This window comes from Oncorhynchus nerka, linkage group LG9a (assembly GCF_034236695.1).
Source record: "Oncorhynchus nerka isolate Pitt River linkage group LG9a, Oner_Uvic_2.0, whole genome shotgun sequence".
NCBI lineage: Eukaryota > Metazoa > Chordata > Actinopteri > Salmoniformes > Salmonidae > Oncorhynchus > Oncorhynchus nerka.
The window spans coordinates 47,598,604-47,742,782 of record NC_088404.1 but is presented as its reverse complement, the minus strand read 5'-3'; the positions used below and the strand labels follow the sequence as shown (position 1 = coordinate 47,742,782).

The following is a 144,179-nucleotide window of genomic DNA, read 5'->3' as shown; positions in this document are numbered from 1 at the left end:
TGAGCTCGTCTACCCTAGTGATGAGGTAGGTACGAACAAAATGTTGTTCACCCTCAGGAAGTCATTGCAGAAATGCAGACTACCCTCCGGTTTGGATGTTGGTGTGGATGTGGTGTTCAATGAGGGTCGTTTGGCCCAGTTTCTCGGAAAACATGCCATGTTCGATCGATGAGCTCCAGGAGTGCTTGCTTCTGGGCTGGTCCGAGGTCCTCATTGCTCTGGGACCATCACTGGTCCAGTCGATGTCCTGGGTTTTGACCACAACACAGCCCATGCTGTCCTCACATGCCACCTCTTCAATAGGTTCACGTGGTAAATCTGTTGGGGTTTCTGTCTCCCAGGCTGCCGTACGCGGTCATTTACGGGTCACCTCGTAGGCCCGTGCCATGTTGCCAGGAACTTACTTTCTGCGGTGGGGATTAAAACTAGCACCTTGTCACCCTCATTGATCTCTCAAATCAAATCAAACATTATTTGTCACATGCTCCGAATACAACAAGTGTAGACCTTACCGTGAAATGCTTAATTACAAGCCCATAACCAACAGTGCAGAAGAAAACGTATGACAATGTATTATTTCAGTTTTAATTTGAATATATTTGCAAAAATTTCTAAAACCTGTTTTGATTTGTCATTATGAGGTATTGTGTGTAGATTGATGAGGGAAGAAAAACAATTTAGTCAATTTTAGAATAAAGCTGTAACGTAACACATTTTAAAGGAGTCTGCATACACTGTGTGTGTATATAGTGGGGCAAAAAAGTATTTAGTCAGCCATCAATTGTGCAAGTTCCCCCACTTAAAAAGATGAGGCCTGTAATTTTCATCATAGGTACACTTCAACTATGACAGACAAAATGAGAAAACAAAATCCAGAAAGTCACATTGTAGGATTTGTTTATGAATTTATTTGCAAATTATGGTGGAAAATAAGTATTTGGTCAATAACAAAAGTTTCTCAATAATTTGTTATATACCCTTTGTTGGCAATGACAGAGGTCAAACTATTCTGTAAGTCTTCACAAGGTTTTCACACACTGTTGCTGGTATTTCGGCCCATTCCTCCATGCAGATCTCCTCTAGAGCAGTGATGTTTTGGGGCTGTTGCTGGGCAACACAGACTTTCAACTCCCTCCAAAGATTTTCTATGGGGTTGAGATCTGGATACTGGCTAGGCCACTCCAGGACCTTGAAATGCTTCTTACGAAGCCACTCCTTCGTTGCCCGGGCGGTGTGTTTGGGATCATTGTCAAGCTGAAAGACCCAGCCACGTTTCATCTTCAATGCCCTTGCTGATGGAAGGAGGTTTTCACTCAAAATCTCACAATACATGGCCCCATTCATTCTTTCCTTTACACGGATCAGTTGTCCTGGTCCCTTTGCAGAAAAACAGCACCAAAGCATGATGTTTCCACCCCCATGCTTCACAGTAGGTATGGTGTTCTTTGGATGCAACTCAGCATTCTTTGTCCTCCAAACACGACGATTTGAGTTTTTACCAAAAAGTTATATTTTGGTTTCATCTGACCATATGACATTCTCCCAATCTTCTTCTGGATCATCCAAATGCTCTCTAGCAAACTTCAGACGGGCCTGGACGTGTACTGGCTTAATTAAGCAGGGGGACACTTCTGGCACTGCAGGATTTGAGTCCCTGGCGGCGTAGTGTGTTACTGATGGTATGATTTGTTACTTTGGTCCCAGCTCTCTGCAGGTCATTCACTAGGTCCCCCCGTGTGGTTCTGGGATTTTTGCTCACCGTTCTTGTGATAATTTTGACCCCACGGGGTGAGATCTTGCGTGGAGCCCCAGATTGAGGGAGATTATCAGTGGTCTTGTATGTCTTCCATTTCCTAATAATTGCTCCCACAGTTGATTTCTTCAAACCAAGCTGCTTACCTATTGCAGATTCAGTCTTCCCAGCCTGGTGCAGGTCTACAATTTTGTTTCTGGTGTCCTTTGACAGCTCTTTGGTCTTGGCCATAGTGGAGTTTGGAGTGTGACTGTTTGAGGTTGTGGACAGGTGTCTTTTATACTGATAACAAGTTCAAACAGGTGCCATTAATACAGGTAACGAGTGGAGGACAGAGGAGCTGTCATGCCTTGGTCATTGTATTTTGTGTTTTCGTTATATATGTGGTCAGGCCAGGGTGTGACAGGGGTTTATGTTATTGTTTTTCGTATTGGGGTTTGTAGCATTTGGGATCGCGGCTGAATAGGGGTGTGTCTAGTTAGGCTTGGCTGCCTGAGGCGATTCTCAATCAGAGTCAGGTGATTCTCGTTGCCACTGATTGGGAACCGTATTTAGGTAGCCTTAGTTTCACATTGTATTTCGTGGGTGATTGTTCCTGTCTTTGTGTATTCACCAGATAGGCTGTAATAAGTTTCACGTTCCGTTTGTTGTTTTGTATTCACAGTTATTTCATGTATCGTTTCGTTTTCTTTCATTAAAGTAACATGAGTAACCACCACGCTGCATTTCGGTCCGACTCTCTTTCAACAACAGACGAACGCCGTTACAGAATCACCCACCACAAACGGACCGAGTGGCGTGGTTACAGGCAGCGACAGCTTGAACAGCGAAAGGAGGATGAGTTATTCGGAGAATGGACATGGGAAGACGTGTTGGATGGTAAAGGTTGTTACACTTGGGAGGAGATATTGGCCGGAAGAGATCGCCTCCCATGGGAACAGGTGGAGGCACTAAGGAGAGCAGAGGCAGCCGGAGATAGGAGCCGACGATACGAGGGAACACGGTTGGCAAGGAAGCCCGTAAAGCAACCCCAAAAAAATATTGGGGGGGGCTAGAAGGGAGTATGGCTATGCCAGGTTGGAAACCTGCGCAAACTCCCTGTGCTTTCCGGTGGGCTAGAGAGACCGGGCAGACACCGTGCTATGCTATGGAGCGCACGGTGTTTCCAGTGCGGGTGCATAGCCCGGTGCGGTACATACCAGCCCTTCGTATTGGCCGGGCTAGAGTGGGCATCGAGCCAGGTAAGCTTGGACAGGCTCGGTGCTCAAGAGCTCCAGTGCGCCTGCACGGTCCGGTCTATCCAGAGCCACCTCCACACACCAGTCCTCCAGTAGCAGCTCCCCGCACCAGGCTTCCTGTGCGTGTTCTCGATCCGGGAACCAGTTCCAACACCACGCACCAGGGCCTCGCCTGTTCAACACAGCCAGAGCCTTCCTTCCTCGCGCTGTCGGAGTCTGTTCACAGCCAGAGCCTTCTCTTCTCCTGCGCTGTTGGAGTCTCCCGCCTGTTCAGCGCAGCCAGAGCCTGTCTCCTCTCCTGCGCTGTTGGAGTCTCCCGCCTGTTCAGCGCAGCCAGAGCCTGTCTCTCTCCTGCGCTCCTCCTGCCTGTTCAACACAGCCAGAGCCTTCCTTCCCTCCTACGCTTCAGTCTCCCGCCTGTTCAGCGCAGCCAGAGCCTGTCTCCTCTCCTGCGCTGTTGGAGTCTCCCGCCTGTTCAGCGCAGCCAGAGCCTGTCTCCTCTCCTGCGCTGCCGGAGCCTCCTGCCTGTTCGGAGCAGCCTGAGCTGCCAGTCTGCAGAGAGCTGTCAGTCTGCCAAGTGCTGTCAGTCTGCATGAAGCAGCCAGAGCTGTCAGTCTGCAAAGAGCTGCCAGTCTGCAGAGAGCTGTCAGTCTGCAGGGTGCTGTCAGCCTGCATGGAGCAGTCAGAGCTGTCAGTCTGCATGAAGCAGCCTGAGCTGCCAGTCTGCAGAGAGCTGCCAGTCTGCAGGGTGCTGTCAGCCTGCATGAAGCAGCCAGAGCTGCCAGTCTGCAAAGAGCTGCCAGTCTGCAGGGTGCTGTCAGCCTGCATGGAGCAGTCAGAGCTGTCAGTCTGCATAGAGCAGCTAGATCCGCCAGTCAACCAGTCTCTTCCAGATCTGCCAGTCAACCAGTCTCTTCCAGATCTGCCAGTCAACCAGTCTCTTCCAGATCTGCCAGTCAACCAGTCTCTTCCAGATCTGCCAGTCAACCAGTCTCTTCCAGATCCGCTAGTCAACCAGTCTCTTCCAGATCTGCTAGTCAACCAGAATCTTCCAGATCTGCTAGTCAACCAGAATCTTCCAGATCCGCCAGCCAGCCAGGATCTACCGGAGCCTACTACCTGCCTGGGCTTCCTCTCAGTACTGGGCTTCCTCTCAGTACTGGGCTTCCCCTCAGTTCCGGGCTACCCCTCAGTCCCGGGCTGCTTCTGTCCCGAGCTGCCCCTCTGTCCCAAGCTGCCCCTCTGTCCCGAGCTGCCCCTCAGTCACGAGCTGCCCCTCAGTCCAGTGGCGATCTGGGTGAGGACTATTAGGCCATGGTCGGCGGTGAAGGTGGATTATCCCAGGACGCGAAGGGGAGGAACTATGACTTTAAAGAAGTGGGGTCCACATCCCGAGCCGGAGCCGCCACCATGGACAGACGCCCACCCGGACCCTCCCTATGGTTTGAGGTGCGTCCGGGAGTCCGCACCTTAGGGGGGAGTTCTGTCACGCCTTGGTCATTGTATTTTGTGTTTTCGTTATATATGTGGTCAGGCCAGGGTGTGACAGGGGTTTATGTTATTGTTTTTCGTATTGGGGTTTGTAGCATTTGGGATCGCGGCTGAATAGGGGTGTGTCTAGTTAGGCTTGGCTGCCTGAGGCGATTCTCAATCAGTCAGGTGATTCTCGTTGCCTCTGATTGGGAACCGTATTGAGGTAGCCTTAGTTTCACATTGTATTTCGTGGGTGATTGTTCCTGTCTTTGTGTATTCACCAGATAGGCTGTAATAAGTTTCACGTTCCGTTTGTTGTTTTGTATTCACAGTTATTTCATGTATCGTTTCGTTTTCTTTCATTAAAGTAACATGAGTAACCACCACACTGCATTTCGGTCCGACTCTCTTTCAACAACAGACGAACGCCGTTACAGGAGCCTCTTAAAGAAGAAGTTACAGGTCTGTGAGAGCCAGAAATCTTGCTTTTTTGTAGGTGACCAAATACTTATTTTCCACCATAATTTGCAAATAAATTCATTAAAAATCCTACAATATGATTTTCTGGATTTTTTCCCCCTCATTTAGTCTGTCATAGTTGAAGTGTACCTATGATGAAAATTACAGGCCTCTCATCTTTTTAAGTGGGAGAACTTGCACAATTGGTGGCTGACTAAATAGTTTTTTGCCCCACTGTATATGATGGGATGTATAGACATGATGGATAGTATGTGGATAGAATATCTGTAGAACACATAGGATAGAATAGTGTGTATATACACACAGCAATAGCTGAATAGGATGTCATTGACTAGAATGCAGCATTTTTATTTAACTAGGCAAGTCAGTTAAGAACACATTCTTAATTTCAATGACAGCCTAGGAACAGTGAATTAACTGCCTTGTTCAGGGGCGAGAATTACAGATTTTTATCTTGTTAGCTCGGGGATTCAATCTTGCAACCTTTCGGTTACAAGTCCAACACTAACCACTAGGCTACCTGCCACCCCGGATACCTGCCTTATAAACATATGAAATTAGTAAAACAATATGTAAACATTATTAAAGTGACCAGTGTTCCATTATTAAAATGACTAGTGATTCCATGTCTATGTACATAGGGCAGCAGCCTCTAAGGTGCAGGGTTGAGTAACTGGGTGGTAGCCAGCTAGTGACAGTGACTAAACTCAGCGCAGGGTGCTGGGTGGAGGCTGGCTAGTGATGGTTATTTAAAGGACTGATGGCCTTGAGATAGAAGCTGTTTTTCAGTCTCTCGGCTCCAGCTTTGATGCACCTGTACTGACCTCGCTTCTGGATGGTAGCAGGTGAACAGACCGTGGCTTGGGTGGTTGATGTCCTTGATTTTCTTTTGGCCTTCCTGTGACATCGGGGGCTGTAGAAATACAGCCAGCTACTGTGCCTTTCTAAACTAGATCCAAATCGAATTAAACTTTCAAATCACTGGGCTTTTGCACTGTTATTCAAATTATATTTTCACTGCAGCCTAGAGTATAATTTTGTACTCACTTCAAAAGAAGAATGTTCTCAAGTGAGTACAAAACTATTCATTTATATTAAACCTTACCTAGGCAAGTCAGTTTAGAACAAATTATTATTTACAAAGACTGCCTACCAGGGAACAGTGGGTTAAATGTCTTGTTCAGGGGCAGATCAAGATTTTTACCTTGTCAGCTCTGGGACTTGATCCAGCAACCTTTCAGTTACTGGCCCAACACTCTAACCACTGGGCTACCAGCCACCCCATTGTGGTGTGGTTGGCTACTTTAGTCTAGGTAGGATAATTGTATTGTCCCTAAACAAGTTCAATAGGGAAGCTTTCTGATTCATGTCTTCACTGTTCTTTCATGCGCAATGATGCACCGAGCCTGTCTGCTGCCTATCAGTTATTCCTATTTGTTCTCGTCGATTCATATTGAATATTGATACAGCTTTGAATGCTTTTATATGTGGTATGAGTTAGCCTATTGCAGATCTGGACAAACGATCCACCTACCACAATTGTCACTATGAATGGTGGATAGAGGGCAAGATATATTGTTACTGACCTGTGGTATAGTAAGAAGTTAGCACATGGAAAAACGTAGTACATAAAGGAAGTACCAATACACCTTGATATAGGGGAGGAGCATGCAAGCAGATGAGGAAATGTGGCTAGGATGGACGCAAATACATAGTAAAACCTGCAAAAGAGCAAAAAAGCTCATTACCCAATTAAAAAGCTCATTACCCTACCCTGTGCTCAATTAAAAAGCTCATTACCCTACCCTGTGCTCAATTAAAAAGCTCATTACCCTACCCTGTGCTCAATTAAAAAGCTCATTACCCTACCCTGTGCTCAATTAAAAAGCTCATTACCCTACCCTGTGCTCAATTAAAAGCTCAATACCCTACCCTGTGCTCAATTAAAAAGCTCATTACCCTACCCTGTGCTCAATTAAAAAGCTCATTACCCTACCCTGTGCTCAATTAAAAAGCTCATTACCCTACCCTGTGCTCAATTAAAAAGCTCATTACCCTACCCTGTGCTCAATTAAAAAGCTCATTACCCTACCCTGTGCTCAATTAAAAAGCTCATTACCCTACCCTGTGCTCAATTAAAAAGCTCATTACCCTACCCTGTGCTCAATTAAAAAGCTCATTACCCTACCCTGTGCTCAATTAAAAAGCTCATTACCCTACCCTGTGCTCAATTAAAAAGCTCATTACCCTACCCTGTGCTCAATTAAAAAGCACAAAGCAAAATAAATGCAAAATAAAAAGTTTGACAACCCTCCCCTGTTTTGGACCCTCCCCCCAGTAAATTGCAATCTGGCCCTAAGATAATATCATGTTACCATTGGTGCATTAAAATGAGAGTTAGGGTGATACACCTTGAGCCCTTAATAATGAACCCAAGTGTTTGACATGGGGGAAGGGACCAGTAACTTTATGATCAAACTTTATCAATGTAGAAGCAACAGTAAATGTTCATACTTTGGTCATGATACTTTAACCTGGTTTCCTTCCAATTTCATGATAAACACGATTTTGCCTGTTTGTGACCTTTAAAACCTTCACCATCGTAGTGCAGATGTTGGTGATAAAATGTGAATTATTGGATATCCTCCCTCTGGCTAGATTCCGACAGGAATTACTACTAATCCATTTTTCTGGACCCCAGGAAGAGTAGCTGCTGAGTAGCATAATAAATGCAAATCACTTCACAAACCAGCATACTGTGACTTGCAGGTCTGATATGGCCCATGAGCCAGGATTCTCCGACCACACCGTTGAGGCTAACTAAATGCCTTATCAAAGGTATAATATGTGGTCATAAAGGAGTTACTTTGAATTGAAACACATTCACTTAGGCAGTCACTTGAATGCAACAACCATGTCTTTGTGAATAACAAACACAGTCGTGTGGGAATCTCTCACATTCACTCGAAAGGCGTGCTGTGAAATATGCAAATACAGCTGTACACCCTACAGTGTTAAAACAGCACCCCCGGTGTTTAGTGTTTGAAACCTTAACACCTGAATAAACGTGTTCATGTGTTTTAAAAAAGTGTTACAGTGAATAAACATGTTCTGGTGTTTACAATCTAAGCACTGTGACGTGTGGCGTGGTTTCATTTCAATTCTAAATGCCTTGACGTGTTTAAAACGTGTTGCAGAAAAGTGTTCAGTCATGTGATCAGATCCTAAACACTTGGTTTTGCATGTGTATGATGAGAAACATTTGAGAGAAATACTCTTTGTTGTTTTTCAAATCGTGATAACCTCCGTATTTTGCTGTAGATGATGCCAGAGAATCAGCAGACCATGAACGCCTATAAATCTGTCCATTTGTGAAGAGCAAGCTGAGTTTGTCTCGGACATCCGACTCATCTTCAGGAATGTTGCAGCATTCAGGCAGATAGACACACAGCACAAACTTGCCCCAGAAGAGTCCCTTGCCTAAGGTTACATGGACATGCAAATTGCTCTGTTATTGTGTGTTGACAAACTGTTTGACAGTGTTTCCGTATTTTACATTTTAGTTTTAGCAGATGCTCTTATCCAGAGTGACTTAAGGTCAATATATTCAACTAGATAAAAAAAAAAAAACATACGTCTGTCCTCTCGTCTCTCCCATGTCAGGCTGACACTGAGTTTGCCACTGCAGGGAGAAACCTGGAAAGGTTCTCTTGAGGAGCAGCTAAAGAGCCTATACCCTAAATGAATGTTTCCAGAGGTCAGGTCTGAGGTCATCAGTCCTGTGACCCTTCCCATCTCTCCTCCCCCTCACACAGCCCATGATGAGGAATGCTCCCGTCATGCAAAGTGTTAGAGCAGATGCTCTGAGACCCAGGATGTGTATATTCCTACTCCTGCTCCGCTAAACTCCCCAAAGGGTCTGTCAATAACACTCCCAGTACTAGCCTATACTAGTAATTCATCTCATCCTATGAGAAAGTCCGATTTAGTTAGATGTGCTAAAATACTCTGTCCATGTTATGTGATTGAATCGTTTTCCACAATAGAACTGTGAAGCAGGGTACCAAAACAATTTCCTCCTACTATACCCGGACGCTACTGGATTAGACTGGTTTGCATGAATGATGTAGTAATACACTGTAGCTTTGACTAAAGACCCCGAGTATCAAATGAAAACAGAGAAACAGAAAGTGTTAGATAATCCAGCAGCCTGTGTGGATCTGGTTCTTGTAACAGGGCTTGTGTATTTTCTGGGGAGTAAGAACAGTGACAATGTTAATCCAGTTTAAGCCAGTAAAGTGAAAACAGGTCAAAGGAATCAAACCAGCCTGAGAAAATCTAAGATATTTATGTTTTTATTGCAAGACTGCATGAGGTGTTAGTTTTATAAACCTGTCCGCTGTGCAAGGTCTATTTGTTCAGACCTACGCTACACTCTTAGAAAAAAAGGTGCTAAGTAGAACCATCTAGGGTTCTTCAGTTTGTCCCCATAGGCAGCACCCTTTATGTAGTGTTCTTCATGGAACCCTCTATTAAGGGCTCTACCAAGAACCCCTTTAACTTTGAAAGGTTCTTCCTAGAACCCTCTATGAACGCTTCCACCAGCCTTATTAACATTTAAAAATGATATTTTTATGACAAAACATTAACATACACCGAGTCTACAAAACATTAAGGACACCTGCTTATTGCATGACATACTGTAGACTGACCAGGTGATGTCACTTCAATCAGTGTAGATGAAGAGGAGGAGAGAGGTTAATTAAGGATTTTTAAGTCTTGAGACAATTGAGACATGGATTGTGTATGTGTGCCATTCCGAGGGTGAATGGGCAAGACAAAGTATTTAAGTGCCTTTGAACGGGGTGTGGTAGTAGGTGCCAGGCGCACCTGTTTGTGTCAAGAACTGCAACACTGGTGGGTTTTCACGCTCAACAGTTTCAAGAACTGTGTGTATCAAGAATTGTCCAACTCAATATTAAGAAGGTGTCCTTCATGTTTTGTACACTCGGTGTATATCATAAGGCCTTTCTTTGAGGGACTGGTTATATTTTGGAATACACAGTGGTGTTAAGACATTTCTGGTTGAAAGGCTTCATTAGGACTGCAAGTCACATTATGCTGGCTTGCAAAGTGAGGTGTCATTCCAATTGGAGTCCAGCCAGAGTGAGAATATCCAACAGTTGAATCTTTAAATCACCTGCAACCTGCATTCAAAATGCCTGCCATGGTAGGGAAGATTGATTAGTGAGACTACCTAAATCATCCAAACTGGAACAACCAACAACCATACGGAATCGCTATTATTTGTCATTTTTAGAACACATTCAAGAACCTCCAGAAGCTAACCAGCTAACTAGCTACAAGCTATTTAGTCATTGTTAGCCACTGCTAGCGGCTTTACCTTCTGCACAGCCAGCCAGTTTATTTTTAGCCTGGATAACTGTCTCTCCACAACAACGCCGGATTCCTGCCATAATCCCTGGACCACTACTTCTGATCTTCACAGCTAGCTTTCACGCAGTACCGGAGCTATCCCTGAGGCCCACTTCCCGGCCTACTCAGCTGTTCACCCGAACCACACTCATACACGGCTAGAGCCCAATATTCCACTAGATCCTTTCTGTAAACTTGGATACATAGCTGATGCCTGCTGGACACTGTGATCACTTGGCTACATAGCTGATGCCTGCTGGACTGTCCATTAATCACGGTACTCCATTCTGTTTGTTTATGTTTTTATCTGTCGGCCCCAGCCGCACTCAGGCGCTGTGTGTAGTTAATCCGACCCTCTCTGTCTAGTCAACGCCATTTTAACTGCTGTTGTTGTGCTAGCTGATTAGCTGTTGTTGTCTCACCTGCTGTTTTAGCTAGCTCTCCCAATCAACACCTGCGATTACTGTATGCCTCGCTGTATGTCTCTCTCAAATGTCAATATGCCTTGTATACTGTTGTTCAGGTTAGTTATCATTGTTTTAGTTTACAATGGAGCCCCTAGTTCCACTCTTCATACCTCTGATACCTCCTTTGTCCCACCTCCCACACATGCAGTGACCTCACCCATTACAACCAGCATGTCCAGAGATACAACCTCTCTTATCATCATCCAGTGCCTGAGCTTACCTCCGCTGTACCCGCACCCCACCATACCCCTGTCTGCGCATTATGCCCTGAATATATTCTACCATGCCCAGAAATCTGCTCCTTTTATTCTTTGTCCCCAACGCTCTAGACGACCAGTTTTGATAGCCTTTAGCCGCACCCTCATACTGCTCCTCCTCTGTTCCGCGGGTGATGTGGAGGTAAACCCAGGCCCTGCATGTCCCCAGGCACCCTCATTCGTTGACTTCTGTGATCGAAAAAGCCTTGGTTTCATGCATCTCAACATCAGAAGCCTCCTCCCTAAGTTTGTTTTACTCACTGCTATAGCACACTCTGCTAACCCTGATGTCCTTGCCATGTCTGAATCCTGGCTTAGGAAGGCCACCAAAAATTCTGAGATTTCCATACCCAACTATAACATTTTCTGTCAAGATAGAACTGCCAAAGAGGGAGGAGTTGCAGTCTACTGCAGAGATAGCCTGCAAAGTAATGTCATACTTTTCAGGTCCATACCCAAACAGTTCGAACTACTAATTTTAAAAATGACTCTCTCCAGAAATAAGTCTCTCACTGTTGCCGCCTGCTACCGACCCCCCTCAGCTCCCAGCTGTGCCCTGGAGACCATTTGTGAATTGATCGCTTCCCATCTAGCTTCAGAGTTTGTTCTGTTAGGTGACCTAAACTGGGATATGCTTAACACCCCGGCAGTCCTACAATCTAAGCTAGATGCCCTCAATCTCACACAAATCATCAAGGAACCCACCAGGTACAACCCTAAATCTGTCAACAAGGGCACCCTCATAGACGTCATCCTGACCAACTGTCCCTCCAAATACACCTCCGCTGTCTTCAACCAGGATCTCAGCGATCACTGCCTCATTGCCTGTATCCGCTACGGATCCGCAGTCAAACGACCACCCCTCATCACTGTCAAACGCTCCCTAAAACACTTCTGCGAGCAGGCCTTTCTAATCGACCTGGCCCGGGTATCCTGGAAGGATATTGACCTCTCCCGTCAGTTGAAGATGCCTGGTCATTCTTTAAAAGTAACTTCCTCACCATTTTAGATAAGCATGCTCCGTTCAAAAAATGCAGAACTAAGAACAGATATAGCCCTTGGTTCACTCCAGCCCTGACTGCCCTCGACCAGCACAAAAACATCCTGTGGCGGACTGCAATAGCATCGAATAGTCCCCGCGATATGCAACTGTTCAGGGAAGTCAGGAACCAATACACGCAGTCAGTCAGGAAAGCCAAGGCCAGCTTCTTCAGGCAGAAATTTGCATCCTGTAGCTCTAACTCCAAAAAGTTATGGGACACTGTAAAGTCCATGGAGAATAAGAGCACCTCCTCCCAGCTGCCCACTGCACTGAGGCTAGGGAACACGGTCACCACCGATAAATCCATGATTATCGAAAACTTCAACAAGCATTTCTCAACGGCTGGCCATGCCCCCCCCCGCAGCTACTCGCCCAAGCCTCTCCAGGTTCTCCTTTACCCAAATCCAGATAGCAGATGTTCTGAAAGAGCTGCAAAACCTGGACCCGTGCAAATCAGCTGGGCTTGACAATCTGGACGCTCTATTTCTGAAACTATCCGCCGCCAATTTCGCAACCCCTATTACCAGCCTGTTCAACCTCTTTCATATCGTCTGAGATCCCCAAGGATTGGAAAGCTGCCGCAGTCATCCCCCTCTTCAAAGGGGGAGACACCCTGGACCCAAACTGTTACAGACCTATATCCATCCTGCCCTGCCTATCTAAGGTCTTCGAAAGCCAAGTCAACAAACAGGTCACTGACCATCTCGAATCCCACCGTACCTTCTCCGCTGTGCAATCTGGTTTCCGAGCCGGTCACGGGTGCACCTCAGCCACGCTCAAGGTACTAAACGATATCATAACCGCCATCGATAAAAGACAGTACTGTGCAGCCGTCTTCATCGACCTGGCCAAGGCTTTCGACTCTGTCAATCACCATATTCTTATCGGCAGACTCAGTAGCCTCGGTTTTTCTACAAAATAGCTTTCAATATAGCTTTCAAAATAGCTTTCAATACTCTACTCAGCAAACTGGATGCAGTTTATCACAGTGCCATCCGTTTTGTTACTAAAGCACCTTATACCACCCACCACTGCGACCTGTATGCTCTAGTCTGCTGGCCCTCGCTACATATTCGTCGCCAGACCCACTGGCTCCAGGTCATCTACAAGTCCATGCTAGGTAAAGCTCCGCCTTATCTCAGTTCACTGGTCACGATGGCAACACCCACCTGTAGCACGCGCTCCAGCAGGTGTATCTCACTGATCATCCCTAAAGCCAACACCTCATTTGGCCGCCTTTCATTCCAGTTCTCTGCCGCCTGTGACTGGAACGAATTGCAAAAATCGCTGAAGTTGGAGACTTTTATCTCCCTCACCAACTTCAAACATCTGCTATCTAAGCAGCTAACCGATCGCTGCCCACTCAATTTACCTACCTCATCCCCATACTGTTTATATTTATTTACTTTTCTGCTCTTTTGCACACCAGTATCTCTACCTGTACATGACCATCTGATCATTTATCACTCCAGTGTTAATCTGCACAAAAAAAATTCTACTGTTGTTATTGACTTGTTAATTGTTTACTCCATGTGTAACTCTGTGTTGTCTGTTCACACTGCTATGCTTTATCTTGGCCAGGTCGCAGTTGTAAATGAGAACTTGTTCTCAACTATCCTACCTGGTTAAATAAAGGTGAAATAAAAAAATTAATAAAAAAATCTCAGTAACAAGTGCAATAGGTCCGTCTATATTTGTTATTTATCTTTGTGTAGCATAACATTTCTCAACCAATCAATGTACATGCAAAAATACATTGAAACTTTAAACAATTCTGAAAGTCAACTTGCAATGGAGCATGCTGGGAAATATGATAATGATGGCATGGTTTTGAGAATTTTACTCTACGCAGAGTAAAAATGACACAATCACACACAACACTACTGAGGTTAGTTTACTACACTGAGTGTTAAGTTAATGTAACTCCTGAATCAACACAATAAATATTACACTGAAAAATCAAGCTTGGAAAAACTGGCCAATTTGCTGTGTAACATACAATACACAGCTGGTTCACTTATTCCCTTTTGTTCTCCTACTCTCAGCTGAATAAAATCACAGAAAATAATCATTTGAAAGAGAGAGATCGTGGCAAAGATATCAACTATGCCAGCACTATGTGAAATGGTTAAGAGAATACCAGATAAATGCACAAATATTCCCATATAGATACAGTCAAAACATTCTCACACTTCTTACATTTATCAGAGAACTCAAACTCCTGATGTGAAAGTTGTTGTTTTGTCATTTGTCACTGAGCCATTCAACATCATTTATTTATCTAGATCTTACATTGTCGTCGTGATTTCTATGCAGTTTATATGAATACTTGCGAGGATCATTGATATTGTTCATTCATTTGACCTAATTTAAGCCAGGCATATCAAGATTCGACAATATGTGTTTTATTTCTCATGTATTCCCAAATGACCTCTCATTTGCTGTTTTCTTATGACTTCATACCATAGCTGCTTCTGAAAACCAAAATGTTTTATTCATAAGAAATACTTGCGGCTGTTTACAGGGTGAAGTAATGTATGTCTAATATCTTCATCTTACTTCATGATTCTTATTGGTTAAACGTGGGATACAGGCAGACACGTTTTTTGTTTAATGGGGTGAAAGAAATGTAATAATTGGTGATGAATGGGTCTATTTAAGTTTGAATAGTTTCATAAAGGGATAACAGCTGATCCTCTGTAAGTGTTATACCGTAGTAATGAATTATGGCATGGGACCCCAAAGCTCAGGCCCAGAAACAGTACATGTTAGTGGCCCACCGCTGGGTGACATAGAGAGGACAAGACAAGTCTGGTTGTGCTTCAAAAGGACTGCAGGGTGTGTGTGTGTGTGTGTGTGTGTGTGTGTGTGTGTGTGTGTGAAAGTGGTGTGGACAGTTTGGAGAAATGGTAGCCTTTAGATCTTTCTAGGGCTTCGTTTTGAGTCTAGTCCTCATCACAGGGCACCCTTATAAGGTCATAGCTGTACACTGGTCCTGTGTTCCACCCCCCCTTCCACATTAAACCAGAGATAAGAGGAGATAAGACAAGGATTATATACCAGCAGTAAAAGTGTTGCCTTCTGGTTGTTCTCTAAAGATGAAGTGAGTTTGTGCTCTCCTTTCTTTTGATGCCACAGCCAAGTGATGTGAATGATGAGGTGGTCTGCAGAAACGTGATACACAATAAAAGTCTAACAGTAAACGTGCCTCTATATTTTGCCACTAATGTTCCTAAGACAATTATTTAGACGCAATTGTTTTACAAGGTGAATACAGAACTGGTGTCTGTTTCACCAAAAAGTTTCTAGGACACTTAGTTGAAACTTGTAATGCAGCTCTCCTGCCTTTCAGCAAGGGTACAGAGAAAATGTATTGTAACTAACCCTAGCAGTACAGTAGAGTCCCATACAGTAGAGTGGTTTGCTAGTATTAGCCATGCATGGCTACTTGGAGATGTTTCTAGAGGGACTGTGTGATGTGGTGGTGGTGGTGGTGGTGGTGGTGGTGGTGGGGGTTGGGGGAGGGACACACACACATGGCTCTGATTAGATTATTGTTTACTCTTGGCTCTGTCACCATGCATGCCCAAAGCCAGAGGAGGGCTGAATGAGTTTGAAGAGGGCCTTTGTTTGGTATAAAAGGTTTATCATCCCATTTAGCTATTATTTATCTCCTTGCCAATCTTGGCACATGGCAGAGAGAGTGTAGGGCCTGTGTGTGTGTGTCTGTGTGTGTGTGTGTTTACTGTGTGGACCAGAAGTCCCTACAAGAATAGTAAACAAACAAAAATTTGACCAACTGGGGACATTTTGTTAGTCCCCACAAGGTCAAATGCTATTTCTAGGGAGTTTAGGGTTAAGGTTAGAATTAGTGTGAGGGTTAGAATTATGTTAAGAGTTAGGGTTATGTATTAGGGTTAGATTTAGGGTTAGGGCTAAGGTTAGGTTTTTGGGTTAGGTTTAGGGTAAGAGTACGGGTTAGGTTTAGGGTTAGGGATTAGGCAAAATAGGATTTTGAATGGGACTGAATTGTTTGTCCCCACAAGGTTAGCTGTGTGTGTGCACGGTGTGTGTGTGCACGGTGTGTGTGTGCACGGTGTGTGTGTGCACGGTGTGTGTGTGCACGGTGTGTGTGTATGTAGTTTTCAAAGGGATGTCTGATTGTGCCCTAAACAGTTTGAGAAACCCTCTGATTCCCGGCAATACTTTGGATATGGAAAGGAACACCGAGAATAGAGTGCAGATGAAGCCCTGAACAGGCTGCATAAAATCTTTCCAGTTGAAAGAGAGCCCAGAGCCTTGAGGAGAGGAAAAAAACAGACAAGCACACTATGCTACAGACAGTGATGCCCAAGACCAGTTTATCATAATTTGAGATAATATTATATCCCCCCCCCCCACAATACAATCTAGACTCTATTGTCCCCAAGTAACTGTTCTTAAAATATAGCATGTAAGTCAATTGTCAATAATTGTTCTATGTGTGTGTGTGTGTGTGTGTGTGTGTGTGTGTGTGTGTGTGTGTGTGTGTGTGTGTGTGTGTGTGTGTGTATGTGTGTAAACATGTGGTAAAATGAAGAGGTCTGGACAGATTAGGAAAGGATGTTGAGTCATTATTATTCCATGTTTGTATTTACAACTAAGAGTTAATGGTTGTTATTGGTGAGAATGGAGAGGGGCTGTATTCGGGGGATTGGGATGGGGTGACTGGTAGAGCATCAGACACTTTTCTGAGGTGTGCGTGGGGCCTCCACTCATCCCATTTTAGTCTCTTGGAGGACCCACTCACCCCAAGTAGACCCCACCAGCCACTTTACTTTAATTGATAAGGTAATACAAACCAACCACAATATTTAAGAGGCAGCCTTTCCTCAAATGTATGTATGATTTATGTATAAAGTATCCAGTTTTTTCATTTTGGCTATAAAGCCATAGAGCCTCAGGTATAAAGACATACTTTGCTTAATGTTTTTAAAAATCTTTTTTTGTGTGTTTTTTTTGTTAAATGTTTGCTCACCCCATATGCTCTACAGTTACAGTACCAGTCAAATGTTTCGACACACCAACTCATTCAAGGGTTTTTAATTTATTTGTACTTTTTTCCACATTGTAGAATAATAGTGAAGACATCAACACTATGAAATAACACATATTGAATAATGTAGTAACCCAAAAAGTGTTAAAAAAATATCAAAATATATTTTATATTTGAGATTCTTCAAAGTAGCCACCCTTTGCCTTGATGACAGCTTTGCACATTCTTGGCATTCTCTCAACCAGCTTCACCTGGAATGCTTCTCCAATAGCCTTGAGCACTTGTGCTCTGCTTTTACTTCACTCTGAGGTCCAAATCTTCCCAGACCATCTCAATTGGGTTGAGGTCGGGTGCTTGTGGAGGCCAGGTCATCGGATGCAGCACTCGATCACTATCTTTGGTCAAATAGCCCTTACACAGCCTGGAGGTGTGTTTTGGGTCATTGTCCTGTTGAAAAACAAATGATAGTCCCAATAAGCGCAAACCAGATGGGATGGCATATCGCTGCAGAATGCTGTGGTAGCCATGTTGGTTAAGTGTGCCTTTGAATTCTAAATAAATCACCAACAGTGTCACCAGCAAAGCACCCACACAACATCACACCTCCTCCTCCATGCTTCACGGTGGGAACCACACATCCAGAGATCATCCATTCACCTACTCTGCGTCTCACAAAGACACGGCGGTTGGAACCAAAAATCTCAAATTCGGACCCATCAGACCAAAGGACAGTTTTCCACTGTTCTAATGTCCATTGCTCGTGTTTCTTGGCCCAAGCAAGTCTCTTCTTCTGATGCAGACAATTACATTGATGGAAACAACAATCTATCCGCAATATTAAAGCTGATCGACCCCCTACTTTGAAGAATCTCAAATAGAAAATATACTTTGATTTGTTTAACACTTTTTTTGGTTACTACTGTACATGATTCCATGGGTGTTATTTCATAGTTTTGATGCTACAGTGTAGAAAATAGTAAAAAAAAAAAAAAAACCTGGAATGAGTAGGTGTGTCCAAACTTTTGACTGGTACTGTATACAACAACTATGTACAGTGTTTATACTATGATCCTCCCATTCTATGGAATGCCCACCGCCCTCATAATGTATGTCATATCGACTAAAATGTTTTAAATGGTTCTTTATATATATATATATATATATATATATATATATAAGGAATGGAGGGATGGCTTTCCCATATTATTCCATTGAACATTTGGAACAAAGTAGCCCCCTTATTTTCACAAATGACAACACACATGCCACTCAATTCAGTACTTCCTAGTTCCATATATCAAACAGTTATTTCAGTTATATTAAAACCAGGAAAATCTGGAGAGTCCCCTGCTGATTATAGACAAGTTTCATAAATTTTGACAAAATAATAGCAAAGCTTATAAGCAATAGAATGGCAAAAGTCTTACCAGACTTGATACATATCAATCAAACATGGTTTATTAAAAATAGACACAAACAAATACAGAAATATGTTTTGAATACAGAAATAACACCTGAAACCCCACCTCTTTAAGGAATACCTAGGATAGGATAAAGTAATCCCTCTCACCCCCCCTCCCCCTGAAAAGATTTAGATGCACTACTGTTCCACTGGAGGTCATAAGGTGAATGCACCAATTTGTAAGTCGCTCTGGATAAGAGCGTCTGCTAAATGACTTAAATGTAAATGTAAATGTAATGTTTAAAAGTTTAATACAATATGCAAAAAAACAAGATCTAAATTTATCAATAATGGTTGTTGATGCCGAAAAGGCTTTGTCTTGAATGGCCTTTTCTATTCCAAACTTTGTAAGCTTTCAAATTTCCAGCTGAAATAATAGATTTAAGAAAATTATTGTATAAATGTCATAAAGTTAAAATATACACAAATAATACCATTATCTGATTAAATTGCTTAAGAAATAGGCACAAGACTGGGATGTCCCCTCTTCCCCCACCTGTTTGCACTGGAAATTGAACCGCTTTCAGAAAGAATTAGACAGGACCCAAACAGGTATCGGTTTTGGTAAACATGATTATAAACTAAACTTATTTGCAGATGATATCCTGTTAAACTTGGCCAATATTGAAAACTCAATGCTCCCTTTGCTAAAAATATTTTCCGAATACTTGTCACGACTTCCACCGAAGTTGGTGCCTCTCCTTGTTACTAAATATATGTATTTCCATGACAGAATTAAAAGGTAATTTTGTACTGACCAATGTAGATAGTTTCAAATATATGCAACATAAAAGTTACATATCACACAATTTCGATTTTGAGATCAGAGCAACCTTGAGGGAATTTTATTTGAGTCAGAAGATGATGTTTATATGATAGGGAAGACATACAAAACCTTGACGAGAGCATATTCAACTAACAATTTCAATCAAACATTTTTTTAACTATTGGGACCAAGACTTAAGTATAAAGAACTGATGTTGGCACACGATGGAGGGAAAGTTGGAGCATAACTAACAAAATTACAGTTAACAAAAATGCATGCTTAATCCAGTATAAACTAATGTATAGAATGTATTATACAAGAATCAAAACTCACTAATTCCGTAGCACAACGGCAGAGTCATGTCTCAATTGCAAAACTAATAGTGACTCCATAATCCATGCCTTCTTAGGAACATGATAAAGTCTGGAAGTTGTGGGCAAAGCTAGAAAGTTGGTTGTCAGAAGGATTACAATGTAGAATTAATTTGAATCCATCTGTCTGCATATTTCAAGACATGGCATTATGGGGGTGTAGTGAGATACCCAATGGGCTGGACAATTCTCTTCTCACCACTCCTCTTGAAAAAAACTATTCTAAAAAATGTTGCCACAAAGTTGGAACCACAGAATCGTCTAGAATGTCATTGTATGCTGTAGCGTTAAGATTTCCCTTAACTGGAACTAAGGTGCCTAGACAGAACCATGAAAAACAGCTCCAGACCGTTATTCCTCCTCCAAACTTTACAGTTGGCACTATGCATTGGGGCAGGTAGCGTTCTCCTGGCATCCGCCAAACCCAGATTCATCCATCAGACTGCCAGATGGTGAAAGATGATTCATCACTCCAGAGAACGGATTTCCACTGCTCTGGAGTCCAATGGGGGCGAGCTTTACACCGCTCCAAGTGACGCATAGAATCTTAGGCTTGTTTTTGCGACTGTTCGGCCATGGAAACTAATTTCATGAAGCTCCCGGTGAACAGTTCTTGTGCAGACGTTGCTTCCAGAGGCACTTTGGGACTTGGTAGTGAGTGTTGCAACCAAAGACAGATGATTTTTAAGCGCTACGTGCTTCAGCACTCGGCGGACCCCGTTCTGTGAGCATGTGTGACCTTCCACTTCACGGCTGAGTCTTTGATGCTCCATAACAGCACTTAGAATTTACCATGGCAGCTCTAAGCAGGGCAGAAATTTTACAAGACTGACTTGTCGGAAAGGTAGCATCCTATGATGATCACTGAGTCCCTGAGCACCTCAGTAAGGTCATTCTACTGCCACTGTTCGTCAATGGAGATTGCATGGCGGTGTGCTCGATTTTATACACCAGTCAGCAAGCTGAAATAGCCGAATCCACTCATTTGAAGGGGTGTCCACATACTTTTGTATACATTATAGTGTAACTATCGAAAGTGCATGGGCTACAGAGAGAGTTAAAATGGTAGTTTTAGGCCATGTGGCAAAAGTGATGGGTCGCTGGAGATGGGTGTGTGCTAGTGGGTCTGGGCAGGTGTGATGTAGTTGATATTTGTAGGATGTTGTCCTTTGTATGTGTATGTTTTGTATTGTTAATAAAAGGTCAAATATATATATATATATATATATATTGTTAAATACAGTGCCCGTGGCAAGCTGTTCACAGGCATTTTTGGGATAAATTAAATAATTAGTCATCCATAAATGTGTGATAAACACAGACTCATAAAAAGCCTCTAGCTCAATTAAATTGTATGATCTTTAGCTTTTAAACAAATCAACCAACCTTTTAAAATGCATGATTTACCTTAAGCAAATTGACATCCGATGCTATTGAGGTAACCACTTTTGCGCATCACCTGGCTGTTACCGCCAACATCATTGTGTTTTGATACACCAGAAGTACCTTCATTTCCAATTGGTCACTGGATTTGCCTTGCATCATTGCATTGCAGAGGTAGGTGCAGTGCATTCATTCCGTGTGTTGCAGAGGCAGAGGCAGGTGCTGTGCGTTCGGTGTGATGCATACATCGAATATATCCAACATATGCATCAAATGGTATGATATATCAGACCCGAAAGCATTATTTTATCAATGCTGTGTAATACATTTTGCAGTCAATGTAATGTTCGTCGTCTTCCTCTGATGAGGAGTAAGATAGATCGAACCCATTTGCAACGTGGTAAGTGTCCATAATTTAATAATAAAACGGAACACTACAAAATACAAAACAAACAGAGGATAAGTTCATTAGAGTTACCAGCCTCAGATATTGCAGCCCAAATAAATGCGTCACAGAGTTCAAGTAACAGACACATCTCAACATCAACTGTTCAGAGGAAACTGTGTGAATCAGGCCTTCTTGGTCAAATTGCTGAAAAAAAACACTACTAAAGGACACCAATAAGAAGAAGAGACTTGCTTGGGACAAGAAACAGGAGCAATGGACGTTTTACCGGTGGAAATTTGTCCTTTTGGTCTGGAGTCCAAATTGGAGATTTTTTCTTTGTGAGACGCGGTGTGGGTGAACGGATGATCTCCGCACCGTAAAGCATGGAGGAGGAGGTGTTATGGTGGGGGGGTTCTTTGCTGGTGACACTGTCTGTGATTTATTTAGAATTCAACACACACTTAACCAGCATGTCTACCACAGCATTCTGCAGCGATACGCCATCCCATCTGGTTAGGGCTTAATTAGTTTTTCAAATGGACAATGACCCAAAACACACCTCCAGGCTGTGTAAGGGCTATTTGACCAACACACCTGGCCTCCACAATCCCTCAACCCAATTGAGATGGTTTGGGATGAGTCGGACCGCTAAGTGAAGGAAAAGCAGTAAACAAGTGCTCAGCATATGTGGGAACTCCTTCAAGAATGTTGGAAAAGTATTCCAGGTGTAGATAGTTGAGAGAATGCCAAGAGCGTGCAAGACTGTTATCAAGGCAAATGGTGGCTATTTGAATCATCTCAAATATAATATATGTTTTGATTTGTTTCATACTTTTTTTGTTACTACATGATTCCATATGTGTTATTTCATAGTTTTGATGTCTTCACTATGATTATACAATGTAGACAATAGTAAAAAATAAAGAAAAACCCTTGAATGAGTTTTTGTTCTAAAACTTTTGACTGGTAGTGTATGTGACAATACAAAATGGGTTCAATTAGTATGACGCCATCATTGTGGGCTTGGCATCCCCTGTAATGACGTGTCTCTCGAGTCATAATGGTAAGTACAATTAAATAAGGTTCTGAGGTGAATAATGGTAAGGTTATACATAACTAAGAAAGGATATTTTGTGTTTCATTACAACATATTCTGTAATGGTATGTACTGTAAATCAAAATGACTTCGCCTACTGTCAAACTGGGAGAGAGGAACTGGCCAGGCAGAGTCCAGAGCCTTTCCGTTCACCTTCACACTCCTGGGCCAGACTACACTCAATCATATGACCCACTGAAGGGATGAGTCTTCCGTAAAGACTTAAAGGTTGAGACCGAGTCTGCGTCTCTCACATGGGTAGGCAGACCATTCCATAAAATTGGAGCTCTATAGGAGAAAGCCTTGCCTCCGGGCTGTTTGCTTAGAAATTCTAGGGATAATTAGGAGGCCTGCATCTTGTGACCGTAGCGTACGTGTAGGTATGTACGGCAGGACCAAATCAGAAAGACTGGTAGGAGCAAGCCCATGTAATGCTTTGTAGGTTAGCAATAAAACCTTGAAATCAGCCCTTGCCTTAACAGGAAGCCAGTGTAGGGAAGGTAGCACTAGAGTAATATGATCAAATGTTTTAGTTCTAGTCAGGATTCTAGCAGCCGTATTTAGCACTAACTGAACTTTATTTAGTGCTTTATCCAGGTAGCCGAAAGTAAACCATTGCAGTAGTCTAACCTAGAGGTAACAAAAGCATGGATTCATTTTTCTGTATAATTTTTGGACAGAAAGTTTCTGATTTTTGCAATGTTATGTAGATGGAAAAAAGCTGTCGTTGAAACAGTCTTGATATGTTCGTTAGAAGAGAGATTAGGGTCCAGAATAACGCCGAGGTCCTAAACGATTTCATTTCAGACGACTGTACAACCATCAAGATGAATTGTCAGATGCAACAGAAGATCTCTTTGTTTCTTGGGACCTAAAACACGTATCTCTGTTTTGTCCGAGTTTACACTTGTCCGTGTAGACCAATTTGGGTTTCCAATCTCTCCAAAAGAATGTGGTGATTGATGGTATCAGAGCAGCACTAAGGCCTAGAAGCACGAAGACGCATGTAGAGCCTCGGTCTAACGCCATTAAAAGGTAATTTATCACCTTCACAAGTGCAGTCTCAGTGCTATGATGGGGTCTAAAACCAGACTGAAGCATTTCGTATACATTGTTTGTCTTCAGGAAGGCAGTGAGTTGTTGCGCAACAGCTGTTTTTTTTTTGTTGAGAGGAATGGAAGATTCGATATAGGCCGATAGTTTTTAAAATATTTTCTGGGTCAAGGTTTGGATTTTTCAAGAGAGGCTTTATTACTGCCACTTTTAGTGAGTTTGGTACACATCCGGTGGATAGAGAGACGTTTATTATGTTCAACATAGGAGGGCCAAGCACAGGAAGCAGCTCTTTCAGTAGTTTATTTGGAATAGGGTGCAGTATGCAGCTTGAAGGTTTGGAGGCCATGATTATTTACATCATTGTGTCAAGAGATATAGTACTGAAACACTTAAGCGTCTCTCTTGATCCTAGGTCCTGGCAGAGTTGTGCAGACTCAGGACAACTGAGCTTTGGAGGAATACGCAGATTTATCGAGGAGTCCGTAATTTGCTTTCTAATGATCATGATTTTTTCCTCAAAGAAGTTCATGAATTTATTACTGCTGAAGTGAAAGCCATCCTCTCTTGGGGAATGCTGCTTTTTAGTTAGCTTTGCAACAGTATCAAAAATACATTTCGGATTGTTCTTATTTTCCTCAATTAAGTTGGAAAAATAGGATGATCGAGAAGCCATGAGGGCTCTTCGATGCTGCACGGTACTGTCTTTCCAAGCTAGTCGGAAGTCTTCCAGTTTGGTGTGGCGCCATTTCCGTTCCAATTTTCTGGAAGCTTGCGTCAGAGCTCGGGTATTTTCTGTATACCAGGGAGCTAGTTTCTTACGACAAAGGTTTTTAGTTTTTAGGGGTGCAACTGCATCTAGGGTATTGCACAAGGTTAAATTGAGTTCCTCAGTTAGGTGGTTAACTGATTTTTGTCCTCTGATGTCCTTGGGTAGGCAGAGGGAGTCTGGAAGGGCATCAAGGAATCTTTGTTGTCTGATAATTTATAGCATGACTTTTGATGCTCCTTGGTTGGGGTCTGAGCAGATTATTTGTTGCGATTGCAAACGTAATAAAATGGTGGTCTGATAGTCCAGGATTATGAGGGAATCATTAAGATCCACAACATTTATTCCATGGGACAAAACTAGGTCCAGAGTATGACAGTGAGTAGGTCCAGAGACATGTTGGAAAAACCCACTGAGTCGATGATGGCTCTGAAAGCCTTTTGGAGTGGGTCTGTGGACTTTTCCGTGTTTATTTTACCTTTATTTAACTAGGCAAGTCAGCTAAGAACAAATTCTTATTTTCAATGACGACCTAGGAACAGTGGGTTAACTGCCTGTTTTACAATAAAGATTTCTTTCCCACTTTGACAATCAAGGTGTCCCGATTTGGTGTTATAAACTGGAGAACAAAATGGTGTCAGGACAATTTGTGTTTGAAGAAGAGTCATCCATTCTGTGTTCAATATGTATATATATTTTTTATTTGTATAGTGTTGTAGATTCAGTGGCGGATTTAGGTATAGGCGACATGGCAGCCATCCAGGGCGACATCTTGCCGGGGGCGGCATTGGGCGCCCGCACATAAGAAATTGTTATGGTGACATTTGCGCGATCGGTTTTCTATCGTTCATTTGCGTGTCACGTCAATGATATCATGTCACCGTGTGGGACTGTGGGTCAATTAACCTTGTCGGAGTGGGCGCCCTGATTCTAGTTTGTGAGCTAGGCAGGCTACTGACTGGTAAGGTCTCCCATTCAGAAGTACAGATGGGGAGGGGTGCGAGGTTGACCTAAGGTGTCTCCACTGGAAGCCAGAGGTATGGAGAGCGGGGGAATCTATCAAAACCTCTAACTTTGTACAGTACTAATGCAATTAATCAAATCAGTCACACCACGAAATGCTACCAAATAAACCACAATTCATTCATAATATGAATACATAGTTTCACAGACATATTGTTGCATTTTTTTCTGGTATGTGCAAAATCGGTAAGAATAATATAAATCCAGTCTGCACACCCCCTAAATGAATTGGTTTAGTCTTGACTCTTGGTTGACTGTGTTGGGGGATGGGTAATGTATTAACGCTGGAGTGCCAAATCAACACAAATTTGTTTCTATTTGTCTTTGTTACTTCTTTTTGATATTTATGAGTCTTATTTTTGAATAGATTTTTATATAGTTTTAAATGTTATGATTATTTATTTGTGTTCCAAATGTCTGAATACAAATTACATTTAGTGCAGAATGGTGCTGGGGCTGCTGGGGGTGCTGGGGGCGCTGAAGGGGGGGGGGGGGGGGTTCGCCCAGGGAGCCTAGAGCCGCCACTGAGTAGAGTTCTTAAGCTATTTAAAATGGTATCATGTTGGGGTTAAGACAATTGGATGATTCTTTAAGGAAAGCACATTTTCAGAAAGTGTCCCACTTACCAATACTCACCCTACGTGTGCAACAAAAGTAGAACATTCAACTTTTGATAGTATTTCTGTCAAATCTATGCATACAATTTGATGCATAGGTTGGATAAATCCATTTCATGCGACACACAGAACACTGAACCCACTGAAACTGCCTCCGCAACGCAAGGCTGCAAAGCAAGCGCAGCATTTATTCATTAACATGCTTCTGGTGTACCAAAACGCAATGACGCTGTCGGTGAGGTAGATAGGCCTACATCCATGCATTCACTGTAGTTGTGTATCTACGCACAGGCAGTTCGAATTGAGAGGAAATGGTTTATAGGTTTATATCTCTCCCATATCGGAATCTGCTTTGTTTCACCATTTGGTGAAAAATAAACCCCAAGTCTGTCTGTCACAGTCTGAGAGGATGAAATAACCAGACAGACAGACCAAATAGCATATGCTTCAATTAAATCAATCATTTTCCTGAAGGGCAATTTTGTCAACCTCAAATACCGTGGTGGCGAATAATTACACAAGTCTGTCTACCGAGGAGGATGGTCGTAAATGTTCCAAAATATGGAATATGCATTACATTTTCAAAAATTTGCCTTAACCGACAAAATTCTAAGGATTTGATGTATTGAAGTCTGGCTATGACCACAACAGGTTTTTATATAACCACAGAACCACTCCATAGTGGAGTCCAGATGTTATTCAGATTAAACAGTGGGATCATTCTGTCACAGACAGAGATGTCTGGATGAAAGTAATTGAAGTTGGGGGACATTGTCAAATAATGTCATCATTACAGATTTTCAGTTAAAATAATAAATTTATATTTTAGGCTACTTATTTATCTGTCATAATGGAAAGTCAATGAAACGGCGTGAATTAAATGAGTGTGTCCTATAAGACATTGGATGTATACTACTGTAAAGTGGAAATCAATACACTACAGTTGGGGTTTCTGGAGTTTAGATTTTTTTTTAGCGTCACCCGCCCCTAGGAGCAAGATAGACGCTCGTTCCGAGGTTGCGTTCCGAGACAGACACGATGACGCTGCGATTCACTAGCCCCATCACAAGCACAAACACACACTCGTATAGACTACTCCTGTCCAGCGTGAGCTCACCGTTTTTCTACCTTTCGCTTGAAATCTGCGTGTCCGTGAGAAACTGTACTGTTGGTTCACGCTCTTAGTGCAGAATATTACAGATCTGACTGTTTGACACTTTTTGGGGGTTTGCAAAAAAAGTATCTTCTTTATCCAATGGGTCCCGGGATAGTTATACTTTTCTCTCTGTTCGGATTTCTCAACGGACAAGGTCAGTTACCGTTTTACTTCAGGATACTAACCTACTGTTTCAAGATTGAAATCTTCCCATGAGAATCAATCCATGCCCATGCGTGATGCATATGGTTGGAATACCATATAAATTCACTCAGGCATGTTAGATATTTCAAACGTATCACCCTAAGCAGGCTACTCCACTATCACTGTATGGGCAGAGGTCGGGTAGCACTGGAGTTAAACAGTTCCCATAAAGTGTTTACATGTGATTTCATGAACACTTTATGGCAGTTATATTACAGTAGTAACTTGAAGCCTACTGTGTTACATGCTGTTCAGTGTGTGTGTGTCATTTGGATTTTGGTTTGCTTTGATTTTGTGTGTGTGTGTGTGTGTCTTGTTGCCAGTAAAACATCTGCCCATGATTACCAGTTTTAGGGAAGATTTCAACATTCCCAATTTGTCCTAAAGTGATTTGACAGGGATTAAATGTATTTTGCGTTGTGTAAAATATGGACTAATTTCACCAGTAGAAATTTCTCAGACTACTGGAAATGATTTCCCAAGCTGAAACCGTAACAAGGTTTTAAAGTTTAGAGTACGGCAATGTGCCCAAAATGATTGCTGCTCAACCAGCCAACCAGATGCAGGGCAGGTCTCTCCTTAAAACTCAGACACACCAGTAGGATTGTCAATCTCTTGTGTGCTCACACAGCAAAGACTTGGATGTCGTCAGCCACTCAGCCTTGTTAAACTACTCCAAACCAGAAGGTGGCAGTAGCGCTTGACAACGCATATCAGTGCGTATTGCTTATGGTCTAGATTCCAAGCTATCTGCGCTAATGTTGCTATTTTGTAGAAAGCCCTTGTTGATACTAGCCAGGTGCCTACAAGTTATTCCATACCATACTGCCAGTGTTAGCCCACAGCCCAATGTTTAGCTAGCTAGGTAATGTTATCATATCTAGCTAGCTAGTTAAGGACACTGCACTAACTCAGAAGTTAACACAGGCAGCCGTTTCATGGAAACTTCTTCAAACTAGCTAATCCATTGTGATTTAATTATCACGTCAATACTAGTTAAAGTGGTTAACTAGTTTGGATGTAGTATTTATTGTTGTGTGAATTGTGTCTGTGCACTTAACTAGCTACCTCCCATAGCCTACATTGCATATGAAGTGTGACTGTCTCATCCGTGGATGTTTGAACAAATGCTCCCCTTTCCCTTTTGTTGTTGTTGTTGGCTCCCCCACTTGGGGTTTTCGTGCTCTCTGACTGGCTCAAAGTCATTGGCCACTTGTGAGCATTGCGATTCTACAAGTAGAATAGGTAGGTTCGTCACTACGCAGCAGGTATCGCTTTTGTTCTAGCAAGAGAAGGAACGGCCTCCCACTATAATAAGTACTTATCAGAAGTGAGATTCACGGTGTGTTTCATACTTTTCACTATGAGGGTGTGTCAAATGAGTCTGGAAACACTGAGCGGTGGCTGGTCTGGAAAGGGAGCACGGTCCTGACTTAAACCTCTACAGGATCGGTGGGTCCCCCACGGGATGGTTGAGCTAACGTAGGCTAATGTGATTAGCATGAGGTTGTAAGTAACAACAATATTTTCCAGGACATAGACATATCGGATTTTGGCAGAAAGCTTAAATTCTTGTTAATCTAACTGCACTGTCCAATTTACAGTAGCTATTACAGTGAAATAATGCCATGTTATTGTTTGAGGAGAGTGCACAGTTATGAACTTGAAAATGTATTAATAAACCAACTAGACACATTTGGGCAGTCTTGATACACAATTTTGAACAGAAATGCAATAGTTAATTGGATCAGTCTTAAACTTTGCACATACACTGCTGCCATCTAGTGGACAAAATCCAGACTGCGCCTGGGCTGGCAAATTGGAAAAAAAGGGGGAAAAAGGGGTGGATCCTTACGAGGGGGGCCATCCATGGGTCACAGAGGCATGGGGCGACCTACAGTGCATTCGGAATGTATTCAGATCCCATTTTCCACGTTTTGTTATGTTACAGGCTTATTAAAAAATGTATTAAATAATGTTTTCCCCTCATCAATCTACCATACCCCATAATGACAAAGTGAAAAAGCTTTTTAGAAATGTTTCAACATTTATAAAAAATTAAAATCAGAAATACCTTGGGGTTCCTGAGTGGTGCAGCGGTCTAAGGTACTGCATATCAGTGCTAGAGGCGTCACTACAGACCCTGGTTCAATCCCGGGCTGTGTCACAACCGGCTGTGATCGGGCGGCGCACAATTAGCTCAGCGTCGTCTGGGTTAGGGAAGGGTTTGGCCAGGGTAGGCCGGATTTGTAAAATAAGAATTTGTTCTTAATTAACTGACTTGCCTAGTTAAATAAATAAACATTTACATAAGTATTCAGGCTTGTTTCTATGAGACTCATCCTTGAGATGATTTTACAACTTGATTGGAGTCCACCTATGGTAAATTCCATTGATTCGACATGATTTGAAAAGGCACACACCTGTCTATATAAGGTACCACAGTTTACAGTGCATGTTCAAGCAAAAACCAAGCCATGAGGTCAAAGAAATTGTCCGTAGAGCTCCGAGACAGGATTGTGTCGAGGCACAGATCTGGGGAAGGGTAGCAGTCTTGGTGGATCCAAAAATCTTCCATTTAAGAATGATGGCCTCCAAATCATGGCGAATCAATTGAATTTACCAGAGGTGGACTCCAATCAAGTTGTTTAATTGAAGGTCCCCAAGAACACAGTGGCATCCATCATTCTTAAATGGAAGATGTTTGAATCCACCAAGACTTTTTCTAGAGTGGTCCTCCCAGCCAAACTGAGCAATCGGGGGAGAAGGGCCTTGGTCAGGGAGGTGACCAAGAACCCAATTGTCACTCTGACACAGCTCCAGAGTTCCTCTGTGGAGATGGGAGAAACTTCCAGAAAGACAACCATCTCTGCAGCACTCCACCAATCAGGCCTTTATGGTACGGTGGCCAGACTGAAGCCACTCCTGAGTAAGAGGCACATGACAGTCCACTTGGAGTTTGCCAAAAGGTGCCTAAAGACTCTCAGACCATGAGAAACAAGATTCTCTGCTCTGATGAAACCAAGATTGAACTCTTTGGCCTGAATGCCAAGCATCACTTCTGGAGGAAACATGGCACCATCCCTACGGTGAAGCATGGTGGTGGCAGCATCATGTTGTGGGGATGTTTTTCAGTCTTTCCCTTGATCTTTCCGGATCAATAGAAAGATGAACGGAGCAAAGTACAGAGAGATCCTCGATGAAAACCTGCTCCAGAGTGCTCAGGACCTCAGAATGAGGTCAAACAGGACAATGACCCTAAACTCACAGCCAAGACAATGCAGGAGTGGCTTCGGGACAACTCTCTGAATGTCCTTGAGTGGCCCAGCCAGAGCCCGGACTTGAACCTGATCGAACATCTCTGGAGAGACCTGAAAATAGCTGTGCAGCAAAGCTCCCCATCCAACCTGACAGAGCTTGAGAGGATCTGCAGAGAAGACTGGGAGAAACTCCCCAAATACAGGTGTGCCAAGCTTGTAGCATCATACCCTAGAAGACTCAAGGCTAACATTGAGTGGCTGCATGGGAAATTATGTAAATATATCACTAGCCACTTTAAACAATGCTACCTTATATAATGTTACTTACCCTACATTATTCATCTCATATGCATACGTATATACTGTACTCTATATCATCGACTGCATCCTTATGTAATACATGTATCACTAGCCACTTTAACTATGCCACCTTGTTTACTTTGTCTACATACTCATCTCATATGTATATACTGTACTCGATACCATCTACTGTATGCTGCCCTGTACCATCACTCATTCATATATCCTTATGTACATATTCTTTATCCCCTTACACTGTGTATAAAACAGTAGTTTTGGAATTGTTAGTTAGATTACTTGTTGGTTATTACTGCATTGTCGGAACTAGAAGCACAAGCATTTCGCCACACTCGCATTAACATCTGCTAACCATGTGTATGTGACAAATAAAATTTGATTTGATTTGGCTGTGATCGCTGCCAAAGGTTCTTCAACGAAGTTCTGAGTATACGGTCTGAATACTTATCTAAATGTAATATTTCCGTGTTTTATTTGTAATAAATTAGCAAAAAAATCAAAGGCCTGTTTTTACTTTGTCAATATGGGGTATTGTGTGTAGATTGATGAGGGAAACAAACAATTTAATAGATTTTAGAATAAGACTGTAACGTTACAACATGTGGAAAAAGTAAAGGAGTCTGAATACTTTCTGAATGCCCTGTATATACCCCAGATCAGGGTCCCCTGGACACACATGGTGCAGATTTCACAGTCTGTGGGGCTCCTGTCGGTGGTGTGCTTAGGAATTCTGGCCCATTGACTTTAATGTAAGAATTTGACATCACCCCTCCGTTGAATTCAATTTTATTGGGCATGTCTCACTGGGGCCATACCCTCCCTCCAACACCTATCAGCGCCCCTTGCTCCTCTTCTCAGCTTCAATGCTACACGGGAGAGAGTCAAGGGTCAGGGTGGTGTATCACTTCCATTAGGTATGGTGTCAGGGTGGATCGAAGAGCTGAAGATGGTCCCATAGAATCAGGATATAAACCGTTCATGTACATGAATCACTTATTCACATATTTTTGTATGAACTCAAACTTACTAGACTCAGTCAGACAAATACGTACCTGCAAATCGAATGTTATAATATGGCCAACAAATGCATTGCTACAGGCTATTCAGACCGTTAGTCAAATTACAAATGATAAAGATTTTAAGCATTTACATTATAAGGTCATTTGTGTCACGATGATGACAGTAGGGTACACTGACTGAAGCGTGTTAGATAAAGGATGTGACCCATGGAAGTGGACTGTGCTGCTGTGATGTCTGGGTCTGTCTCCGAGAGGCCTTTGCTGTGGGCTTAGGCTGAGGGACTAGAGCTCCACTGGGCTCATTAAGCAGTGTTTACATGAGAAGTCTAGACATGGGCCAGCAATGTTGTTTTTTTCCCTCTCTCTCTCTGTCTCTCACTCTCTCTGTGTCTCTCTGTCTCTCTTTCTGTCAGTCAGTCTTTAATGGCATGGGAAACATATGTTTACATTGCCAAAGCAAGTGAAATAAACAATATGCAAAAATATAACATTTGCAAATAGTTGTAGTATGAATAGTGGGGGAAGATAAATACACATATTGTATATACAGTACCAGTCAAAAGTTTAGACACACCTACACATTCCAGGGTTTTTCTATATTTTCTTATATTTATTACATTGTAGAATAATAGTGATGGCATCAAAATATTTTTTGACATAGCCACCCGTTCCCTTGATGACAGCTTTGCACACTTGTCATTCTCTCAACCAGCTTCATGAGGAATGCTTTTCCAACAGTCTTGAAGGAGTTCCCACATATGCTGAGCACTAAATAAGAATTTGTTCTTAACTGACTTGCCTGGTTTAATAAATATACCTTGTCATGACACAAATGATTGGCTCAAACGCAACAAGAAGATTCCACAAGTTAACTTTTAACAAGGCACACCTTTTAATTGAAATGCATTCCTCATGAAGCTGGTTGAGAGAATGCCAAGTGTGTGCAAAGCGGTCATCAAGGCTACTTTGAAGACTCACAAATATAAAATGTATTTTGATTTGTTCAACACTTTTTTGGTTATTAAATGATTCCACATGTGCTATTTCCTAGTTTTGATGCCTTCACTATTATTCTACGATGTGGAAAATAGTCAAAATAAAGAAAAGCCCTTGAATGAGTAGGTTTGTCCAAACTTTTAACTGGTACTGAATATATATTTTTTATTTTTTATCTTCCCCCACTATTCATACTACAACTACCTCTAGAACAATCCCCAAACCACACACATCACTCAGGCTCTAATCCCAGATTATCTTTAGGGTAGGAGAAAAGAGGGTGATAATTAGGCGTGTAAATGCCAGCAATCCGCTGAGAGGTGTGAACGCCTCGCTCTGTAATGTTGAGAGAGAGTAGTGTGAAAACACCAGAACACACCAGGGAGTGAGTCATGTGACCACCTCTTTCCGTCAGTTGAGACTGAAAGTGAGACATTGTATGACATTCTCATTCTATGCCTCCTCTGAGCTTGGAAGGGAACATTCTAGAGCTTTGTGCTTCATGGTAGTTGTTCCCTGGGGGTTTGTCTGATGTTTCTAAAGACATACGGAGGCTTCCAGATTCTAGGGTGTTTTGGCAAGGGGATGTCAGTTAATGGCAGTGGTAGAGGTCAAGAAAAATAAAATGTCCAGACTGGCAAAAAGTGGCCTGGGGGGAAGCCAAGCAAGGAGAATTGTTCCCCACAGGAGGTGTTAACAATTTCCGACCATTCCCTACTCTTCCAGCAGATGTATTTTCTTTACTTTTTTTACGTGTGTAACTGTTCTCTCTCTGAGCAACACTTTTGACCCTTTCCAAGAGCATCCTGGTGTTGGTCCCTGCCCTCAGATGAAAGCAGAGTTAGACCTTATCACCGTTGAAGATTGTGGCTCTAGTCAGACTGAGGCCCAATGAAGGCTGGTTATGGGGCCTGTTAAAATCCCTCTCATCTCCCCCTGTTGCTAAGAGCTTTATTACTCAGTTCACGGCGGGACAAGGAGCTCGACTGTTGCAGTTGTTAGTCTGGCTGGCCTCAACAGGCTTGTTCAGTGAGTCAGCAAAATAGTGTTTCTTGGCTTGGTAATGCATCTATTATACTACCTATTACGTTGTTGTTTGATTATACACTCTGCTGTTTATTTTACAATAAGAATGACTTTCACTTGCAGGAAAAGTTAGCATGGTTGTTGTATAACGACACTGCTTTTTATTCATCTGTCCACATCTTTTCATTGCTATTTCCCACAGTTAATGTTGACAGTTCTCTCATTTGCTTTGGATAAATGACCATATTATTAGTTTATATTAAGTTAATTTGTTCACACCTTTGGCCCCTGCCTGCAGTTACCATATTCAAGGATATACTGTTCAGTGCATTTGGAAAGTATTCAGACTCCTTGACTTTTTCCACATTTTGTTACATTCCAGCCTTATTGTAAAATGGATTCAATTGTTTTTTTACCCTCATCCATTTGCACACAATAACCCACAATGACAAAGCAAAAACTTTTTGGGGGGATTTTTTTGCAAGTGTATAAAAATACAACGGAAATATCACATTTACACAAGTATTCAGACCCTTTACTCCGTACTATGTTGAAGCACCTTTGGCAGCGATTACAGCCTTGAGTCTTCTTGGGTATGACGCTACAAGCTTGGCACTCCTGTATTTTGGGAGTTTCTCCCATTCTTCTCTGCAGATCCTCTCAAGCTCTGTCAGGTTGGATGTAGAGCTAATTTCAGGTCTCTCCAGAGCTGTTCGATCGGGTTCAAGTCCGGCCTCTGGCTGGGTCACTCAAGGACAATTCCAAGTGGGCTGTCGTGTCTTTTGCTGAGGAGTTGCTTCGATCTGGCCACTCTACCATAAAGGCCTGAATGGTGGAGTGCTGCAGAAATGGTTATCCTTCTGGAAGGTTCTCTCATCTCCACAGAGTAACTCTGGAGCTCTGTCAGAGTGACCATCGAGTTCTTGGTCACCTTCCTGACCAAGTCCCTTCTCCCCCGATTGCTCAGGTTTGACAGGCAGCCAGCTCTAGGAAGAGTCTAGGTGGTTCTCTACTTCTTCCATTTAAGAATGATGGAGGCCACTGTGTTCCTGGAGACATTCAATGCTGCAGAAATGTTTTAGTGCCCTTCCCCAGATCTGTGCCTCAACACAATCCTGTCTTGGAGCTCTATGGACAATGGTGGGACCTTATATAGGAAGGTGTGTGCCTTTCCAAATCATGTCCAAACAATTGAATTTTCCACAGTTGGACTCCAATCAAGTTGTAGAAAGATCACAAGCATGATCAATGGAAACAGGATGCACATGAGGTACATTTTGAGTCTCATAGCAAAGGGTCTGAATACTTATCTAAATAAGATTTTTCTGTTTTTTATTTGTAATCCATTTGCATAAATTTCTAAAAACCTGTTTTTCACTTTGTCATTATGGGCTATTGTATGTACATTGATGGAAAAAAACATGAATTTAATCCATTTTAGATTAAGGCTGTAACGTAACAAAATGTGGAAAAAGTCAAGAGGTCTGAATACTTTCCGAATGCACTGTAAACCAAGTTCCCTCCTCTGGCAGAAATAATTGGAACTAAAACTTTTTTTATGGAACTGTAAATTTAAGATAAAACCTCCAGACACTTGTCCTCCTTTACTTGAAACCTCTGATCCTGTTTCGTTAGCCAAGCTAGATTTAGCGTTTAGACATCCCCTGATCCACTATGATATGTGTTATTATAGTCAGTGGTTGAATACACTATTGTTCCTTGTTCCAACAACTGGTTTATTAGATTAACAAATATGATTTTACTCTTGAGTGTTCTTTAATAATGACATATGCCATTTAGAAGACACTTTTATCAACTTACAGTCGTGCATGCATACATTTTTTATGTATGGGTGGTCCTGGGAATCGAACCCATTATCCTGGCATTGCAAGCACCATGCTCTATCAACTGAGTAACAGAGGAATTTTAGGAGTCCTTTAGGATTACTTATATTAATAAAAAACAATTTGGCAGACAGGCCTTTGTTTAAGCCTAAAGCAAGAAAGGACCAGCCAACCTGCCAAAGCTATTTCACGTTTGGCAGAATACACTAACCACAAGGAAATGAATGTATTTGATCTGATTGCGATGGCTGAATTGTTTACAGAATCGAGGCATTCCAAGCTCTTTTAATCCACACGGAGAAGCAGACGGAGCGCCACAGAGTTAGTCCAACTCCGGTCGTCTTATTTCTACACAACATATCCATCATTCAGTATTGCTGGCAAAAGGCTAACAGGCATTTAGAAAAACATTCCAAACAGTTTTTCAATCATTTGGAAGACAAATTGCTAATACTGTGAAAGTGTGAGTGGCATTGGGTGACAACAATATACTTGTGTTTTGGACTATTTTTGTTGCACTTTTTGTAAACATACTTTGCATAATCGTTCTAAACATGTCAATCCTCATTTATTACTCACCCAGCAAAATAGACTCCGTTGTATGCAAGACATGGCTTGAAACCACAATTTATTCTGTTCCAACAGTTTAGTTTCTAATTCATGTGAGAGTGTTTCTTATCCCTTTGGGTTGACTGTCACCTTATGAAACATAGAAGGTGGCTCTGTGCATCATGAGTAACCTGAGCCCTGAAGGCTAGCGTTAGCTCACGGCGCTAGTGCCTGGGCTTTAGCTCAGCAGACTAACAGGCTAATCATGGGAGATCTGATGCAGATGTTGACAGCTCTCATGGGTCTCTAACTGTTTTAGAGGACTGATGAGTCACAGTACATTTGGGGTCTCTAGATCTCCCACACCGATACTGTTGCGCTCGCTTCAGTAGGCCAAGCCACGGCATTCAGCGTAAGCCCATGAATAACACACGCTGTTTGTTTGTGGTTGTGTCCATCCACAGGTGGAAAACAGATCTCCATAGATGAGTGCTGTAAGGATGGTCGGGTTCGGGGCATTGACAACCAGGACTGCACAGCCATCCCTCTCATCTCTGAGTCCACCACGTGCAGGTGAGTGGGGCCTTTTTTACAGTAGTTAATATACTCTCTGACTGAACAGCCTTACTCAGAGAAATACAGTGACTATAGAAAATAGATGATATTTCTATGGTCTTAACCTCTGTGCCCATAAGGGGGACTGCTTACCTCAGTATTAGTCCCATGGGGTTGACTGTAAAAGGTATAGATAGACTATGGTGCAATAGGTATGGTGGTAGGCCATAGTGTGAGATGACTTTACCGTACCCCCGGTCGTAAATCCCCAGCCATATTCTTGAATTGACGTGAGAGCAGGAGACATTACACTAGTGATAATAACAGTGTAATAACAGGGTAATAACAGCTCTGGTAGTAAGAGTAGAAGGTGTTCTGCCACAGGTTCAAGGCCAATAAGGAGGAGATCTGTCGCTCAATCTTCTCTCTGATGGCAAATGTATTGACCTTGGCTACCCAAGTGATCCAGAATTTTTTCAAATTATAGAGTAAGGGTGGAAGTGTGATGGTTTTTGGTTGAGGGGGGGGGGGGGGGTTGGGTTTAGGGTTTAGAGAGAGGGGGTATTGCCAAATCCAGGAAATACCACTGAGGTGAAACTATAGAGAGAGGACTGGAAAGGACTGGAGAGGGGGAAGAACAGGAAATCAGAGAGCTTATTTCAGACACACAAAAAAAAGACAAGAAGAGAAAAGGCAGACAGGAGCACTGCTGTGCCCTTAAAAGGTTCTGCGGAGGTGACGTGAGTGCAGTTGTCGTGGGGACAGATCTAGATTATAGGGAAAGAGAGAATTTCTGGTAAGAGGGTTGATAAAGACAGGCTAGTTGGTAGAGGAGTGGAGAGGAGATCTAAGTGCTGCACAGTACCCCATCTCGTAAAACAGACAATGGGTTTCACTCCCTCCCTTCAGACAGACAGGTAGACACACTGACAGACAGACACAAGCACCCCTGAACTTATTGTCCTTCCTCAGAGTAGCAAACCATCTCTCCAGCTGGAGCACCGTAACCCAGTCTCAGTTGATGGTATGATAAAGAGGTGTTCTGCCTGCTCTCACTCACTTCAGATCTGATTATTTACAACAGCTCTTTGTCTACCTCCGTTTTCTCCTTTGAAGTCTTAGGGTCCTGTAACGGTTTCTGGTTTTACTGTAAAAGATTCATGAAGCCACTCCAGCTGGAGAGACAGGTCAGATAGTTGGAAATCACTGGTCATCCTGCTGTCAGGAAGTTCTCCCTGGCCGGTCCAGACTCAGAGAGGGATGTATTCCAGTAATGTTGTCCGGGAATTCGGGTTACAAAATCCAAGCAGGATTTCTGGTAAAACCTGGGATTTTTGAGAAGGTTACCGGAATTTTGCAACTCTATCTAGGAAGTGTTGCCGCCCTACAGCCCTCTGTGTCCATCAGAGGAGGGACATCCAATGGGAGGTGGGAGGGTTAAAACAGTGACGGTAAATAATGGATTCTTAAGTTAGCTTCACTGTACCCATAACAGTTAGCGTGGTAAGCCAATTGGAGACAGTGCTGCATTGACCCAACTCTGGTAAAGTGAAGATTATGAACACAAAACAAAGTTTTAATCCACCTTGAGTTTACACAGGGCTTTCCTTCTTCACTCAACCCACGTACAGCAGCTGCACCAACCAGGACTATTAGCAGATCCCCAGTAGGCATGCCCGGGGCTCTTTTTAACAGGAAGCACTTTGAGACAGAGCTCTATTCCACTAAGGAGCACAGTGATGGAGTTAAGAATAAACTGTGCTCCCTGTGTCTTTCCTGTTCCTGTCTGACAGGATAGTGCAGGAGCAGTGCTGCGCTGCGGTTCTGGAGGACAATATCTGCACCAGTGGCATCAACATGGCCAAAGAGCAGGGGGTCTGTGACACACAGTTCACTGGAAGCACCTGCGAGACCAAGACTGCCAAGGTGTGTGTGTGTGTGTGTGTGTGTGTGTGTGTGTGTGTGTGTGTGTGTGTGTGTGTGTGTGTGTGTGTGTGTGTGTGTGTGTGTGTGTGTGTGTGTGTGTGTGTGTGTGTGTGTGTGTGTGTGTGTGTGTGTGTGTGTGTGAAAGACTGTCCGCGTGTGCGCATACAGCCAAATACTTGTGTTTACATGCGTGTGTAACAAAAGTGTGTCGGGGGAAGTAATCATTGACCGCTTCAAGAACCTCACGCTGATCACCGTACATCACTCCAATGGACGTGCAATTTTTGCAGGAGAGTGAATGAGATTGAGTGTCAGCGTGTGTGTGTGTGCCTGGTGAGCAGGTTGAAACATGTCACTCTGGGGAGGAGTGAGGAACGGAGCTTGTTGCTGACAGGTAGATGATCAATTCCCCTCAGATATTCTCTGCCAGGGTGGCCTCTCTACACCTGGCTGTCCTCTTCCTCGGGATCCTACACAACCCTCTATGCCCCCATCCTGCTGCACACCATGGCATCAGTCAAGGTCCTTGAAGCATTTTGCCAAGTGAGCCACAGTACATTTGCCCAGGAGAATGAGGTCGTTGTTAGTGCAGGCAGCAACACGCCTTTACTTGATCCGTCCCCGAATTGCAGGTGTCGGCTGATTGCATTGAGGTGTGCTGCGTTTGATGAATGGGAGTTTAGAGTGGGGGAGGAACCATAGCATACCATGGTCATTTTTAAGCTCCCCCTAAAAGCTCTCAGTACACTACCACTTTATTTTCTTTGTAATTTAGCAGACGCTCTTATCCGGAGCGACTTACAGGAGCAATTATGGGTTAAGTGCCTTGCTCAAGGGCACATTGTTTTTTAAAGTTTTTTTTCAGAGTAGCTCGGTTATTCGAACCAGCGACTGTTCGGTTACTGGGCCAACGCTCGTAACCACAAGGCTGCCTGCCACAACCGCACCACTCAACACCTCAAGGACAGAGATGATAGACAGACCAGACAGACACACTCAAACTAGATTCCTCCCCTTTGACAAGCCCGGATGGATCCCCTTCAGAATATGGTGATAGATGATGGTGGGGAAGTTGTAAAGAAGTGGTGATGATGATGTCATTTCCCCCCGTCCATCCGTCCGTCTGTCATTCTGGCCAAATGATGCATATAAACACATTGAGTAATCGTATATCTCTGGTCTGACCCCTCCAGATGTGCTGTGACTGTTGTCTGCTGGGCCGGGCTGCTCGCGAGCATGGTCTGACCTGTGACCACAGCCTGTCTCTGGGCTATCAGTGTGGCCTGGTGTCCCGGGCCTGCTGCGATGACGGAGCCCCTGATGTGCAGACCAGAAACTCCCTGGGTAAGAGAATCAACTCTAAGACGAGGGAAGGACTAATGGTAGAGGGTGAAGAGACGGTGGAGGGATCGAGGGAAGAGAGGTGGAGAAGTCAAGCGAGTGGAGTGGTGGGAGGAGGTGAACGCTGGAGTAGAGAGGTGGAGAGAGTGGAGAGTGGAACGTTATTCTTTCTAGTGTATGTCCAATGCTACTCTGCCCTCTGGTGGTCATTAGGAGACAGGGGTCTTACTGTCGTTTTAGTAAAGAACTCCATTGTCCTGATGCATTCATTGGTTTCAACACCCTTTGTTTGCGAACTTAGTTTTGGCCAATACTGGTCAATCTTCTCCTTTCTTTCCCCACAGTTTCTGACAAAGACAACGAGACCCTCACTGAGAAGGAGAATCCCTTACCGAATAACATGTGCAGCAGCGGTAACAACCCCTCCACACATAACCTTCACATGTTAGTAATAGACTGTGTCCTCACAGAGAAAGTCAGGAACACGAGTCATTTATCTTCTGTTTGTTTATAATGTGCACAGGATTAGCCAAGTGTGCACAGGAATGTGTGGGCAACAGCACCTGTGCCTGCTTCAAAGGTTACAAACTCAAACCAGATGGGAAGAACTGTGAGGGTGAGTAGACTGGAGGTTCAGTACCAGCCATATCTTGTTGAAAAGTTAGTGAGCTGGAATAAAACATCTAGTAGCTCCCCAGGACTAGGATTTCTCACCTCGTAGATACGGCTTCCATACTATCCGCCCCTCTTCCTCCCTCCATCTCCCAGATATAAACGAGTGCCTGCTGGGGGCCAGTAACTGCAGAGGAGGTGAGCACTGCATCAACACAGTGGGGTCATTCCGTTGCCAGAGAGAGGTCAGCTGTGGTACTGGCTACGAGCTCACGGACAGCAACAACTGCAAAGGTCTGAGGTCACAACACAATGCCTCCTACAGGGGGAAAGGGAATAAGGAAGGATCAATATGTATGATTCATACATCCATGATAAATTGGATCTGCCTGCCTGCCTGCCTGCCTGCCTGCCTGCCTGCCTGCCTGCCTGCCTGCCTGCCTGCCTGCCTGCCTGCCTGCCTGCCTGCCTGCCTGCCTGCCTGCCTGCCTGCCTGCCTGCCTGCCTGCCTGCCTGCCTGCCTGCCTGCCTGCCTGCCTGCCTGCCTGCCTGCCTGCCTGCCTGCCTGCCTGCCTGCCTGCCTGCCTGCCTGCCTGCCTGCCTGCCTGCCTGCCTGCCCTGCCTGCCTGCCTGCCTGCCTGCCTGCCTGCCTGCCCTGCCTGCCTGCCTGCCTGCCTGCCTGCCTGCCTGCCTGCCTGCCTGCCTGCCTGCCTGCCTGCCTGCCTGCCTGCCTGCCTGCCTGCCTGCCTGCCTGCCTGCCTGCCTGCCTGCCTGCCTGCCTGCCTGCCTGCCTGCCTGCCTGCCTGCCTGCCTGCCTGCCTGCCTGCCTGCCTGCCTGCCCTGCCTGCCTGCCTGCCTGCCTGCCTGCCTGCCTGCCTGCCTGCCTGCCTGCCTGCCTGCCTGCCTGCCTGCCTGCCTGCCTGCCTGCCTGCCTGCCTGCCTGCCTGCCTGCCTGCCTGCCTGCCTGCCTGCCTGCCTGCCTATTCATTCATTCATTCATTCATTCATTCATTCATTCATTCATTGCTGGTAGAATTTGACTTGCAATGAAACTATTGTTGAATATTTATGAGAATAGATTTGAATCACATACAGTTTGATTTTCCTCGTACAACATGCCTTCTTTCCCCAGACATTGACGAGTGTGAGTCAGGAACCCACAACTGCTCCCCGGACTTTGAGTGTCAGAACACTCAGGGGTCGTTCCGCTGTCTGCCCAAGAACCAGTGTGGCGATGGATACATCCAGGACGCCATGGGCAGCTGCATCGGTGAGCATCAGGACCCTGACAGACGTTACCATGGCAACCTATCATCAAGGCAACACATAACCCCATCCATCCCACATGTACCCCCAAACCCAGTATCTTCAAAGTCCAGTGCACAGTGTTCTCTGACATACATGGCATATTTTAGGAACTCATCATCGTAGTGGTGGCGGGGAGGAAGGGGCACAAGGGGTTCAGTGATATGACCCTGTGGTGCCCTATGTGAACCATATCAGAGTTGAAGAGGCGAAGCGAGAGGTCTGACTGCGGCCCAAAATCTGTCCCTGCGAGAAATAAGTTTAAAACAGACCAAGTGGGATTTTTTTGTATAAAGGTCAATGAGAGAATGTCGAATTTGGTCAACACAAAATTTAATTGCACATTTTCTAAGTGAGGCTTATTTGATCAAATAGAAGTTTCGTAATGTTTAGGTTGTTACGAATGTACTGATTTAAGTGGACTCACGTGGTATCCCGGCAACTTTGAAAAAACAATTCTATATCAGAGTTGGGCATGTTGTTCACATGAGTATCTGCCCTCTCATTGGCTAGAATGTTCCCACAAGCTCCTCCTCCTCCCACCTGCCTTCCGCAGTTGCGAACATTCATTCCCATTGTTAGAGCAGACAGTCCAATATCTTGTCAATATATAGATAATCTTTGCCCGTCTGTACAGTATAACCTCTGACCTCTATCCCAGACATCAATGAGTGTCTGGCTCAGACAGAGCCGTGCCGCCCTGGCCAGTTATGTATGAACACGATGGGCTCCTTCACCTGCCAGAGGAACTCTATCAACTGTGGCCGGGGATACCACCTCAACGACGGCGGCAACCGCTGCGTGGGTACGTACAGCTGCCTCACTTGCATACTTAGACCTCATCGTGCCAGTTGGGGATAAGGCCTCCATAAGGCCCCGCTCCTGGGCTATATTGGACACCTCTGTTCAAGGGAGCCTCAACATGCCCGGTGTACACTGCAGCACTGCTAGAATGGATCTCTGCCACGTTCACCTCCATTGATTAGCATCAGCATCCGGATACTGTAGCCTACATTTCCATGTATTTCCTGTGGCCTCGCTATCCTTTTGCTTAAGAATGTGCTTGTTTCTTCCTGTAATATCTTGTGGTCTCGCTCCCCCCTGGTGTAGATATCGATGAGTGTAAGGGTCCTGATGGTGCGTGTGCAGGCCACGGCTGTATCAACCTGGTAGGATCATTCCGTTGTGAGTGTAAGGCTGGCTTCAACTTCAACAGCATCAGCCGCGTCTGCGAAGGTACGCACTGACTTAATCCTCCTAGTAGTTACATGGCAGTGTGATGTCAGTTGACGTAAGCAGGACGCCAACAGTCATGACTGTTTAAGGCATCTGTCATGTCAGTGTTATCACAGTGTTATGTAGGTCTTATGACAAAGGGTTCAAGTTAAGGGTCACCCAAGACTGGGTGGCTGTTATACAATAATGTTATTTTAAAAATAAGGCACGAGGGGTTGTGATATATGGCCAATATACCACAGCTGAGGGATGTTTGTATGCACGACGCAACCTGGTGTGCCTGGATACAGCCCTAAGCCGTGGCATATTGGCCATATACCACAAACCCCTGAGGTGCCTTATTGCTATTATAAACTGGTTACCAACGTAATTAGAGCAGTTCTCAAACCATGCTGTTTATAAAATAATCAAATATATGCCAATTAGCAGATGCTTATATCCAAAGTGATGGACAATCATGCATATATTCTTTTACGTATTGGTGGCTTCGGGAATCGAACCCACAATCCTGGCATTGCAAGCGCCATACTCGTCAACTGAGTCATACAAGACCAGGATACTGTCCTCTGTGCTTGGGTCTGTAGATGTGTCATACAGGACCAGGATACTGGATACAGTCATCTGTGCTTGCTCAAACTGTAGATGTTCAAGTTAGTGTCGTTTTCTTCTGTGTCTTAGATATCAACGAGTGCAGGCACTACCCTGGGCGCCTCTGTGCCCACAAGTGTGAGAATGTCCTGGGGTCCTATAAGTGCAGCTGCACTCAAGGCTTCAAGCTGGCCAGCGACAGCAGGAACTGTGACGGTAATGCAGCCTTCGAAGGATAACAGAGGTGTTCAAAACTGGGCTTCTCTCATTGGCCATCTCTTTTTTTTGCCTTACTGAAGTTTGTGGTCATGTCTTTTTCTCAAGATCATGTGCAGCATCTTTATTTTTAAAGATATACACATCAATACACTACGAAAAGCAGAGCAGAGATACAAAACACTTTGTCAGCATTTATTTTAACACTTGGAAGGAAATAGCACCTCCTGTGTGGTAATACCGTATACCCCGTTATTGTACAGGAACTGTATAGATATGGAAATGTGGAGTCACTAAAACATCACATTTTAGAGAGTTTTGAGATTATTCGACAAGTAAGGTGCGAAAAAACTAAAAGCAGATTTACATAATTTAGTGGAAATGGAAGGGATCTCCAAAGGTAGCCATCCCTGAGACCGGGTCTGGTAGCTCGTACGTCTGTAGGTTAACAATGAAGTAAGGTACGGCGGAAGTTTGTGTAAGAGGGCTGTATAAACAGAAAGAGTGCAATGCATCGATCTACGAGACCTCTGAGGGCCAGCCTACTTTCTGAGACCGAAGGCAGTGAGGTGTACTGAACTTGTCGCCCTTAATAAAGCATAGTGCGCCATGATAAACTACGTCCAATGTCTTCAATACAGTGGCAGCTGCGTTCATATAGCCGATATCACCATGATCTATACTGTCGACTGAATGATTTGTTTTGTTATTTAACAAAAAGGCATGCCATATTCCTATAAATAAATAGCATTTTATTTCTTAACTTCTTAACTAACTCATCCAGATATTTAGAAGCGGGGACACGATCAATGTGGGCCTAGAGAAATTTTACACTCCCTTTGCACAGTTTTCACATTTTGCTGTCTTAAAATAAAATTCCAAAATTGATAGATTTTCTATCGGTGTATACAACATACTTCACATTTTCTATCGGTGTACACAACATACTTCACATTGTCTATCGGTGTACACAACATACTTCACATTTTTTATCGGTGTACACAACATACTTCACATTGTCTATCGGTGTACACAACATACTTCACATTGTCTATCGGTGTACACAACATACTTCACATTGTCTATCGGTGTACACAACATACTTCACATTGTCTATCGGTGTACACAACATACTTCACATTGCAAGTGCAAGAATTTTTTCTGAACATTTTCCAAATGAATAACAAATACAACACAAAGATGTCTTGATTGCATATATCTTCACACCCCAGAGTTAATACTCTGTGGAAACACCTTTGGCACCCATTACAGTTGTGAATCATTTTGAATAAGACTCTACTAACTTTGCACAACTTTTAGGGCAACGTATATCCATTTTTTGGGGGAGGGGTCAAAATTGCTTAAGCACAATACATTTTGTTGGGAGTCATTGATGAACAACAATATTCAAACCTTTTCTCTCATTTTCAAGCAGATTTAAGTCTGGACTAAGACTGGACCACTCAGGAACACTCAACACCTATTGGAAATCCATTATGGTGTGTCTTTGGAATTAACATTTGTGGAAAAATTCAACTCTATCCCAGGGTTATGTATTCAGGGTTTTTATCTGGCCTTTGCTTCGTTCATATTTATTTTGTTCCTGACAAAATCACCAGTCCCTGCCAGTGACGATCATACCCATAAATAATGCTGCCGCCACAATACTTGAAGATACAGATCAACAACATTGCATTCACTCCACATTACTGGCCTGTGTGACAAAGTGAAAATAATTAAGTCTGTGTTAAAAAATCCACTCCAAATCCTCAATGATGTTTTCAACAAGGCGGTTTAGTAATACTGCAAGACAACACAGCAAATAAATACACTTTTTTTTTGCCTATATTAAAAACTACAGGCTTGGGTCAAATCCAATACAGCAAAACAGAGAGTGAAACCCTGTATTTTCAAGTATTGCTGTAGCAGCATTTTGTTATGGGTATGCTTGTCACCAGCAGGGACTATTGAGTTTGTCAGGATCAAAATAAATATGAAAGGAGCAAAGCCCACATATAAAGTTAGAGGAAAACCCATCTCAGTCTTCTGAAAACCTAACCATTTGATAAAGTTGTATTTTTCAGCAGGACAATTACAAGAAAGTGTATGCCAAAGGCACACCATAATGGCTTTCCAAGAGGTGTTGAGTGTTCCTGAGTGGTCCAGTCTCAATCCTGACATATATTTTCTTGAAAATCAGAGACAAGGTTTGAATATTGCTGTCCATCCATGACCCCAAAACAAATGTACTGAGCTTGTGCAATTTTGACAAAAACAATTGGTACATGTTGCCCTAAGAGTTGTGCAAAGTTAGTACAATCGTATTCAAAATTATTCACAACTATAATGGCTGCCAAACATGCTTCCACCAACTATTAACTCTGGGGTGTGAAGACATACGCAATTAAGACATCGTAATTTCTTTATTTTGGAGTAGGTTGTGTAGATCAGTAGCAAAATAATCAAATTAATTCCCTTTTAAGGCAGCAAATGTGAAGTCTGTGTAAGGAGTGTGTGTAGACTTTCACTAGCGACAGTACATATGCATAAATCATCAGATACATTGTGTCACTAGTGTTATCTCTAACTGAGTTATATTGTTGGGTGTAGATCTAAATGAATGCGAGAGCAGCCCCTGCAGTCAAGAGTGTGCCAACGTGTATGGCTCCTACCAGTGCTACTGTCGCCGTGGCTACCAGCTCAGTGACATCGATGGCATCAACTGTGAAGGTAGGAGATGCTAAAACGTATCCGATGAGCCATAGCCTACTGTCAAACCCAATCAGGAGCCCCATAACTGAGGTATTTCTAATCTTTACTTCCTGTACCCTTTACATCCACCATGTTTGACCTCTGATCTTTAACCTCTGACCTTTCCAGACATTGATGAGTGTGCCCTGCCCACCGGGGGTCACATCTGCTCCTACCGCTGCAACAACACCCCTGGGAGTTTCTACTGCACCTGCCCCGCCACCGGCTACACCCTGGCTCCCAATGAACGCAGCTGCCAGGGTAAGGCCTCACTCCTCAGGGGGGTGCAGGAGTCCACAGCATGGGGTCATGGTCATACTTCAAAGACATATTGTAACAGTGATGATTCGGGGTACATGAGTAACCTCGCCTGAGACCTGAAAATGTATGCTAGCTCTCTGAGCTAATGCCTAGGCTTTAGATTAGCGGTCTAACACATTCAAGGTTTGAACCCAGGGTTTTATGTTTGATATAAAGGATTTTCCATTTTTGTTTTTCTGAGTTTATTTGTTTCTCTTCCTGTCCAGATGTTGATGAGTGTGTAACAGGAACACACACATGCTCTGTGACAGAGAGCTGCTTCAACGTGCAGGGTGGATTCAGATGCCTGTCATTCGAGTGTCCGCCCAACTACCGCCAAGCAGGGGAGATGTGAGTACCTACTTACCTGAGGTCTCTTTCTCAAATAATGGGGGTATATATCTGTTTTAAGTTCACATACTCGTACTTGCGTCCTAAAAAGTAGGCTCATTTTGGCTTTGACAACAGCTGATCAATTAGAAATGGGGATGTGCTACCGAAATCAACTTATAGTGGGAAACAAAGCAATCACGCATGATGCATTCTCAGTGTGTGAAAATTGGATGAGTTATAGTATTGATTTTTTTTAAAAATCGAGTATGGTTTAAATGCCAGGATGTTATACTAATTTTGGCTCTTCGTCTAGTAAAATTCAATGCACTCTTTTCCACAATGCATTGGAAGAGGTGGGCTGCGAGTGATAGGCCGTAGTTCTCTTGAAGTAGCCAGACAACAAAACTAGGCTACATAATTGGGAAGGTGCCGAATATCGAAGCTTCTGCGGTGGTGTTCAAACGTAGGAAAAGTATTTTTTAAATGATCACGAGTATTGCATTGTAAGCAACATCTTTGATGTTTGATGTTGTATTGCATTGTAAGCAATCATCTTTTTTTTAAAGTGGATTTCTTTTTCCTAATTGAACATTTGTTTTGTTCTCTTGGCCTTCATCAGAGCTTGCCAGAGCTCTTGGCCTCCGTCAGAGCTTTTAAACTAAATATTAAATCATATTTTGCTGTCCAGCAGTTCTGGAGTGGATGGCTGCCTTTTTAGGGGCTCCTAACCAACTGTACTATTTTGTTAGTTTTTTCGCATTCTTTGTAAGTTATTTTGTACGTAATGTTGCTGCTAACATCTCTTATGACCGAAAATAGCTTCTAGATATCAGAACAGTGATTACTCACCTCGACCTGGAAGAAGATTTCTTCTTGAATGAATCCGACTCTAAGGATATACCGCTTCCCTGAGACCAGGCCCTAATCCTCGCCATTCCCGTGAAGAAAAGACGGAAATACAGAGTGTGGAGGTCGGGGTGCCTTGTGAGAATTTGTCGGCGAGTGGGTAAACCACTTCTACCATCCGTTCTATTGGCAAACGTGCAATCACTGGAAAATAAACTGGATGATCTACGATCGAGACTATCAGGACATTAAAAATGGGAATATCTTATGTTTCACTGAGTTGTGGCTGAACAACGACACAGCTAATATAGAGCTGGCTGGGTTTTCCGTGCATTGGGAGGACAAAGCAGTTACGTCTGGTTAGACGAGGGTTGGGGTGTGTGCCTATCTGTCAATAATAGCTGGTGCGAGATGTCTAATATTTAAGAAGTCTCACCTGAAGTAGAGTACTTCACCTGAAGTAGAGTACCTCATGATAAGCTGTAGACAACTCTCTTGGTAGATAGTGTATTCATCTATATTATTCATAGCCATCTATTTGTTACCACAAACCGATGCTGGCACTAAGACCACACTCAACAAGCTGTATAAGGTCATAAGCAAACAAGAAAATGCTCATCTAGAGGTGGCGCTACTAGTGGCCAAGGACTTTAATGCAGGCTAACTTAAATCAGTTTTACCAAATTTCAACCAGCATGTCACATGTGCAACCAGAGGAAAAAAAACTCTAGACCACCTTTACTCCACACACAGAGACACATACAAAGCTCTCCCTCGCCCTCAATTTGGGAAATCTGACCATAATTCTATCCTCCTGATTCCTGCTTACAAGCAAAAACTAAAGCAGGAAGTACCAGTGACTCGCTCAATACGGAAGTGGTCAGATGACACGGATGGTACACTACAGGACTGTTTTGATTAGCACAGACTGGATTATGTTCCGGGATTCATCCATTGGCATTGAGCAGTATCCCAGCTCAGCCACCGGCTTCATCAATAAGTGCATTGACGATGTCATCCCCACAGTGACCGTACGTACATATCCAAACCAGAAGCCATAGATTACAGGCAACATCCGCGCTGAGCTAAAGGCTGGGACTGCCGCTTTCAAGGAGCGGGACACTAATCCGGGCGCTTAGAATAAATTGCGATATGCACTCAGACTAACCATCAAACAGGCAAAGCATCAATACAGGACTAAGATGGAATCCTACTAACCTGGTTCTGACGCTCGTCGGATGTGGTAGGGCTTGGAAACTATTACCGACTACAAAGGTAAACCCAGCCGCTGATTGCACAGTGATGCAAGCCTAGCAGATGAGCTGAATGCATTTTTTTCTCACTTCGAGGCAAGCAACACTGAAGCATGCATGAGAGCACCAGCTGTTCCTGATGACTGTGTTATCACGCTCTCCATAGCCAATGTGAGCAGGTCAACATTCACAAGGCTGCGGGGCCAGATGGATTACCAGGACATGTACTCAGAGCATGCGCGGACCAACTGGCAAGTGTCTTCACTGACATTTTCAACCTTTTCCTGACTGAGTCTGTAATACTGGTCTGTTTCAAGCAGACCACCATAGTCCCTGTGCCTAAGAAGGTGAAGGTAACCTGACTAAATGACTACCACTACCACTTACGTCAGTAGCCTTGAAGTGCTTTAAAAGGCTGGTCATGGCTCACATCAAGACCATCATCCCGACTCCAATTCGAATACCACCCCAATAGATCCACAGATGATGCACTCTCAATCGCACTCCACACTGCCCTTTCCCACCTGGACAAAAGGAACACCTATGTGAGAATGCTGTTCATTGAATACAGCTCAGCGTTCAACACCATGTGCTCACAAAGCTCATCACTTTTTATTTATTTTATTTTTTATTTCACCTTTATTTAACCAGGTAGGCTAGTTGAGAACAAGTTCTCATTTCCAACTGCGACCTGGCCAAGATAAAGCATAGCAGTGTGAACAGACAACCCAGAGTTACACATGGAGTAAACAATTAACAAGTCAATAACACAGTAGAAAAAAAGAGAGTCTATATACATTGTGTGCAAAAGGCATGAGGAGGTAGGCGAATAATTACAATTTTGCAGATTAACACTGGAGTGATAAATGATCAGGTGGTCATGTACAGGTAGAGATACTGGTGTGCAAAAGAGCAGAAAAGTAAATAAATATAAACAGTATGGGGATGAGGTAGGTAAATTGGGTGGGCTATTTACTGATAGACTATGTACAGCTGCAGCGATCGGTTAGCTGCTCAGATAGCAGATGTTTGAAGTTGGTGAGGGAGATAAAAGTCTCCAACTTCAGCGATTTTTGCAATTCGTTCCAGTCACAGGCGACAGAGAACTGGAACGAAAGGCGGCCAAATGAGGTGTTGGCTTTAGGGATGATCAGTGAGATACACCTGCTGGAACGCGTGCTACGGGTGGGTGTTGCCATCGTGACCAGTGAACTGAGATAAGGCGGAGCTTTACCTAGCATGGACTTGTAGATGACCTGGAGCCAGTGGGTCTGGCGACGAATATGTAGCGAGGGCCAGCCGGCTAGAGCATACAGGTCGCAGTTGTGGGTGGTATAAGGTGCTTTAGTAACAAAACGGATGGCACTGTGATAAACTAGTTTGCTGAGTAGAGTATTGGAAGCTATTTTGTAGATGACATCGCCGAAGTCGAGGATCGGTAGGATAGTCAGTTTTACTAGGGTAAGTTTGGCGTGAGTGAAGGGGGCTTTGTTGCGGAATAGAAAGCAGACTCTAGATTTGATTTTAGATTGGAGATTGTTACGAATCCCCTCCCAAAGCGAGAGTGAAACACAGAGACCTACAGACATGGCATTTACAGAGAGATTGAGCTCCAGATTGAGCTAGAGATTGCTCCAGAGCAAACAAATGATGGGGTTTTTAAACCATGGGAAAGGAACTGTGATAGGGTAGGAAATAGGAGGAGGTGTGTCTTCTGATTGATGATTGATTGTTGACTGATTGGGGAGTGATGGTTTTCACCTGTGAGGGGAGAAGGAGAGAAAAGAAACACACACAGGATACACACACACACACAGGATAACTATATCCGTAACACTCCCACCCTTAAAGAAGCAACCCTAGGGATTGCGACCACAGTATTACAATGAATACTCACAACAATAACAAAGTCAACCTTGCCAAAACATACAACAATCATTACACACGAGACAAAGCATCTGCCAATACATTCTCGTCTCTGGTACACAACTCTTGGGACAAGAACTGTTCTTTAAGGACTTTCATTGGTCCTCTCACTGTGTGACCAAACACCAGTTCAGCCGGGCTGAAACCTAGGGACTCCTGCACAGTTTCACGAGCAGCAAACAAAACTAGAGGAACTCCCTCATCCCAATCTTTCTCAGATTCCAAACAATATTTACGTAGCATAGACTTCAGTGTCTGATGCCATCTTTCAAGTGCACCCTGAGACTCTGGGTGATAGGCGCTTGACACACTGTGCGTAATTGACAAGGATTTTAACACCTGCCTGAAGAGCTTGGATAGGAAATTGGTTCCTTGATCGCTTTGTACCACCCTAGGTAACCCGAATGTCGTGAAGAATTTTATTAAGGCTTTACTCACTACCGGGGCTGTAATCCTTCTCAGAGGAATGGCCTCGGGGTATCTTGTAGCCATACACATTATCGTTAACAAAAACTGGTTACCCAATTTTGTCTTCGGTAACGGTCCGACACAATCAACCACCACATGCTCGAATGGTTCACCTATGACAGGTATGGGACAAAGAGGAGCGGGAGGAATAACCTGATTTGGTTTTCCTGTTATCTGACATGTGTGGCATGTCCGACAGAACTGAGCCACATCTTGTTTTAAACCCGGCCAAAAGAAATGTCGAAGGATCCGATCATAAGTTTTTGTGATTCCTAAATGACCAGACCACTGGTGATCATGAGCAAGGGATAACACATTTTGTCGAAAGGCTGTAGGAATCACTATTTGGTAAACAGCATTCCAATCTCCATCCGCGTCAACATGGGATTTCCATTTACGCATGAGGAGATTACCATCAATGAAGTAAGCCACGTTCTTCTTCTTCACATCTTCCAATGAGACAACACTAGAAAAACATTTAGCAAGCTTGTTGTCAACCTTTTGGTTAACAATCAGCTGCTCACGAGTGACTGGTAACTGTATTGCATCAGCAATAAGTTCAACGTTCTTTGATTCTTTCCTGGGCTGTTTGTCAGAGGTGATCAGCTTCTCAGAGGTATCACACAATCCATCTTCTTGATCAACCTCTTTGAACAGAACAGTGTTCGACAAATCTATCACGTCACCCTCTTGTAGTGCCTGAGCACGAGTGACAGCACAAGCGGGGAACACATGTGGATAACTCTGTGCCAGCTCATTAGAGAGAGAGTGGTCACTTTTATCCAATACTTCCAATACGGGTACTACCTTTCCTACGCCAATATCGTTACCCATTATAAAGGTCACACCTTTCACTGGCAACATAGGGAGTACCCCCACTCTGAATATTCCACTGATTAACTCAGAGTGTACTTTCACAAAGTGCAATGGCACTGGGACAAAACCCATTTCAATACCCTGCACTAACACACTGGAACCACAATATGTATCGTCAGATAAGGGCAACACATCAGACAATATAAACGACTGCGCCGCACCAGTATCTCTAAGGATTTTAACCGGTCGTTGAGACGCTTCGTCATTCTTTAGGGACACAAACCCCTCGAAAATGAATGGTTCATAACTGCGGTCGGGGACTGAGACTTTCAAACTACAGTTACCCTGAGGCACCTGTTTTGTTGCAGACCTCACAACCGTACGAATTAGAGCAACACCTGTTGGTGGCTTGGCACGAAGAGGCATCCCTTGTTTGCGTTTAAGCAGGAAGCAATCATTAATCATATGTCCTACTTTATGACAATAGAAACAGGGACGCTCATTCTTCTGGCGTGCTTGATATACTACTGCTGGCCGACTAGGGCTAAAGGTAGGAAACTCAGTGGCTCTACTCTCAGTTTGAGCCGAAAACACACTCTTGTGCGTCAACACAAACTCGTCTGCCAACACAGACGCTTCTGCCAGGGAGGATACTTTCTGTTCGTTTAGGTAAACTACAATGCGTTCGGGTAAGCAATTTTTAAACTCTTCCAACAAGATTAACTCCCGGAGAGAGTTGAAATCAGTTACCTTACTAGCAGCATGCCATTTATCAAACAGATTTCCCTTGTCTCTAGCAAATTCCACATAAGTCTTACTAGAAGACTTTCTATGAGACCTAAATCTCTGTCGGTATGCCTCAGGCACAAGCTCATAGGCACGAAGAACAGTAGCTTTGACCACTTCATAATTCAAACTGTCCTCCAGAGGTAGCGCTGACAAAACCTCTTGGGCTTTACCAGTTAATTTACACTGAAGTAATAGGCACCATACCTCTTCAGGCCATTTCAATGCTACGGCTATACGCTCAAATACAGAAAAATAGGAGTCAACCTCTGACTCTCTGAACAAAGGTACTAAGGCAATCTGCCTACTAATGTCAAACGTGTTTGAGGACACAGCAGTTGAGGACGGCTCACAAACAGGCACAGTAGGACCGGAGGCTAGCCTCGCTGTCTCTGCCTTCAGTTCCATCTGGCGCATTTTGAACTCCAACTGCCTTTGTTCTCTGTCTGCCTCAATTTTACACATCTCCAAATGCCGTTGTTCTCGTTCTTTTTCTGCCTCTATTTTACACATCTCCAACTGGAGAGTCTCTCGCCTAATTTGGGCTCTCTCTTCCACCTCCAGTTGGAACTGTGCTAAACGGACATCCCTCCTGGCATCACCATTTGACAGTGGGGAGAGTGGATCAAAACGGGACAATGTGGCTGGTGTTTTAGCCTTGCCCTCATTATCAGACACCAATGGGCTTACAGGAGCAGCAACATCCCCTACAGGGGTAGTAGGCTCAGGCAGCGGTAACACAAGCACCTGCTCTTCCAACAATACATTTAATACTAGCTGTTTAACCTCCGCCTTAACTAAACTCTGCGGAATCGATACTGAATAATAGTCAGCCAAGGTCATTAAATCAACTCTACGAAATTTGTCAAAAACCTCCCACGAAGGGTTATCCAAAAAGGATCTCAAATCAAAAGTAGTCATGTTACACTACTTCACAAGTGCCAAAGAAAATAGCAAACACTAATGCTACTTCAGCTATGACGCTCAACACTGAACTATACCACTACAACAATCTACATGAGCGGCATGGGTGTCAGTTATGACAGATCCCGGACGAGGCTCCACTTATGTTACGAATCCCTTTTGGCCCGACAGTCTAGGGGGGATGGTAATGAGACCCGTAACATAACTCATGCAAATTATTATTGTGACAAAGTAAAAGTGTGAACGAAATAACCACGACAACAGAAATCTACCGTCAAACTCCAGGTTTATTTATAAACACACGGTAATGGGGGGAGCAGGAAAAGGGGCTGAGCTGGACCCAAGGAAAGAAACAATAAGTATTCAAAAACACCCCTAAGCTAGACTAGCCTACTTTAACAACAGCTAACTAACTAACCAAAAATACAGTGGGTGGTCCGCCCAGTTCTAACTAGTGTATTTAACAAAGTTCACCTACGGGTAGTGTATGCCCATGGGCGACTTGTCTTGGTTTCCCCTTTTCCCACCAGCAACAAATAAACACCATAACCAAAAACAATACTCACAGGTGATGACAAAGTGCTATGGAGGTGCTTTAAACAAAAGAGAGGTTAAGACACAAAGCGAGAGTGAAACACAGAGACCTACAGACATGGCATTTACAGAGAGATTGAGCTCCAGATTGAGCTAGAGATTGCTCCAGAGCAAACAAATGATGGGGTTTTTAAACCATGGGAAAGGAACTGTGATAGGGTAGGAAATAGGAGGAGGTGTGTCTTCTGATTGATGATTGATTGTTGACTGATTGGGGAGTGATGGTTTTCACCTGTGAGGGGAGAAGGAGAGAAAAGAAACACACACAGGATACACACACACACACAGGATAACTATATCCGTAACAGAGATGTTTGATATGAGTCTGGAAGGAGAGTTTACAGTCTAGCCAGACACCTAGGTACTTATAGATGTCCACATATTCTAGGTCGGAACCATCCAGGGTGGTGATGCTAGTCGGGCGTGCGGGTACAGGCAGCGAACGGTTGAAAAGCATGCATTTGGTTTTACTAGCGTTTAAGAGCAGTTGTAGGCCACGGAAGGAGTGTTGTATGGCGTTGAAGCTCGTTTGGAGGTTAGATAGCACAGTGTCCAAGTAAGGGCCGGAAGTATACAGAATGGTGTCGTCTGCGTAGAGGTGGATCAGGGAATCGCCCGCAGCAAGAGCAACATCATTGATATATACATAGAAAACAGTCGGCCCGAGAATTGAACCCTGTGGCACCCCCATAGAGACTGCCAAAGGACCGGACAACATGCCCTCCGATTTGACACACTAAACTCTGTCTGCAAAGTAGTTGGTGAACCAGGCAAGGCAGTCATTAGAAAAACCGAGGACTATTTACATATTGACACCTTTTGTTTTTACACTGCTGCTATTCGCTGTTTATTATCTATGAATTATCACTTTCCCGCTACCTACATGTACAAATTAACTCGACTAACCTGTACCCCCGCACATTGACTCGGTACCGGCACCACCTGTTTATAGCCTCGTTATTGTAATTTTATTGAAGTTTTTAGTTTTTAATTTTATTTAGTGAAACTCTATTTCTTGAACTGCATTGTTGGTTAAGGGCTTGTAAAGTAAGCGTTCTTTCTACCTGTTCTATTTGACGCATGTGACCAATACAATTGCATTTGATTTTATTTCTGAATGTGTCGGCACCGGGGACTCGGGATGTGGCTGCGGTACTGATGACATGTTAATCAGGCCTTTTGATTTGAACGTCTGGATTGTTTTTAGTTTTTGTAGGCTAGGCTACCTATTTAATTATTCAAGCCTTCAGATCTCGTTCCCAATGATCAGTGCTTCAGTATATTATGTTGCTATTCAGCGGTTCTGAATTTGCAATGTACCCGACTGTCCACGTTTTTCGGTCCAATAGCCTTTTGATTTGAACATACAAAACGTTCTAGGCTGTTTAATTTCATTTATATGTGTTACAGCACTTTGGTTTAACTAATAAATATGTTGACATGAAACCAAACGATCGGTTTCTGTCTTCAGTCCTTTTTAGATGGGCTATATGGGCTACATGGGCTACGGTATAGGTCGAATATGATAGTCTGCCTATAACCAACCTGAATAGGCCTGTAACGCCATTCTTAATCTATTCAGAGCTTAGAGAAATTAATCTAATTTGAATTTAGCTATTATCAGGCTGGTTATTATCAGGCTGGTTAATGCGATGCATGTCTGTTGAATTTGGAAAAATCCACCCACACTCGGCCCCGCCCCACCTGTTCAGCCAGTCAGGAGCTACTACTGTTTTGCGGCCGTGTCATACTGCATACTTTTTACTAAACGGTATGTGCTAAATAGCATGTGACGATGAGTACATACACAGTTTAAATGACAAAGTAAAGTTAACTGTAATTGAAGACATTTTTAGTCTGCCACATACAACATTTGGTCCCAGTCTAAAAGAGTAAAATGTACTCTGGCAACAGTTATTTTTTCACAGTTGTATATGCTGAAGTTAACGTTCATATTTAACTCTACGCCATAGCGTTTCACTTTGTACAGTATTGATTGAAAATAAATCAGTTACTTTTATAACTCTCTGCAGGGGTGTTCGTTATTCTAGAGTTCATTATTTAGAGTTAATTCAACTCCTGTGTCGTCAAACTCAACACTATTTGGAGGTTTACATGGGCACATTTCAGGGTGTTATATTAATATGTCATATAAAGGTAGCTTGCAATATGACATCCAATCTTTGTTGGTATAGATTTTAAAGTGAGGATTGTCCAGCAATTTTACATCACCCACAACTTCTTTTTTTTTTTACAAAAAGAAAAACAGCGTTTTACTACCTGTTGTATTCGGCGCATGTGACAAATAACATTTGATTTGATTTGGCTTGCATTCAGAATGCATGTCAGAGCAGGGAGAAGAGCACTGTTGTTAGAGACTACCTACATAAAGTAAACTGGAGAAGCCTTCTCAGTAAGAGTTGCAATAAATCCAACCACTTACAGATTAGATTAGTTTAGGAACATGTATGTTACATATAACATTGTGTGGATCAGAAATAATTATGGTGGCTTTCTGAAGTATTGAGGTTTTCCAGCCAATTGTGTCAAAAATAGGTTTATTATTGATCACTAGTGGCACCTGCTGGTCAAAAGAATTTAGAGCAGCCAAGTGATTATAGATGATGTCCCACACACTGTAGTGCATACACAGCATAACCTTTTTGTCTTCTACCAAACCAATCAGGTGGTTGTCCGACAAAACAACGTTTCGGACGTCATTGATCACGTGCTTCTGGTAATGTGATACAGGCATCAGTACACTGCTTAGCGATTTTGACACATGCCTCGGAGCTCCGGTATTAAATGTAACATCACTAGTTTATAACCACCTGATTGGTTCGGTATTGGTTTGGTAGAAGACAAAAAGGTTATGCTGTGTATGCACTACAGTGTGTGGGATGTCATTTATAATAATTTGGGTGCTCTAAATTATTTTGACCAGCAGGTGCCACTAGTGTACACTGTGTTGATCAATGCTTTGAGTAAACAACCTATTTTCGACAGAATTGTCTGGAAAACTTCAATGCTTCAAGAAGCTTTGTTCTGCATCACTAGTTTTAACTCCCTGTCTCTGGTTACTGTTAATGGAGTTCAAAGTACTCAGTCTCAATTAACTCCAGTTATCAACACTAACTCCCGGGAGCATATCAGGGCTCCGGGCAGCCGAGCGGAAATGGAGGAAAACTCGCCTCCCTGCGGACCTGACATCCTTTCACTCCCTCCTCTCTACATTTTCCTCTTCTCTCTCTGCTGCTAAAGCCACTTTCTACCACTCTAAATTCCAAACATCTGCCTCTAACCCTAGGAAGCTCTTTGCAACCTTCTCCTCCCTCCTGAATCCTCCTCCCCCCCCCCCTCCTCCCTCTCTGCAGATGACTTCGTCAACCATTTTGAAAAGAAGGTCGACGACATCCGATCCTCGTTTGCTAAGTCAAACGACACCGCTGGTTCTGCTCACACTGCCCTACCCTGTGCTCTGACCTCTTTCTCCCCTCTCTCTCCAGATGAAATCTCGCGTCTTGTGACGGCCGGCCGCCCAACAACCTGCCCGCTTGACCCTATCCCCTCCTCTCTTCTCCAGACCATTTCCGGAGACCTTCTCCCTTACCTCACCTCGCTCATCAACTCATCCCTGACCGCTGGCTACGTCCCTTCCGTCTTCAAGAGAGCGAGAGTTGCACCCCCTTCTGAAAAAACCTACACTCGATCCCTCCGATGTCAACAACTACAGACCAGTATCCCTTCTTTCTTTTCTCTCCAAAACTCTTGAACGTGCCGTCCTTGGCCAGCTCTCCCGCTATCTCTCTCAGAATGACCTTCTTGATCCAAATCAGTCAGGTTTCAAGACTAGTCATTCAACTGAGACTGCTCTTCTCTGTATCACGGAGGCGCTCCGCACTGCTAAAGCTAACTCTCTCTCCTCTGCTCTCATCCTTCTAGACCTATCGGCTGCCTTCGATACTGTGAACCATCAGATCCTCCTCTCCACCCTCTCCGAGTTGGGCATCTCCCGGCGCGGCCACGCTTGGATTGCGTCCTACCTGACAGGTCGCTCCTACCAGGTGGCGTGGCGAGAATCCGTCTCCACACCACGTGCTCTCACCACTGGTGTCCCCCAGGGCTCTGTTCTAGGCCCTCTCCTATTCTCGCTATACACCAAGTCACTTGGCTCTGTCATAACCTCACATGGTCTCTCCTATCATTGCTATGCAGACGACACACAATTAATCTTCTCCTTTCCCCTTCTGATGACCAGGTGGCGAATCGCATCTCTGCATGTCTGGCAGACATATCAGTGTGGATGACGGATCACCACCTCAAGCTGAACCTCGGCAAGACGGAGCTGCTCTTCCTCCCGGGAAGGACTGCCCGTTCCATGATCTTGCCATCACGGTTGACAACTCCATTGTGTCCTCCTCCCAGAGCGCTAAGAACCTTGGCGTGATCCTGGACAACACCCTGTCGTTCTCAACTAACATCAAGGCGGTGGCCCGTTCCTGTAGGTTCATGCTCTACAACATCCGCAGAGTACGACCCTGCCTCACACAGGAAGCGGCGCAGGTCCTAATCCAGGCACTTGTCATCTCCCGTCTGGATTACTGCAACTCGCTGTTGGCTGGGCTCCCTGCCTGTGCCATTAAACCCCTACAACTCATCCAAAACGCCGCAGCCCGTCTGGTGTTCAACCTTCCCAAGTTCTCTCACGTCACCCCGCTCCTCCGCTCCCTCCACTGGCTTCCAGTTGAAGCTCGCATCCGCTACAAGACCATGGTGCTTGCCTACGGAGCTGTGAGGGGAACGGCACCTCAGTACCTCCAGGCTCTGATCAGGCCCTACACCCAAACAAGGGCACTGCGTTCATCCACCTCTGGCCTGCTCGCCTCCCTACCACTGAGGAAGTACAGTTCCCGCTCAGCCCAGTCAAAACTGTTCGCTGCTCTGGCCCCCCAATGGTGGAACAAACTCCCTCACGACGCCAGGACAGCGGAGTCAATCACCACCTTCCGGAGACACCTGAAACCCCACCTCTTTAAGGAATACCTAGGATAGGATAAAGTAATCCCTCTCACCCCCCCTCACCCTTAAAAGATTAAGATGCACTACTGTTCCACTGGATGTCATAAGGTGAATGCACCAATTTGTAGTCGCTCTGGATAAGAGCGTCTGCTAAATGACTTAAATGTAATGTCTTAAATGTATATCACTCTGTTCAGGGTTAAATCCAGTAGAGTGAATTTAACTCTAAATCTTTTTACTTTGTCATTTCAACTTTACTTGATTTACTGTGTCAAATGCAGTTGAAGTATGCAGTACGTTAGTATGGCCAACGTCACAAGCTTGTCAGGTAAGGAGTTCTCAGTTAAATTCTCATGATTTCAGGGAACTCCTTGTTGGTCAAGAGAACATAAGCCTTTTCACTCTACTGAGCCGACTCAAGCATTACTGGGCTGGCCTGGTTACACATCCAGGATGTGGATGGAAAGGATAATGTGAAAATAAAAATATCAGAGCCAGCACGGCATGATCGGGTCGATATAGTGTGGATCAGGCACCAGTTATTTTATGGCCACTGCTCTATAGTGTATACACAACCTAAACCCCATCTCCAACTCCTACCTCTGTATGGACGCTGTGCATGCCCAATGTTGATGCACAATCAGTTAGGATTCAGTTAAAGCATGTTCTGTTATATTCCGTGTTAATGCAGGCAGTTGAGTGACGAAATGTAATACTTTGCTTTGATATGTTCTTACATGACCCTACAGGGGGCAGAGTGACACTTGCCGTTCCACAGAAACACATGAGGCTGCTGATTCTGATGTGACTTTGTCCCTACCAACCTAGCCCCACCCAGCTAGCAGCATGCCATGCACGGCAAATCAAACTTATACCTCTCTATTTTCTCTGTTTCTCTGTTTGTTCTATCTGTCCGTCTTTGTCTTGTCTTGTTCTGTCCCTGGCCCTTGTCTTTCCTTACAGTCGTTGTGAACGCTTGCTTTGCAATCAGACTAGCGTGTGCCTGGCCTCGCCTCTGAGAATAACCTACTACCACCTCACCTTTCCCACCAACATCCCTGTGCCAACTAACGTCTTTCGCATGGGCCCGTCCAACACCGTGCCCGGAGACCACGTCCAGATTGCCATCGTCGGCGGCAACGAGGGCAGCTACTTCAGCGCTCAGAGAGTACCCTCTGGTGGCGTGATGGCTGTGGTGCAGCCCATCACTGAGCCACAGGACTTTGAGCTGTCTCTGGAGATGAGACTGCTGCATTACGGCACCACCAGCACCTACCTAGCCAAAGTCCTTGTGTTTGTTGTTCAGGAGCACCCTATAATGCCGTTCCAGAGTAGAGAGTAGTAGCATAGCAACAAAAATAGGTCTGTAACAACAACAGCAAAAAAAGAGCAAACACTGCCACGATAAGCAAACACTAACACAGCTGGAGTAGACCTAAAGCCGCATAGCTGTCATTTGTCTCATTGTTTTTGTTCCTGTTTTGTTTTTGTGATTACTGTAGCTTATTCCATGTATTCCCCAGCAAGACAGGCCAAATGTTATGTCCTCTGTTGGAGGTATGGCGTTTGAATGGCCACTAGGTGGCATTCTAGGGCAGGGTATTGAGGTAGTTGCCTGGGGATGCCTATTGATTACTGTACAGTATTGTGAATGATCATTTACATGGTGTCCTAATATCTTAGTGTTGATTTGTTGAATCAATTGAATCAGACGTTCAATCCGGATCTACTTTCTAACATACAGTATGTTTTGTGGACAGCATCAGCTATCTCATTTTGAATAGGAGAATTACATAGCTGGGGGCACTATGACCTGTAACCTAAGTATGCAGTTAATGTATGGGGCAAGAGTATGTGATTTGTAAAAACGTATTTTCAGTGGCACATCTGTTTAATAGAACTGTGATATTCCCGTAGGTGATTATCAATGTTTTATATGGCGTATTAGCACTGTCAAGTCATGGTTGATTTGGTGGAAGCAGTTAATTGTTGGATGTACATACTTCTAAACCGGTCTCACATCCTGCACCAGCCTATTGATATTTTAGGAATAATGTGAAATGCACAGATAGATTCTACTGCATACTGCGTGTATAAAACCAAGCACACAGTGAATCAAATACAAGGCAGGGCAAGTGACAGGTGATGGGATGCAGTCGTGGAAGACAAGGAAATATGTCTAGCACACAGTATAAATAGGCCACTAGTCAGAGCCTGCCTGGGCTGTGGCTTAAAATAACTGTAAATTCATGTGTGGGTACCAGGTTCCTCCTGACCTGTCAGAGCAGTAAGGATGCACCTCTCTATTGGGGATATCCTTAAAATAAAAAAAACATGGCGGTCGGGACACAGCTACAGAACACTAGGTTTTCCTCTCTACTCTGACACTGAGTTATGGGGATCTGGGTTCTGGCCGGTGGTCTGAACAATTTGTGGCGGAGCAACATCACCGCTCGGAGAATGAATGATGCCCTGCTGTATTTGTGTTGGGGCGTTATCAATGAGCAGACTATAAATAATAATTACCCAGAAAACTTTGCAGCGCTTGACCAGAGGACTTCCATCCCATCCAACAGTCTGTTTTCCTTTCTGGTCTTGAAGTATTGGTTTTTTTCTGTAGGGCTGGGTCTCTCCGGGCCACGTGAGCTGGAGAGAGAGATGAGAGGACTGGGACGCAAGGGCCTTCCTGTGGCACGCACACACACACACCACACACACACACCACACGCACACACGCACGCACACACAAACACCACGCACACACACACACACACACACACACACACACACAGAGGCCATAATTAGCACTCTTCTCCACTTGCTGTCTTGTCTTTGATGTACCCCGCTCTGGGCGAGGGGCAGTTCACCCTGGGTCATTATAATCTCGTCAATTTACTCTGTGGCCCAGCGGAGCAGAGCATTCGCCCTGTCCTCCAGGGCCTGCTCTCTCCTCTCGCTGCTGCAGGCCGAAGTATTATAAACTTGGAGAACATTTTGTGGCTTTGGCCTGGACCAAAGCAAAACTTGGACCCAGCCGCTAATTGCTAATTACAAGCCCCTACCCAGTGGCGGCTTTACTTTTTGTCAGGGGCTTCTCCCCTCTCTCCATGTAAGGAGCCGTGCAACCCGAGCCAGGTTCTGGCCTGGGGTTGAGCTGCTGCCTATAGGTCCCACGAGGAGAGATAATGAACCACTATGTAGCTACATTATATATTATACTGGAGCAGTGGTGGACGTTGACTGGATCTATACATGTTACTCTTGGAAACCAGAACCAAATCATGTAGGCACTGGCCAGCTACTTACAGGGTGACGCGCATTGCATACACTTCTGTTTGAAGCCCATCCACACAAGACTATTTAAGCGGCATATAGGGTATTTTGGCTGTTTGGACTAGGTTCATAGAGAAGCTGAGTTCATTGGGAAGAGCATGATACATCCTTACACTCCACCAAGTGGAGATAACAGCTGACGTTGAGTTGCAGAATTTGTTTTGATAGGTTTTGTAACCAGGACCTCTCTCGTCATCCCCAGGGCCTTGATGATTTAAAGACAGGGCTCTGTCCCTGGTGCTTGGTGGTGAAGAAGCAGTTCCTCTCAGATTCCAGTACAGGTTCCTGGCAGCGTAGCGGCCCTGTAGTTGTAGGTATGCTGGTGGGTGGCGTTTGTTTCAGCGGGGTCTCCCCTTGAGCTGCCACTGATTAGACTGTGAAATAAACCGTCTTAAATAATGGGACGAGAGCAGCTTGGAGCGCTTGGGAGTTGTCTAGTCATGTTCTTCACAATTTAGGAGACTTTTAGAACCCCCCCTCGTCCCATAAATTCTCCTCAGGAGATTATCAGATACGAAGCCGGGGACACACGCTCAACAAATCCAAAATATTTTCCCGCGAGCAGGTCGTGCATCATTCTCCCATCTCCTCTTAGTATTTCATATTTCACTCCTCTTCTCTCCACAAAACCCCCCCACAACCGGTGCATCAGAAACTGAACCATCCACGTCTACCAAAGCCTCCAGCAGGCACAATCTGCCTGCTATGTGATCTTTGGCCGTATTATTTTTTTAATGTCGAACATTATACCCAGCATCCCCCGCTGTCGTCGGACAGATCGTGTTTGTGTAGCGGTCTTTTCACAGGCCCTGCTGAGTTCTTGATTGTGCGGTTGTACTTCTCCCTTTGAAGAGGATGCCCTGTCATTGTGACCACCAGGGGAGGAACTGAAGGCGGTTGGTGCCTAAAGGCTTTTTATAGTCTCACCCCTAAAGGTCAGAGGCTGTGTGCATGTTTTTCTTCTCTTAGCAGGGCGAGGGTTGAGCGCTCAGACACCATCCGCTGTGTGAAGTCATGCCAGCCCAACGACATCGGCTGTGTCCTGGACCCCGTACACTCCATCTCCCACACCGTCATCTCCCTGCCCACCTTCAGGGAGTTCACCAAGCCAGAAGGTAGGGGCGCAATCTCAGACACTTATTTGGATTACAGCTAACTTTCTTTTTTTCAGACCCAGTGTTTTTTTTTCCACGGCATGTTATATAAAAAAAAAAATATTGCAAGTGTAGTCCTTTTTATGTTACCTCTTGCCCAAAATCAGCCAATGCTTAAGAGTGTTGTTGACAGTATATTTGTAATGTTGTGCACCAGACATGTCCTCCGAAACTCAGTATATATTTGAGCTGTGTTCATCCAAAGCCTGGGGATGAGGTTAATGTACTGGTAACACTATCAAGTATTGGCTAGCCGCTAGCCCAAAACCAATGACTAAGTGTCCCTTAGGATGGATCTGACTGACTGACCACTGTAATCACACACAGACAAACCGAGACAAACTTGGTCCTACATGTGGTGCATGTTTCAGACACACTCATCCTCAACTTCATGGGAAGTTAAATCCTTGTTGTTTCTCATGAGCTCCTCATCGGGGTGTTTAGGAATTGCAGGCCTCCAACTGAACAACAGCACTGAACACCCATTTGCCCCGTCGTAACCCCCTCTGCACACAATAAACCCAGAGCTCAGCCGCCTCCCATTTAATTGTCTTCCCCCGAGGAGAAGTTGGCACGAGCCTGGCTGTTTCAATCCCAGCCTGATTATGAGGGTTTAAAGCTCTGTAAAGCTCTTTTGTCTCTAATTGTTATCTTCTTCCAACAGAGATCGTTTTCCTGAGAACCATGTCGCCGGCGCACTCCTCCCCCCAACTCAGCTCTGACATTGTCTTCGACATTCTGGAGGGAAACGTCCAGAACTCCTTCGACATCGTCAAGCGACAGGAGCATGGCATGATTGTGGGTGAGTGGAAAGAAAGGAGGAGGGAAGGTGGCTAGGAACAGATCGTGGGTGAGTGGAGCGAAGGGATGCAGCTAGCTAGGCCATACGTCGCTTGACTTGGTTATTAAGGTATAAGTAACTCCTCAAATGACTAGGGACAAATAACAATAGCAGGAGACCACTATGGGTTCTCCCTAGTCCCGAGGCCTGGACGGATGGATATTTAATTTGCTCTGAGACCCAAAGAAATAGTGGTTTTCTGACCTAATTTCGCATTACGAAAAGGCTTTTTTTTCCTTCTTTTTTTTTAACCAAATGCATATGTGTCTCCATGTGAGAGCAGAGTGGGGAGGAGAAGAAAGAGAAGCCTTGGATTGAAAAGCATGAAATTCTCCGTCATAAGGATGCTCCTGTGACATAAGTACATCTGACACGCACTTCTAATAACATTTGCACTCTGGTGGCATTTGGGAGCTGTCAGCGTCTTCTGTGGCCCTTTATGTCTCCCTCTAGAGAGCTGTCCTTTGGGTTGTCCTCGGAGACCAATGAAGGACGGCTTTCTCTTCTTTACCAAACACCAAACATTTGGCGACAGTTTGTCCCACACTTGTGGGAAAGCTCCATTTAATGAACTTATTGACCGCCATGTTTTTTTCACTCCTCTTAAGCAACAAAGCCCTTCTTCTCCCTGACAGATTATTGTGGCTACGATGTACAGAGATGGCCTTATACTTTTGCACATCAAGCAGTCTGGATAATATCTTTCCATGTGCGTGTGTACATGTCTATGACTAATATCAGTCCTTATACAGGCCTTGAGACAGTCATGGACACTAGCGGCAATCAAGGCTCAGATCTAAGTCTGTTCATGTAAAACAGAGAGGAGAGGAGCCCTAATGGGTGTGACTGCATGTGGAGCCTCTGTAGTTTAGGAGCCCATCCCTCTACTGTGGCCTCCACTGGTCTGGTGAAGATCCAGCGCTGCTCACGGTCTCTGGGGGAGATGAACCGAAGCCTGGCCCCAAGAGGACGGGGGTGTACCGGTGACACATAGTTTGGCCCTCTTGGATGTTTTGGCTCTGCGATGGGAGAATGGCGGGATGGGGACAGTGGGAGAGAGAGTGAGAGATGAACACTGTGCTGATGGATGAAGGCATGGCCTGTCACTACATACATCTGTCTCTTCCCAGAATTGAGCAGGGAAAAAATGGAGAGAGTATGCCAAGCAGTCATCAGCTCATAGGCAATGGGCGCACACAAGGTCTTACATTGCACACATATATATGTGTATAGTCACACAGACACACAGGTGCCCACATACAAGCGTACACAAACATAACTCTAACAACCACGCAATAGAGTACAGATACTATCTTTTGAGTTCAGTGGTTATCGTGTCATTGCTTTTGGGGGTATAAATGAACTATCCTTTGGTATTTGGTACTTACTTCACCACTCCTCAGAAGTTAAACCGGGTGCATGTATGCGAGAGAATGTGTGTGACTTGCGTATGTGAGAATGAATGTGTGTGTGTGTGTGTATGTGCGTGCCCAATGTGTGCAGAAGTAATCTTAGGCCCTTGTGATTCATGTGGTTAAATGTATTGTTCCATTTCCCCCACTAGCCCTCAGTGTCTCGCGGAACATTAGAGTTCTTTAACTGACTACCACATGAAAGGCCTCGCTGCCCTGTTTGTGAGGAGCCACTTCTCTCCCATACCCTGGGATGCTTATTGGATGCAGCTCTCACGTGTTAGCCTTAGTCGGCCATGTTGACGTGCTCTGCTAACAAAGGCTTCGGTCAGTGACTGTCTGCTTTGAAGTGTCCGTGTCCGTGATTAGCTATGGAGTTTGGTTTATTCTGCTCTCCTCTGATTTGTTTGGCTACTGACTGTGGCTTAGCTCTGTAGCTAGCTGACGTGTAAACTATCCGTACGAGTTGCGTATAAATCTACTTTGTGAGTGAGAGGAAAGTCCTCCTTTTGTATTCACCAATACCGCTTTTAATAGACTGACCACTTTGACCAGCGTAAACCGTTTAAGTTTGGTACACTGCTACTTTGGGAAAATGATTCTGAGTTGGGGCTCTGTTTCACACAGTGACGCACAGTCTCACCCACTCTCACACTGGCTATACAACGAGCCACACACTGCGAGAGAGCCGCACCACTCTTCTGTAGTCATCCATCAGTGTCATAGGAGAGGTTTTCCCAGCTCTTGACAGCCAGCCGCATCTGTGCTAACACAACAACCCCCCCCCCCCCAACGCTCGAGAAAACATGATCACAACCAATAAAACACTCACCAAATCCAATGTCCTGGAGCCCAGGGCCTAGCCCAGCACCACGTACTGCCATGACCGCACAACGGGCGCTGTGTGGTCGTGGCAGTACATGGTGTCTTACGGCACTACAGGTAGAGATAAAGTAGATCCAGCTTGATGGTGTGTCATGACTGGGACATCATCACTGGCACAATCAGATGACGCATATTCGGAAAGACAAACGGTGAAGGAAGAGGTATGCATTACTGAGACGATCTTGCACTATCACACGTGCACTTCTGATTTGGTCAGATTGAGGACAACGCCTGTTTGAAGGGACAGGATAGGATGATTGATTCTGGAAGCCAGCAGGTGGACTGCAGAGCTACTCCATTTAAAAACAAGGGTTTTGTGGTTCTGTGGTCTGCAGCACAGGGAGCAGGTGGTGGTCCAGAATCAGGGGCTTTCCTCTGCTGCAGTTTGTTGTGATGGTAGTGATGTGTGTATATGTGTGCGTGTGTGGTGTGCTCCAGATTGATGGTGGTCTCGCCAGTGGTGTTGGTGGTTCCCCCTGTTTGACTTCCTCTCCCAGGCCATGCTTTCCAAGTGGGACTAATATTGTTTTAACACCACTCCCAGTGAACGCATGGTGTGGATGGACTGAGCTCACGTCATGCTCATGTTAGCAGGCAAAGGTAGCCATGGCTTGGCTGGGGCTGGTACTGAGGGTGGGAATGAAGATGAGAATAGGGATGGGGCTGAGCTGGAGTAGCAACATGTGATCTATATTAGAGAAGAAAGAGGGTGGGAGTAGCATCTCCAGATTCTCCACAGAAGGGTTCGAAGCTTTCCTTCTGGCCACCATGAGTGGGGAAGTGAGCCAACCAGCAGGGTAGTTCCTCAACCTCATCCTTTGGTGATGCTAGTATCATCCGACAGTAAGTCAAAACCACCAACAATGGTCCATATAAAGCTTCCCTGGACTGACCAGAGGGCCCAGAAGCCACAGCTTGATTCCAACCATTGTAGAGAGCAGGTAGAAAATGCTTGTGGTTCAATTCTTCCCAAACAATTTGGAATGCCTTTTTTTTAATGTTATTGGCATGGAGATGGCGGGCTGTGAAGGGAACCATGGAGTAAGTAACCTGTCTGTGTCTGTGTCAATGGAGTCTTCCACAGTAGCTGGTGTAATTTGGCCGTGGTGTATCAAATATTAGCAGAGTGTTACTGTGGAAGAGTGGGGCTTGAGGCTTAAGTCTAGGAATGTGTCTGAAATGGCACCTTATACTGTATAGTGCACTAGGGTGATTCCTCACGAAACTAGAACAAAAAAAAGACCATGATTTTCTGAATTTTCACAAAGTCCTTTGGAGGAAGGATTGTTCACATTTATTTGACATTTGTATCTTAACGCATAATTGAGAAATAGTTAATTGAAGTTTGAATATTTGTGACATTTTGGCCTTACCCAGGCCTGCTTTAAAACTCATAATGTTTCATCGGTAGGTGCACAAAGCTGTTGGTGTCATATGACACTTTAGCGCTTGCTATGTAATATGAGTATTCTTTTTTATTTCAACCACACTTTTCTTACGTACATTTATGGATATTGAAAAATATAACATGAATATTGAAAATATAAAATGTCAGATTTGGCAAATTTTTCAATATAGTGTTTGAAATAAATATAATCTACATGTATATCAAAGTTCCCGAGTGGGATTTATGCTAGTTTTAAAGTTATCGCCCATTTTATACAGAGAAATTGGCATAGTAGGCAATGTAACCAATCACAGCTCTCCTTTTATTTGTATCATTGCACATCCATCATCGACCATTTTGAATCCATTTTGAATCCATTTTGACATTCACTCTGTTGGTAATGGATCATAAAGTACCATAGATCCCACTGTGGAACTTTGATATTCCCATAGAGTATATAGAAAAATTGGCCAAATAAAATGTTTTCAATATTCATGTTTATATTTTTCAAAATTCATAGATGTAAGATTTTTATTGAAATTGAAATACTACTCATATTACAGAACAAGCAGAAAAGCAACTACAGATGAAACGTTATGGAGTCTTAAAGGAGGCCTGGGTAAGACCAAAATATCACAAATATTCCAAAACCAATTAATTATTTCTCAATTATGCTTTAAGATACACATTTCAACAATCCTTCCTCCAAAGGACCCTTCTAAGGATACAATTCCCCCCAAAATCATGATCTTTTTTTGTTCTTCTGGTTTCACAAGGAATCATACTAGGCAATAGGTTGCCATTTCAGGTGCAATCTAGTTTATGTGTTGTCTTTGTGTGGTTCGTGTGGAGCTGACGACAGAACTGTGAAGGGTAGGGTGATAAGCAGAGAGCGGGAAAGGAGAGCGAGATAAAGAGAAAGAGAGAGTGAATGAGAGAGAAAGAGAGAGAGGCTGTCTTGTCAGGGGATGATCATGAATCATGACATGGCATCAGCAGGCCCCACCAGAGTGGGCCAAGCCCATGAAGAATCCCTGCCTGCTTGCCTGCCTGTCACTGAGGGGATTAGTACAGCTAATCAAAACAGTGTCTTCTCCACCCGACAACCCCACAGCACAGCCAAACACACAACGCCTTCTCTTCCCCGGGTTTGGTCTACACTGATGCTAGATATTGTCACACACACATGCGCCCACAGAATGTATGTAAGCTTGCATGCAATATTGCACTCTTCTGCATACGCCTGCACATACAATATGCCTACATACATCCTCACACACATACTATACCCACACACATTGAGACACCATGGATTCTTACTGTAAGTGTATTACAATAATTTGCCAGACATAGCTAACTAAGTACTTGTCTCCCTCTCCTCTGCGCTCCACTTGATTTGTATACAGTTGTTCATCATCACTCCCTACTAGTATCTCCACAGCTGTTTATTTCAGCTTTATTTTGATTATTTATATTTGACTAATTTATTTCCGCATTATGTCAGTGGAGGCTTCTCAGAGGAGGAAGGGGAAGACCACCATCCTCAGTGAATTTCATAAAAATTGAAATTGTAAAACATTTAAAAAGTTATCATTTTTTTGATAAAGCTAAATATATATATATATATACACTGCTCAAAAAACAAAGGGAACACTAACACATCCAAGATCTGAATTATTGAAATATTCTTATTAAATACTTTTTTCTTTACATAGTTGAAGGTGCTGACAACAAAATCAAACAAAAATTAACAATGGAAATCAAATTTATCAACCCATGGAGGTCTGGATTTGCAGTCACACTCAAAATTAAAGTGGAAAACCACACTACAGGCTGATCCAACTTTGATGTAATGTCCTTAAAACAAGTCAAAATGAGGCTCAGTAGTGTGTGTGGCCTCCACGTGCCTGTATGACCTCCCTACAATGCCTGGGCATGCTCCTGATGCGGTGGCGGATGGTCTCCTGAGGGATCTCCTACCAGACCTGGCCTAAAGCATCCGCCAACTCCTGGACAGTCTGTGGTGTTGGTGGATGGAGCGAGACATGATGTCCCAGATGTGCTCAATTGGATTCAGGTCTGGGGAACGGACAGGCCAGTCCATAGCATCAATGCCTTCCTCTTGCAGGAACTGCTGACACTCCAGCCACATGAGGTCTAGCATTGTCTTGCATTAGGAGGAACCCAGGGCCAACCGCACCAGCATATGGTCTCACAAGGTGTCTGAGGATCTCATCTCGGTACCTAATGGCAGTCAGGCTACCTCTGGCGAGCACATGGAGGGCTGTGCGGCCGCCCAAAGAAATGCCACCCCACACCATGACTGACCCACTGCCAAACCGGTCATGCTGGAGGATGTTGCAGGCAGCAGAACGTTCTCCATGGCGTCTCCAGACTCTTGTCACGTCTGTCACATGTGCTCAGTGTGAACCTGCTTTCATCTGTGAAGAGCACAGGGCGCCAGTGGCAAATTTGCCAATCTTGGTGTTCTCTGGCAAATGCCAAACGTCCTGCACGGTGTTGGGCTGTAAGCACAACCCCCACATGTGGACGCCGGGCCCTCATACCACCCTCATGGAGTCTGTTTCTGACCGTTTGAACAGACACATGCACATTTGTGGCCTGCTGGAGGTCATTTTGCAGGGCTCTGGCAGTGGTCCTCCTGCTCCTCCTTGCACAAAGGCGGAGGTAGCGGTCCTGCTGCTGGGTTGTTGCCCTCCTACGGCCTCCTCCACGTCTCCTGATGTACTGGCCGGTCTCCTGGTAGCGCCTCCATGCTCTGGACACTACACTGACAGACACAGCAAACCTTCTTGCCACAGCTCGCATTGATGTGCCATCCTGGATGAGCTGCACTACCTGAGCCACTTGTGTGGGTTGTAGACTACGTCTTATGCTACCACTAGAGTGAAAGCACCGCCAGCATTCAAAAGTGACCAAAACATCAGCCAGGAAGCATAGGAACTGAGAAGTGGTCTGTGGTCACCACCTGCAGAACCACTCCTTTATTGGGGGTGTCTTGCTAATTGCCTATAATTTCCACCTGTTGTCTATTCAATTTGCACAACAGCATGTGAAATTTATTGGCAATCAGTGTTGCTTCCTAAGTGGACAGTTTGATTTCACAGAAGTGTGATTGACTTGGAGTTACATTGTGTTGTTTAAGTGTTCCTTTTATTTTTCTGAGCAGTGTATATAAATACTAAATATAATCACATCACCAAATAATTTATTAAAACACATTACCTTGCAAAGAAGGTCGACAGTAGCCTCAACAGAAATTGATGATAAAATTATTGTGGGGGCTGTCTTGTTAGACTTCAGTGCAGCTTTTGACATTAACGATTATTGTCTGCTGCTGGAAAAACGTATGTGTTATGGCTTTACACCTCCTGGTATAATGTGAATAAAGAGTTACTTGTCTTACAGAACACAGAGGGTGTTCTTTAATGGAAGTCTCTCAAATATAATCCAGTTAGAATCAGGAATTCCCCAGGGTAGCTGTTTAGGCCTCTTGCTTTTTTCCATTTTTACTAACGACATGCCACTGACTTTGAGTAAAGCCAGAGTGTCTATGTATGCGGATGACTCAACACTATACATGTCAGCTACTACAACAACTGAAATCAATGCAACACTCAAAAAAGAGCTGCAGTTAGTTTCAGAGTGGGTGGCAAGGAATAAGTTGGCCCTAAATATTTCTAAAACTTAAAGTATTGTATTTGGAACAAAACACTCACTAATCCCTAAACCTCAACCAAATCTTGTAATAATAAGGTGGAAATTGAGCAAGTTGTAATGACTAAACTGCTTGGAGTAACCCTAGATTGGAAACTGTCATGGTCAAAACATATTGATGCAGTAGTAGCTAAGATGGGGAGAAGTCTGTCTATAATAAAGCGAAGCCCTGCCTTCTTAACAACACTATCAACAAGGCAGGTCCTACAGGCCCTAGTTTTGTCGCACCTTGACTACTGTTCAGTCATGTGGTCAGGTGCTACAAAAAAGGACTTCAGAAAATTGCAATTGGCTCAGAACAGGGCAGCACGGCTGGCCCTTGGATGTACACAGAGAGCTGATATTGTCACGTTCTGACCTTTATTTCCTTTGTTTTGTCTTTATTTAGTATGGTCAGGGCGTGAGTTCGGGTGGGCAGTCTATGTTTGTGTTTCTATGTTTTTTCTATTTTTGTGTTTGGCCTGATATGGTTCTCAATCAGAGGCAGCTGTTTATCGTTGTCCCTGATTGAGAACCATATTTAGGTAGCCTGGGTTTCACTGTTGGTTTGTGGGTGTTTGTTTCCGTGTGAGTGTTTGTCGCCACACGGTACTGTTTCGGTTTGGTTATTTCACGTTATCGTTTATTGTTTTGTATTTCATAGTGTTCAGGCTTTTCTTATTAAAATCGTCATGGGCACTTACCACGCTGCGTATTGGTCCGATCCTTGCTACACCTCTTCAGACGAAGAGGATGAAATCTGCTGTTACAGATATTAATAATATGCATGTTAATCTCTCCTGGCTGAAAGTGGAGGAGAGATTGACTTCATCACTACTTTTATCTGCGAGAGGTATTGACATGCTGAATGCACCAAGCTGTCTGTCTAAACTACTGGCACACAGCTTGGACACCCATGCATACCCCACAAGACATGCCACAAGAGGTCCCTTTACAGTCCCCAAGTCCAGAACAGACTATGGGAGGCACACAGTACTACATAGAGCCATGCTACATGGAACTCTATTCCACATCAAGTAAGTGACGCAAGCAGTAAGCAGCATTTAAAAAACAGATTAAAAAAAGCACCTTATGGAACAGCGGGGACAGTGAAGCAATACAAATATTGGCACAGACACACACACACACACACACACACACACACACACACACACACACACATGGATTTAGTACTATAGTTATGTGCTAGTGGTAGAGTAGGGGCCTGAGGGCACACAGTATTTTGTGAAATCTGTGAATGTATTGTAATGTAATGTAATGCTTTGTCAGCAGCTAATGGGGATCCATAATCCATAATAAATACATATACAAACAGCACTCTGTAGGGTAGCACCATGGTGTAGCCGGAGGACAGCTAGCTTCCATCCTCCTCTGGGTACATTGGTTTCAATACGAAACCTAGTAGGCTCATGGTTCTCACCGCCTTCTTTAGACTTAAACAACTTCCAGAGGGCACCCTCCAGACTATTAGAACTATTGCAGTATGAACAGACATGTTGTCCACCCAATAAAATGATCAGAGAATGAATCTAGTATTGAAAGCATAACCTACAGCTATCTGGCACTGCAGTGTATAAAATGTTGTGAGTAGTTGACTCAAAGAGAGAGAAAGACAATAGTTTTGAACAAATTAATATCTTCTAAAATGAAGGAGAAGCAAAAGAGGAATAGTGAGAGAGATCTCCTCATTTGTTTTCACTTCTAGTTACACTTACTTAGCTATCAAATGCAGCTAGCTAGTTTAGCCTACTCAAACACCCTGCTCAAACTGAGGGATGCTATGTTAGCTAGCTGGCTATGACACGTGACCAATACAACACTGGAAATTTTCCAAGTCAAGGTAAGCTTTTGGTATTGCTAATTTATTGCCACTGGGGCCCACCGGTGTAACTGCTTACTGACTGTACATTGTAATGTTACTGCATGATTGTAGTGGGTTTAGTAACGCGCTAGTTCTATTAGCTATGCTGACTATGATGTTACATTAGCGAATATGGTGAGAACGATGTTGGCTGTGTGTATCAGTTTGGCTTGGAAAGGTGTTTTCGCCTGGTCACATATAGCTGATGTGTTGTGCATTGAAGTCAACAAGTGAAGGGAAGAGGTGAGAGGAGGAGAGCGCATAGATGCGAGAAGGAATACAACGTGGCTGCTATGAAAGTGAACTGTGTTTATGTGTGATCGCAAATTCTGTTGAAAAACATTTCTTAAACGGAAGCAAATGGAACAAAACGGGGATTAACATATCTTAATTTGTCCAATAGAAACTCTTGTTTGCAAATATTGGACTAATGATTACACCCTATATCAGCTAGATGCAGGCAAGAGTGTGCTAGGCGGTATTGAATGTCACATATTTGTCTCTCGACCTATCTGCACATACGTTGTAAACTTTCATTCATAGGCTACCTCAGGATGGGTATAGGGAACATTTGAATATTATGTAGTAGCCTAAACCTATCGCTGTTACATTGAACTAGGTGAATGGAATATGAATGAGAGTCATCCAGTATGCTGTTATAGAAATAAGGCCAGTCTCATGAAAAAAAATCGTCCTCCCTCATCTTAAATGGCACCGACCGCCACTGCTTTATGTATATATTTTTGGCCAATACAGATAATGTAATGAAAGGTATCCAGGGATACTGACATACTGTATCCGTTCATCAAATATGGATCCAAAAGACATTCAGGAAATGCGCATGTTGATAAATCAATGTTTCCAGGAAGTCCACCAAATCCAGCATCAACTTCTGTTGTAGGTTTTAATGTCATGTTTCTAGACATAGAGTGCTTTTGTCTAATTTGTCCTATGCTCCTCAGCGGTAGTTTAGGTTACTGTACAAGGTCACTTTTACTACGATGTGAAGGTCACAATAAAGATAATGTGACTATATGTTACTATACCATCAATGCTACTCATCCATTAAACAACCACTGAACATAGAAAGTCCAAGAAAAGCAGCAATCTTTTCCTTCCAGCTACTGTAGCTACTTTTTTCAATGATGTCACAAGCAGTGGAGCATGATTGCATGCGTCCAACGGTTCATTTGATCTGTAACTGTGACTCATTGCTAAATGACCTTGAAATACCAAACCACACGAGCTGGCCTTTCAGACTGGGGGTGTTCAGTGCTCGCGTCTCCTTTGGAGTGGTCAAGGGACTGTTTAGACAGCCTGGCTGGACTGCCCAACCATCGGTCAGTTGGTTGTGATCAGGAGCTATACCAAACACACAAGAAAGGCCAGTCAGGCCCGTGCCCTATGGTCCGGTCCCCAAGGGGTTTCATGCTAATCCTATGCCTCTCTCAGAGCGGACTGGGCCTGGGCCGTAGCGTGCTCTGCCTGGCCTTTGTCCAATGGTTTTACAGCACGGAGTATGCATCGCACCACGGCCAGCGTGTCATTATACAATACTGTGGTAAGGCCGACGCATGCTTTTCATTTGTTTCTGGTGTTAAACCCGTTCATTTTGGATTTTGTCATACACTTCCTCGCCGAGTTGTAGAAACCAGAAAACCCCGAAATTGTACTGTTTACATGTAACCCTTTAATATTATATTCCTCGCAGCCTCCTGACATTTGCTTCACTTTGTTTTGTGGCAGTGTCTCCTCTGCTACCATGTATTTAACACATAAAATACCCCCCTACTACGCCAATGAGCAGCCATTTTGACTGCAACATTCTAACTGTCTAATAAGTACATTTCCCATATCCTATCAGAAAAAGTATCCTTTGGTTGTGTTCATGAAGGTCTTGGGTAACAATCAAAGAACACCATAACATTTTTATTAGTTTATGTTACTGTAGGGGATCTCATGTGTGGAGCGCAAAAGAACAGCGGTTATTCATGGAAAAATGTACATTTTGAAATGTATTTAGCAAGGGTAAGTGTTTTGGAAACCTCAGAATCTGCTCTATCTTATACTATATAGAACTCAGAGGAGGCTGGTGGGAGGGGCTATATGAGAACGGGTTCATTGTAATGGCTGGAATGGAATTAATGGAATGTATCAAACACATCAAACATGGAAACCACGTTTGACTCCATTCCATTGATTCCATTCCAGCTATTACAATGAGCCTGTCATCCTATAGCTCCTCCCACCAGGCTCCTCTGATAGAAATCAAAACGTCTTACCTGCATGTGACTCTATAGGATGATTAGAAAAAGTCACTTTTTGGCAATCAAGGGAAAGAAATGACATGTCCTCCTAAAACTTGTTATAACACAAATTCCGTTCGTGATATCCAGTGGCGACCAGTCATTCAGGGCAGAGCCCCACCTGTTTTGAGACCCACATTTTTAGCTTTAAAAAATCAGGGTTGCGTGTTTTGCATGTTATTTTGTTATTAATATTTGAATGCAAACAATGTAATTAAAAAAAAAAAATATTGAGTTAATAATTTATCTTTTTTGCTTTCTTGAGTAAGGCCGCTCCAAAATGCAGGTGTTTCAGACTACCTCAGTGCTTTCTCTGGTGGTGGGGCAGCCAATTGGAAAATATGGAGGGTAGGGGTTGGTAATGTTCTCTAGTTGCGCCGTGATCGACTCAGTGTTCTGTCACTCGTGGGGACACTACGTCACCGCCAAATCTAAGGGTAGAGCTCTGAAAATTCATTCCTCTTGGGTGCTGCCATAGAGATGCATTAGAAGTGCCCACCCAAGAAGGCTCAAGGTCATTGGCCACAGATAAAATTACGTTACATCACGTTATATCTACAGCAGCTTTGATTGGACTGAATCTTAGCTAGCAGTCATCATCAAGTCGACAATCTACTGGAAAATCTTCTTTAATCCTTGTCATATGAAGAGAAATAATGAAAATAAATTATAGATGGAACGTATCAGTGCTCAAGAGCTACGACCTGAAGATCACTGACGTCATCATGATTCAACCCTGTTTTTCCGAGTTCTCAGTGGTCTTGATAGCACCATAAATCCAGAGAATGCCAGACTTTGATGACAAAGTTTAATGACAAAATCTGTCCACGAAGGACTGCCGCGCCACCTTCCAATTCAAGTGATCACAGCACAACAAGGTGAGTCCAAAAATGTATTGTATGCTGCTGCATAGATGATGTAATATGCCAGGGAGATATGTATACTGTAGCTGAGAAAGTAATACTAAGTGTATGTTGTGTAGTAAGCTGTTAGTAGCTCATGTGCTTCACCCTAATAATTTGGTATATTTTCCCCTCTTAATTTCGCCTACTGTTCTGACTTGGTGGTGTAGCCTATAACCTATTTTTAGAGAAAAGTAATCATTGAATATTGTATGAGCTTTCATTGTTAATGTGTTGTTTAGTGTTGTGTGGTGTAGTGGCTTTAGTTTGCCCTACCAAGATTTACATGCTAAAATCACCAATGGTGATATCTAAATTCTAACAACATATGTGGGTAGCCTAGTGGTTAGAGTGTTGGACTAGTAACCGAAAGGTTGCAAGTTCGAATACCCGAGCTGACAAGGTACAAATCTGTCATTCTGTCATTCTGCCCACTGTTCCTAGGCCGTCATTGAAAATAAGAATTTGTTCTTAACTGACTTGCCTAGTAAAATAAAGGTTAAAACAAATATATATATACTTATTTATGAAAATTCAAGGAAGGAGGGCAGCATGACTTTAAAAAATATAAGAGATATTTCAATTTTAAATTCATATGCAGTCAAAATGACTGCCTCTGCGCCTCTAGTGTTAACGCTTTTTTCTACTTACAGGCCACACTTATGGTGTGCCGGAATGTTCTGGGGAACAGGGGGTTTGTGCAGCTGTGTGTTTGATGGAGGTTGGAACATGGTGGGGTCACCTCTGCACCCTGCGGCAGATATACTACCTCAACGCACTCCCAGATATACTACCTCAACGCACTCCCAGATATACTACCTCAACGCACTCCCAGGGATAGCAGAGCAGAGCACTTTCAGACGTACTGTAGGCGTACAATCATATCCTGGAATGTACTAGATACACAAAGTAGAGGAGAGATGATATCAGTGAGAGATCTGGTCTTTTTTATTGTTTATGTGTAATGGCCTACACCTCAGGTACTCACGATATGATTGCATCAAAGTAAAACCTGGTAGCTTTGAGGTTTTCACCTCACCACAGCTCGTGACCGAGTGAAATGTTTGCAATGATTATGTGGTTGTGGTGGTTTGGTTTCACCTCAGATTCATAGCTAGTATGTTGAGCTCCAGCTGTCACTGTAGATGCCTTGTCTTCGTGGAGGATACAGTCCTCTGTGTGCTGTGGATGTGAAACATGCTGAAGCATAGAGCCCTTCATACGAGCCTCTTCAGGTGTAACATCTGGCTGGTCTAACTGCGCAATTAAAACTTGGGATGATTAAGAGGAACACGCACTGCATGCACTACATCACTCTGCCACTTGCTGAGCTATGTTGAGCCAATCAGGGGACTCAGCTGCTGCACCTCACTGATCAGTGACGACATGTAAAGCTGCTGACAGTAGAACTGAGCACCGCACCTGAGAAAGCCATGAGACGCCTACAGGCGTAACAGAGTTGTGCAATGCCATTTAGATATTGAGGATTTTTGACTGTGGATGCTCAGGGCAACATTTAGTTGAATCCTACATTGTCTAGTGTATTTTTTTTTTTACATCATGTAAATGTAAAATAATGTAACATTTCGCTTGTTTGTCCCTCCGATTTTCATTTGTCCTTGAGATATTTTGTTTGCGCCAGCAGCAAACTTGGCCCCAGCTGACCCCTGTAATAAAAAACATTTAGAGCCTCCATTGGATTCGGGTCACATTTATGATCTGAAACCATTGCTCTACTCCCAATAAAACAGGGCTATTGAGAAAGTGAAACCCATGCCGTATTGTGGTGCGCCATACTGTATTTATAATGAATGAGATGTTTCATTGTGCTCGTCTCGCTCTCGCTCGTCTTGATTGGGTCTTCCAGTTCATCCAATATTGAACCCTGTGAACTGACTAACTTCGAAGTTACATGGGCAAATTTGAACTTCATGAACTCTGTTTCTTCTCATGCATTGCACACAGTGCACATGTTGCATTGGTAGTATATCTTGTTGTACGTCAACGACTCACATGCAGTGGATCAATTCCCAAACTCAGTCAACTTTATGTCGACATTATCTCTCCGGATTGAGTGAATATTTGGCACTTGTATAACTGAACAGCATGCCACCTCCATTTGCTGGTGATGATAATAATTGTTTCATATACGCAAAGCCCCAATCTGTTTTTCCATGTCCTTTATTTTTCTGAACATTAGTGCTGCAGCACTGTCGTTGAGTTCACACAGAGGTTCCTTCTCTCTGATGAAGCTGACGGTTTGGAAACAATAAAACCCCCGTCCCGCTCCCCTCAATCTCTCAGCCCTGTGTCACTACGCAACAGAGTACCAAAACACCAAAACAAGGGGGCAACCCTGGTAAGAAGGGCCCTATTCCACACTCTTCAGGCACTTATCGCTGGAATCTTCTGGAATCTTCTGTGTGGCCGCAGGGATCCAGACTGACTGGGAGAAGGGAGAGGGGACGAGAGGGTAGGCTCAGTTAGACTGACTCTGGTTGAGCTTCTCTTGCTGCCGTCTAAAGATGGATCCCTGAAGGAATGCCTGCCTGCCTTCATGGCTGTATCGCGTGACAGACCAGTCCGCTTCCCGTCGTCCAACACATGGGACTCATTTACCCTCGCGGGCCTCAATGATGGTGCCACAAATATCAGGCAGGCGCCGTTAGGAAGAGGAGAAGATGAGACAGGGAGAAGGCAAGAGAGGAGAAGAGAAAATAATGTTAGCGTTTTAGAGAGGGTCTAGATTCTAACCCCACACCATGCTAGTGTCCACCCCAGAGGACATTTGCAGCAACCAGCTCACCCTTGATCTTCATCGTTTGCCCTATGGTGAGAATGAGGGCAATTCCACAGAAACAGGAGGATGCTGAGACTCCGATTTTTCACTTTAAAAGTATGCCAAACAAAAACCATTGATTGCAAAGTTAAACAAACCATGCAACTCTGCACAAAGAATACTTTTTATTTCCACAGTTTCCAAAATCACATTTACTCGAAGAACAGTGCAGATGTAAAGTTTGGTAACAGATGGACTGTAAAATCTCCCTGTTTTTTATATGACCATGTTTTACAAAAACTCTTAAATATCTGCAGAAAAGGGGGGTGCCAGCTATGATATAACACCTTAAATTTGAAAAAAAAACATGTTTTGGTTATTGAACTATAATACAGATGTAGGATCTTAATTTGAGCCAGTTTGCTACAGCAAGGAAAATAATCCTGCAGCAACAGGAAATGTGAACTATGATGTGGATTATAATTAATAGGCAAATCAAGTCTGAAATGTCAACGTGGAAATTACAAATGTTAGAAACATTTTTAAACCTCAAATACACTACAAGTTTACATTTCCTTTTGTTCAGGAAAATTCTCAGCAACGAAAGAGTGCTCAAATTAAGATCCTACATCTGTAAGTGAAGTGGATTAACACCCATTAACAGACTGATGGTAACAGAATGAAATCATGGGTATTTGATCTGTACCATACAGAAATGCATAATTATGAATGTCCTTCTCTTCATGATAGAAAAATGTTTACATCTTCCTTTACATGTTTGGGTATTATAATACACACGGGCTATTATTTGAATGAGCTCCACCTCCAAACAAGACCACATTTGGTTAGTCCAGACCGGTCATAACAGAATGCCAGTGGAAGGGAGGACAGTAGTAGGTGACCCAACTGTGGTTTGTTACTACAATGAATTCCCACTGTAGCCAATTCAGTCATTATGTTACTGATTTTGTAATGACAAGACAATAGGCAATATTTAGTCAACGTATGCCAAATAATGTCTGCAAAACTAAATATAACATGTTGATATTAGTTGGTAGGGGTCTTTACTCCAACATTATTGTGTTTTGATGTATTTCAAATACCTTTTATGACTTTTTCTGTTTTCTAAGACCCCTTTTCCATCTGTTTGACCAGAAGTCAAAGCCTTCGCATATTCCTAATTTTTAGGATGGAAACCGTAGAAAAATGTATAAAAGCCTTAGTTTCTCTAGCTTTCGTTTGACATCCAATTTTATGTGCTCATATGAACTTCATATGTTAGTGCTCATGGGGCTTTTAACATGGAAATACCCATGACCAAATGTCTCTCACTGGTTTATGACAATTGTGGTACAAAGGCTTTTCATGAGTCACATTGAGTGATGGCATCTTGTTGATTTGATTTAAGATAATTCATCAAGCTGTACTTTTGATAGACTTTACCGCATTGAATTCAATATATTTTTGAATTATAAGACCAATACCTACTTCATCTAATACCTGTCTCTCTGTGTGAGAAACCGTCGAGAGAGAACAAGAGAGATGGATAGATAGAGAGAAAGACAACAGTGAATGGACAGTGCAGTGATTGTGCTGCCTGGCTGCACGCTGGGCGATGGCTGTTCAAACAGGACTGAGCTGAAATGTCACCAGCTCTCCGCAGAGAAAGGGCCTGCTGACAGCCTGGATAAACACGGTCGTTCTTTCACCCTGTAATCGCATGTTCACTTAAAAAGAGCTTCCAACAAATTCCATGTGCATTCGGTCATTCTTGGGTCTCGGTCTAAAGCAGTGGTGTTGTGTTTTCCCCACGTTGTTACCGTGATAGGAGAGTGTCTCTTTTGCTTGTCCTCCAAGGGAGGTTGGCGGTTGGAGGGAGGAAGGTGGGGGACGGGTGGATGGAGGGAGGGAGGGAGAGAGGGATGAAGGAGAGAAATAAAAGCCTGATTCACATCAATAGGTTTGACATTCCTCTCATCGTATGAGGTCAGCACGTCACCAGGCTCCAGTAATAGTATTGCTGCACGTGATGAGAAGAAAACAACATCGATCCATCCCTGCTGCCACTTTTCATTCTAGAACTTCCATACAGTATGTTACGAGTAGGAATGCAAAAAAATGTAGAGAAAGGTTTCCTATCCCCTGTAAGGATGACTGCAAACTAAATAAAACTGTTTTAATTAAGCTAACTTGATGGTCAGTCATAACACCCCCCCTTACCCAGTACGTTTGGTACCCTTCACTCTCTGACTATCCCTCTCTGTCTCCCTTAGGTGTCGTCCGACAGGTGAAGCCCCTGATTGGCTCGCTAAACATGGTGTTGAAGCTGGCTATGAACTATGTCACCTCTGGGGTGGTGTCTCATCGGAACATCGTCAATGTCCACATCTTCGTTTCCGAGTTCTGGTTCTGAGTTTAGGACATGCCACCACCACCACACATAGCCACACAGTTCTACCACAGTACTACCAGCACCGTCACATAATAGCCACAAAGTACTACCAATTACACATTACTACCACACAGTACTACCACCGTACTATAACTTACCGTCCTAACATGAAGAGACATTTGAATTCTGAGTGCATGGAGGAGAAAAGGAAGATTATTTAGGTGTTTAACTACAAGGATGTGCATGCACACCATTGGGAGGTATAACACAAGTAATTCCTGATAAACACAACACATTGTAACTAACTTTTGTTCATTTTCGTTCCGTTTCCATGAAGATAAACAGACCACAAGCTGCTTAATCGCTTTTTTTTATTGTATGAAACTAAGGCACACTTCCCAGTCAGTTTACATGTAATAGAAATTGATGTAACAAGCCATGAGTGGACGCATGCATCTGGCACACAGAGCTTGATGTGAAGACTCACATACTGTATCGTGTAATGTAAGCATGCTCTCATGCTGAAAGACAATAGAATGTGATTGTGAATTGAAAGTGCATGTGTAGACATGGAGAGGTGAAACACCATTGAAGGATTTAACAGTTGAATGTAACACTTACCCATAGGTTCATGGTGTGTATTACATTTCCTTTTCTTACTTTATAGACTGCGAAAGGTGTTACGGTACTAAATAAACCATCTTGTTTTTACTTATGAAGCCTTTTCTTTGTGTGCGGGCAAGTGAAAGCTTCAGGTTGGTTGATGAATTTAACTTGTGTTCATTTGGAGGAAAAGTGGGACAGAAGTCATTTCTGGTACAGTGATTGAGAGTGCAGAAAAAAGGGGTGAGTCAGGGGAGAGAGAAAGGGTACATAGGCACTAGGAACCAGGAACCACAGCCCTAATTAGGTTAGTCACTGAACCAGAACGGTTCTCTCTACTCCCACTAAGTCAGCCTAGTGGACATGAGACGCTGTTGGTGGAGCAGATGACAGCAATGTTCAAACGATGGGGCTGTAATCATCCCCGTGGTTGAGGCCCAGGCAGAGCTTTCCAATGCTTCAGACAATGGAGGAAGGAGTGACATTCATCAGGAGCCCAGCCTTTCTACACGGACGGCTCTAAAGGTACTGAGGAGATAATTCCCTGGATTATTGTTCTTTTTTTGTATTTATTAGGAATTACTGCACTGTTGGAGCTAGAAACACAAGCATTTCGCTGCACCTGAAATAACATCTGCAAATCTGTGTACGAGACCAAAAAACTTTGATTTGATAAAATAGAGGCCAAGAGGTCAGACCTGTGGTCAGATGTGAAAAGGAATGGAGGAATATTTGGAATGTTTGTTTGTGTGTGTGTGTGTGTGCGTGTGTGCATCCGTGCGTGTGCACAAACAAGAAAACAGATGACAATAATATGATGGTTAGACCAGCATCTGTAAAGACATACCCACAGAGGTAAAGGCAATTAGCCAATCTGGAAGGACATTACAAACTGTCTGACGTGGGGGATTATTTGAAGGACCATAGGACAGACACATTGGGTAGATGTGTGAGAGTAGCTAAGTTTAGCTGAACATGGACAATGGGACAGCGTGTACAGACTGTACTGGGCAGAGTAGAGTGTGTAGGAGGACAGCACAGATTCCAACAAGCTGAATAATATGGACAGTCAAGAAAGGCTGGAGCAGCAGTCCCTACTCCCTGCGCTGCTGCACTACAAAACCACATACATGTGTGGGGACAAATGAGCAAACATCTCTTGCCAGATTCCCTCTGCAAAGCCAAGACGAGCTGCTTGCCTTACACTGGAAGCTCCTATGACTAACCAGCTAGCGTGGGTCTGATGAGTCGACATAATGGCAGAGCAGCAGAGAAGACCTGTGTGGACTGGACTGGTTTGGCCTGTTTGTTTATGTACTCTACTGTGGCACTGTGGTGGTTAGGGCTCTCTGTGTGAGTTGTCATGGTGGTGTCTGGCTCTGGGGGAAGAAGGAAAGGGGTATGGGGACTGAGGTGACCTGATCCCCAGCCTGGAGGGCTCAGTGGAGGAGGAGAGGCTGTGGCAGGAGCCAGGACAGACACCAGGGCCCATGGAGGCACGTGCTGGGGCTGACTCCTGCACTCGCCTGATCCCGCTTTTTCCTGGCGGCCAACCCTGGCTACCACCGCAACATATGTTATAGGATATAAGTGAGTTATTTTAATAAAGGTTGGGGTATTTTTTTTAAGGTTACAAACCACTGTTTCTCATTACAGAAAACACAAAAATGTTGCTGTTAGATGGATACTATTAGAATGCCAATGTCCTACCCTCATCTGCACTATAGATACAAAAGTATTTGGACATCCCTTCAAATGAGTAGATTTGGCTATTTCAGCCACACCCGTTGCTTACAGGTGTATAAAATCGAGCATGCAGCCATGCAATCTCCATAGACAAACATTGGCAGTAGAATGGCCTCACTGAAGAGCTCAGTGACTTTCAACGTGGCAACGTCATAGGATGACACCCATCCAACATGTCAGTTCGTCAAATTTCGGCCCTGCTAGAGCTACCCCGGTCAACTGTAAGTGCTGTGATTGTAAAATGGAAACATCTAAGAGCAACAATGACTCAGCCGCGAAGCGGTAGGCCACACAAGCTCACAGAATGGGACCACTGAGTGCTGAAGCGTGTAAAGCGTAAAAATTGCCTGTTCTCGGTTGCAACACTCACTATCGAGTTCCAAACTACCTCTGGAAGCAACGTCAGCACAAGAACTGTTCTGTCGGGAGCTTCATGAAATGGGTTTCCATGTTTAAGCAGCCACACATCAGCCTAAAATCACCATGCACAATGCCAAGCGTCAGCTGGAGTGGTTCTCTGGAGTGATGAATCACGCTTCACCATCTGGCAGTCCAACGGATGAATCTGGGTTTGGCGGATGGCAGGAGAACGCTACTTGCCAGAATGCATAGTGCCAACTGTAAAGTTTGGTGGAGGAGGAATAATGGTCTGGGGCTGTTTTTCATGGTTCAGGGTAGGCCCCTTAGTTCAAGTGAGGGGAAACCTTAACGCTACAGCATACAATGGCATTCTAGATGATTCTGTGCTTCCAACTTTGTGGCAACAGTTTGGGGAAGGCCCTTTCCTGTGTCAGCATGACAATTCCCCCATGCACAAAACGAGGTCCATACAGAAATGGTTTGTCGAGATTGATGTGGAAGTACTGGACTGGCCTGCACAGAGCCCTGACCCCAAACCATCGAACACCTTTGGGATGAATTGGAACGCCCAAGATCAGTGCCCGACCTCACTAATGCTCTTGTGGCTGAATGGAACCAAGTCCCTGCAGTACTGTTTCAACATCTAGTGGAAAGCCTTCGCAGAAGAGTGGAGGCTGTTATAGCAGCAATGGGGTAGACCAACTCCATATTAATGCCCATGATTTTGGAACGAGATGTTCAACGAGCAGGTGTCCACATACTTTTGGTCATGTAGTATATATTTCATTTACATGACCATACAGTCATTTTCCATCCATTCTGAAGATGATAGGTTCATTAAAAAATTTGGTGGACACTTATTCATATTTATTCCTCGCAACTTTTGTGGTAGTGACTGACACCGAGTGATATGATCCCCTCATTCACTGTAGTTGTAGTGACTCAGAAGTGTATGTAAACCTGCAATAATGCATGTAACATACAGTAAATATTAGACCTGAGTGTAGTAAAAAATCATCCAACACATCCATTTCACTGACATTCTCAACTAAAATGTCAGTACAGCGCGACACCCATCTTCTCTTTGGTTTTCTACTTGGTGTTTCACAGTAGTCCAATAGATGGCAGACACATGCAACACAACTCTTCCTTTACACAACTCTCTGTCCACTGCAACTGCTTTAACAAGGACTGTACTGCTTCACCATGGTGGAAAACCAACCCAACACAAATTGTGCTAATTCCTTTCTTTAGGCCTTCATGGAACCTGGCCACGGCAATATCCCCTCTCATATGATCAATGAAACTCTCTGTGGTTTTGAGGCAGAGACAGTGGACCAATTACCCAGCGGGCTCCACCTTGACCCCAAAGAACAACATAAAACACCCGAGTTGTGACCCTCCATAACTTACTGCTCCAGACTTAACCACCCTATGACCAGTGCTGAACTCACCCTGATGCCAGAGTACACACTGGATCAATCACATCGGGGAGTAGGGAGTCGGGCCGTACTCATGAAAATTCAGAGCACAGTCTTTCTGTTGTTGTAGCTCCTGAAAAGAACACCATACCGCCACTCCTTATTTTGGGAGGGGAGACGCACGGTGACGTCCGCAGAGCTTAACTAGATGCATATCATATGGAGGGAAAGATGGATAGGAGACGGTCTGAGTACCTCATAGTGTTACAAACGACCCTAAAATAGATAGTGACATCAGGTTGTGTGGCCCTTTTCATATGGGATGATGGGATGAGAGGATGGATTGGCTTTAGCATGACTCTATTCATTACAGACACATATTTTTTCTATTTCATTGCTCGGGGTGACATTTAAAACAAATGTGTTCTTCATAAGAATAATAGCACATTGTTTATTGAAGAAAATAGCCATGTGCCAAATGACATACTGGCTGCGAGGTTTGTAAATAGGCAATAATGGGAATTCAAAAGTATTTTTTTCTCTGTAGCCAGAGCTCTTACAATGTGAAAGGCTTTTTGTGTGTGTGTGTCTCTAGGCAAGCAGCATGGAGGCCCATTCTGAGGTTGACAATCAGACAGGCCACATTGTATACTTGTAATTATGAATATAAATGAAATCGACTATCGCTGTTTGGTTCAATTGATCTGTGACACAGAAACAACTCACAATTTGACAACTGTGGAGTTACCACAAGGCGTCACCTTACAAGTCTGCTGAGTTAAAGGTCAAGGATCAATATATGGAATAGGTCTTGATCAACTTACATTTTTTGAGAGGAAACCACAGTTGCTCCATGACAGCAGATTACTTTGTATGTTTTTGCACTTTTGCACCCGTTAAGGAATCCTATGAGAAAAGGGTTTATAAAACCTGTCGCGTTGAGCGACAGCCCCACCATGCCTCTACTGAGACTCCTCTGACATCACCAACCATTTGACCCTAAACGTTTGAGTCTTTCTTGTCGTGAAAACAACTTGAGAGTTTGCTGTGTCTGTGTGAGAGTGTGTTGCTTTTTCTGTGGCTGCGTACACACACCCCACTGTCCTCCCACTGCAGACCCACTGAGCTGTCTGGTCAAAAGTAGTGGACAATATAGGGAGGAGGGTGCCATTTCGGACATAACCTGGGAGTCACTATGCTGTTTTGGCATCTGGTTACAAGGAAACCAGTACACTGTATGTTTTGATAAGTGTTGTCAGCCGTGTAATTGTTTTGAACTTGTACAGTTTAGGCCACCTGCCCATAGAACCTGACACTGGCAATCAGCACTTTACACTGACTGACTGGAATCACACCCGGTAATGAATGATCAAATCACTCACTTAACCTATGGTAATAATGACTGATGAGGGAGTACGAAATTAGAAGGAAGACTTCCTTTCAGCCAAGCTCCAAACTTATCCACATACTCCGCTTATGCACAAGTTCACACAGCAGGGGTGTTATCTCAACTAAAAATAGGGAGTGGCAGAATGACCTCCTCACCAACACACACACACACACACACACACACACACACACACACACACACACACACACACACACACACACACACACACACACACACACAATACACATATAAAATAGGAGGAAATGGTGTCCTGAAAATCATAGCAGGCAAAGTTATGCCCACAACAACATCCAATAACTAGCTACCAAGTGCCAATTGACCTACCTCTGTGCCTCTTGCACATGTCCTCTGTTTTAGTGTATTTTTCTTCACTCAGCAGGCTTTCTTAGCTAGCTTCATCGCTCACTTGTAGGCTGCTAGCTATGCCAGATGGCTACCCAGCTACTTAACCAGACATCTAGCTGAGAAGCTTGCTTGAGCTACAATTACTGGATGTCTTTTAAGGCAATATAATCTAGCAAAATGTCTTGAAATAAATTGTAGCTAACTGTGTGTTAGTGTGTGGAGACATTGCTAGTGTTTGGAGCTGCGTCTACACACAATACTTAATTTATCTCTCCATCTCCATATGCCAGAGAAATTTGCACCGGATTTTATAAAGAGGTATAAGCAATGATTTGTATAACTAACCCAAGAAACACCATAACCTGTCATTTCCAAAGGGAGCAAAGGGAAGCATAGTGGCCAGAACAAGCAAGGAGGTGGGCAGAGTCAAGAACTGACTAGCGAGATCCTATTGGTTCGTTCTAGCATGTATTTGCATATATACATTAGGGAACACCTACTCTGAAGTGTGCATGTGCAATAACTCAAATCGCCCTTGCACGCCTAAACAATGCCATTTTTTAAAACTTTGGCAAAGGGCAAAATCTACAAAACTTAGTCCACTCTGTTTGTATATGATTCTTGTTTTGGGAACATAAAACTGTACTGAGATCAAATGTTTCATCAATGAGAAAATGTGCATAATGTCGGCCAGTTCCATCCTGCTCCGTACTCTCCCACTGCCAGTCACTGGGCTTCCAGTGGAAATACCAACCACGGACAATCAGCTGTGAGGAATTGGTCTGAGGGCAGGGTGAAGGAAAATCATAAAAGAGGCTAAAAGAGCTAGCCACCACAGGCACGGGAAATCGAGCACGCCAATATCTCTGTTTTTGCATACCGTAAAAGTTTGAGTATAATAAAAACTTGCAGGGTCTAAGTTTACTCGTTCAGGTTATTTCACTAGTTTTTGTTTCGACCATGTTTTACTAGCTACAATCAGTGAAGTATGTTGAAAGCATCACCGTGGTGTAAATAATCTACCTCATCAGGGACGACTCCACAAGGAAACCAGCACTCTCGTGACCGGCAAAGGCTTGAGTTCCTCTGGCAACGAAGGAGAAAGATACCTGTGTAAAACTTTACCACGTTTATCTCGCTAGTTTGAGTTCACTAGCGCTAGCCTGGGGGCGAGGACCATGCTGCTGCCTTGCATATGTTCCTACACAGAGAGAGAGAACAACAAAGGTTGATGGTCGCCGGTGGACACGCTGAACTTCACGCCAGTGGTCGTGAGTAAAGACATTGTCACGATTGATAATTTGATGATTGATGGTTTTATTACATTTATCACATCTATCAAGGTTTTGTAATGCTATGATGAACTGTTGAGAGTTCTCTTTATAGAGGGGTTAACATCTTAGGCCTAATTGTTGTGGGGAAGAACAAAGTCAACCAGCCTAGGTTCTCTTTCTAGATTCTCCTCTCGTTGAAGGACAGGAACAAAGCACACGCTTTCTCCTGATAGTGCTAGCTTACGGCTAACTATTGACACACGCTTTCTCCTGATAGTGCTAGCTTACGGCTAACTATTGACACACGCTTTCTCCTGATAGTGCTAGCTTACAGCTAACTATTGACACACGCTTTCTCCTGATAGTGCTAGCTTACGGCTAACCATTGACACTTGGTACGCCCACGCTGCAAGGCTTAGGCTGACCTGGCTAGCTCGCTGGAAAGCAAGCTCACCACACGTGCATTCCTTCCTACTACAAGGAATACTATTCTTGTAACCATGGAGGCTGCTGCTGCTGCACAGGGAGAACCGAGCAGGACTCCTGCCGCAACACCGGCACACCCATGTCCATGCAGGGCCACTATAGCAGGGAAGGATACACACTCTCTGTGTGTTGCCTGCTTGTGGCTTGGGTATGCTAAGGCAGCACTCCTGGGTGCACTGTAGGGATTTTCTTTTGAACGCCCTCAAACGGAGACTCCCTAGAGCAGCCCCTCCACAAGGCTCATCTTCCTCACATATTTCAGCCGGGGTTAACCCCCAAAACCCCAACCCACCTGGGCTGAGGGGATGAGTGGGAACCCCGAGAACTTCCACCTGCTGTTTCAAGATCTAGTAGCTGGGGAGCAGGGTGGGGACCTTGTCATCGATGAGGAAGATGACAAGGGCATGGCTAACTTTTTCCACCAAGAAGAGGAGGAAAATGAGGAAGAGGAGTCTCAGGCAGACTGCTCAAGGCCCTCTTCCGCCCTCAGTGGAGCATCAGTGGCCAATGAGAAATGCAGGCAAATCGATGTCTGCAAAAGGGCCAGCAGTCAGGCTCAGTATTGAGTGGCCTGCACCCATAGCGGGTGGCAGCGCCAAAAGAGACTGGATCGACGAGAGCAGAATCCCCTCTCACACCGACCTGGGAAAGTAATTCCTCCCAGCATTCTTAGCTTGCGTGGCAGAATCTAAAAGCAACTGGGACAAACTTTTGTCACTCAAAGTCTAAACCAGACATTTTGCTAACATGGATGTTAAGGACATGGAAGATGGTTGGAGATGAGCTTCAGCAAACCCCTGAGCCATCCCTGGCCAACCACCTCAACCCCAATGCCTCGTAACTGACCGGCACTTCTCTCCCTGGGCAGAAGGAGCGCTTTTCCACATCCATCTTCAAGAAAGTCTATGTGTCTGCGACACATTCAGTAACGTCCCTGCTCTAGTACCAGGCCGTGATGGGTAATCAACTAGTGATTGGCACAGCCAGCCAGCTAGGCCCTTTGGGAGGAGATCTGTGTCATTACAGATCTTAAACTCTGGGCATTCATAGGTGCCATTCAAGGCTGTGGGTGTTCCATCAGCCTTGCTGTGGTGGGAGAGAGAGCCTTGTGGCTCAACTTGTACAATCACTCGGACAAGGAGAAAGCCAAATTCCTTGACTTTCCTGTTGAGCCGAAGGATCTGTTTTGGGTGACTGTTGCCATACTGCAGAAGTGCGAACTTTGACAGATAGAGGGTGCCCTGTAGACCCAGGAACCATGGCAACCCGGTCTACCCCTCCACGAGCCAAGGCTTCATGGCAGGAAGAAGGCTACATGCTGACACCAGGGTTTTCTGCACTGTGAAGCCTCCTAACAGAGGCCTGCAGTGGGGGAAGTGGCCCTTCGCTGCAGCCGCATCTAACCCAACTGACCTAGGGGTACATCCCCAGTGGCAGAGAGGGGCAGTCAATAGTCCACATTGTGTCCTGTCCGCTCTTGGTTGAGCACAGAACCCCCCCCCCCCCTCCCGAACCTCAGTGTTTTGACCCAACCACTTTCAATAAAAAAGTCTCTGCCACGTCCGTGTCTTGCCAAGGGTGCAGAGGGGCAACTCACCATAATGCTGCCAGAGGGCCCTATCAGCACCCCTGGCAGGCGAGTGTCATCCGACTTGTGGGCGACTCACCGCAAAAGCAGGCAACTGGCGCACATGGGTCTTGTCCACAGTTACAAAGGCATACAGACTGCAGTTTGTTATGAAGCCACGCAATTTCAACAGGATCCTATCACTGTATGGAACAAGTGGTGCATTTCTGAGAAGTGGTGTGACCAAAAACAGATCATTCGTTACCAACGGTTCTATGTTTCTTGCAAGACCTTTTGGACAAGAGGGAAGGCATTCTCCACTGTTGAGTCATATCGGCTTCGACAATAACACCGTTATTACACCGCTATTTCACATCAGCCTTTTGAGCCGCTGGAAAGCTCGGAGATGAAATATCTCTCCTTTACTGCTTGCTGATACATCTGAGTGACAGTTCACCAGTCGTGCCTACAGTTTTCCCTGTGGTTGTCCAAGGTAACTTTGTCACCTAACCCCTGCCTTTATGCATAAGGTCAGTGATAATTATAATTGTCTTGCATTAGTGTAAGGGGAGGCCGCTTTTTCTTCAACAGCTATCCCATTGGTTAGTCGAGGCTATTATATTGCCTTATAATAGCAAGGGTTTTACGGTCCCCGGAGTGTTGTTACTAGCTTCCATATCCACAAAGTAATGAATCCTGCCCATTTCTGCAATTTGTCTTTCAAAATGTGTATTTTAAACCTAACCTTAACCACACTGCTAACCTTATGGCTTACCCTAACCATAAAGGAGCATTATGTAATATTTGTATATGTTTTATGTAATATATTTCAGAAAATATCCATAATGTATCTCCATAATAGTTAAATGATAGTGTTTTCCATAATGTTATTCACCCCAAAAAATGTTTTGTGCCCAAACAAAATCGCATTCTGAAAATGCAGCCTTTCTATTTGACAACAAAAGACGGTCCGCTTCTGTTGTCAAATGGGAAAGTTGCACCCTCCCTCTCTTCCATCAATGTCACTGAGAGGCGTGGCAATCTCCTCCTCGAGCACAACCAATAATGACAGGGGCTTGAGTTCAATATGGCCGTTTCCTGTTTGGTGAAATTCTACACTGTTCGCTCAATTTCAGTTTATGTGAGAAAACAAGCATTTGAGTGTAGAGAATAATTGTACCATCTAAATCGCTGTGAAATATATTTTCCATAACAAAAAATACATTTTCAGCTGTTTGAAGCTGGTGGACCAAACTGAAAGTGAGTCTCCACCATGTTGCGGGGAAATTGGATGTGGGGAAGGGGAGAGAGTTGTTTATATATTCAGCCTAAGTTTTGTTACAATTTGCATAGCTTCCTCAAGGGGAAAGCAAAGTGAGACAGAGTACCTTTAAATGAAACATATCAGTCCCGAGCTCCCAGCAAAAATGGGCTTTTCATTTATCTCATGTCCAGCCCTTATATTTAGCCCCACAATGGTGTTACACCATTTCATTTTCAGGACAACCAGAGCTACAAGTAGAACACAAAACAATAGACATAAATAGTTGCATTCATGAGCGTTATTGACAAACGTCAATAAAAATAATCAATGTCCACTAAAGCAAAAACCTGTTCAAAATTATGAACGCTGCATGTACAGAAAATGTTTGCTCACTGGGAAATTAATATCCAACTAGTCAGTGACATTAGTTTGTGACAGCAACTATGTGAGCGTAGTACAGTATTACAGACACTGTACCCTGGGATTTCCTACAATCTTCTATGTAGAAGAACCCCATACCTTCTAACGACTCTTGTGTAGCTTGTGCGCCTCATAGAGCAAAACATGCTCCGTGTGTGAGAGTCTCAGCTTTGCATAGATAGCCTAATGAAGCAGGATCCTACCAGTGCATAGGAGAGACAATCCATCCACGGACAGGTTGTAGGTGTTACACATACGTCATAATCTGCCATTTCTAACAATGTAATATATTATATGCAGGAAAGCAACATGGACACATCTATTGACTATATCTACTGACTAGGGATGGATCATAAGTGGACGTTTCTGCATAACAAGACAGCTGCATGTTCGTTCCAAACCACTGTCTCGGTATATACGGTACACCCTACTACACCCTCATTTTCGGGATTAAGACACAAAGGATTATTCAATAGTTCACAGGAATCAACAGTAATATCCCTGGGGGAAGGATTTAGGCCGGCAGAAACAGAACATTTAGAATTAACGACAGTCAGAGTGTTCCCCTCGCTCATCTCTTCTGTTGCCATTGTTAGAGCTTTGACTGCCCAACGTTCAGTTTCACTTTCTGCATCACTCTGCGAATGTCTTTGTTTAGCTCTCTCCAGCAACCACACAGAGACAGAGGTCGTTTCTGATATTAATGAACGCAGGGCCTTTGAAGTTGTCAAATAGGCATGAGGAATTTCAGCACAAAAACTCAAAACAACAACTTGGCCCACTATTGCTGCATAATAATTAGTGTGTCACATTTGCTTTTGAAAAGCATGCCTGTCTGTTCTTTGTTCATAATCGTAGCTAGGAAAATCCGTCAATATGTTTTTGTTTTGGTACCAGTTTGCACAAAGTGAGCGTGGTTAATCGTTAAGAGTCAAGAGGTGGCCACCGGCCAGGGAAAGGTGCAGTCCATGCTACTCAATCACCCATGACTTAGGATCTATTTTTTGAGCTGCCACACCCCAAACACCCAACACACCACCTTTCAACAAAGGAACAAAGTTTCCTACCTCAAGTGTGCAGTGTGTGGAGCTGAGCTGTTTGTTCATAGTGAGAAAAAAGGGAAGGAAATGGCTCTTATAATCTATGCTGTCAGTGTGATTGAATGTACTGGTCCCTTTTTTCTCTTTGCTTTTCATCATAAACAAGACACAAGACACCTTTCAACAATATAAGGCTATGTTTTAGAGCATTGGTGTAATTGCCACGGAAATGGGGGGATATGTCCCCCACAATAAGAAATATATGGGAAGGGAGACCCCTGACTCCTGGAGGTTGGGGGCCCCCCAGATAGCATAAACAATGACAACAAAAAATGTATTGCAGGAAATCTGCTTTAACTTTTTCTACTTTGGGCACAAAAACAGTCTAATTCCTCTTCTTTAAAAATGTTCAAACAGGAATGGGGTGTGCCTTTGGTGGATCATCGGTGAGTCATTTTGGTCCTGCACGTCATGACCGACGTAGCTAGTTTGTTAGCTAAACTAGCCACTTGTAGCTAGCCAGTAACTCCTCCAGTATGTTTTCATATTATTTCACAGGATCTGGTTTTGAATGGAAGCTGTAGGACTTGGTAAGAAATAACACTTCTGTAGCCAAATATCTTATTCATCCACTTTTTTAATCAATAAATAACCTTGTATGATGGTGCATTGATCAGTTATGCAGTTTAAAGCCGTTATTTGTGAGTTTTTTTTCTCCCAAAGTCGACCTTTAAAGTAACTATCCAGTGTTTCCAGATTTCTATGATATATGACCTATAATTCATTACAATGTGAGTGAAAGTTTAAGTTCTCCCTCTCCAATATGTACACTGCAATTTCATCCTTGTTTTAGAGACACTGTTGAGGTCAATCTGACCATCAAGATAGCTAATAATTTAGCCTTAGCTGTAGCCTGTAAACTTCGTCAAACCTGGGAAGTGCTCAGACACTATAGCCACCTGACTACTAGTATGTCAGAACACTACCCAGAGGCCAGGGCTTGTTTTGTAGCAGGGCCGGGGGATGGCTAGTCTACACTTTTGGTGCTTTTCCATCTAGACTTACCCCCACACCAGGGCATCGCCATGTGACAGAGATGGTCGCCTCGCTTCAAGTCCTTAGGACACTATGCAGTAATTTGTTTTTTAATGTATTATTTCTTACATTTTTAGGCCATAAAATCTTGTGTTATTACATACACCCAGGAAGAACTATTGGATATAAGAGCAACGTCAACTTACCAACATTACGACCAGGAATACCACTGTCCCGAAGAGGATCCTTTGTTCGGACCTCCACCCTGGACATCTAATCCCAGAGGCCGACCCAAAATAACGTCGTCGCCGCAGGAGAGGCAGATGGAGCGACCTCCTGGTCAGAATCAGAAGGCGAGCACAACACCCACCGCTTCCGAGCATATTAGTCGCCAATTTCCAGTCTCTAGACATCAAGGTGGACGAAATTAGGGCACGAGTTGCCTTCCAGAGAGACATCAGAGATTGTAACACTCTCTGTTTCACGGAAACATGGCTCTCTCGGGCTATGTTGTCAGAGCCGGTACAGCCACCGGGTTTCTTCATGCGTTGCAGCGACAGAAACAAACATCTCGCTGGTCAGAAGAAGGGCGGAAGTGTATGCCTCATGATTAACGACTCATGCTATAACAATAACAGCATACAGGAACTCAAGTCCTTTTGTTCACCTGACCTAGAATTCCTTACAATCAAATGCCGACCGCAAGGGGATTCTCTTTGATTATAGTCACAGCCGTGTATATCCCCCCCAAGCAGATACCTCGACGGCCCTGAAAGAACTTCACTGGACTCTATGTAAACTGGAAACCATATATTCTGAGGCTGTATTTCTTGTAGCTGGGGATTTTAACAAAGCTAATTTGAGAACAAGGCAACCTAAATTCTACCAACACATTGCCTGTAGTGCTCGAGCAAAACACTGGACCACTGCTACTCTAACTTCCGTGATGCATTCAAGGCCCTCCTTGCCCTCCCTTCGGCAAATCCGACCACAACTCCATCTTGCTCATACCATCCTATAGACAGAAACTCAAACAGGTTGTACCCATGACTAGAACCATTCAATACTGGTCTGACCAATCGGAATCCACGCTTCAAGATTGTTTTGATCACGTGGACTGGACAATGTTCCAGGAAGCCTCAGACAATAACATTGATTTGTAAGTTTATTTAGGAAGTGCATTGGAGATGTTGTACCCACTGTGACTATTAAAACCTACCCCAACCAGAAACTGTGGATAGACGGCAGCGTTCGTTCAAAGTTGAAAGCACAAACCACCACATTCAACCATGGAAAGAGGTTGGGAAATATGGCCGAATATAAACCATGTAGTTATTCTCATCAAACAAGCAAAATGTCGGTATAGGGACAAAATGGAGTTGCAATTTAATGGCCCAGACATGAGACATATGTGGTAGGGTCTACAGGCAATTACGGACTACAGAAGGAAAACCAGCCACGCCATGGACACCAACGTCTTTCTTCCAGACAAGCTAACCACCTTCTATGCCCGCTTTGAAGATAATACAGTGCCACCGACGTGGCCCACTAGCAAGGACTGCGGCCCCCCCCTTCTCCGTGGCCAATGTGAGCAAGACATTTAAACGTGTTAACCCTCGCAAGGCTGCTGACCCAGACGGCATCCCTAGCTGTGTCCTCAGAGCGTGCGCAGACCAGCTGGCTGGTGTGTTTAAGGACATATTCAATCTCTCTCTATACCAGTCTGCGGTACCCATGCGCTTCAAGATGGCCACCATTGTTCCTGTACCAAAGAAGGAAAAGGTAACTGAACTAAATGACTATTGCCCCGTAGCACTCAGGTCTGTCATCATGAAGTGCATTGAGAGACTAGTCAAGGATCATATCACCTCCACCTCCACCTTATGATCATGGACAACAGGAATTAGCAGAGGGAGCACCTCCCTATCCACATCGACGGAACAGTAGTGGAGAAGGTGGAAAGTATTAAGTTCCTCGACATACACATCACTTTACAAACTGAAATAGTTCACCCACACAGTCAGCGTGGTGAAGAAGGCGCAACAGCGCCTCCTCAACCTCAGAGGGTTGAAGAAATGTGGCTTGTCACCTAAAACCCTCACAAAATTTTACAGATGCACAATCGAGAGCATCCTGTCAGGCTGTATCACCACCTGGTATGGCAACTGCACTGCCGTCAACTGCAAGGCTCTCCAGAGGGTAGTACGGTCTGCACAACACATCACAGGGGACAAACTACCTGCCCTCCAGGACACCTACAGCACCCAATGTCACAGGAAGGCCAAAAAGATCATCAAGGACAACAACCACCCAAGCCACTGCCTGTTGACCCCGCTATCATCCAGAAGTTGAGGTCAGTACATGTGCATCAAATCTGGGACCGAGAGACTGAAAAACAGCTTCTATCTCAAGGCCATCACTGTTAAACATCCATCACTAACATAGAGATGCTGCTGCCAACATACAGACACAAATCACTGGCCACTTTAATAAATGGATCAATCAAAGGTTTCACTAGTCACTTAAAAATAATACCACTTTAATAATGTTTACATATCCTACATTACTCATCTCATATGGATATACTGTATTTCATACCATCTATTGCATCTTGCCTATGCCGCACGGCCATCGCTCATCCATATATTTATATGCACATCCCTTTACATTTGTTTGTAAAAGGAAGTTGTTGTGAATTTGTTAGATTACTTATTAGATATTACTGCACTGTCGGAACTAGAAGCACAAGCATTTCGCTACACTCGCATTAACATCTGCGAACTATGTGTATGTGACAGATTTGATTTGATTTGAATGTAAGCTCTACTGTTATTGTGCTGTCATCAGGAGTGCGACACTTTTTGCTTGCTTTTTGAGAAGGTGTGAAAGTTTACAGTTAGGCATTGTTATGTAAATGCAGGCTGAGAAGTACCCAAGTCCTCTTTTTCTAAGTGTGTATAGGTGAAGCGTTGTGGGTAGCCTTGTAGAGAACAAGACTTCCAAGGGAGGGGTGACAACAACGTGATTCTGGAGGTATGGCCATGCAAGACTAGTTGAGGGGAGCAAGGGTTTAGTGTAACCCAATGGACCATCATCCCCTGAGATCCCCATCATAGACTAGGAGAACTCTGGGACACCATCCATTGTCAGACTGGGTAAACTCTGGGACCTCATCCATAGTCACACTGGGGCGAACACTGGACCGGGCCCCCCACCCTACTTGTCTTTCCCTTTGTTGTGGCCACTAGGAAATACGTTTACCAGCAGTGCTGAGAATGGAAACCACTCGCTCAGTTCTCCGACTGCAGTAAACTATTAAACAGGAGATCCCATTACCATGGCGAGCCCAGAATTTCAAGGCAGACTTGGATCCTTTCTCTTACCCCTCTGGCTGAATTAAGCACAACAGTCTGAAACCAACTGACTGCTATTCATTTTCTTACTTATTGTCTGTATCCATTGCATACATTTCGCCCAAGGAAATTCCTCAAGCCACTGAGGTTCTTTAAGCTGCTCGGCCTAGTTCATGATGAAGTCACTTCCTGAAGTTGTTTTCCTTGTTAATTCCTCCTCACAATGAATGCACTTTCCCATCTACTCTTGGTTACTTTCAAGTCATTTGGGATTACAGGTTGAGTTCTCCAGGGGCCTCACTTTCAAAGTTACCAGTAACCTCTCCTTGGGTTTAACATTTGACATTTTAGTCATTTAGCAGACTCTCTTATCCAGAGGGGGATTCGGGGATGAACTGCCAAGTAGGATGCAATAGAGAAGAGTGCAGAGCCAGAGATGGCCAATCCTGAAAGGGTGGAGAGTAGGATCTGATGGTTCATGGTGTCGAAGGCAGAGGATAGATCTTGGTTGATGAGAGCAAAGGAGAGAGAGTCCGCTCTGGCAGAGCAGAGATCCTCTGTGGCACAGAAGAGACCGGTCTCAGTTGAGTGAGCTGCCTTGAAGCCTGACTGGTTAGGGTGAAGAAGATCGTCCTGACAGAGGTAATGAGAGAGTTGGTCAGAGACAGCACAGAAAATAATTTAGGGATACCGATCTACATGTTTTGATGTCAGAGGGGTAGAGTGTTGGTTTCTTGAGGAGGGAGCGACTCTGGCCATCTTGAATTCAGAAGGAACGCATGCAGCCAGTGGTCAGGTATGAGTGGATTGAGGGAAGTGAGGAATTGGAGAAGGTATCCAGAGATGGTCTGGAGAAGGGAAGGAGGGGACAGGGTCAAATGGGCAGGTTGTTGTGCGGCCGGACGTCAATAGTTTCAGGATTTAATCTGGAGAGAGAGGGGAGAAAGAGGTCAAGGTGTAGTATGGTCATTCTGTGGGGGTGGGACCAGTTGGCTCAGTAGGCTGAGCGAATGAGGATGTTGTCCACCTTTTTTTTTCAAAGAGGTTGACAAAGTAGTCCGCAGCGAGGGAGGGGGGGGGGGAGTGAAGAAGAGTTTCCCAGGGTTGGAGGCAAAAGCTTGAAATTTAGAGTGATAGAAATGGCTTTAGCAGTGGATACAGAGGAAGAGAAGGTAGAGAGGAGGGTGTGGAAGGATATTAGGTCCTCCGGAAATGTAGTTTTCTTCCATTTCCACTCAGCTACCCGCAGCCCTGTTCTATTAGCACGCAGTGAGTCACTCAGCCAAAGAGCGGGAGGGCAAGGTCTGGCCGGCCGTGAAGAAAGGGGACAGTGAGAGTCAAAGGATGCTGAAAGGGAGGAGTGTAGGGTCGAAGAGGCAGAGTCCGGAGATGGGGGGAATGGATTTAGCAGAAGAACGATAGGATAGAAGAGGAGAGAGTAGCAGGGTAGGGGCTTAGTGGGTAGGGTTGGAGGAGAAATGGAGAGAAAATTAAACGAAGTAATGATCAGAGACATGGAGGGGTGTTGCAGTGAGAATAGAGGGCGAACAGCCTCTAGTGAAGATGCGGTCAAGTGTATTGCCTGCCTTGTGAGTGGGAGGTGACTGAGAAAGGGTGAAGTCAAAAGAGGAAAGGAGTGGAAAGAAAGCGGTGGAAATAAATTAATTGAAGTCAGGCGTCTAGAAGTTAAAGTCGCCCAGTAGGATGAGTGGTGAGCCATCGTCGGGACTGACTCTTCTACTCAGACAGTAGCAGACAAACACAACAACCATGATGAACTGGGTAAACAACATCCCCCAAAAACCCAAGACAACTTGTTCCTGTGAATTGGTCTGTCTGTCTGTCCTGTTTAGGCAACAATGGTGATTTGTGTTTCAGTCTTGTGGGTTCCAACCCCAGACCCAGTCAGTGAGTCCTAGCAAGAGAGGGGTGGGTCGTGGTCGCTCCAGACACAGTTTTGTTTTCCACTGCAGTCCCACTCCTTGGTCTCCTGGCTGAGTCTGGCTGGGGCGACTGACCGACCGACCGGGGACATCTGCCATGTCAATTAAAAGGCATGTTTGTGCTCCATATTTGTATGTGCACACAGATTATTTTTTGTATAAAAACTCAGACTTTCTGGTATTTCTCAGATGCCTGTGTGATGACATTGTGCATAGCTTTTTTCGTCTTGTGGCTTCATCTTGCAGCCTGCACAAACTACTGTACCCATTTTTTTTGTCAGTCTGTGGGGAAGAAATGAAGAATAGAATGAGTCTCGCTGATGTTCTCTTTGCCACAATTGAGAACAGACTCACTGTGCGTCGCAGGGTTGGAGAACGCACAAGAAGAAGCTGCCTGTACTGTGCCCTTTTCTCCACTGAGACAATGACTAGAGGCAGATCCCCTGACAAACGCTCTGGGGTTTCAGACTAGAAAACAACAAAACCATCCATAACATCGAGTGCTCCATTATTTCTCATTCTTCATTGTTACAATACAACTGGTAATAGAAACGTGTATAAGACCGTATTTAACAGTAATTGAGACAGTAATTGAGTATCTACTCGAAGGCTGTCTACCAAATGTGTCATATCCTAACAATTGCAATGTTGTAAGTAGTGTGCATTGGTGTTGTCACATAAGACTAGTAGAAGTAGAACACTAGCAACAATACTGTTCTGACATGGAAACAGGTACAAACTTGAAATTAAATTAAAATCTTGATGTATTGTAGTGTGTGGTCAGATGTCTGTCTCCATATTCCTCAAAATATGATTTCTGAACTTGAGAAGGTGTTATTATGTTTCTGAGTACATTGTGGATTTGGCCACTGGTTTCTATTGGACAACTGCACTGTCCTGGGAGCACCAAAGGACCACACACAGCACTTTGCCCCAGGCACGTTCTAGACAGTGCCTGCTCACCAGAGCACTGAGTGTGGGAAGATGCTGGTGCTAAGAGTGGCTACTGGTCACACGGTCTTAAATGCCCACTGGTTCCCTATAAAGCTTTAACTGGCCACTGGTCACTCTCTAGTTGTCTTCCTAACCATACAGACAGTTCAGCCTGTGGAACCTCACGCACTGTGGTTACAGGTTACAGATCCTGTGGCTCATAAAAACCTTTGGAGGTCATTAAAGTAAGGTGCTCGTACAGCCATGTTTTACAAGACAGAAATCACAGCATCCTGCAACCTTTCCACTGGTCAAACATGGATTTCAGCTGGGGAACGAACATTGGTCACTTTATAGCAGAAGTAGGTAGTAGATTTAACCAAACCCATCATTTGAAAAAGTGCATTTTGCCAATCATGACTGGTTTACCAATGGATCTACCAGTGGATGGTCTCAGCACTGTACGGAAGAGTGGCTGTATTTTCAAATGGACTGTGTGTGGTACTGGTAATTGTAGGAGAGGGAGAGGAGGCCTGGTCTAAGGCACATTGTGGATTCTGAGAAAGCAATGCCATTGGTTGGCCAGCTTTTAAGCGGCCATGGCGGTTTCTACAGCTTAGTCTCAAGGATATACCATTCATCTGCAGGCCGGCAGATGAGGCAATAGCAGCACAACACTTAAGACTATGTCACACAGCCTTCACTCAGCTCGCCCACCATCAGCACTCACTCAGAACTACAATAATAGATTTCCCTGACAACACCAGCTAGGAGCAGTGAGGGTCTTCATTGTGTAATTGTAATGGCTTAAACATGTGATTCCAGTAGAGTTGTGGCTTTTTGCTGGTTCCACTTGACCAAGACATGGATGTAAGATCTAAGAACATGTCTTGCCCTTAGATGTTTGTGTGTCTGCTTTCCCAGATTTTGAATGAGCTACGGCACCATGATGCTCCAGGGACAAGTACCGAGACATTTTGTGGAATTTACTGAGCGATACCCGCCCCTATGACGAAAGAAAGAGGATTAAGTGTATTGTCTTAAGATAGATTTTTAAGCCAGAGGCTCACGCAACGTTGTGTGAAAGTGTCATTGAAGTATGAAGGGTAGAAATTGAGTTATCTTACATTGTCGTCAGAAGAACCAGGCCTGTTTAGAACTGTGATCAAAACCAGAAAGGCATTGACAATAGACACAGGAATACAATCCACATCAGCTCACAGTCATGTGCTGTACATGTACAACAGGGCCTAATACCGTACTGGAGGGTAACTGTCGGCTGCGAAGCAAACAGACAAATTGTTACATTACAGGCTCGAGTTCTCACTGGATCAAACAAGTCCTAACCAGAAGGCATGTACCACTGGTGAGGTCTGTATTCTGAAAATGTTCTGGGCTTTTCAATTTAGCATGCTGTAAGTCTTTCCCTTGGAGGATCTAAACTTTCAACATTTGTCCATAAACATGGTTGTCTTATATGGGGTTATAATTGTGTTATTTCATACTGCATCATACAATCACCATAAGCTGGGTCTGGGTGCTGTGCCATGGCTGGTGAGGAGACTATGTGAGAGGTAAACATGCGGAGGGCTGGTCCTCTGACAGGAATTTCACTCTTTGCCTCGCAAATGGCACCCTGTTCCTATATGGTGCACTACTTTTGACCAGGGCTCATAGGGCTCTGGTCAAAAGTAGTGCACTATGTCGGGAGTAGGGTGCCATTTGTGACATAAACACTCTCTGCTGCAGCAGTGATACGTAGTGTAACCTAATTGTACAGTGGTCACCCACCAGGTCTAAATAGAGGAGGAGACCACACAGTAGGACAACCCAACAGGAGGAAACGCTCTGAGACACAGGAAGACACTACTGAACCTTCTTTACTGATTGTTTTACTTTGGAGTCATCCATCTTTTTTTGGTCATATCCATGTCTTTCTTCGTTTATTTCTCTGTGACTCTGCTTCCCTTTCCCTCTGTGTCTCTATGTATTTAGTCCAATAAAAGGGATGTCATCTCATGCACATTGAAGCATACAGTATGTGCCCTTGTGGTGACAGTGTTGACACAGAACAGTCCCCTGACTGTCAGCCAAAACTGTTGTCAAGCAAAGTGTAACGTTTGTCAGGATTACATTGACATTGACAATGACCTGAATATTAGCAGCTAATCTGTGTTATACAATTTAATTAAGACATGACTTGGTTTGATTGACTTGCTGTCTTGTGTGCATCAGACAAAAGACTTTCACCTCAGTTTGGCTTGAGATAGTGTTTTGCCTGGCTATAGGCTAGCCGTGTCATTCCTACAGTGCGGTTCCTTTTCTATCCACAGGAAATATTTGTTATTTATTTGGCGTAAAATAGTGTAAAATGTTGATTTTTAAAGGTTTTAAATATGATGTCTCGTTTACTTTTTTTGTTGGACCCCTTTTTCTCCCCAATTGGTAGTTACAGTATTGTCCCATTGCTGCAACTCCCGTACAGACTCGGGAGAGGCGAAGGTTGGGAGCCATGCGTCCTCCGTAACACGACCCTGCCAAGCCACACTGCTCGCTTAACCCGGAAGCCAGCCGCACCAATGTGTTGGAGGAAACACCGTAAAACTGGCGACCGAAGTCGATGTGCATGTGCCCGGCCCGGACAAGGACATCCTGGCCGGCCAAACCCTCCCCTAACCCGGACGACGCTGGGCCACTTGTGCGCCGACTCATGGGTCTCCCGGTCGTGGTCGGCAGTGACACAGCCTGGGATCGAACCCGGGTCTGTAGTGATGCCTCTAGTACTGCGATGCAGTGCACCACTCTGAAGGTCGTCTTCTTTCCCTTTAAAAACATACATAATATTGATGGGAATATGATGCATTTTGAATACTTATTTTCAGTGGATGTGGGAGTTTTTGCCATGTCCCAGGTGTTATTTATAGACGTCTACGACAAATATAAGCCATAAAATACTACAAATATTTCTTCATTATTTTATAGTCCTATCTCGTTCATCAATTATTGTATTCATTATAATTGTATTTAACATTTTCTGTGTGTTCCTGATTTCACTTTCCGCCCTGTTCATTTGTGGTAATTCCCCTTTAAAAACAGCCTCTTCCCACATCACGTTCAGCAAGTGACATATTTGTTTTTGGTGGGAAAACAACGGTGAAAAATAAAAGTAAAAATAAACACCTGGTTGTATCTATTTTCCATGTTTCATGATGTTAGTCTGTTTGTCTCACTCATACATTCCCACACCGTGAGGCTAAATTATTGGGAAAATGTATCAAATATGTTTGATATAGTCCTCTTCAAGTGTTAACCATCATGCTAGCTCAATCTCAATCACCCACAGAGCTATGGCTAATTTAGGCTCCACCCTGTTAATATTATGCACCTAACCGTGGTGAGGAATTCAAAAAAAAAAATGTGTGTGGGGGGGGGGGGGGGGGTTCCCGAGATTGACCAATATGGTTTTCTGAAATTCAAACATGTCCTTTTTCTGAGGTCCAAAGGGCACCAGATAGTATGAATGACGCAGTCCATCAGTGCAGAGGCCTCTAAGCCAGAAGTGACAGTGGTTATGTGAGCTCCAACACAGTGGGTTAGAACACAAGAGCTTCATGCCTTGGATGTAAGATGGGGACGGTTGTGATTGATGAGGTGATAAGTACAGTGCGTAACCCTGAGGCAGTCGGCCCCATGCTGCTCCCCCTAGAATCTCTCAACAACCTAGGGAAAACAAGTGGTGTCTTCAGGAATATGTGGCTTCTGCTACGTCGTCCGCCAGCCCAAGTTTAGATCTCCCCCCTCCTGCTAATGACACATTCAAATTAGCCGCGGTTAGGGTTTCTTTAAATACACAGTTGGATTCACACAAATTCTTCTCCCCACCTCACCTCTCTCTGGTCTGGCCTGAGCAAACCACACTTCGGGGTCACTGCGCTCTCCAAGAGCCAAGCCAGACCCATAATTTTGCTTTTGTTGCAGATGTAGCCTCAATGCCTCAAATATAAAGACACAGCTAGGACGGCTTGGGAAGGTCAGAGTAGAGAGAGAGGGGGAAAGAGAGAGCGGTAGAGTGAGAGAGAAACCTCACATAGCAGTGAGGTGAAGGGTGAGCTGTTTTCAGCACAGTAAGGAAGCCTTCACTATACAGAGTGTGTGTGGACAGGAAGAGCTGGGTAACGACGAATAGATTCAGCCAAACCACCAGCCATTACTGACCATTACAGCCAATGGCCATTCATTCTTCTGGATCAGTCTTCTGTCCTATTAGGTCACGACCAGCACATAGGGAATTATCTGTTAATGGTGAAGATCAAGTCAAAGTATTTTCTGACAGTCGAATGAGTTACGTTGTACTGTCATTGCATTTGATGTTGTTTTTATGAGCTCTCAGTTGCAAGCAACTGCCTTTGAAATAGCCTGGAAAAACAAACCCGAAGTTTCTCCTTTTATGACCTCATGAATTGAGTCTTCTCGCTAACAATCCCTGCTTGTAGCTGCAGGGGTTCGTCTGACTTCCTTTTCATTATATCGTTTATCGTTTAAAACAGTCATTTTCATTATTTTTCGGTGGTTGACGATTACCGCGCTGCATTTGCTTGCCATTGGTTGTAAGGTGAAGAACACTGACCCTTTTCTCAGAATCGTAGTGTTTTGTGAAAATGTTAAATTTACACAGTAAACGCTCTGTCGGAATTGTTCATTCGTGAACATTATGTCGTCGAGGAACACGTTGAAACAGTGACTTACAGACAGGTTGTAAACACCCTTTGTATCAATCGTTTGTCTAGACACTGTCAGTGTCAGTGTGGAGATTATCCCCTTAGTTCCATTATTTGGTCCACAAACATTGACCCTCTTTGGCAATGGTACTATGTCTTAGAATATCAAAGCCATGGTTGTGAGTCAGAAGATCTTCCATCCACCACCATAGATGGCTATAGCCTAGCTACCCAGTTGACATCTGTGTGGGCCAAACCTAATCGCTAGCACACGATGAAAGGTTTTCTGCCGTTCACCACTTGCTGTTGAATGCAAACTGGCGTCATGCACTGCACACACACACACACACACACACACACACACACACACACACACACACACACACACACACACACACACACACACACACACACACACACCGCGGCCGGACCTTCGTTGTAATAAAAACGAGAGGAGTGGGTGGCGGTGGGACAGTGAGCTACATAGAGCCCCGAAAGCCACAGTTTCCTCAGTGAAAACAAACACAGCTAGTTTCTGGAGGACCAGGCCAGTCAGTGCATCATAGTGCCTGACCTCACAAAGTTTCCCTTTCAGGCCAGGTTCTGGACTCACTGTTCCTCCTCCAGCAGGGACCCAGCTGTAGAGATGTGTGACCAGAGGGCCAGACTGACTGCAGTGTATCGCCAGCCTGAGGGCCATACGTTTCCACAGGCCCCAGCCACAGCCCAGCAACCACCAGCCCCTGAAGTGTCATTGGATGTTGGACATTGGACACGGACTGGGAGATGTGTGACATGTCCAGGGTCTACAGGTCCAGACTCCAGTGTGGCCCCAGCCCAGCAAACATCGGCCCATGGAGCGTAATTCGACTCGCTCCACTTTGAGAAAACACTCTGATCATTTGCTTAAATGGTGACTTCTTATTGGCACATTGGTATGTTGTATGTCTCACATGCAGGGGCTTGGTTTAGCTGTTGATGGCTACGATATAGGCCTATCATAGTTAAGTTTCTTACGATAGACAGTTGTTTAGGGTGTTGTTGTTGTAACCAAAGTACTGGATGGGTGATTTTAACTATTAGAGCCATCATGCTGCGTCTCTTACTAGTTTACTCTATAACACTCATATAACACATTACATTACAGATAGTGGTGGAAAAAGTACCCATGTGTCGTACTTGAGTAAAAGTAAAGATACCTTAATAGAAATTGACTCAGGCAAAAGTGAAATACTAGTTGAGTAAAATACTTGTCGAGTAAAAGTCTAAAAGTATTTGATTTTCTATATATTTAAGTATCAAAAGTAAATGTAATTGACATTAAAAGTAAAAGGATACATCATTTCAAATCCTTATATTAAGCAAACCAGACGGCACGATCTTCTTGTGTTTTTTTATATACCGACAGCTAGGGGCACGTCCCAGCACTCAAACATCATTTACAAACTAAGCATTTATGTTTAGTGAATCTGCCAGATCAGAGGCAGTAGGGATGATCAGGGATGTTCTTTTGATACGTGCATGAATTGGACCATTTTTCTGTCCTGCTAAGCACTTAATGAGTGTAATGAGTACTTTTGGGTGTCATGGAAAATGTACGGAGTAAAAAGTACATTATTTTCTTTAGGAATGTAATGGAGTAAAATTAAAAGTTCTCAAAAGTATAAATAGCAAAGTAAAGTATAGATACACAAAAAAACTTCTTAGGTAGTACTTTAAAGTATTTTTACTTAAGTACCTTATACCACTGATTACAGATCAAGCTATACTGTACAGTACAGTACAGTATGAGAGTATACATTCTTATGAATTCTGATTATATATATATATATATATATATATAATCAGCTTGATTATGGACTTGGTTCTTCATTTATGACCAGTTGCCTGAATATGGAGGCTTTTATTCTAGCAGCAGGTTTGTGTGCACTTTGCTATTCATTCCCAAAAGCGAGCGTGCCTTGCATACCTCTCCGTCAGACAATGTACTGATTTGATCTCCTGCTTGACAGAAATGCCACAGACTAAATCATGTTTTTTGTTTCCACTGTGTTGTCCAGCCCTACACTTCTCTGGAAACCTTGCTGTTGGAAACCTGCTTTGCTAAAGATGACATCTGGATGCCTAGTTTTCCACATCTCTCTGTTGTGTTTATGTTTACGACCAAATCTAATCTTGTTTCATTAAAACCCTTTCCTTCAGTCAAATGACCAAATATCCCTCTAGTGGCCTCATGGGTGGAACATTATTAATATGTTTCATAATTAACAAACAATATTTAAAAAAATAAATCATTTTAAACTCTTTAAGACCATAGCCATGTGTGTGAGGTGTATTCTTTAGTTTCAAAGTAGATTTTTTAAGACTACCAAAAGACACTCTGTGTGACCCTAAATGAAGCCCGCTGCAGTAATGAAGACCTTTATTAAAGTATTCACTGGGCGGAGTCCAGCAGTACAGGACTAGAATAGGAGGTTCTCCAATGGAGGTTCTCCTGTGAGGAGGAGACAGAAATACACCTCGTACTTCCGAATGGACATTCTCATTTTTATTGCACGTTTGATACGTATGATACTGATATAATACTTCAGGGTATTGCAGTACATCAATTCCTCTGGAAGAGTGTGCTATTCGGCAAGAAACCACACCTTTGCACTGGGCTTCAGGAATGCATGGCGATTATGTGTAATCTGATTCAGTTCTAGCCACAGTACAGTTTGCTGGCTACTGGGAAAGGTGGGTGGTGGTCATTGCCTTCCAATCCTATTAACATAGTCAAATGTGTTAACATACTATTTCATGACATGCATTTCAGGCCTCTTTGCACATCTTTATTTCCAGTTTATATTATTATCCCTTCATAGAGGCCTCCTTGAACTGGATGCACAATTTATCTCGAAACAGTTAAAGTGACCGCTTACCATCCATTAATACGGATGGATTTTCTTTGCTTCGCAAATGAACTAAAGACATGGAGTGGGATGGAACGCCAACTTGAGAGATTACTCTCTCGCTAAGTGCTCTCTTAGTTTAAAGTGGTACGTTTCTGCTCGCTCAGCTGATTTCAGCCATAATGATGGAGAGGGAGAGTATCATTTACCTGGATCCCATGCCAGGCCAGCTCTGGGGTTACCCCCTCCACAGCCCCTCAATACCCTGGCCTTGGCTGGCCTTGGGCTGGCCTCGTGAAGCATACCTCCTGGCCCTAACCTCCACCTCAGTCCCCATGGACCCCAACCAAAGAATGTATAGAAATGGACCTAGGGCTAATCTGCTGAAGCTGAACCTCTTCTAAATGTCCCTCTCCATTGCGGTTGTTATGTCTCTCTGTTCATCTTGAAGAGGGTTGATGGAGATGCACTCCTGACCTCCGGGTAATGCAGACGCAGAGATTCCTTAGGCCCAGTGTTTCCCAAACTGTGTGGTGGGGCGAGGGGTCGGCAGGGGGGCACAAAGTGCAACTTTGAAATTGGGTAGCGCATCATCAGTTCCTCGTGTCATGTTTGTCATTGCGTACTTTAGAGAGCTATTTATATCTTGGCAGAAATGTCCAGCTCAGCTAGCTCATGTCAGTTTTTTTAGCCCATAGATTTTGTCATTTTTTTGTCACTCAAATATCACATGAATACACATGAGAGATGACAAAATTTGCTTTAGAACTGCAACATTTTCTTTGCACCCCATAACAAAATATGTAGAATTGCAGGAAATAAACTGCAATTCACCCCACCAACAAGAGAGGTGTGAATAGTTTGTGTCATGAACAGTGCTTGTGCCCATAGAAATGGACGTGGCACGGGGGGGCATGGGATGTTCCCATGCTGGAAGGGGGGCCCTGAGTGAAAAAGTTTTGGCCACACCATGGTGAATTGTATATGTTTGCAGTAGGATTATGTATGATTTGAAAACAACTTGCCTTTGAAGTCAGTAATTTTTGACAAAGGTAAGGAGAGTGGAGAGGAGAGAGAGCACAATGCAATGGAGAGACTGGTGCAAATACATATATGTGTGTGTGTGTGTGTGTGTGTGTGTGTGTGTGTGTGTGTGTGTGTGTGTGTGTGTGTGTGTGTGTGTGTGTGTGTGTGTGTGTGTGTGTGTGTGTGTGCAGTCTGTGAGAGACAGACAGAGTGAGAGTGAATGTGTGTGGTCCTGTTAGTGGAGTGGAAAATGATTTTTATTTTAGGGTTTTTGTTCAATATTTGCTTTTCCTTTGGGTTGCCAATTACATTTTTAGTGAGAAAGGTTAAAACATGTCATGACGCTGGTGGGAATTGTGTGAAATGAAAACCAAAAGTGGATGAGCATGTGTAATATCATGTCACAAGACTAACCTATCCCACTTCAGAACCAGGTGGGGGAGTAGATGTCACGCCCTGACCGTAGAGAGCTTTATATGTCTCTATTTTGGTTTGGTCAGGGTGTGATTTGGGTGGGCATTCTATGTCCCCTTTTCTATGATTTGTATTTCTGTGTGGTTGGCCGGGTGTGGTTCTCAATCAGAGGCAGCTGTCTATCGTTGTCTCTGATTGAGAACCATGCTTAGGTAGCCTTTTCCCACCTGTATTTGTGGGTAGTTGTCCATGTATAGTTGCCTGTGAGCACTACGTTGGCATCACGGTTTCGTTTGATGTTTATTGTTTTGTTGGCGACATCTTATAATAAAGAAGTATGTACGCTCACCACGCTGCGCTTTGGTCCCCTGTTTCCACCTTAGATGATCGTGACAGTAGAGTTCTAGCATGAGTAGTATGAGTAGTCATTACACTGTAAAAAGTAATTTAGCCTTTTTTTTAACTAGGCAAGTCAGTTAATTAAGCACAAATGATTATTTTCAATGACAGCCTAGGTACAGTGGGTTAACTGCCTTGTTCAGGAACAGAATGACAGATTTTTACCTTAGCAGCTCAGGGATTCGATCTTGCAACCTTTACAGTTAGTAGTCCAACACTCTAACCACTAGGCTACCTGCTGCTTTCAGTGGTTTCAGTTAATTTCCCAAGTCAATTTAATGGAAAAATACTGAAGTTGTTCCCGGTAAAAGATTTGTTTAAAAAAAAGAAAGATCTGCGTAATCAAATAAGGTTCAGCTCAGTCACCAATGCACAACATGCCACCAGGGGTCTCTTCACAGTCCCCAAGTCCAAAAGAAATTCACGGCAATGCACAGTTTTATACAGAGCAATGATCTCAAAAATCTCCCTTCCATCTCCAAATACTCAAACAAACAGCAAAATGACCTTTCAATGATTTGATTAAACAGCAACCCATGGAATGGTGGGACTGTGAGGGGACACACACGAGCACACACAGACACACACTCCAACACACATTATTTTTCTTGTTGTATTGTTTGTATTCTTTTGTATCTTTGTATTTGTCTATCAGTGTTTTGTGTTTTGTTACCTGTTTTCTTTTTTCCCCCTTTAATTTATTGAAGTAATTGGAAAGTGACACATTTTGATGTCATAACTTGTTGTGTCACCTTAGTCAAATCAATGTGCTTCAACTGAAACAACTGCTGTATTACTGTTTTGCTGTATATTTACTGTAAATCGCAATGCACTTGTGTACTTTTTGGATGCCCTGTAAATTATCTCAGCATGCCTCACCTGCAATTACAGTTATGCTTATAGGATACTTATTGTACACACTGTTAAAAATTACCTGCAAGTTTTGGTTTATTTCATAACCTTCATTTACGAGTTTTGTAAAGATGTTCATTGTCTTTTGTTTGGAATGCTCCATGTGAGCAATGAGCATTTATCTGGTTTCTTTGTCCTGATAATATTGAGAGAGTTCTGATAATGTTGAGGGAGTTCTGATAATATTGAGGGAGTTCTGATAATGGTGAGAGAGTTCTGATAATGGTGAGAGAGTTCTGATAATGGTGAGATAGTTCTGATAATGTTGAGGGAGTTCTGATAATGTTGAGGGAGTTCTGATAATGTTGAGGGAGTTCTGATAATGTTGAGAGAGTTCTGATAATGTTGAGAGAGTTCTGATAATGTTGAGGGAGTTCTGATAATGTTGAGGGAGCGCTCGCGCCTGAGCACGCATAGAGGTACCTGGCCTACTGCGCGCAAATGTAGGAAAGTTCCGATTCGGGGTTGTCTGATTTCGGAATGTCTTAACTCACCACATCCACCACTAATTAGCTGAGCTTCGCAGCCATTTTTTCTTCACCTAACATAGTAAGCCAACAAAGTCTGTTTTTTTTAACGTCCATTGCTATTGATAATAGTTCCTCACCGTATTTGAAAAATCTTGCCAACACTCTCTCGGCCTTGATAATCTCTCGGTGGGAAAGAGCAACATATCATGATCTGATGTTCAATATATCCAGTGGAAATGTTTTAAAAAAACAGCTGTCTGTCCCGAGTTCACAGGAAACTCTGAGGGACCGGAATAGGCTAGTTGAAACTATGTTGCAAGTTCGCTAGCGACAGTTTCGGGACAGACCCAGTTCATTGCTTTTATACAGTTGTGCACTTCACTAAAGCTCAAGTCAAGACAGATAGAAAGGGAGGCAGACAGGAGCATTAGAGAGATTAATGTGATTGAAATAACCTGCATTTTCAACTGGTTATTTTCTACTGTTTTTATTTGTCGGATTTAGGCCTATGCATTTTACTTAGTTGACGATGGAAGTTAATAGGCCTACTGCTGCATTGGCATATAGGCTGTCTCTGAGTTCTATGTGTTCATTTATTTAGCTGCCAATGGATCACAGTGTATCAATGTGTCCATATGGCAGAGGCTGGTGCTCTCGCATTAGTTTAATTTGAACTTTTAGATTTGTGTCATTTTTGAACACGTAGGAGGTCCTGTGAACACGTAGAAGGTCCTTGCCAGTAAATATGTGGCCAATCTCTGTCATACCCACAGACCTGGTGGTGTAGCAGGAAATTCAGTTTGCTGGCAACCAAGTGAGTTCAAAACCAATGTCAGATTGAGTCCCAAGTAATCAGAATGTAGCAGCATACTGTCATTTTACAGCAATAACATTTTAATTCAGCTGTAAAAATATAGTAACTTGTTGTATATTTACTGTATTTTCACTGCAACCAGTAGCTGGTAGTGTACCATGAAATTACATGACATGTTTAGCAATGTAACTTTGTTAGCACAGCTAAATAGATCAGATGAAGCACATTGATTTGACTTAAAGTATCAAGTTCACTCAACAAATCCAAATTAGTCGGTTCTACTTCTTTTACTAGGTTGTAACTTTAGATTAGGTTTACTCAAAACGAAATCTGGATTGGATTTGATTTAAAATAGGTAGCACAGTAAAAAGTGTTTTACTGTGCTGCCTATTTTAAATCAAATCCAAAAGTTGAATAAACAAATCTTTTTTTCCAGTTTCAGTTGAGTTGAGTTGGAAAATGTGTTACAGTGAACAACACTGTATCCTAACCGTACCGTTATTTTGAGAGTGTGTGGACATATACTCAGCGGCCAGTTTATTAGGTTCACTAATTTAGTACCGGGTCGGACCCACTTTTGCCTCCAGAACAGCCTTAATTATTTGGGGTATGGAAACATTGCTCAATCAGTATCACGGGACCTAACGTTTGTCAGGAAAACATTCCCCACACCATTACACCACTGCCCGCCTGTTAGCTTGCATGATTCTTTTCCTTCTCCTTCGACCTCTCATCAACAAGCTGTTTTCTCCCACAGGACTGACACGACACAGGAGGCCGGACGTTTCTGAGATACTGAAACCGGTGTGCCTGGCACCTGACGATCATACCATGCTCAATGTCGCTTAGGTCACTCGTTTTGCCCGTTCTAATGTTCAATTCGAAAAGTATCTGAAAAAGCACATTTTTTTACGTGACATTTCCAGAAGTTTTGGGAAACCATGTGTTTTTGGATATATTCACATATCATGATGGGGATTTTCACATGTGAAATCATGTGTTATTGGAATACTTTACATATGATATTTCAGATGAAGTTTCACGTGGATTTTCACATGTGATCGCATAACCTTTTACATGTCGAGTAGAATTTTTACTTTGGACTTCAAAGTACATCTCAGATTTGTTAACAATACACTCAAGAAAAATGGTTATATTTATCCTAGTAACTCAGGTGTAACATTAAAACAGAATACATAATATGCTCCACCAACATTAGACAACTACAGTATACAGAAAACCCTGAGTAAATGTAATCCATGATGAGAGAACAGTCAGAATAACTGGCAAATAAAATGGCACACTTTGGCTAAGGGCAGAGATGTACTGTATTACACTGTAGGGATTGAATGTGTATGGGAATGATACAGACTTTGTGGCACAGCAGAAAGGTCAGTGTTCCTCAAATCCAGAAGATGTTCAAATCCCAGGTGGGATCATACTTTAGCTGAACAGTGATAACACATGAAATTGCACATGTGAAAAACATGGAATGTCACATGTGAAGTTAAACCCCCCCCACACATATTTTCACATGTATGTCACATTAAGTATTTCAAAAGCACGTTTTCACATGTGAAATATCATGCGAAGTGTTCCAAAAACAAATGTTTTCAAACGTGAAATGTTAAATGTGAAGTGTTAAAAAGTGTTTTTTTTTCAGTTAAGGTTGATGCCAATCTGCCTGGTTTATATAGCAAGCCAGAGCCACATGACTCACTGTCTGTAATGGCAAACCAATTTCGTATTAGGTGTACATAATGAACTGGCCAATGAGTGTATGTTCCTGGTAATAAATATGTGCAGGAATGTAATTCTTGCCAATAGACCTGGTGGTGTAGCAAGATATTTAGGTCACTGGCATGAAAGAGGTTGTGAGTTCAAATGAGGTTGAGTCCCAACTGTGCTCCACAGTAAAAACATTTTTTTATAACAATTTAACTTTTGACTTAAAGCATCAAGTTCAGTCAACAAGTTATTATATCCACATTTGTCAGTTCCACTTACTTCACTAGGTTGAAGTAACTTTAGAGGAAGTTAATTTAACATGAACAATTGGACTTGATAAACATTTTATGGCAGCCTGGAAGCAAACTTTTAAAAAGTTGAATAAAGAATTGGGGGATTTTTCTCACAGACAAATCGCAGGTTTGCTTTGGCATAGCGAGTCCTAAAACATTTGATTCTATATTATTGTTCGTTTTATAACGGACCTGTACTTTCTCTTGAAGAAGCACTAAATTGAGCTAAAATCCCCAAAGTCTATTTTTTGGTAAATAAGAATTTAAATCCCCCCCTCTCCAAAACTAGGTGAAATCACCCCTGACAAACACACAGACACAGATGCAGACAAAACAAATTAGTCACATGCTGTTAGAGCCAAACCCAAACAAATCTCAGGTCTGTTTAGTAAACCTCCCTGCCCAACACATTGTATTGCGGCTATTTGTTCTGTGTGGCTGGGTTTCATAATCACACAAGGCTCACAGTCTTCCATGCTGCTTAAGGAGGAGATGCACCACATGGCGTGCAGGGTTGACCAATCAACAGAGGTAAATCCCACAATGCAGTATGGTTTCTGTCTGTTTCTCTGTCATCATGACTTGAAGCCTCCTTCCTTATTCACATACAGGAGGAAATGAAACAAATGGTGGTTCCTCCATGTGGCAACTGAAGTTCAAATGTATGATTCTCTGACTCTAATGGCTTGAGATTAGTTGGTAAACAGAACACAGCGAGTTGACCACAACCGGGGGCTATTTCTGTTAGAGGCAGCAGAGCTGGGATTGGCATCGTCACATGGTTAGGAATTTCCTCAACACATTGCATGGTGGGAAGAGAATGGCTCGTTAAGGTCCAACAGAGGCCAGTTCATAATTGATGGTTTAAGTTCCTTTTTGCAATGGATAGTGTAATGGGAGAAAGAGGTGCGTCTGGGAATTTATATACACCGTATGAAACCGAGACGGGGCCCACATTTAGGAGCAGACCAGTGATGGTGTCTCTATGGTGAAAGATGCAGGAATGCTATTTGCAGGAATGTTAATCAGTAAATGCTGGAAATGATTCTTCTTCTCACTCATTGTCTCGGTGAGTACACAATCTTCTGCTTGAGCAAATTACAGCGCATATCTGTTCATTTTTGCCAGACGAAAAAGTCAGACTGGTTCTGTGACCACAATTATTTCACTGCCTGACATGAAAACAATGTTTCTTTCCATGTTTTTAATCCCTTATTCAGAGAAGTTTGAAAAGTCGTCATGTTTTGCTTGAGATTGAAATCAGGAAGGACAAACGGGGGTGAAAACCCACCAGCATGTGAGGAGGTGAGCTGTAAATGTGAGATGTTTATGAAAACAAGAGAGAGATGTATTACCCCCCTTCCAGTAGCTTTAGTCTCTCTCTCTCTCACTCCCCATCTCTCTCTCCCCATCCCCCTCCTACCTCCCCACCTGCAGTACGTGCACTACTGCAACGGGCACCGGCTGAGTCTCCTCATACCAACATGTCTCTCAGCACCAACACTCTCATCCTGCTCCTCCTCAGATAGAGAAACACCTGAAGGCAGGTATTTTTGCTGAAAGCTATAATAAATCATTGGGCTTTTGTGTCTCTGTTGCTAATGTGTTGTCTCTCCTCTGAGCTCATTCTGGAGTTGACATAAGTGTACTCTTAGTGAGAAAGGAGTGGACCAGGCCAGTTTCAGGACTGTTCAGTAATTCTCACACCCTGTGGTCGCCCCAGTGCCCCCATTTCCCTTGTCTGGATGGAAAGCAAAGTGCCGGGGACACACAGGGAGCATGTACAGCCAGCTTGGGTCTGCCCAGGGCTAAACAGAGTTTTTTTTGGTTCTATGGCTTTTCAACTCTGAGACTAATAGTTTAGGTCACTAGAACATGCTGTACAACAAATTGTGAAGCAAATGTTGATTTTAAGTTTATGTCCACAACTCATTTTGACCATTGCATGTAAATCAAACGCCAACGATGATGCCTTTGGTTTTGGTACATTCTGTGTCCAGAGGGAAGAAGAGTAAGATGTTTATTTAAGAGGGGAGGATTTCATATTTTTACCAAATTTACTTTGTATAGGGAAAAAAATCAGCAGGGCATATAAATATATATTAAAAACAGGGGTTTAATGAAACCATGAGGGATGACAGTGTCCAAGATACATATTATCCATGGAGGGGTCATAGTGGGAAGCCTGGTGGCCAGAGAGTCAGAAGTGACCATTGGAATGTGCTGGTTGGCGCCCCGTGTATGAGCCTGAGCCTGTTTGACACCCTCTTCCTCAGTGTGTCAGCCCCCTCACACACACACACACACACACACACACACACACACACACACACACACACACACACACACACACACACACACACACACACACACACACACAGCCCTCCAGCCCAGTGGCTTGGAGCCCTCACTCGGTTCCTAAATCCACCTCCTGCCTTACGGGCCAGTGGGAGCGGACTTCCTGAAAACAATGGAATGGAATAATCTGCGGATTTACCAGTGGATTTGATAAAGGCCGGTGTTCCTGGCCAAAGTTTCTCTGACCTCTCCTCATCCCCCCTGTTATTTTCATGAATGGGCTGAGAGTGGATTTACCGGAGGTGCTGTGTCTCTAATTAAACTCTTCTCTCTCTCTCATCCCTCCGTCATCCCCCCCATGGGCGCAAGCACACACACACAGAGTGAGAGAAAGAGAGGCATCCCAACCTTTTGGTGTTTTAGGCCATTAGTAGTCTTGAAAATACTCATGACAGTGTCTCACAAAGGGGGGTAAAGCACAGCAGTGTCAGGCCAAAAGTCAAAGGTCAATCCCCAAAGGTCATGGAGAGGCTAATATGGTGTTGTGTCAGTTAAAATATGTAATCTCCCTGAGACTCGAAAGGATCCATCTCCCCCTTAGTTCACTTCACAAGGTTCCCACCTCCTCAAGGAGTATGTTTCTCTGTTGTTTTTTCTCCTCCTACATTTGTCAAGAAGGCTACATTTTTCAAAGCTGTTTTTTGGAGAGGTTTCATTTACAATAAACTCTCCTGAATCCCCTCCCTCCTGTCCTGTCCTGAGCCATCCTATTTGAATGGCTAACTAGTTGATCCCAAAACAATTAGAATTCTACTCTTTGGTGAGCGCTCCGCAGGCTGCCTTTATGCTAATAACTTGGCCTGGCACATAGAGGACTGTGTGGTCATGAGCCCTCTTGATGAGGGTATTATTTTAATGGAAAAGAGTTGCTATTCATGACTTGTAGAAGCCATCACTAAGACACAAAGCACAGTTAATGAAGCAGACCAAAATCTGGCAGGCAGCCCACTTTTACAAGAGGCAAATGCCTCCCAACCATCAGGCTGCCTCTTTCCACCAAACTAGGCAGCACATGAAAATGTAGTGTGAAGCTGTCCTGTACGGGCTTTTAGCTGACCTTCTCCTCCATTGTCCTATTTGACATATTTTACTCTGATGTTGTTGTGCTGCGATAAAGTTCTGGCCTGCTTTTAAGTCTTTCCCAGAATAGACGCCATTGCACAGAAGACAATTCTCCCAGACATACGCCAGACTGGAGCTGAAAAGGCAGAATATATTTGGAGTCCTTACGCCCATGTTTCCTGTTTACTGTATCATTTTCTCATTTGGTGCTCTGCACTTGTGTCAGTGTCAAAGTGTGTTTGTGTGCGTGTGCGTGTGCGTATGCGCGCTGCGTGTGCCGATACTGATACGCAATGGACACCATCATCACTACTGATCAGACCTTCTGTCTAAAGTCTTGCTTTGACAGTTTGTGTCTGGTGTTATTATGAGGTTAATTTGATAGATAAAAGTTGTATTTCTCTCGTCTGACTATTCGTTTTTATAGGAAATGATGAGCTGAGACTCTTGTGAGACACAAATAGTTTCTCCATTGTAAAATGTGCATGAACATTCCTACTGGCAACACCACAACAGCAGGGACGTGATGTACACTGCCACTGATGGTAAGGATGTGACATATTGAAGACAAACAGGCTTTTCCACAAACCAAAATATGGTGATTTCCACTTGTTTGTGAAGCAACCACACTGTTATTGTTTTTCTGTCGATATAAGTTGTGGTCGTTTGAGAGGAAGCTTTTTTCCTTCTCCATAATTGCCCATCGTTCTATTCTGAAAAAGGAATCCTTGGACATCCCTTGAGAGTGGGTGTATGCTTATTCAGGACAGACCTGGGTTCAAATAGTATTTAAAATCTTTAACATTTGGTTCAGTTTGGTTCAGCCTGTCTGGTGCCAGATAGATGGTGTTTTCGCTTTTTGGACTAATACATTGGTTCCATTGCTCCAAACAAGCTTAATCCACCATAGCTATAGTATATTCAAGATAACAAATACTATTTAAACCCAGGTCTGGCTGAGGGGGTAGCTGACAGAGTAGCTTATCCTTTCCATAATCATCTTGTTTGCAAACGGTAATTCAGCTTTGTTTCAATTATGTATGATACATTGCTATGTACTGTACCTGAATGATGACAATTTTAGAGGTCTGGTTCTAAATTAAAAGATGTGGCTGGACCGCTAGTTAAGGATCAATGGGTGATACGTGATACAAGCAGCCAGGACATTAATTTCACTAACCACAGTACCGTATAACTTTACAGTTATTCATATCTTGTCTCTGCATCTAAACACGAAACATCTTTCGGTCTTCACAGTTGGCAGACTTGTCACTTTAAGGACATTTGGAATTGTCACTGAGTCTTGTTCAGCTTGGAAAAAGGCAAAACAATTTGGACCAGAAGGACAAGCAAGTGACAACTCCAAGAGATCAGAGGCCCATATTAAACCTCATGTTTTAAACTCATGTTTTAAAGCACATGATCATTTAAATAGATGGAGACTCAGGCATCCAAGCTCAGTTTCCAAGTTTTGGGTTTTGGGATCAAGACTGATTTGAACTTGGAGAGGTTGGGGCCTAAAATAAAGTTCCCACTATGAGTCCTCAGGCTTTTTGCTTATCCCATCAAGTCTTCTATTACCTGCAGCACGTGGCTTTTGTATTTTGATAATATACTCTTACATTTAAAAAAATCTTAAAAGAACCGATTCATGCGGGTCACTGATTTAGGTTAAAAAAAATATTGATGGTGGTATGGTTTTGATTATGAAACAGACAAGTTAAAAAGCAAATATTTCTTGGAATAACATTGTAAAATGCTATAAAACCTGGCTTTAAAGTGGGAGGCTATAATTGTTAACCGATCGCAAGTGGCAGTTTCCTCATATACCTTAATTAAGTTATGTCCAAGGGAATACTGTGGCAAACTAATGTTAAAAGAAATCCTTACACAATAATATGGTGGCTTCCATTTCTTATGAACACCTCTTCTTTGGCAGAGTGACAATTAATATTGTCTGTTTTTCCCATCTCTCTCTGTGTGGGAATATGGGCATTTTAATGCCAGTTAAGACCCTGTTGATATTGAAATATGGTCTGGATGTGGATCCATTGTGAAACTTTCAGCATCAGTGGAGCTCTGAGAGTATTTTATATGTCTTGTGATCTGTATTTAAGGTGTGATGTATAGAGTTGCTCCCTGCAGGCCATGGGGATATGGAGATGGTGTGTGCTGTGCAGAGCTGAGTGCATCAGGTTGTGTCCCAAATGGCGCCCTGTTCCCTAAATACTGCATTACTTTCGACCACGGCCCAAAAGGGCTCTGGTTGAAAATAGCACACTAAATAGGGAATAGAGTGCCATTTGGGACGCAGACTGTGCCTCAGTGTGGTCAGGGTTATTTCAACAGCGAGTTACAGCTGCTCCCTCTGCTGCTCCCTCTGTGGATCCCAGGCTTCTTTGCCTCCTGTGGTTTGGTGTCACCCAAAGGTGTCTGATGCGTTTGGCCGTCACGCCCGGGTGGCCTGCCCTGCCTGCGGTCCTCTACTGTTTGGGTTTCTGCTCCATGCTCAGATTAGCAGCTATCTCTACTGGGCTCTGTTCGGTGAAGCTTTTCCTGGAAACATGCTTCACATTCATTGAGTATTTACTTACTGCATGTTTCAATGGGATCTCAGTCTGGTCTCATAGACTAGACATAACATATACTGAACAAAAATATAAACGCAACATGTCGGTCCCACGTTTCATGAGCTGAAATAAAAGATGCCAGAAATATTTGTTAACGCACAAAAAGTATATTTTTCTAAAATGTTGTGCTCAAATTTGTTTACATCCCTGTAAGTGAGCATTTATCCCTTGACAAGATAATACATCTACATGACAGGTGTGGCATATAAAGAAGCTGATTAAAAAGCGTGATCATAACACAGATGCACCTTGTGCTGGGGACAATTAAAGGACACTCTAAAATGTGCAGTTTTGTCAAACCACACAATGCCACAGATGTGTCAAGTTTTGAGGAAGCATGCAATTGGCATGCTGACTGCAGGAATGTCCACCAGATCTGTTGCCAGAGAATGTAATGTTCATTTCTCTACCATAACCCGCCTCCAATGTTGTTTTAGAGAAATTGGCAGTACTTACAACTGGCCTCACAACCGCACACCACGTGTAACTACGCCAGCCCATGAACACTACATCCGACTTCTTCACCTGCAGAATCGTCTGAAGGGGAGGGAGGTCGTCAGAAGGGGAGGGGGTGCTGAGGAGCGTTTCTGTCTGACTTTTCTGGAGCTAATCAATCAAGGCACTAAGATGTAACCATATTTTGTCTGCGTGTCTCTTGTTGCGTCTACAACCATCTCGATTATGTCTGTGGATCTTGTGTTCTATCTGTGGAACTCTTGTTGTGTCTGTGGACCTCTCAAACTCTTGTTGTGTCTGTGGATCTCTCAAACACTTGTTGTGTCTGTGTGTGTCTTGTGTGCCTGCTGTGTGAAAACTCCTCTTGTTGTTGTTGTGTCTACAGTAGGTCGCTTCTCGCTGTGTCTGTATAGATGTGATACTCCGATGACAATGAGGAGAGCCCAGCTCAGAGCTCAAGTTGAGATGAAGCCATCTGTATTTGGCTGCCAGACTGCAGTCAGTGATACCCCTCTGGAGGTTTCACCACACAACTCAAACATGATCAATCCCAATTAACCTGTCACATAACGGAGAAAGATTTGTCCCTGACTGCCCAGTCATCTCTGAGATGTGTTGTGTTAAAGATCACCAGCACCATCCTATAGCACAATACTGTATACAGCTTATATACAGTGGGGCAAACAAAGTATTTAGTCAGCCACCAATTGTGCAAGTTCTCCCACTTAAAAAGATGAGAGAGGCCTGTAATTTTCATCATAGGTACACTTCAGCTATGACAGACAAAATGAGAAGAAAAAAATCCAGAAAATCACATTGTAGGATTTTTAATGAATTTATTTGCAAATTATGGTGGAAAATAAGTATTTGGTCAATAACAAAAGTTTATCTCAATACTTTGTTATATACCCTTTGTTGACAATGACAGAGGTCAAACGTTTTCTGTAAGTCTTTTCTACCACCATCTTTGAAATGCAAAAGAAGGTCCCAGTTCTAGCCATCGCTCTTGTTGTAATTCCAATGGTGTCCACAAGATGGCAGCAGTGTATGTGAAAGGTTTCAGACGGATAACTTGAAGTATGAGTGAACCTCATGACATTTAGTGTGAAGTCACCCAGGTACATTTGGGCAAATCGTGAAGGAGACATTTGCATTCATATTACATTTTTGCAAGAATATCGTCAAATCTGTATACTTGGACTTCGATTTAGCTTTTCCAATATTAGTAGCCATATTATAAGTTCAACATTTGCAAAACATCCAGTTTTCATTACTTCATAACTCTGAATATTCGTATAATTTTTGTCCAAAAGGAAATGGCATGCTGTCGCACAAGGTTAGTAGCTACATTTTGCAACAGACACAGGGTTTCCGGATACTCCCACAAAGCCAAGCTCATTGGCTATCTAGCTAGCTTTGTTTGACCCTGATTGGTGCTTATTTGACAGAGTTAGAGTCGTTCAAGTGAAGACAGCCCGTGTCATCAGCGTGCCATGAAGGCGTCGCTCTCTGACCAAATATGGTGTCCTATAGGATATATTACACCCCTAATGGTATAGTGAAGTCTGGTTACATTCTAGGATCTCTGAAGAATACATACAAACATTTTCACAGATTCATTTCTTTGCAAATTGAACGAGTGGAAATAAAAAATCGATCGTGCATGCTATATGGACCTTTTCAGGATATGAAAAAGGATTTTATCTGACAAAACGACACTTCATGTTATCTCTGGGACTCTTTGGATGACAAATCAGAGCAAGATTTCAGAATGTGAGTTATTTCATTACTTTTACAGAATGTTCCTAAAAGTTAAAACATGGTTACATTTAAATTTTGAGAATGTTCTAGGAACGTTCTCCAACTGGTTTGACGTTGAGAATGTTCTCAAATGAATCAGAAAACATTAAGAAACAACATTCTTCTGTGGGAATTGTAGTACTTCAGCATAACATTTCCTACAGGTTTCTTCAAGGTTCTATATGGTTCTATTTAAAGTCACGTTCTCAAAAAAACGACAATAATTTTTTTTGTAACGTTCAGAGAACGTTCTAGAAATGTTATTTAAAAACGTACAGTGTATATTCTGTTCTCAGCATCAACAAAACTCTATCGTCTATCTTGTTGAGTGTGATCAGGTGTGTTGGTCCTAACAGGACACCTGATATTAATGAGTTCTTGTTTCCTTTAAATGGAGTCTGTTTGAATAGACTAAAATGAACAGCTTTGTATGTGTAAAAAACATGACATGCTACTATACCATTCTGATGGCGCCATGTACTAATTCCATGGATAGTGTTGTGTCTTTGGCTATGCCGGATTAGGTGATATGACATGCTATTCTATAAAATAATTTCTCCGTAATTAATATTACCTGATTGAGCTAATTATGTAAATGTAATTAACTAGAGAGTTGGGGCACCACAAAATAATATTTATAGAGCTGTTATCTTCCGAATAAACTCTTAAAGACCTAGTAATATTTTACATCAATAGCAGTCAATATTAATCGTCACCTTAATTCAGTCTCATCTGAAAGTTGTAAATTCTTGGTTATCTGCACAAACCCTGGCTAACAAGTTGAATCAGCAATACAAAATTGGGTTTAATTATTTATTTACTAAATGCCTAACTAATCACACAGAATTACACATACACATAATTAATCATAACTTGATTAAAAATTATGGGCGGAACAGATACGACAGCTTGTTACACAAAAGAAAAGGGCTGGGTTTGAGTGAAAGAGCGGGAAGACTGAGGAACCAAGGGCGAAGCTGTGCTATCGTAAATACAGTATCTTATGCATTCTAAATTACCGCTCATTTGGAAAAGGAAAATGCAATAAATATTTACTCTGAGCTGCGCTTTGGTAGGTTGGTGGTAGATGGAAGGCTGTGTTCTTTGTCCTTTGAAGAATGTCTCTGCTGGTAAATTGGGTACGTTGTAGTAACGTCATTGTGTGGTAGACAGGATACTCTGTCTGTTCCTTCCTAACCTGCGTTTGCAGCTGCTGTTGCTAACTCAACCGCTAGGATGTATCACTTCTGTAGTGAATAAGAGTTCAAAGTTCATACCATTCGCAACCAAAGCTCACGCTGATGTTGGCTTCGTTCTGTAGTTATTATCGGAACCATTCTGACATCAGACCGTCGTCCTCACATCCTCGGAACAGGAGGTTATATTGTCGCCAAGGCTTTATATAGGAACGGAGAGGAGGGCGTGTTTGAAACGTTTTATAGCCCATTTCCCTTCACAGGGGCGGGCCACTGATTGAGCAGGGCCCTAACCTTATGAAAACTGAAATCTCACATTTTAGAAGCTAAAATCCCATTTCATCCCATCACAAATAATTTCATATTCAAACATTTAAATTGAACAACAATTCCATGTGAATCCAATAACTCTGATGTGTAGACTTTCTACTGTAGAGTTTATGTCATCTTATCATTGATGAGGATGTCTCAGATGACAACCGAACTGACATCATATTCATTAAGTACCACCGCATATGTTCAATTGGTCGGATTACCAGAATATAGTTCATTTCCCCCCTCCTTCTGATGTTCCCAGAATCTCTATGTTAACCAAGGTGTTTGCAAATGTAACATCAGTAGGGTAGAGAGAGGAAAAAGGGGGGAAGAGGTATTTCTGACTGTCATAAACCTACCCCCAGGTCAAAGTCATGACAATAGCTAACAGAAAATATTAAGTTTGAATCTCACTGATGCTGTGTCACAATAAAAAATAAATGTCTTTGAATGATTGGAGTTCAAAACAGTTAGCAGTGTTACTAAAAGCCTTATTGAAACATTCAGTGTTTTAAGGAAATTATTCAAAAACCTCCAAATAACCTATAATTTCAGTTCTCAGAGCGTTAATTAAACCTCCCAAGAAAACTTTCAAGGAACCAGAGTGGAATGTTCTCAGAACCTCCCTGCAACCCAAATATACATGTTTCGGAAAAAGCAACATTTTCACTTCTGTTCTCAGAATGTTTAAAAAACATTCAGTTTTACCAGTCAGGAAACATATGGCTTCATTCCTACAACCAATGTGATACCATAAACATACGTTTCCAAAAGCTTGAAGGAACAAAATGTCCTAGCTGGGCAATCTGATAGGCAATCACATTGTTGTACTGTATGTATAGTATAATCATGATTTATCTGATATCTGTAAAAGTGCAGTGTGTGTGTGTGTGTGTGTGTGTGTGTGTGTGTGTGTGTGTGTGTGTGTTAGTTGGTGGAAAAACATCACTGTGGCGGTGGCAAGCGTTTGCATATTTCAGTCTTTCTCACAATGGTATATTTAACATACTCCGATGTGCCAAGTCCAGACCCCAGAAGATTACAGAAGGACAGAGTAGTTGCACATCCCTCTCTCTCTCAGGCCAGCTTTTGCTTTAATTGTGTTTATTTGCATTCCTAATTAGTCCTGCTCCACTGGAAGTGTGGCATCATCTCCCAGCATGACTATAACTCTTTTTTTCCCCACTTTCCTAATCAATGCTGTCTTGTTGTCTTGATTGGCCATGGGTGCATATCAAAGACACCCTATATAGTACTCTACTTTTGACCGGAACCATACAGGCCCCGATCAAAAGTAGAGCATTATAGGGAATAGGTGCTATTTGGGATGCAACTAGGCCTGTATCCCTGTCATGTTACTGTAGTTAGCTTGTCCCTCTCTGATTACCTCTGTGTGAAAAAAAACCCGGTGTAAACAGTGATGTAAGAGGAGGAACTGCTAAAATACGCTCTTTCTCTGCACTGAGGAAAGAGAAAACCAACAGTTGCTTGGCAGATAAAGATGAGGATCTAACTAACACTGCGGCGGGGCCATGGCAGACGGTCCAAGCACTCCCATTCTCACGAGAGAACAAAAGCTCTAGCTGCTGGTTTAGATTACGGAGCAGAGCTGGGGCACGGTGCCAGGGTGTCTTTTCACCGGGGATGAGACACTAATTTGAGTTTGTGTCCCTCTAAGGGGGCTTGCTGACCAGTTGATGATGTTGTTATCATTGGTTAATGTTGAACTTGCCTCATAGTGGTCACATGAGCGTTTTGCCAAGCTGTTGGGGTGGTGGTGTGTGGTGTAGTGGGAAGGTAGTCGTGGAAACGGTGTAGCAGTGATGGGTTGGGGAAAAGCAGGATTGCTGTCAGTCTTTTACCTACTCATCAATCCATCCCCCAAAAGCCTGTTTCAAAACATATTTCAAAAAAAGTTGCTGGGAAAGTTATCGAAAGTTATTTGATACCTAAATGACACTCTAACTTCTACGCTACCAGTCATTGTAACATTTTTTTTTTTAAGTTGTGATTTTTCCAAAGCTTGTATGTAGTTTGAATGTTGCAGAGTCTCCTCCACTCCCCTAACAGATTTTGGGCAACCCAGACTATTTGGGTAAACCTCCTGTCCTCTCCTCTCAGAAAAATAGTATCTAGAACCTAAAATGGTTCTTCGCCTGTCCCCATAGGAGAACCCTTTGAAGAACCCTTTTTGGTTCCAGGTAGAACCCTTTCGGTTCCATGTAGAACTCTTTCCGCAGAGGGTTCTACATGGAACCCAAAATAGTTCTACCTGGAACCATAAAGGGTTTTACCTGGAACCAAAAATGGTTCTCCTTTTAATTAAGGTAAAATATGGGGACAGCCGAATAACCGTTTTGGAACGCTTTTTTACAAAGACTGTAGTGAGTGTGTACTGTAGGAATGTATATTTACTCTTATAGCCTGCATGGTAGCCCATTGTGGGAGGATTCAGCCTCATACCACAGGAAAGGTGTTACGCGTCGCTGAGGTGCGGGCAGAGCACATTCCTGGTAGGCAGTGTGTGCCAACCCCAACCCAGCCGTTGGGAGGAAAGGGGAGAGGAGAGGAAGGGATGGGGTGGGATGGGATGTGATGTGATGGGAAGCCAAGCCAAGCCTTCCTGCCCCAGCCTACTCCCAACCTCGCTCTCAACCACCTCGCTCTCAACCACCTCCCTCTCAGCCTCCAGCCTCAGGGATGGGGCTGTGTCAGGGTAAACAGAAAGTGTGACTCATGGCTGTTGGTCCAGACTAATGTCATCCGAGACCACAGACAGATAAGTCTGGTGGTGCAGCCAACCAGTCAGTGTCATTTGGTGTGGGCCACAGGCAGGCAGGCAGGCAGGCAGGAGAGTATGATGTAACAGGAATCAGATCCCCTCCCCTGCTACCCTGCTACTCCAATCTGTCCCTGCCGAAGGACAGCCAGGCCAGCCTGCCGAGAGCAGAGCTGCACAACTACTCCTCTTAGGTTTGTTAGTCAGCCCCAGACTAAACCAGCTGAATCGGATGCAAGGTCGGTACCCAGATTCTAAAATAGTCCAAGTGATCGTTTTCTCATCTGCCCAGCCCCAGACAGACATGAGCTGTGTTCAATAAATTGTGTTCTTCCTTTCACCACCTACCTTCAATTTCTCCAGATGCAGATGTGAACTACTTGACATTTCACCACCGCATTTAACTTAGTCAGATGTGCCAGTTCTTGAAGGAATAACCCACTGGACACAGTAGTCATTTCAACATCTATTTTTATTTACATTTGGTTGGGTTGTCAACTAACGTGAATTCAAAAGTGAAATCAACAAAAAAGGCACAATGTCATTGGATGTAGGTTGAATGTTGGGTGAAAAAAAGACTACATTCCCTACGTCGATGACTTTTTGTCCAATCAGTTTCCTACGTTGATTCAATGTCAACGCATAGATTTTTGTTGTTGTTGAAATGACATGGAAACAACGTTGATTCAACCAGTTTTTTTCCCCCAGTGGGAGGCGTGCTCCAGCGGTGTGCTGTACCTATAGGTCCAAAAGAGGTCAACATTACCGGACATGAGTTGCATTCGTCAGTAAGGTAGACGTACGGGCCAGTCTTGGCTCATTACTCTCCAGATCTCACACCACCATAGCTACCAGAGTAAACACACGCACTCGCAGTCAGGAAGCACAACACGCAAGCAGAAGAACGCCTGCCAGTGAAGCCAGTATAGTGAATTCCCAGTGGAGAGGGTAAGGTCAGGGATTCAATCAAAGGCTTATTGTTGACAAGCACACTGCACTTACCTTTAAAGGTAATTCATGCCTGAGCCAACATCGGCAACGTTTACCACGACTTGACTGAATCCCGGGCGTAGGTCTACTTACCCGTTGCCTCGTTGTGTGGTTAATTATCTTCTCCCATCCAATCAGATTTTTCTCTTCTTGCTTAACGATTGGGTTTAGCTGCTAACCTGTGATATGCCCAGGCATGATGGAGCATTGTGTGCCATAGGTGATTCAACAGTTTTAGGGGAGGGTGGGGGTGGGTGTATGTCTAAAAATATCACCCTGTCCCCCCTCCCTCCATCGGTACACGCAGTTAAAGCCTATTGTGTGTGTGTCTCTCGCTTGCTCGCGCTCTCTCTCTCTCTCAACATTACGAGAGCGAGGCGTTCACACCTCTCAACACCAGCCCTTTGAGCTGCTGAGCGGATTGCTGGAATTTACACGCCTAATTATCTCCCTGTTTTCTCCTACCCTGAAGAGAATCTGGGATTAGAGCCTGAGTGCTGTGTGTGGTTTGGGGAGCGGGCGGCAGCAGAAAGGACTTTAACACCGTCTCACTCAACTCCACACTGCTTTAACATGATGTCTGGACATCAGTTTTGTTTGTTTGGATTATTCTAGAGGTGGAATCATTGTCAGTGTCAGAAGATGTAATCACACATAGCATCTCCAACGACTGCAACAGATACAGTACCTACTGATCCTTCATAGATCTTCCTTTTTATTGATAAACGTTGCTGATATACATGTTGGCCTTTTTTTCTCCGCTTTCTTCACCCCCTTTATTTCTTAGTGACTTGATGAGCTGATTTTTGCGTGGCTCAATTAAACACTAGATGTCAGTGTCGTTTCTGGCTCACGTGGCCACAGCCAGCTCATCCACCTTCACTTTACACTGGTGTACCGTCCATGAACGGGGTCTTACAAATGCCACTCTAATTCCCTATGCATTTTCCGCAGTCCTATACAAAGCACTTGAGCTTGTGTTGACACATAGCTCAGTGTATAAGTTGTGAAATCCAAGATCATGCAATAAAAGAAACATGGTCCTAGATGCTTTTGAAGTTTGGCGTTACCATATTAATTTATCAGTTAAGCACTCCGGCACCCTTTTCTGTCTCGGATTTTATGAACCAATAAAAAGGACACACACGTCTTAAAACCCCATCATACAATTAAATCTCATTTATAGATTCATATAAACAGTGGACCCATTTGTCCCTCTTAGAATCTATAGCATAGCTTAAAATAAAAAGTGTTAATTTGGTATTGTGCTGTAAATCTCCACTTTGGAAAAAATATTAGATAGGAAGTGCTTATCTTAACACATCACCTACATTTAAATTTCAAAAAAGAAAGAAGCACTACCAGTACTATCCAGGTTACTTCCTAATGCATGTTTTGCATGTGGTTTCACACAGAACATAGACCAGATACACAAGCTTTGTCAGAAAGTAAAGAGACAACGGTAGCTCCTGTATTTCATCAGCAGCCTCACGGCTATACCTCTTGGCAGGACCCCTGTGCAGTGGTAAGGGCGGATGGTGACTCCGTCATGTATTCGTCACAGGGAGGAGAGATCAGCTCGAGGTGACCTGCAGAATGTCAGGAATCTAATCTCTATATTAACAACTCTTTCCTTTATTTTTCTTCCTCCTTTCTTCCTCTTCACTCAGATCGGGAAGAGAATATACTTCTGACCCCCCACGTCTGTCCATAGTGGCCCAGTCGCTCTGTTCTCTCTTTCCTCCTCTCTGCCTGCCTCTCTGACACTGAGAGGTAGAGACTGTAGGAAGTGGAGCTCGCTCGCTCGCTCACTCACTCACTCACTCACTCACTCACTCACTCACTCACTCACTCACTCACTCACTCACTCACTCACTCTCTCAAACTGATCTGGCTGGCCGGTTCCTTTTGGCCAGGGCCGGAGTGCACATTTTGGGGAAGAAACAAAAGATGTCAGGGGAAAGGGGTTAGTTTGTGAGTTTTCCTGACACAACCTGGCTCTGGGTATCCCGGCTATCTCGCTGTTATTAAGTGCTGCATTTCATTTGCATATGTAAGAGTACCTAATTATTTCGCACTGGTAGTTTTGTGCCCTCAGAAAAGGTTTCTCGCTGTGGTTTTCCTTAGTGCAGTGGTGTAGGTGTGGTTATGTGTGTGGAGGGACAATCCAAAAAATGGGGGATAGCGAGAAAAAATTCCTGATGTTTAATCCTAGTAAAAATTCCTCTTAGGTCAGTTAGGATAACCACTTTATTTTAAGAATGTGAAATGTCAGAATAATAGTAGAGAGAATGATTTATTTCAGCTTTTATTTCTTTCATCACATTCCCAGTGGGTCAGAAGTTTACATACACTCAATTAGTATTTGGTAGCATTGCTTTAAATTGTTTAACTTGAGTCAAATGTTTTTTTTGTAGCCTTCCACAAGCTTCCCACAATAAGTTGGGTGAATTTTGGCCCATTGCTTCTGACAGAGCTGGTGTAACTGAGTCAGGTTTGTAGGCATCCTTGCTCGCACACACTTTTTCAGTTCTGCCCAGAAATGTTCTATAGGATTGAGGTCAGGGCTTTGTGATGGCCACTCCAATACCTTGAATTTGTTGTCCATAAGCCATTTTGGAAGTATGCTTGGGGTCATTGTCCATTTGGATGACCCATTTGCGACCAAGCTTTAACTTCCTGACGGATGTCGAGATGTTGCTTCAATATATCCAGATCATTTTCCTCCCTCATGAGCCATCTATTTTGTGAAGTGCACCAGTCCCTCCTGCAGCAAAGCACCCACACAACATGATGCTGCCACCCCTGTGCTTCACGTTTGGGATGGTGTTCTTCAGCATGCAAGCATCCCCCTTTTTCCTCCAAACATAACGATGGTCATTATGGTCTAAACGTTCTATTTTTGTTTCATCAGACCAGAGGACATTTCTCCAAAAAGTACGATCTTTATCCCCATGTGCAGTTGCAAATGGTAGTCTGGCTTTTTTATGAAGGTTATGGAGCAGTGGCTTCTTCCTTGCTGAGCGGCCTTTCAGCTTTGTCGATATAGGACTTGTTTTACTCTGGATATAGATACTTTGTACTTGTTTGCGCCAGCATCTTCACAAGGTCCTTTGCTGTTGTTCTGGGATTGATTTGCACTTTTTGCACTAAAGTACGTTCATCTCTAGGAGACAGAACGCATCTCCTTCCTGAGCGGTATGACGGCTCCGTGGTCTCATGGTGTTTATACTTGCGGACTATTGTTTGCACAGATGAACGTGATACCTTCAGGCGTTTGGAAATTGCTCCCAAGTATGAACCAGACTTGTGGAGGTCTACAATTATTTTTCTGAGGTCTTGGATGATTTCTTTTCCCATGATGTCAAGCAAAGAGGCACTGAGTTTGAAGGTAAGCCTTGAAATACATCCACAGGTACACCTCCAATTGACACAAAGGTTGTCAGTTAGCCTATCAGAAGCTGCTAAAGCCATGACATCCTTTTCTGGAATTTTCCAAGCTTTTTAAAGGCACAGTCAACTTAGTGTATGTAATCTTCTGACCCATTGGAATTGTGATAAGTGAAATAAGTGAAATAATCTGTCTGTAAACAATTGTTGGAAAAATTACTTGTGTCATGCACAAATAAGATGGACTAACCAACTTGCCAAAACTATAGTTTGTTAACAAGAAATGTGTGGAGTGGTTGAAAAATGAGTTTTAATGACTTTTTAATGACTTTTTAATGACAACCTAAGTGTATGTAAACCTCCAACTTCAACTGTACTTTTAGCCCAGGAACATCACCTGCATCTAACACAACAGCCCTTGTGTGAATTAGGCACTCTCAAAGTGTTCTATATATACAGCAAATTGGCCAGTGTTACCTAGTGCTGATTGTTCAGTGTATCGTTTCTACGAAGGGCAGAGTGTCTGCAAGTTTTTGCTCCTCTTGTACTTGATGGATGAATTAAGGACACTAATTGGTAAGGAACCCACCTCACCTGGTTGTCTAGGTCTTAATTAAAAGGAAAAAAACTCTGCAGACACTCTGCCCTCTGTGGACCCAAGTGCTGGTTCCCAGGGTTACCCAAACTCAGTCCTCAGGACCCCGAGGTGTGCACATTTTGGTTTTTGCCTTAGCACTACACAGCTGATTCAAATAATCAACTAATCATCCAGCTTTGATCATTTGAATCAGCTGTGTAGTGTAAGGGCAAAAACCAAAATGTGCACCCCTTGGGGTCCCGAGGACAGATTTTGGGAAACACTGTAATAACCCGTGTTTAACCGAAACCACGCCCATTATTATCATGTTTTCCAGCATGCTCTATTACAGGTGGATTTTATCATTGTTTGTCTCAATATCTATGTTGTTGCATGTACATTGACTGATTAATTAATGTTATGTTACTGAAATATACATAACATACATTCTTCTAAACTAATCCAATCTGCTACTTGGACATATTGCACCCATTACTGCAATGGTTGTTCTTTGTTTAGATTGTTTAGGTATTGTCATAACAACGTCTTCCCGACCCGGCAGTCCCCACTCTGCAATGCATTATAATGTATTTGTATTAATTATGGATCCCTGCTAAGGCAGCAGCTACTCTTCTTGGGGTCCAGCAAAACTAAGGCAGTTATACACTTTTAGAAACATCAAGTAACAATTCAATACATTCCCAACAGATTTCATAACATATTGTGTGCCCTCAGTCCCCTTCTCTACTACCACATATCTACAACACAAAAGCCATGTGTACTTGTGTGTGTAGTGTGAATGTTATCGTGTGTGTGTATGGATGTGTCTGTGCCTACGTTTGTGTTGCTTCACAGTCCCCGTTGTTCCAAAAGGTGCATTTTTATATACAATTTTTAAATACAATTTTACTGCTTGAAGAAGTTACTTGATGTGGAATAGAGTTCCATATAGTCATGGCTATATGTAGTACTGTGCACCTCCCATAGTCTGTTCTGGACTTCTCTGGTGGCATGTCTTGTGGGGTATGCATGGGTGTCCGAGCTGTGTGCCAGAAGTTCAAACAGACAGCTCGGAGCGTTCAGCATGTCAATACCTCTCACAAATACAAGTCAATCTCTCCACTTTCAACCAGGAGAGATTGACATGCATATTATTAATGTTAGCTCTCTGTGTACATCCAAGGGCCAGTCGTGCTGCCCTGTTCTGAGCCAATTGCAATTTTCCTAAGTCCCTCTTTCTGGCATCTGACCACATTACTGAACAGTAGTCAAGGTGCGACAAAACTAGAGCCTGTAGGACCTGCCTTGTTGATAGTGTTGTTATGAAGAACACAGAGCACTTTACTATGGACAGACTTCTCCACATCTTAGCTTCTGTTGTATGTTTATATTTTGACCATGACAGTTTACAATCCAGGGTTACTCCAAGCAGTCACCTCAACTTTCTCAATTTTCACATTATTCATTACACAATTTAGTTGAGGTTTAAGGTTTAGTGAATAATTTGTCCCAAATACAATGCTTTAGTTTTTGCAATATTTAGGACTAAACTTATTCCTTGCTACCCATTCTGAAACTAACTGTAGCTCTTTGTTAAGTGTTGCAGTCATTTCAGTCGCTGTAGCAGCTGACGTGTATAGTGTGGAGTCATCCACATACATGGCTTTACTCGTTTACTGGCATGTCGTCAAGTAATGGGCCAAGACAGCTGCCCTGAGGAATTCCTGATTCTACCTGGATTATCTTGATCAGATATACAGTACTTGGATGTGTAGCATCAGCGCTTTTTGCTGTCATGCCTAATTTTGCCAATGAAAAAAATCTATACAGTTGTTTTTGTGATGAATGAGCCGTTGGGTTCAATTAATTTCGGGGCTGAGTTTGCCTTTTTGCCCAGAATTTCATTTAAGATGCTCAAAAGCTTTTTGCTATAATTTGTTTATGTCATTTATCTTTGTTTCATAGTGTAGCTTCTTATTCTTTTTATTCAGTTTAGTCACATGATTTCTGAATTTGTAGTATGTTTCCCAATCGGTTGTGCAGCCAGACTATTTGCCATTCCTTTTGCCTCATCCCTGTGAGCCATACACATTTTTAATTCCTCATCAGTCAGATTTTTACAGTCATTTTCTTAATGGGTGCATTCTTATTAGTAACTGGGAAAAAGCAATTTCATAAATGTGTCAAGTGCAGCATCGGTTGCTCTTTATTACACCCCACGGATCAACAAATATTCTTTACATCAACAACATAGGAATCACTACAAAACTTATTGTATGACCTCTTATACACTATAGTAGGCCCAGCATTTGGAACTTTGGTTTTCCTCATATCGTGATCACTACATCCAATTTATTTGCATACTGATTTTAAGCTAAATATGTTTTCAGAACACTATATTAGTTACAACTACACCCTCAAAATAAGGCCTTGCTGTGTTAAAGAACTTAATTTGAAAGATAACACATTCATTAAATTCCAACTTGGTAAGACAAATACTGCAACAACCATGTCTCTGTTACTAACAGATTCAGTCATGGGTGGTAACTCTACAATTCACCAGAAAGGCAGGGCACTTTGGGAAATATGCAAATAAGGCTGTACACTAAGCAGTGTGTTAATTTGACACTGAAAAGTGTGTATCCATATAGACACTGGATCAGTGTTAAACTGAACACTGTCAGTGTTGATTTAACACTAGAGAATTTGCTGTGTAGTTTATTTGGAAATGTTGGGCATGGAGTATCATTCCTTGTGTTTCCTGCAATACCTATCTGTCAGTGTGAGGTCAGCTAGTTCAGCCTGTGTTCCTGAGTGTTCCGTGGTAGTTCAGTGAGGTGTGGGACTCACAGCCGGTGAGGAGGAAGGCTGGGTGCTGTGTTACCACGGCGATAGGACATGAACACAGTAGCACACAAAGTAATGGCTATTCTCTTATCTGAAGATTCACAAGCGAGTGTAAGAAAGGTATATATAAAAAAGAGAGAAAAAGGGGGGGGGGGTAATCCTGAATTCCATGCAGAACCCGATACTTTTGGAATGGTAACTCGTCATAGCGGAAATTGCTTGGTTTTTGCCCTGGTTTGGGGCACTAGTCATTACCAGAGAAGTGGCCTGTAATCTGTGGTCGTTCCATGATGTATGTGATTATTACTGTGATTGTGTGGAAGACAGGGGAGGGACATTGTTGCATATATATCTCTGTTGTCTTCTTTAGAATGATGCCAATATGAATCACATGATTCATAATAACTGATGATACATAGATGATTCATAGTCACACCATACCTTTTAAGGCATTTTTGCTACCATTTTCAAAAGACTGGGACATTAACATTAAGCAATTTGGTCTTACACCACTATCCTGTATGCAGTGATATCTTTTGGAAGTTCAATTAAAACAAGGTATTCTGAGGTACAGTAGCCTTGGGGTAAAAAAAATCCCCCTGCGTGAAATTAACATTCCACCTTTGATCTGAGATCAATAGCTGGGCTCTACTTAATCAAAGTTGTTTTTCTCTCTTTCTATTTTCCTTTCCTCGCCTTGCCCCTTGGCTCTCCATCGGGATTAGCGTTTCAATTAAATCATTTATTAAACTGAAGTTATTCCTGAACCAGCCCATCATGATGTCATTCATTTAACGGCTGATAAAAGCGATGGCTGTGGTTTTAGGGCACAGCACCTGCTGTACCTGCCATCAGCTCCTCATGTGTTGGGAGCAGCTGGTGCCCTGGCTCGGTGTGCTGGGTCTGCTCCATGCCCCGCGGACCTCTACCATCACCACTCACTGGGAGAAACGGTAGCAGACTGGTGACAAACAGCCCTCCAGGCCACGGCCCCTCATTCCAGCCAGGCCTTTGCTGCATGCCGCCCCAGCCCTCAGCCCCAGCCCTAACTCTAGCTTCATGTCCACACCTTGGCTCAACCCTAAACCTAGCCATGACCCTAAGCCTAGCTTCATGTCCACACCTTGGCTCAACCCTAAACCTAGCCATGACCCTAACCCTAGCTTCATGTCCACACCTTGGCTCAACCCTAAACCTAGCCATGACCCTAACCCTAACTTCATGTCTACAACTTGGCTCAACCCTAAACCTAGCCATGACCCTAACCCTAGCTTCATGTCTACAACTTGGCTCAACCCTAGTCTCGCATAGCCATACCTCCAAAAACTTTTGGAGAATTTTGTTAGTCCTGCGGCTATATTTTTATTTGATGTTACATTTCAAGAACCCTCCCCCACATGCCCATTTAAGAAGTGCTGCATGCTAAGCTACCCAAACAAGGTATTTAATTGATTTGCTGCATGTTAAACCCCGCCCGAGCAAGGCATTTGATTGGTTTGATTTGCACCGAGTCCCCAACCCTTTTCCAGTAATAGGAAAGCCTGGATCTCAACGAGGCTAGCTCAACCCTAACCTAACCCTACCCTTACCCTAACTGTACCCTTGTCCTTACCCTGACCAATGGACAGAACCTAAGCCTCAACGGTAAACTACATCTTCACTCTACCATAGTACCTCATAACCAAATAGGTGCGGATGGGCACTGGTGGCAGGTGGACCAAGCGTAACATGGGCTGGACCACCCTGGCTGCAACCAAATACCTATCCCTAAGTCCTGGGCTGGTTGTGACCGGACCCCAGGGGGCTGCTGTACAGCAGCAGTCTCCGCACAGCTGGAAGGCATCGGATCAACCTTGGGGATTCATTACAATATGACCTTGCTCTAGCTTCATGTCCACACATTCAACCCTAACCCTAGTCATAATCCTAACCCTTACATGCTGACCACACCGCTCGCATTACACGCTCTCGCTTTGGAAAACATACATGTTATTCAATCATTGCATCCAAACTGCTCGTGCGAGTCAACGAGTGTCTGCGTAGCCAGGCATTAAAATAGAACTTGTTTCTATTTGTGAATCTTGACTCACTGCAAATGCCGCTCCTCCCATCCCCTCAATGGTTTTTAGGAGCATATACCCACGTGGGTGATTGAAAGATGAACTGACGTCCACACTCCAGTCCAGTTAGTATTGGTAATGCACCTTAAAGTTGGTTGCCAACTGCCATGTAAAGTCCGAAGAAGAAGACTGAAGGAGGTGAGATTAGTAGAAACAAACTGGGTTGACCCTTTTATCTGTGGATTAATTGTTGGAGTAGACCTTGCATGTTTCAGGTAAGATAACAACCCATGTTTATATCCCAGGACAAAATAGCTAGCTAAACGGCAAGCTAGTGCGTCAGTCTTGTCAGCATGTTAGCTTCATGTCCACACCCCGGCTCAACCCTAAACCTAGCCTTAACCCTTACCCTAACCTCAGCAATAACCCTATCTCCAGCCCCAACACCACTCCTTGGCCATAGTAGAAACCAACACTACAGTTCAGACAGAAGCCCAGTGTTGGAATGTGTTGGCCCCTGGCTGTGGGGTAGGGGCAGTGAGGCAGGACAGAGCAGGGGTACAGGGAAGGGACAAAGGGACATATGTGCGTCAGTAAGGACCCCCTCTCTCGGCATGTCTCTTTCTGCACTGCAAGCCGCTCCTCTCCATGCTCCGCAGCCTGGCACACTGTTTAATTGCTGTTTGTTCTGCATGCAGAGAATGGCTGCAGTGTTTGCCCTGTAGAGTGGAGAGGAGTAGTTTGTTTGAGAAGCCCTCTAACTCTCAGCGCCCTGTCTCTCACTCTCTCGGCCCGGACGGCTCTGTTTCTTTTTCCCTCTCCACTCAGATTTATGTGCCCTCCGCTCCGTTGCTAGGTTACGGATGCGCCCAGCGTGTCCTTGTCAGAGACAGTGACCGGGATGTACTCGCAGAACCTGGCCTGGACCACAATCTAACCACAAACTCACCCAGGCAGTGTATAAGACACCTGCATTTCACAGTCCACTCTTAAAACAAACATGAGTAACAAAATCAGCTACAGAACATGGCCATAAGTTGCCTAAGTGTTGACATTAAATTGAATCACAAAACAACCAGACCCATGCAGTAGTGATCTGTGACCAGGGTGTGTGTCCTGCAGTGTGCTGAAGTATCTCTTTCCTCCTCCTCCTCCTCCTCCTCCTGTTCTACCTATCAACTATATAACACACAGGCTAATTACTGCATAATGACTTAATGAGAGCTGTGGGTTTGACTCAGCAGGAAGCAACGGGTCTGTTTTACATCCAGCTGTAGCAGCATGCCATGCTCTGCTCTGCTTTGCTCTGGGTGAAACCATGACTCACTGCACGGCTCAAACCTTGGCTCTAGGCTCATTGTCTGAACGGTGCACATGCAGGCCAGCCTGCCTGCCGCACAGGGGGAGAGAAAGTAGCACAGGGGAGCTGTGTGGTTAGGAGAGGAGGAGGAATCAGGGGCTGAGGTAAAGTACAATGTTATTGGCTGCTTCCGAAAATGGTACCCTATTCTGTACAGAGTGCACGCAATCTTTAGTTATAGGGTGTGCTAAGGAGTAAAGAGTTTTGCACTGTTGGTGAGTCTGTTGAAACAGTCCGTTACCCCGGGAGATAACTGTGTTGAGTTGGGCCATGCTTAACCTCTAATCCGTTTTAGCATTGGCCTGTTCTACTGCTTAAACGCTCTCACTCTGAGCCTCAGTTAATCTGACAAGATGGACGTATCGACATGAAACCCTAAAAAAGGGCTACCAGCTAAGGCTTGTAATTCCTTGAGAGGGGCATTTGGCTTATGCAAATAGACCACCCAATGGCACTGAGAAAGGATTAGACACCCAAAGTAATCAGCAGTGGCTTTTCATGATACTTTCCCATCTAGCAAATTCCAACGGCAACTAGAGCTTTGTTATGCTAAACAGAGAAGGTGTGAGTGTGACCAAACCGGGTATCAAACTCAGATTGTCTGTGCGGCTCACTATCGCATTATCCCACTGAGTTAAAGCCTAGGCATTAGAGCTGGGCGCTAACACATCTTCTGGGCGCCAACATCTTCAGGTCTCGGAGACTGTTGCTCATCAAGCGAGTCTATAGTTCACCCAACCACCTCCCCTATACATGAGCACTAAACAGTATATATCCATCACCGTACAGTACCTGTGAATGAGTATGGTACCCCTATGAGTTACTGGCCTGGTCTGACTGTTGACAGTGAAGCATGTCAAATCTCCCTGATTGGGAGATTCACCTGCAGCCGCGCTAGCTTTCTCTCTCATCACGTCCCCTGAGCACCTCCTACCCCATCTCCCCCCAAACTCCCCCACCTCCCCCCATGCCTCTTAGCCAGTCAGGTCAGGCACATGTCTCAGGGAGGGAAAGTCACTCAACAACCTGGAGGAATCGCTGTCTACTACAGTAGGGGCGATTGGGATAGATGGGCCCTTCTCCCTTCGTTGGCTGATCATCTATTGTGCTTCCTTGTCACTGTGGCATGACCTGGTTGGCAGGGGAACTGTTTGAGCTCTCGCTCCCTCTGAGGGATGGGTATTTTGGAGGGGCTCTGGGGCCCTAAGGAGGTAGGCAGGGTGCTGCTGGGTTGGACCGACTGGCGCTGTGTGTGTGTGTGTGTGTGTGTGTGTGTGTGTGTGTGTGTGTGTGTGTGTGTGTGTGTGTGTGTGTGTGTGTGTGTGTGTGTGTGTGTGTGTGTGTGTGTGTGTGTGTGAACAATGGCTCCATTTGAAGTGTCAGGCATCAGAGCGATGGGGTGGGGGCACCAGCAGGGCCGGACGAGGCTGCTTCCTATGTCTACCTGCACAGATGAATCCTTGGCCGTCTGACTGGGAGACTGTGTTAAATGGAGACATCTAAAAGGTGTTGGACAGTTAAGTGTACACTAAGTGGCATGGTTAATGAGATACATGGTTTGTGTGTGTGTGTGGTGTGTGCGCAGAAGTCAAGACTATTTTTTTATTCAAACAAGGCTACAAATAGTGATATTACTGAAACAGGTGTTGACAGTGTCTGCAGCCAAATGAACCAGAGACTGGCTGTGTGTTGATCGGTTGGTCTGGGTTGGGCCAGCAAGCCAGATGTGACAGTGAGGTGTCCCTGTATTTAGTGTTGGTGTTTTCCCTTGGCAGGCCCTCAGGATGTTTTTACTGTTGAGTTCATTCTGCGAGCGGTGGTTTTCTGCCTTGATAGCTCCCAGCAGCAGGGGGAAGAAAAGACTCGCACGGCATTTTATTTGTGTTTGCCTTTGCTGAGGCTCATTTTTTACGATGTTTGGGGAATTAATGTTTGTGTCATGCTTGTGGTCGATTCCATGAGCTTAACATGTTCTTTGTATTTTGTTTTGGATATGTGATTAGCAAATGAGCAAATGCTTTGCTCTTGGCAGACAGTTCAAGTGTTAGTGGTTTCCTCAGAAAATATCCATCAGGAGCTTTCTGTGACTGCGAGTTTATTTCCGGAACAAAATGGTATAGTTGAATAGATAGAGAAACCCAATAGAGAACAAAAGACAGTGAAAGAAGTGTTAAACTGGCATGTCGGTAAGTCATTTTACTAACCACAGCGTTTCTCAGACTCACATACTGAAAAACTGAAGAGAAAAAAACGTTAATTGAAGGTTCTATCAAGCGTTCTAGTATTTATTTTAGACTAACAGTTTGATTTAAGGACTACTCTCTCCTCTTCAAAAAATTATGTTATCAAGGGCTGCTTATAAATCCTTTATGAGCCTGTTAAGACTTTATGTGAAGCAGTACAACTAAACGTGTTGAGTAGATTGATACACATGAATTCCAGTAGATATAGGGACTTCTGGTGAGCCACGGCCCAGTCCAGTCGTGACCTGTGAACTTGGCGTGGCATGCCGTGAGTAACACACCGTCCTGGGCCTAGTCTGGCTCGGTCCTCCCTTTCCTTCCTCTCCCTCCGCTAAGAGATGTGTGTGGGTTAATTCATCTCTCTGTGGTTTCCGTGGGGATATTGGAGGCTGTCATGCAGCCTTGCATGGGAAGGCTTTGTCGCGGCCTGTGTGTGTTTGTTCATGGCTGCAGAGTTTTTATTTTGGTGGTTGGTTCTCCGGACGGGGTGGAGGAGAGTCAGAGGACGGGAGTTCAGTTCAGTGAGGACTTCACCTTCAGCCAACATTTAATTAGAAAAACAGCCTTGTTTTGAGAATACTTTTTACGGTTTGTCACTGGGAGCACATAGAAAAAGAGGAAAGATATTTATGCATAATACCCAATTTGAGGTCAAAGCATATTTGCAGCCGCAATAAAAGTACTAACAGCTGTAAAGTAAGCAATAAATAAATCCACGATGCATAAACAACTCAGTTAGTAAGTAGATATAAGTTGGCCGACCTAAAATGTGGGTTTTATTATGGTTTTGGAATCTGATTTTAAACTTTATCAACAATTAATACTTAAAGACACTATGAACCTGTTAACCCACCTCAGTATTTGCTTGATTGTATTTGTGTCAATGTCCATTGAAGCAGGTTTAAGTTCTAAATGTTGTTGGTATTGAGAAACACTGGCTATGTTGTTCCATAGTGCCAGGTGGTTCATGCTCCTTCAGCGCTCTCTTGTAATGTTTAACTAGCCATTGTGACTCTTTTGGATGTAAGGCTGGTCAAAGGCGAAGAGGGGTTATGTTGAACTGGCAAAACACACGCGCGCGCGCACACACACACACACACACACTTTACTTCGTATTCAGTGAGCGTAGAGGGATTAGTTATAATTTCTTGGCGTAGAGCCTGCTTTCTACGGCACTCACCCATCTGATCCAATATCTTAGTAGCTTCTATTGTGCTACATTCATGTTATGTACAAATTTAAAGTATGAGGTGGATGGAAATTATAGCAATACGTCAACACACAAAGGCTTGGCGTAGCCTTTTAGAATAAATCTGTAGTTGCAAAAGTTATAAAACCATATCTGATGTTTACACAGTCTCTCTATTTCACATTCATGTTGCTTTCATAGCCCAGTTACTTGAAACCCTCATGTTGATTTGCAACAAATACACCAGTGGTATTACTACAGTCACCATGGAAACATTGGAGGCCAGAGTGAATACGGGGGATCTGGGTTCCACAATCTAAGAGAGTTGAGTTTTTCTAAGGATTCTGGCCTCTGGGCCATGTTTCATTACACCTCTGGGCTGCAAGACAACAGAGTAATGGGAGTATTAGCTCCTACTGCAGCTAATCACCCTGTCGCACTTCAGCCCACAGCGACCACCGGCCGAATGGGTGGCTGAGTTAGCATGACGACACATGCTAACAAGAGCACTACTCATAGAATAAGCATCACCTTCCCCATCATATGCACCCCAACCAGCGTCACTGATAATGCTCCAGAATGTTCCCGACTCACTCTCAGCCTCTCGATTAAGTCACAACCCTTCTCTTATTAAGGTCATGGTACCATTGTGTACTTTTCTGTGGTTTCCTCTTCAGCCAGTATATCATTGCCTTCATTGCTTTCATTCATCCTTGCTTTCAGCCCCATGAGGAATATGTACTACTATATGTACTACTATATGTACTACTATATGTACTACCGTGCAAGTTGAAA

At 43.7% G+C, this 144,179-nt stretch overlaps 2 protein-coding genes and 1 long non-coding RNA gene across 3 annotated transcripts; all 3 read left to right on the top strand.

Moving 5' to 3' along the window:
• The first annotated feature begins 27,157 nt into the window (after nucleotides 1–27,157).
• LOC115134434 (fibulin-1-like) lies at nucleotides 27,158–83,977 on the top strand. The gene is made up of 17 exons (XM_029668391.2): nucleotides 27,158–27,419; nucleotides 36,946–37,054; nucleotides 38,830–38,962; nucleotides 40,156–40,306; nucleotides 40,648–40,716; nucleotides 40,827–40,919; nucleotides 41,072–41,209; nucleotides 42,048–42,185; nucleotides 42,882–43,025; nucleotides 43,331–43,456; nucleotides 44,135–44,260; nucleotides 46,871–46,990; nucleotides 47,141–47,272; nucleotides 47,539–47,662; nucleotides 64,579–64,724; nucleotides 65,428–65,565; nucleotides 83,148–83,977. Exons 1-17 carry the CDS (start codon nucleotides 27,365–27,367, stop codon nucleotides 83,285–83,287), a joined length of 2,082 nt encoding a protein of 693 aa, XP_029524251.1. The 5' UTR covers nucleotides 27,158–27,364; the 3' UTR covers nucleotides 83,288–83,977.
• On the top strand, nucleotides 49,426–64,572 carry LOC135573436 (fibulin-1-like). Its single transcript, XM_065022764.1, has 3 exons — nucleotides 49,426–49,521; nucleotides 49,910–49,914; nucleotides 61,240–64,572. Exons 1-3 carry the CDS (start codon nucleotides 49,426–49,428, stop codon nucleotides 61,616–61,618), a joined length of 480 nt encoding a protein of 159 aa, XP_064878836.1. The 3' UTR covers nucleotides 61,619–64,572.
• Nucleotides 83,978–116,823: 32,846 nt separating the features above from the next.
• On the top strand, nucleotides 116,824–117,730 carry LOC115134780 (uncharacterized). Its single transcript, XR_003864376.2, has 3 exons — nucleotides 116,824–117,201; nucleotides 117,353–117,437; nucleotides 117,570–117,730. It is a non-coding gene; the product is annotated as an uncharacterized LOC115134780 (long non-coding RNA).
• The last annotated feature ends 26,449 nt before the right edge of the window (nucleotides 117,731–144,179 follow it).

Coding starts and splice junctions, on each gene's coding strand:
- LOC115134434 (XM_029668391.2), top strand. CDS start 27,365: ATGGGTCCCGGGATAGTTATACTTTTCTCTCTGTTCGGATTTCTCAAC. Junction 40,717..40,826: donor GAATAACATGTGCAGCAGCG/GTAACAACCCCT, acceptor TAATGTGCACAG/GATTAGCCAAGTGTGCACAG. Junction 41,210..42,047: donor GGACAGCAACAACTGCAAAG/GTCTGAGGTCAC, acceptor TTCTTTCCCCAG/ACATTGACGAGTGTGAGTCA.
- LOC135573436 (XM_065022764.1), top strand. CDS start 49,426: ATGTTCCGGGATTCATCCATTGGCATTGAGCAGTATCCCAGCTCAGCC.